The 144,179-nt window shown below is 36.7% G+C and overlaps 3 protein-coding genes across 3 annotated transcripts; 2 read left to right on the top strand and 1 right to left on the bottom strand.

Annotated features, from left to right (window-relative positions):
* Window positions 1–459: 459 nt before the first annotated feature.
* Window positions 460–20,175, top strand: KRIT1 (KRIT1 ankyrin repeat containing). Its single transcript, XM_030445883.1, has 18 exons — window positions 460–565; window positions 1,670–1,748; window positions 2,657–2,775; window positions 3,237–3,396; window positions 4,651–4,743; window positions 5,609–5,738; window positions 7,920–8,163; window positions 8,479–8,594; window positions 9,026–9,169; window positions 10,219–10,375; window positions 10,621–10,728; window positions 12,374–12,530; window positions 13,677–13,828; window positions 14,404–14,570; window positions 16,166–16,253; window positions 17,013–17,219; window positions 17,513–17,629; window positions 18,408–20,175. Exons 3-18 carry the CDS (start codon window positions 2,674–2,676, stop codon window positions 18,474–18,476), a joined length of 2,211 nt encoding a protein of 736 aa, XP_030301743.1. The 5' UTR covers window positions 460–565; window positions 1,670–1,748; window positions 2,657–2,673; the 3' UTR covers window positions 18,477–20,175.
* A 2,805-nt stretch (window positions 20,176–22,980) lies between these two features.
* On the top strand, window positions 22,981–32,382 carry LOC103528759 (lanosterol 14-alpha demethylase). Its single transcript, XM_030445884.1, has 10 exons — window positions 22,981–23,226; window positions 23,886–23,984; window positions 24,978–25,154; window positions 27,660–27,786; window positions 28,845–29,019; window positions 29,203–29,322; window positions 29,706–29,901; window positions 30,498–30,593; window positions 31,389–31,557; window positions 32,132–32,382. The coding sequence occupies exons 1-10, from the start codon at window positions 23,074–23,076 to the stop codon at window positions 32,308–32,310; spliced, it is 1,491 nt and encodes a 496-aa protein (XP_030301744.1). The 5' UTR covers window positions 22,981–23,073; the 3' UTR covers window positions 32,311–32,382.
* A 1,160-nt stretch (window positions 32,383–33,542) lies between these two features.
* On the bottom strand, window positions 33,543–138,253 carry AKAP9 (A-kinase anchoring protein 9). The gene is made up of 51 exons (XM_030444149.1): window positions 138,031–138,253; window positions 117,339–117,593; window positions 110,204–110,248; window positions 104,856–104,909; window positions 104,275–104,445; window positions 101,734–101,889; window positions 100,709–100,906; window positions 97,699–100,140; window positions 96,475–96,688; window positions 95,488–95,567; window positions 93,985–94,117; window positions 93,493–93,590; window positions 92,648–92,753; window positions 92,027–92,225; window positions 89,919–90,015; window positions 89,030–89,122; window positions 87,271–87,645; window positions 86,063–86,287; window positions 84,334–84,474; window positions 83,684–83,787; window positions 82,745–82,950; window positions 75,170–75,381; window positions 69,659–69,821; window positions 66,857–67,069; window positions 65,599–65,637; window positions 64,128–64,360; window positions 62,362–62,481; window positions 59,254–59,430; window positions 59,051–59,155; window positions 58,488–58,640; window positions 58,068–58,247; window positions 53,805–54,854; window positions 52,628–52,774; window positions 51,746–52,249; window positions 51,251–51,314; window positions 50,503–50,621; window positions 49,567–49,758; window positions 48,473–48,661; window positions 47,680–47,824; window positions 46,700–46,919; window positions 45,538–45,688; window positions 43,955–44,623; window positions 41,308–41,513; window positions 40,194–40,302; window positions 39,133–39,318; window positions 38,367–38,543; window positions 37,737–37,969; window positions 36,698–36,783; window positions 35,840–35,915; window positions 34,783–34,922; window positions 33,543–34,131 (listed from the first exon to the last, which is right to left on the bottom strand). Exons 1-51 carry the CDS (start codon window positions 138,076–138,078, stop codon window positions 34,088–34,090), a joined length of 11,742 nt encoding a protein of 3,913 aa, XP_030300009.1. The 5' UTR covers window positions 138,079–138,253; the 3' UTR covers window positions 33,543–34,087.
* Window positions 138,254–144,179: the final 5,926 nt, after the last annotated feature.

The following is a 144,179-nucleotide window of genomic DNA, read 5'->3' as shown; positions in this document are numbered from 1 at the left end:
GCTCCGTTTACGGCGCCCTCTGGAGTGGCCGCTCTGCCGAGACTCCGGCCCGCGGGCAGCCGTCACTCGGTGACTGAAGCACTGGGCAGTGCCCGCCCGGCGCCGAGGCGCCCTCCGCGCCGTCAGGGCGTTGCGGCTGTCGCCGTGTCGCTGCCCCTTTGTTCGGCGGCGGGTCGCGGAGACGCTGACAGCTGCCGACGGCGCTCCCCAGGCCCGTGCGGCCGCTTCGCCCCAGCACCTCTCTGCCTCTCAGCAGCGCCTCATGCTCCCGGCCCGGCCCGCAGCCCTGTCTCGCTTCCTCTGTTGCTGCCCGCGGTCAGTAGCCGCCGCCGGCAACAGCAGCAGCTACAGCAGCGGCAGCAGAAGTTCAGGCCGCCGACCCGGAAACTCATCGGCAGTGGAGGCCCGTGGGGCTCCGACGGGAAGCGGATCCGCCGAGACGGGGGAGGGAGCGGGGCGGGGACGGGGCGGAGCGGGACGCGTCTCGTCTCCGGCGCGGGGCCTGGGCGCCGGGCGCGGCGAGAGGATGCGGCGGGGGAGGCGATGCCCGGCACCACCGAGGAAGGCAAGGGAGGGAGCGAGAGGGGCCGGGGCGGTGACTCTCACCCCGTCGGGGCGGTCCTGGGGGACTGCGGCGTGAGCAGCCCTCGGGGGGCCCGGTGCCCAGCCGGCTCCTGGGCGCGACCGGGAAAGTTCGGGGGGCGTTTCCCCGTCCGTGAGGCGCGGAGTGGCTGCCGCCGTAGCGGAAGATGCCAGCGGCGCTGGGGCTACCTTACACCCGCCGTGCACCTTTGTCGGCGGCCGGATCCCTCCGTGGCGGGGGTGTTGCCGCTCCGAGGCGCGGCAGCGCTGCGGGGGAGGCCGAGATCGGCTCTCCGGCTCCCTGTGCGGGGCCTGCGGGCCCGGCGGCCTCCCTCGTGGGGCGGCGCGGACGTGTGTCCCGCGGGGAGCTGGGGCCGCCCTCCGCCGCATCCCGGCGCGTCCCAGGCTGGAGGGGAGAGCAGGTGGTCCCGGGCTGCCGTCGGGCGGTGCTGGGAGAAGCCTGGCTGAGGCATGTCCTCTGTAATGTGCATCCTTTGGGATGGAGACGCATTGTTGGTTGGTACCTAGACTTGGTCGGGATCACTTCTTAAGTTGGTCATCGTTCCTGTCAGGTCTTTACAGCCCCACTCTTAAAGAAGAGTGGGTTTGTTTCTGGTTTTGTTTGATGGAGTCGTATCTCGGCACTTGGGCTGCTTCCCAGACATCCACACCCCACTCTGGATTTAGTGCAGAGCACTGGGAAAGAGAGGTTACCCCGCTGCTCATTAACCTGCCACCCACGTGGCCCAGCTCTGCCTGTGCAGGTTTCCTCCACACAAGCCTGTGACCCAAACCCAGTGTGTCCTGATACATACAAGGAAACTCCGGGAGCATTCCTTTTTGAGCTGCCCACAGGGGAAGGGTGTTCTTGTTCCTTTAAAAGCTCTTAATAGCTCAAAGCATGAACTCTCAAAAGTCAGCATGTTACTTATTTAATGTTTTTAAGTGGTCCTGTAATGCAAATCAATAGATGTTTCTGTTCAGATATTACTAATTCCCACAATTAAATAGTCTAATGTATTTATTGTAACTGAAGATGAAAATGTGTATGCTGTTATTTACGTTGGGTCTTTTGATGCATTTTTAGGTAGTCTGATTCCAGAAAAAAAACTGGACTAAGGCCATGGGAATCTGAAGATCTCTTTCTCCTAGGAGAGGTGTAGAAGGTAGAAACAGTAACATTCAAAATGTTGGAGGAGGAATTAATCTGCAAAAAAACGTGTTTACTGATGTTATGGAGTAAAAGGGGGTTCATTTGCAGATGAAGAAAATAATCATAGGGAAGGTGTCAGACATGACCTTCTCAAATCTGATATATGACGTGATTAGCCTTAGGAGGTTTTTCCTGTAATTTTCATAAAATTTTATCATTATAGGAATTGTCACTGTGGGTTAAACAGAAGGATAAGCAAAGTTTTACCTTAAATCTAAAAGCCTCTTTCACTTTTTGCAAAAAGTGAAGATATATTCCTTTCAGAAGCTCTGTGTTTGAATGAATTGTGCACCATTTTGCAGCCCTATGAAAATAAAACTAACTAAATTAGTCCATATTATAGTTTATTAGCTTTGTTACTTGGACTGTAGGCAAGACCATGCTCTACTTCCTGAGGCAGGGACAGAAATCAGGTATTTTCTTGATACCCCTGTGAAACTCAAAGACATGCAGTACTTAGTTATAGCACGTTTTATAAATTATAGTGCTTGTCAGTTTAAAAGGTTTCCTTTTTCAATTTCATGTGTTTTTTGGAGTCCTGAAGTTCTTTGGCCTTTTGTCTGGCTTGAAAAATAGAGAAGGTCATTACAAAGGGGAAAAAACCCCACATTATTTTTATTTTTAAAGTGGATTAGAAAACAAGATTATTTGTATTAAATCTACATGATATAGGATTTTCCCCTTTCATGAAAAAGAAGCAGGACTACATCAGCCATTGGTATTTCTCCAGCTAAAAGACAATAAATTAATAATGCAAAGAAACTGAGTATATGATTATTGTATCCTGAAGTTTAGCGTGCTGTTGGATTTTTTTTCTTTTTTCCCACTGAACCCTGACTTGTTTTTTATTCATATTTCCAGTGATAAAATAAGGAGAGATGGGAAATCCAGAAAACATTGGAGATGCTTATGTTGCTGTGATTCGTCCAAAAAATACTGCTAGCCTGAATTCTCGGGAATATCGAGCTAAATCCTATGAAGTAAAGAGCTTTAATTCTTTCTTTATTAAATTTTTTAAAATAACAAATCATATTAAATATATAATAACAAAGCAGAAGAGAATAGCATGGCTTGAATAATGTCGTATATCTGTATATATATCTCTGAATGTACTTTATGTATCTGCTGTGCATTGCCCCGTCCTTGTGGTATTTGAACACTTCACAGTTTTGCAATATATCTATGTTTTCATGTCATTTCAGGGCCTTTTGCCCTGTGGGCTGCTCAGTTCAAGGGTGCAGCCTTGTGTTTTTCTCTTAACCTTACTGTTATGGAGGGCATTCTTACTTCACCATCCCCTTCCTCCATGTTCAATACTTTGTGAATTTTATTACTACTTTTACAGTTGGTACTATGTATCTATATTATCTATATCTACATAAAATAGCTATACTTGTTTCAGTTGTGATTAAACTCTCTTTGTTTCATTATTTCTTGAAAGATTTTGTTGCTTGAAGTTCCCATTGAAGGCCAAAAAAAAAAAAGAAAAAAAGTTTTGCTGGAAACTAAACTGCAGGGAGGCACTGAGATCACGCAGAGCATCTTGGATTACGTATTAGAAGCCACCAAACCGATTTCACCAGCCAATCAGGGTATTAAAGGTAAAAAAACCCACACTTTAATCTGATTTATTGTTGATATAAAAGTGTTTTAAAAATGAAATAGGCATGTAAAGGTTGTACAAAATAATGAAATTAGTTTAAAAGAAGAAGATAACCTTTTGAGGTTCATAAAAAATAACCCAAGCCAACTCTACAGCTAAAATATTTGATTTACCCTTTTCCTTTTACCTTTGAGCTCTGTAAAATACTTACTAAAAGGTTTTTAATAAGTGAAACTTTGCCTGTCTGTACTACATCTTAACCTCAAATTGGGATTGATAGCTAAACTCATGATAAACGAGATCAAAGACACTTCATGCTTAATTTCAGGTAAAACTTGAACTAGTGAATTGATTGTTTCTAAAGTCTATTTGAAAGCCAGCATTGTTCAGTAGGTATTATCTATGTGAAAATATTTCTGTATCTCTTACAGGTATGATTTGATTATACATTTTCATTTTTGTTGCATAGCTGGTCTAACAAACAATCCCACTTATGCTGACAAAAGTTATTTTAGCCAGGATATTTCACTTTCAGATTGACCAAAGTACTTTTTGTGCTGTGTACCTCATCTCTGCTTTGTAGGTAAGGTTATACCAAGAAGCCTGTCAGTCTGGATGAGACAATGCAGTGCTAACAATGTGGAAAAAAAATAGCTAGCTACATGGTAAAATTTTGGGAGTGGCAGTAACTGGAGTTGGATGGACTTAAATGACATTGTTCAGCAGCAACAGTATTAGTGCACACTGAGGAATGCCTAGTGAAAACAAAAACCTGTGGTTTTTATATAGTTTAGAGTTTCAAGTTGACTCAGACAAAGGGCCTGAGCATTAATATGCACAGCTTAGTGTGGCCACTACTGAAAGATGCAGCTGAGGTCAGAAAAACAAAAAAAAAACCCCTAAATTGGAAGGAAGATAACATAGAAAATGCTGTCATACCACAACATGGAAAATACTGTCATACCACAACCTGAATGTTCACACTAACATGGAATATAGCATGCAGCCATGCTTTCTAGTTTAAAAAAGAATCTTTTTCACTTTAAAAGTAGGTGGTCTGTGGGGTTAATGCTGTGAAAAAAATCAAGGGTATTAAAAAGTTACTATGAAAAAGGGATAAAGTCATGTTATTTTTCATGTTAGTAGATGTATACATTTTTCTGTTCTTCAGTTTTTTCATATGTATTTATATTAGGCCTTTTTTGTTTGTTTTTTTAGTTGTTTATTTATTTATTTATTTAAACTGTACTAGGTAAGCGTGTAGTGTTAATGAAGAAGTTTCCTCTTGATGGAGAAAAGGCAGGCCAGGAGACATCACTTTACATTGTTCCAACTGTTGTGAAAGGTAATGTAGAACATAATTTTGAAGTTGCTCTCATATTAGCAGCTGATTATTGAGAATTTTTATGAATACGCTACACGGCTTTTTCTGTATTTATCATTAAAAATTTCATTCTGATGGAATGAGAAGTGGAAACCTCTCTCTGTATACTTGAAAAAATTACTTAAAATTAAGGAAAATCTTGTTTCTAATGTATTACCTTTGTTTCTGCAACAGTAGCACATTTCTGGTTTAAGCTGTATTTTTTAATTTGATTGTATTTCAAAATATATGCATTCACTTGCATAGAATTTACTGAACAGAAGTGTAAATAAGATACCAGTTCAGTGTTGTTTACTTGTAGAAGAATGCTCATATTGAAGTCTGTAAATGGTTTTGCTTGAATAAGGAATGGTGAATAAAGTATTTCAAAGTTAAAGTAAATTGTCAGAAAAGTTTTTGCTTTGTTTTTTAAACGAAGTAGATGTGTGCTTTTGAGGAAACCTCTTCATTTTTGCCTTACTGATAGGCCTTAAGTATAAAAAGTATTAAATAAAACAATTGAGGACTTATCAATAGCAATAAATGCCTCTTTTAGTGCTGAGTTCTTTTTTTCTGGCAACAGTCTATATTTAACATTAATTCCTACGACGAAGCTGATCACAGAGGCAGAGTAGTAACTTGAAGGCTTTTCAGGCTATCCTGCTGAGTTTTGAATTGTTACATAAGGATTGTATAGAGTTTCCATCAATTAGCATTTGGAAAAAAAATTCTCAGGTATAAAGTTAGAGTATACTTTCAATTAGTTGGGAATATGTAACTAATAGAAGTTGCAGAAGGGAAAGTAAGATTCTTATTGATGTGTCTTCAGAGTTTGTTTCCTTTTCAGATAATACAAAATATGCATACAGTCCTGGGTGCCCTGTGTTCTACTGTTTACAAGATATCATGAGGGTCTGCAGTGAATCCAGCACCCACTTTGCTACACTAACTGCAAGAATGTTAATTGCCTTGGATAAGTAAGAAATGCCATCAGTAAAAATACATTCAAAATAGGTTAAACAAGAAAATTTGTAGATGTAGCATGTAGTTTTTATTGCATTCTTTTAATAAAGAGGGAAATCACTGTGATACCATGTTACTTTCTTCATGTTAATCAGAAACTGAAACCTTTACGACATATTTCTAAAGTTTTTTTCAAATTTTTTTCAAACTGAAGAATGCTCTGCTTATGTAAATTCAAGTGCCTTTTTCGAAGGTCTTGCTCATAGTGAGGGTTTTGTGAAATCATATAAAATATTACTGATTAATCCTCTATAATTGATATAGTAGTCACCTGTAAGGTGTATTTTTAAGTATCTGTAAGAGTATTTGCCAGAGCGTAATAGTAATATCCTGTTAATTGCATACCACTATGATTTGCATTTTAATTAACCCCTAGTTTACAAAGGGAGTGTGTATCTCCCTTTACGAATACGAAAAGGGAGATTTTAATTATGAATTTATTTGCAGTAAGGAATTAACTTTTCTGAAAGGTGATCAGTTGTTTAACTGTATTTATATTACTGGGAGCACTGAATGTATGAGTAGTTTTTTTGTCTTTTTTTATGTACCCTTAACAAAGAAATGACATGTATATTTATACTTACATATATATGTACGTATATATATATTTATACATATGTATATATATATACTTATGTATATACTTATGTATAAATTTGTTTTTATGAATAAAATTAGGTAAAACTCTTGGCTAATGTGAAAAGTTATAAGTTACAGGCTATTACTTAAAAAGTGTAGGGATTTTACACTTTATTAGTAGAGACATAGTATTTCCAACTATATCTCTGAGCTAGTTGTTATGTTTCTTTGCAACTTCCCCAGTGCCTTGGGACTATGCTCTGCTTTAGGTGTTATACCAGCCTTACAGTTGTGAGAGTCACCTTGGAAGTATAGTGGAAAATAATTTATATTGACTATTCTTTATGAATGTAATCTGAAACAATACTTTTCAAAGGTTCAAGCTACCATAATTAATTTATCTGCCAGTTGTTCAGAGAAAATGCCTGAAAATACCTTAGAGAGAAATCAGGGTGTTTATAGCACAGTGATCAGAGTTATGCAGTCCTCCTTCCCAGTGGGGCTGTAAGTGAAGAGAATACAATTTCTGCAGAACATGATAGCTTAGATTTAGGAGTTAAAAATCCAGGAGTAAGCATATGCATTGAACTGCACTCAGTTCATTCTGCCATCCTTTCAGATAGTTCTGGCACAGACAACATCCAAACAGTCAGTAAATCCATTTTTCCAAAGCCTCTACTCTTTCTTCTGTATTTCCAGTCTAAATCACTAAATGGAATTTACTGTATTCCAGCAAAGTACAACCACCTTCATACAAACCTGCTTTTATACTTTTTAAAATGTGTCCCATTCAATGTGACACTAAAGGAATTTAGCAGTTCAGTGAAAACGTATTTATCAAAAAATCCAGAGCCCTGTGTTCCATTGTATATGTAGCTGGAAAAAATGAAGTAGATGTATGTACAGTGCTGACTTTCCTCAATAGCTCAGAGTAAAAAGTCCCTCAAGCTCTTCTGCACTGTCTGTAGGAGTGCACTTAGAAGAAAATAACCTTCAGCACAGCTTTCTGAAAAGGTAGGTAGTAGCCTATATGAAAGAGGCTTGGCAGTTTGGAAACTACCCAAGGACCTTCTGACTTTTTACGTTTTCCTGCCTCTCAGTAATGAAACACATGGCTTAGAAGGCTTAAGTCAGCACAGATAGTGAAGCTTCAACTTAACCTTGAACAAACTACTTTAAGATTCAGAATTTTTATGCTGAGAGTATTAATACTGATAAACTGAAGGTAAACAAAATGCTTACATGTTAGTGTGGTTCAATGTTGGCATAACCAGTACTATTCTTACCCTAGCTGTACAGTTTCCTTTTCTGTGAGAGCTTGCATCTACAGGAAATGTGTTTGAGCAAGTATATTTGCTTAACTGTATTTGGTAATATCACATTTGGGGAGTTACTTAGTGCTACAAAATTGGCTGTGCACATTACAGTGACATATTTTTTCAATTAAGTTTTATGATTATCATAAATCAACCCGTGATCAAACAAAATAATGAACAAGCATGACCAAAATAGTCCTGTTATACCTGAAAGTGAATTATTTGCCCTCTCTCCCGCAGGTGGTTGGATGAACGGCACACCCAGTCTCACTCCATCCCAGCTTTATTCAGACCATCTCCTCTTGAGAGAATTAAAACAAATGTAATAAACCCTGCCTATGCTACAGAACCTGGTCAAACAGAGAGCTCGTTACATATGGGTTATACTGCCCTGGAAATAAAGAGTAAAATGCTGGCATTGGAGAAAGCAGATATGTGTATCTATAATCCTTTGTTTGGATCTGACCTTCAGTATACCAATAGGGTAAGAGCTATATTTTAATTTTGTATTTGTGAAACAAAAATGTTTTTATTTATGCTGTTATTTGCTTACTTGTTAAGAGTGTGTGCTTTATGTTTAATGTAATCAGATTTCTTTACTGCACACCTAACTGCTAAATGGTTTTTCAAATCCTCACATTTGAACATCGTTTTCTCTAATTATAAAATGTTACTGTAGCATAACATAACTTTGGTTTGAAGAGTCTGAATTTGAAGAGTCCCCAGTCTAAATGGGGCATTGTTTTGACAAATCTCAGTAAGGTATTTTTTCAGTTGTGATTAAATTATGTCTTCACAGGTTGACAAAGTGGTAATAAATCCATACTTCGGCCTTGGAGCCCCAGACTATTCAAAGATACAGATTCCTAAAAGAGAAAAATGGCAACGTAGCATGAGCAGTGTCACAGAGGACAAGTATTATGTTACATTCCTTTTTCATTAGCAGATACTTTTGTTATATTACAGTAGCATGTGGTAGACTTAGTCAAAATGAGATTCCTGTTAGCTTAGGGTTTTGCTATATAAATACATGTTTTTTAATAAATCAGTTTGAATGTTTGAAGTACTGAGACACAACAATTAAAGGACAGATCAAGAAAGGTTTAAGTTATAAACACTAGAGAAGCATTTCTTAGTATAATGAATGAAGCTGTGGCTTGACTACTGCATGATGAAAGTACTCGTGTGAATACTGGCACATTTTAGCTGCATGAGCTTAATTTTTATTCTTCATGTAAATCTATAGTTAGTGCTATGTTAGTAAAGTAAAAAAAAAGTTGATGTTCTCAACTCCTGAGATGTTTCTGAAATGTGTTTTCCTTCTGTCTCCTCTTTTTCATTCATAGGGAACACCAGTGGGTGGATGATTTCCCTCTTCACCGCAGTGCTTGTGAAGGTGACTCTGATTTACTAAGCCACCTTCTGGATAAAAAGTTTTCTGTTAATCAGTTAGATAGTGACCACTGGGCACCTATCCATTATGCATGCTGGTGAGTCAGATTAATACAGATTTGCCACTCAAATGAGTTCTTGTTTTCATGATTCTCTGGCACTAACCATTTGTCTAATTTATCATTAGACTCAAAAATGAGAAATGAAAAAAAAGGTCAACTTTTTACACTTTGTCACTAATATTTTTTAATGTTAACCATTTGAAGAGAAATACTGCTTCAGGTTTTGAGATAATTTCAATCTGAAAGGTTTCAGAGGAGACCAGGTGTGGAGATTGCCTCATATCTGTCTAATAATCTGCAGATATCTGTTCTAATTCTTACTGGGGATACTGGGTCCAGTTTAGTGTGGTGACTTTTACAGTCTTTAGGTAAAGGCAGTGAGCAGTTCTAGAGCACAGCAGTATTTGAGCTGAGCATGTGCTGATGATGGTCAAGCTTTAAGTGGGAAGCTGGACTAGGTGATCTACGGAGGTCCACTTGTCTAATTCTGTGATGATCTAATCTGTTAGGGCCTGGGAGCTTTCCTCTGTTGTAAAAATGCTTTTTTTGTTCATTATGCAAGTTAGTCTTCTGTTTTTATAGTACCGTCTGATGACACGGAAATCAGACTTGGTTATCAAAAAAGAACTTGTTTTTTAGTGTTTGTCAGAAACTTTGTATAAACAATGTACACAGTATTTACCAGTTACCAGTGTGAGGCTTAAGAGTCTGCAGGACCCATCCTCATGACAGTCACAAGCTTTACTCTCATTAGTACAGAGATTTTTAATTTTTTTTTTAGACAAGGCTGAACTCTGTTTTGCCATGACTTAATTGCTACAACTATTCAAATTTAGCTAGCTTAAAGCAGTTTGTTTTTTGGTTTGTCTGTAGTTAAACCAGTAAGTGATTATTAGACCAATGGTTACCAACAGGGAACAGAACTGATACTGATTTCTACAAACTTATTAATGTTCCATTGCCTTTGATGTAATGTCATAGCTAAATTTTTTCAGCACAGAAATACACTTTACATATTTAGGAATATCTGAAAAAAGATTTTGTTTTACATTTGCTGGTCTGTTCTGCATTAACCTGTCTTGCAGGTATGGAAAAGTTGAAGCCACTCGAATGCTGTTGGAGAAAGGGAAATGCAATCCAAATCTTTTGAATGGCCAACTTAGTTCTCCTCTTCACTTTGCTGCTGGAGGTGGGCATGCTGAAATAGTACAAATTCTACTAAATCATCCAGAAATTGACAGGGTAAGTTCTGTTTGTGTACAGAAATAGCAAGTTTAGCAACATTTCCTAGTTTGTGTATGTGAAGTATTTTGTGTCCAGATCATAATGTACAGACACAGTTTTTCATTGCCTCTACTTTTCCCAATGTTGAACCATGGGATCAAGGATTTTAATATCTTAAAAAATGTTCTCCTGTATCTCAAAAAAAAGTTTACTTATCTCCAGTGAAAACAAGGTATTATCAATGTTTCTTTTTGTGTTTGTAGCACATAACTGATCAACAAGGAAGATCTCCACTAAATGTTTGTGAAGAGAACAAGCAAAATGAGTGGGAAGAATCTGCAAAATTGCTGAAGGAAGCTATAAATAAACCGGTATGAGTTTATTTCCTAAATAGTTTAAAATTTATATTTAATTTGCATATAAACTTGGAGAAGAGCTAAACTCACTTATAGGTGTTACTGGAAATGTGCAGTACACTGAAATTATTGGTGTAATATTGACAAACACATTTTATCTCTTTAAATGGTTCTATATTTATTACTCAAGAAATACATACAAGTCTTTAAACATGATGTTTTGGTTTATTTGTAAGAGCATCATATCAGCTAATTTATCACATGCCTAATTTAAATCATACAACCATCAGCTTTCTTTACACATTGCTCTCTTGTACCTCAATGAACAGGAGCATTCACTTTAGCTAAATGTAGGCTTCTACAGAATAGGCTTTACAGCAGTTAGTCAGTTTAGGCTTCCTTGGCAGAGAGTGTAGGTCTAACCAGGATAGTAAACAAAATTTACAATTTATTCCTCTAATCCTGCAGTAGATTTGAAATTAGCCAGATCATATAAACCCACTTGTTTCTTTTCTTTGACTTATGTATCTTGTATCTCTATAGGTAGGTGGCAGTAAACCTGTCAGTTTTTTCAAGCTATTGGAAGTGATCTTAATTTCATTTTATATGTATGAATCTTCGAAAATAATTAATGAAGGAATTGTCTTCCTTTATTTTAGGGATCTTGTTATGCAGTTGATCAAATGGCAAATGTGTGTCTGATCACTGTAAAAGACTAATACACACATTTAACATAATTTTCACAGTGTAATAGGTGATATTATGGTGATACTTACTGCTATTAAATTAGTACATTAAAATAAATTTTTTAAAAAAAATATAGAAATTACTTCAGTAGGAGTCACGGGGACTCCTGTCCCAGCCTCATTTTCAGTCAGCTATGATTTTCCAAGGCATTAATATTTTTTTTTCCTGGAAGTTTTCAGGAATTCATTTTTTGATGGTGAGGTAGATTTGAAGAAGGGAGATAACAACAAATTCCTGCAACTTTTTTAATCAAGTAGCTGAAATATTTAACCTTTTAGAGAGATGAAAACTCTTTAAGTTTCACTGATTTATGATCTGTATGTACAGATGTTAAGCACCCTATTTCCATTTAACTGCATCTTTCAGGGGGCATACTATGGGTCCCAATTCATTGAAAGCTACATGAGTTCTGAAGGGGAAAATTATTTATTATTAATAACATTATAAATTTCCTAAAACAATGAGCAAGATTATAGTCTTAATTTACCGGGGTATGTGTAAAGGGTGTGCTTCCCTCTGAAAAATATGTCCTTTAGTGTGCACTAATGAATGGAATAATTCATTACCTGCCAGTAGTAATGAGGTGGACATTTCAGGGTCTGCATAGCTGAGCCCTAATCCTTCAGGGAACTTTTAAATGCTTACTTGTCTTAGAGTTCAACAGAAGTGAAGTCCTCAAAATACCATCTTATGATCTTTTATGGAGTTATTGTAGGAAAAAGTACAGCATAAGAATGTGCATAGAACATGAAGTAATCAGTTTTGATGGTTAATCCGCGGAAGTTCTGCAGAGTTCTTTTTCTGAACAGTGTAGATGTTGCTGAATTGTGGTAAAATTACTGTCCTTTTCAGAAGCACCAACAGAAAGGTTTTTAACGACTTCTTTGTTTAATATGTTTACATTTTTATGTAGTATGAAAAGGCAAGAATTTATCGTATGGATGGGTCATATCGCTCAGTTGAGCTGAAGCATGGAAACAATACCACTGTACAGCAGATAATGGAGGGAATGCGCTTGTCTCAAGAAACTCAGCAGTACTTCACTATCTGGATCTGTTCTGAGAACCTCAGTAAGCTACAAGAAAGATCATTATACTTGAGAGTTTATAACATTTTCTTTAAATTTTTGCTTACCTTTAGAAAAAATAATACTTCTTTATGAAAATAGGAAACATGCTTTCTCTTTCTATCAGGTTTTTAAAGCCGTCCTGTAGGAAAAAAATTGTGTATCAGTTGTCTGTTAATATACTTTGCCCCTACCAAAGCTCTGTAATCCCTGTAGGTCTCATTCTTTATATTTTTTGCATAGGGAGTAAAACCAGTTTTTCCATTTCTTCTGCCCAAGTTTTCCTCCAGTAGATCAACTCCCAGCCTTTACAGTCTGCTGTCACCAAACTGTGCTTTCAGAGCTGTAGAGAGCTTCTCTGTTTTAGTAATAATTTTTGGGTTCCCCTAGTAGATCTGACCCTTTATCACTGTGGCATCTAGAATGGGTTTCATCCAGGAAGCTGAGACTACTCAAGATTGCCTTTTCTGCTATAGAGCACCTGTGTTTGTCATGGTCCTTACTGATAACTCACTCTGATTTTAGTTGTTTCTTCCCAGAATATCTGCAATTGGACACACATAGGGTTTTTTTTACCAGTGTTTAATCTATGTAAAACAAACCATTAAAGTAAAGATGATTAATTTTTTTACTCAGTAGGTTCTTTAATCGTATGAAATTTCATATGTCTTGCACCAAAATGATTTTTGATAAACAGGTTTTCATATAATGTGAAATATGACAATGTAAAGACCAGAGCAGTGAGGATGAGGCAGATACAGCCTTCTGGTTCCTCACTAGTAGAAAACAGCCAAGCAATAATCACAAGGATAGGCAGGGTAAGTGAATTAGCATACCTGAAGGTATGGACTCTAGTACATAGTAGGACTGTAGGAAAAATCATTGTATTGATTTCTCAGCTCTCCTATGTACAGAATATGAAACATTGAATTACATGTTCAGAATGAAAACACTTTACAGTTTAAATAAAAATCTGTGTATTCAAAACCTTTTATATGTAGTAGTTTAGAAAACATAAGAAAAAATGTTAATGAATCTTCAGATGCTGTGGTTTTGGTGAAGTATTTAACCATATATGTGGATATGTGTGTGTGTGTGCTTTCTGTCTGTGGTTATTCTGTTTATTTATAAACAAAACCTTATTTTTCAGGCCTCCAACTGAAGCCATATCACAAACCTTTGCAGCATATTCGAGACTGGCCAGAAATATTCACTGAACTGACAAACTTGGATCCTCAAAGGGAAACTTCACAGCTTTTCCTGAGAAGAGATGTGAGACTTCCTCTGGAAATAGAAAAAAAGGTCTGAGAACTGATAGCATAAAGCTATGGACAGAGTCAGAACGCTTTCTCCATCAACACTCCATGTATTTAGTGACTGTAGTAATTTCCAAACTTCTTTAAACTTGCCTTCCCATCCCCTCTCTCTTCTCTCTCTCAACTTCCCAAGGTTTTGTTTATTATAAATCTATGCTCTTCAGTCTGTATCTGTCTGTCATAACAGCTAAAAACAGCCTGCCCAATTTTTTTCTCTTCCTTGTGCTGTCATTTTTCAGGAATTTAATTAGTCAGTTTCAATGGGATTAATCAAACTTACTATTCAAAATGGATTCATGGGGAGAAAAACACAGATAACAGTATTTCTGTGAATCTTACGATTGGGCCTGGTATGCTAGTTACCTTTAAGTGTGTTAGATCAGTGAAGTGTTGAATGAGTCAATGAAAATATCTGACTTTTTCTATTACAAAGCGTTACTAAAATGTACACTTCAGTCAGGATCACACCTTTGTTTTCTGTCTCTGAATCAGTGAGAAATTGTAGTTTCTGAACTCCTTTTCTTTTACAAAGGAATCACATTATTTAAATCTTTTTAACAGATTGAGGATCCATTGGCTATTCTTATCCTTTTTGATGAAGCCAGATATAACTTACTGAAAGGTTTCTATACATCACCCGATGCCAAGCTGATCACACTGGCAAGTCTGCTTCTCCAAATAGTATATGGAAATTATGAGAGCAAGAAACATAAACAGGGCTTTCTAAAGTAAGTATATATGTTTAAAATTTAAAATTATGGCTTAAGATTGTGTATTTTTAGGTAACATTTACTATGAGACTCAAAATTTAGGTATGATATATTTCTTATTTTTCTCCATACCTTAGCTCTAGTTCAGAACAATCTCATAACCCCCATAACACTAATAGAATCTGGACATGGTGTCTAAAAAACATTAATTGTTGCAGTCTCAGGCAAAGGGATGCAAGTTCTGTATCTGTAAATCCATACTGAGATACAGAAGTACTGAACGAGTAAGGGTGTTCATGTGAGTGAAGGGTTTTGACAAGACTGAGACTGCACAGTGCTGAAGAAACCTCTTAATATGTTCAATTAGACCAACTTCTGGGATTGGCTTTCCTTCCTCTTTGAAAAGGACAGACTATGCAGACATATTAATTTAGTGTTCTTATATTTGTATGTGAACTGTTACAGTAAATTGGTCAGAAACATATCACGAGCAGGGCTCTGCCAGATGGTGCTTTTCTCTCCCCTCCTCTCTGCTTGCCAGCAGTATGGTAGCTGAGCTGTTCTGTGATACAGGTGGGCTGTTTCAGTAGGTGCAGCTGTTGACCCATCTTGTCATGCATTTACACAGTTGGTAGATGGAGCATAAGCAGAACTGGGTTTAAGTGGGAATACCCACCTGCAGGGGCTTAATATGAAACTACCCCAGCTGAATCCCAGGAGCTGCAGGTTGGTGTTCCTTTCCATACTGAAGCAATTCAACAGTGTGGTTCTGAGCTGATCCTGCTTGGTGGAAGTGTTTGATTCAATAGACAGGACTACATGGAAAGATAGTTTGGGCCAAATAAAGACCCCCATTGGCATTCGGGCATGTTTTCCATCCATACTGAAACAAAGAAGTTGGAAAGTACCTCACTTTGGTCTTCTTCAAACAGATGAAGAGATTTATATACTGCATTTTTTTGTAGTTGACATAAATTTTTATTAAAAGATTGGTAATTTAACAAATATGTGCAGGCTGTTGTTTGTATAAAGGTATCCCTTACTTTAAAGATCTGGATGCATTGATCTGTGCAGGGTTTTTGCTTGGTAGATCACTTGTGAAGGTACTGACAAATGTATTTAAAAATAACTAAATAGGTTGCATCACTAGTTTTTTGACAAAAGAAACTGAGTACAGCAGTTAAGGGAAAAGCATCTGTAAGCTGTCATCTTTTCTGAGTATGTGATGTTCTGGTGTGAATGTCAGTTCATGTATAATTTAAGTTTCCAAACTGGAACTCACCAGACTGGCCTGTAAAGAAATAAGAGTCAGGGGTTGTGCTGCCAGCACTTCCTCCCCCTGCTCTGTCCGTGATGCATGACACAAGGTGTTTAACACAAAGCTGGATCTCAATGAGTTGAGAATTTTGCTATATCTTAGGAAGCCTTAGGGCTTAGGAAAGCTTCTCACCAGATGTAGCAAAATAGAGTAGGAGCTGTCTGTCTAGCTCAGTATGTGAATTGACAATACACACTGTCTTATAAATAATTACTGTTCTTTGAAAATACAAACTTGTTCTTTCTCCTTACTTTGTTTAGTGAAGAAAACCTTTTTTTTTTGCTTTTTCTCTTAGTGAAGAAAATCTTAAATCTATAGTACCGATCACTAAGCTAAAAAGTAAAGCTCCTCACTGGACAAACAGGATACTTCATGAATACAAGGTGAGATAAATAATCAAATAATAGAAAGTCTTGTCTTAAGCATTTTTGATTGATTGGTTGTCAGTTAATGAACAAAAGCACTGATATAAAAAGCTACAAATATATATGTTCTGAATTGCTGGGATGGATTGTTGGAATGCTGGCCTCAATCAAACTTCCACTTGGTGCCTACACCTTCTTTGTCAGAAGCCAGCAGACTATTTGTGTACTTTCTAATACAGATAATGGAGGAGGTAATGGTGGTCTTTCTAAGACTATAGTATAGCAGATTATTTGCTGGTCTGTCTTGTATCAGGTAATACCTAAGAATGAGCATAGCTTTCTTGAATGTTGCTCTTGATATTTTTCAGGGGATGCTTGCTCATCTTACCTTGCCTCGCTGTACTGGGCCCCTTGAGGAAGAGAGAATGCTTAGTTTTAAAGATTGTGATGCATTTAGTGTCAGCTGAGTGCATAGCTGCTTATCCCTGATGAGTCTTGACATACTTCTGAGAGAGGCAAAATTATGGGGCCCTTCAGAGGTTAGGTGTCTGTGGCTCAGATTTCTAAGGCTTGTACAGCCTTCTGCCTCTGTCTCTTCAGGCATTTAAGCTTTTCTGTGTCTTTTGTGTTTAATTAAGATGTAGGAAGATGATTGCTGGGAAAGAACTTTGAGAATATTTGTTTAGTGGGAGTTCCATAATTCCATAATGTCTTTTCTTCAAATAGCCACAAGTATTTAGGAAGACCTGTTGATTGCCATTATTCCTTTATTTCTAGAATCTCAGCACCAGTGAAGGTGTAAGTAAGGAGATGCATCACCTTCAGCGTATGTTCCTGCAGAATTGCTGGGAAATTCCTACTTATGGAGCAGCTTTTTTCACAGGACAGATATTCACCAAAGCAAGTTCAAGTAGCCATAAAGTCATCAAAGTATATGTAGGAGTAAATGTAAAAGGGCTGCACCTTCTCAACATGGAAACAAAGGTCAGCTAGAGTGAACTGCCAATAATAAATCTTTTTAAGTTTAATTTTTTTTCTCTTAAATTCTTTGTGCTAGTAGTCATTTCATATCTGTTTGGTTAAGCTTGACTGTGAAGACTTCCACAATATTAAGATTTTTGAAAGACACTACTAATAGAAAGCCTTGTCTTTTTCTACTTTACTACTTTATAGCTACAACTAGATTATGGAACATACTGTTCTAAGTGAACTAAGGAGAATTCAATTTGTAATTATGAAGAATATTTTCTGAGTGAATTTCCTACATTTTGTTATAGGCTTTACTCCTCAGCCTAAAGTATGGTTGCTTTATGTGGCAGTTAGGAGATGGAGATACGTGTTTTCAAATTCACAGTCTGGAAAACAAAATGAGCTTTATTGTGCATACCAAACAGGTAAGTTTTCCATTTTTATAGTCAGTTATTTTTCCTGAAGTAGGCATGTGCCTCTTCTCCCTTGAGATTGATCACTGTTGTACAGTATAAGAGATGTCCAAAGCAAGATCCTACAAAAATTATCTTAAAAATTTCTTTACTACTTCAGAATGCTTGCTTGCTTGTTTTCCTAGCATATGAAGCTTTTAGATTTCAAGATACATAAAATGCAACTTCAATCAGTAGGGCAAACTGTTTTCCTTTTTTCTTTTTTTTTTAACTTTGTTGCATGTGCCAAAAACCTTACACTCTAAGGATAATTGTGTTTATGAGAATCACAGAGTTAGAGCTAGTAACTTTGCTATAAATACTAGAAGAGTTTGTGATCAGATAAAACTGAGGATCTGTGAAGGTGCTGTTAAGCAAATTCACTGAATTGCTACCAGCAAGTTTTGATAGTGTTTGTGGATGCCTGATGGAAAATGCTTGTTTTGCCCATAGTCTGCAGCAGTGATAATGTGCAATGTTAATGTGTTGTGATGAAATTACAGCTTTGAGTTTCTTGTGTACTTTGGCAGTAGCTGCTTTTCATTCTTATACATTAAGGTGGTTATAAGGACAGTGAATATTTTGAAAAACACTTTCTGGTATCTGAGAAAAATCTACATTTTATTTTCCTTCTAAAATGATGCAACTTCTAACTTAATGATTGTTATCTACTTGAATTTGTCATATGCTTAAGCTAATTGTGTAACAGTTCTGAAATGCTGATAGAATTTAATTGTATACCATTATATAGGCAGGTCTGGTCGTAAAACTTCTGATGAAATTAAATGGCCAGTTAATGCCAAATGAAAGAAATGAATGATGGAAATGAACAATAGTTACAAAACAGCATCTTGTGGCCAAGCAAAAACCAACTTCTCATCGTAACGGAAGACTTCCATCTACGTGAATTTTACACAATGGAAAAGTAAATTTGTACAGATTTTAACTTTGTACAGAAGCTGCATGATTTATTTTTATATATAAAAAAAACCCAACTATACAACATACCTTATTTTTATATAAGTATTTTTGTGTTTCGTATATAAACTATTATAGGGCTTCAGCTTAACCAATAAAGCTAATGAAATGTAAGTGGTTTACTGAGTTGGATGAGCATGCATCAAGTAATGCTTTTGTTCCCCGAGGACTGAGGGACTAGCAGTGCCATTAAGCAAGTCTCAGTTAACCTATTTACCTCTTGTGTCATTCAGTGGAATATCAAGGTGGTTGTTTATGTTACAGTATTTTGTAGACACACTTTATTTTTAAGATACTGTCGATAAGTATGCTTAAAAGAACAGTTAAACCTTTGAGCAACTACTTTTGGTAAACTCTTGTTTATTATTTGGTTTCTGATAAATATAGTTGGCTTTATTTTTACTCTTAACTTTCTCATACTTTGTAGTCATTTTTATGTCATTTCATATTTATTCTAAAATATTGCATGAGGATCTCAAAAGGGAAATACTTTAAATCATTCAGAAGCCATATTAAGTGTTTAGCATGCTTGTTTTTTAAAAAAATGGATTTTTACTTTTGCTGTGCAATATCAAACGTGTATAAGGAGGAAGAGGAGATACAGATTTACAAATGAATCTTACTCAGAGGACTTCAGAAAGTTTAATAAATTTTACCCTGGACTGCAACGCATCTGCAGTAATGAAAACTCATATAGGAGGTGCCAAATTATTTATATTAAAATTTTTTTCCTACTCATTACTTCAGTTTTTTTCCTGCTGCATTACTTCTGTAAAAGCAGGACAAGATTTGCAGGAATGAAGATGTATAATGCAGGAGACTCAATGCATTCTGCCTGCTCTTTGCAAAGTCAGGACTGGGTTGCAACAAGTTGGGTCCCAAGTGTAAGGTGGGACCCTATGCAGTCTGAAACATATCCTTCTATGACGAAATAGTATCCATAATATAAATCTTTAAAATTTCTTATTGTATTTCAGGGTTTTAAGTGCACTTGACTATTTCTTCCGTGTAAACTGCATGCTAAACCAGTGTGCAATATTTTGTAAAAAAGTTTTTTTAAAAAAATAAAAATTAACACTTGCCTCTAAGTTTTCAAAGAAAAATTAAAATGAATGTTAGGATCTGTGCAGTTGTGTAGTAACTTTATTCATAAATTACTACGAGTAAGCACAGTTTAAGAAATTAAAGAAGTAAGCTGTTAAAAAAAGTGAACAGGAGACTTATATTTTGTAATCTTCCTAGCAAGCTATACTTTTCTACTTCAACTTCACTGGCATAAATAACAGTAAATCTTCATGGATTGTTTCATTTTATTTAAGGTAAAAATGCAACTGTCAGGTCCTTCATAGTGCATCCTTGCTATCACTGGCACTGGTATCAGAAATACACTTATCTACATAGCACTTTGTTATAAAACTAGAGGGAAAATGTTAAAATGTGTTGTCAGTTACATATTTAACAACAGTATTAATATGCCTTATTGCTGTATAGTTCTTTCTGCTAAATTCTTATTTATTACTACCTAATAAATTGTTTGCAACAAATGATGTTTGTTGGTTTTATTACTGCAGCCACCATGAAAATGCCATTAAGTGTCTTACCAAGCAGGTGTTATTTCCAAATAGCAGTATTTTATAGCAGGCTCATCTTTACAAGGTATGAAGGAAGATCATCAGGGAGGATCATAGGGCGGGTTGCATGCTGTCTACAAATGTCTGGGGAATCCATCAGGAAAGCTGGAAACGGTCAGTCATGGAAAACCAGAATTCTGCAGTCAGGCAACAGTCTGGGTGTTGAGTTGTTATGTAGTAAGAGCTCAGTCTTAAGGCTTCTGGCACCTGGGTGTGTAGGAGTTTCCACAATAATTCTTCCAGACAGTGAGTGATGGGGGGAGGCAGGTGCCAGATAGTGAGCCATGGCACATGCCTGTTGACTGGAGAAAAAGAGAAGAAATTAACACGTAAGGCTAAATTATAAAGGACTAGGGAGCATGATTCTGCTTGCTTTTGAAAACCAAACTCCATCACTGCAACACAGATAAATTTCCTTTCATATTGGAAAGCCTTGAAACATGAGCTTGCAGGCAACGAGCTAAAAACTTGACTAGATACATGAAAAATTGGAAGATACTCAACATTGATGCTGCTGGCTTCTCAATATTCTCAGATTCTCGTCTACCTTTCTCATCTAGTAAAACTCGGCATATGTGAGATCTTGACTGAAAGTTTACCAAAGGACAGTAGTTTAAGAAACTACAGTGGTTTTCAGTTAGTAAGAATAAGTTTATGGTTTTGCCTGTGCAGCTTTTCCAGATGATCTGCTTTTAAAGGTACTCAGACTTGCTGATAACAAACTGGAGGTTCTTCAACCATGTTGAAATATAATTTTATGTAATAACCAGCTAATCCTGCTTTTCTGCTAGTATTCTCAGACTTAAACTCTTAAAGAAGTTTTCTTTAAGTTGAAACCATCTGGATTCCTTGGATGAACAAATATCGCATTTAAAATATGTCTCCAAAACAGTTTTCTGGAAAAGCATTAAGATACATTGCTTTTGAATAAAAAAACTGTATATGTATAACCAAAACTGACCTCATCAATATTAAGCTCTCTGTTTCCAAATGCATTGTGTCCACTATTTAATGTTAAACCCTTAAGCCTTAGTGGCAAGTCTACTTCAGAAATAATACCTTTAATTTCTGACTTTAAAAATTTGAGTTAAACAAAAATAAACTGTCCTAATTTTCTGCATGCTTGTGCAGCCTTACAAAACTAATTTATTTGGATGTGAGAATGAAATGTATGGCATGCCACCGATGTATTAATACCCACATTTCTCACATTTATCCCCGTGAGTTCTTACCCATGTGTATTTATCCTCGCATAAGTTCACACCCACTTGTGATTCTCCACAGGTGTTTATGCCATGTGTTGTTTGTCCCCATTAGTTCATACCGACTCATGGTTCTCCCATGTGAGTTAATACCCATGCATGTCCACATCCATGTGTATTCATCCCAATGTGAGTTCAACCCATGCGTGGTCTTTCCATGCAAGTTTCTACCCAGGCATGTTACCCTTATACGGAGGCTCATGGAGTAAGCATCTAGAATCATAAAATTGCTTAGGCTGGAAAAGACCTTTAAGATCATCAAGCCCAACCATTAACCCAGCACTGCCAAAATCACCAAGAAACCATGGCACTTAAGCACTGGGGGTGCAGGTCTTTTAAGTATGCTTCAGGGATGGTGACTCCACCCCTCCTCTGGGCAGCTGGTTCCAGTGCTTGAGAACCCTTTTGGGGAGGGAACTTCCTAATATCCGATCTTAACCTCCCCTGGTGCAACTTGAGGACATATTCACTCATCCTATCACTTGCTACTTGGAGAAGAGACCAACTCCCATCACTACAACCTTCAGTCAGGTAATTGCAGAGGGCTAAGGTCTCCCTTCAGCCTTTTCTCCAGACTAAACAACTCCAGTCCCTCCCAGCTGCTCAGTTCCCTCAGTAAGACTGGTTCTCCAGACCCTTTACTAGCTTCATGGCCCTTCTGGATGCACTTTAATACCTCAGCATCCTTCTTTTAGTGAAGGACCCAAAACCAGACAGAGGATTCAAGGTGTGGTCTCACCAGTGCCTAGTACAGGGGAACAAACTCTTCCCTGGTCCTGCTGGCCACACCATTCCTCGCACAAGTCAGGATGCTGTTGGCCTTCTTGGTCTCCGGGGCACACTGCTCATGTTTAGGCAGCTTTCAACCAACACCCCCGGGTTCTTTTCTGCACTGCAGCTTCCCAGCCACTCCTCCCCAACCTGCAGCCTTGCATGTGTGGGATGAACTCAACACAGGGCTGCTATGCTTGCCCTTCACACACTCTTATACCCAGGTGTATCACACCGCATGTTTCCACCCCAGGGCGGTGGCACCGGACAGCTGTCCTCACCCTCCGGGATGAGCGGTGCTTCAGGGGAAGGAGGCACAGGGCAGAGGCCACCGAGCCCGCCAGCGACGGGACCGAGCCGGACCGCTGAGCAACGCCTGACGTAGTGCTCGCCCTGCTCAAGTCCAGCCTGAGGCGCCCCAATCAAAGCCTCCGGTGGGGCCTCGGGATCAGGGGAGTACCGCCCCGCCGTCAGAGGCCGCTGCGGCCGCACGGGGCTGGCACGCAGCAGACACCCCCATCCCGTCTCGTCCCGCCCCGCCCCTGTCCGTCCCGCCACCCAATGGCGTCCCTCTCCCGTCCCTCTCCCGTCCCTCTCCTCCCGGCAGATGCCGTCACCCCGTGGCGCGCGGCTGCCGGTTGGCTGAGGCCCCCGGAATCGTCACATGGGCAGAGATCGGCCCAGGCCCGGGGGGGCGGGGCGCGGGGCGGCCGTGTCCAGGGGGTCCCGGTGAGGCGGGGCCGCGGTCCGGCGGAGGGCGGCGAGCGTTAAGGAGATGCTGAGCCTGATGGAAGTCGGCGGGTCCCTGCTGGAGCGGGTGGCCCTCGTCAACCCCCTCTCCCTGGTGCTGGCCGCTTCTGCCTTCGCACTCAGCCTCGGTTACCTGTTCCAGCTGGGCTACCGGCGCCACGTCGGGTCCGACCAGAAGGTAGGCGCTGGGGGACCCGGGGAGCCTCAGTCCGGCCACGGCGGGGCCGGGGACCCCGGGGTGGGGCGGTCACCGTTGGACGAGCACAGAAGGGGAGAGGCTCGGGGGTAGCGGGGCAGCTTTCCTGCAGGGTGCGGGGGACGGGGAGCAGCCATGTGCGCCCCTCTGAAGGGCAGGGCAGGGGAGGGAGGGACCGCCCTGCGGGTCGGTACCGCACGAAGCAGGGGTCCGGAGGTTTTGTGGAGGCAAAGGCCACGCCCGGTGCCGTTTTAGCAGCGCGGTTTGGAAGAGGGCTCCCACGGGTGTGTTAAACTCATTGCTGAGCCGGAGCTGGTGCTTCTGGGGGACTGTTTAGCATCAGTGCTGTTTTGTTTCAGACTCTCTCCTTTCCAATTGCACATCTGTATTTGTGCTTTGCATTCCGAAGCAGGTTAGCAAGCCTATTAATCACACTGATTTTATTTTAACCTTTGCTGTTTTGTAAATGTGGCTCAGTCTTAACTCTGTTGAAAAAGATAATCAGTTGTCCAGTTGCCCATTTCACAAAAGACTTTAAACAAAACTTGTATAGCCCCTCCTCTGTGTTTAGATTTTATCTAAATGGATATTTGCTACTCTCTGTAGAAAACTCAATAATTATTCTTCTCTTTCTTCCTCAGAAATACCCACCTTATATTTCATCAAGCATCCCATTCCTGGGACATGCAATTGCATTTGGAAAAAGCCCCATTGAATTTTTGGAGAATGCTTATGACAAGGTATATTTTCCCACATGATGGGCTGAACATAGATTGAAATATATTTGTGTGTCTGTCAAGTTCTCCCTGTGGAGCCTGTTTAAAATCAGTTCATTCTTATTCACCACCTCAAGTATGGAATGGAGTGTACACAGTAGGCTCTGATTTCTTCAGGCCTCTCTAAGTATATGGTTGTTAGAGAAATTATGTTTTCTGAGATATCTTTTGGAATTCAGATTTTGAAAATGTCTGTCTATCTGGGTCATGCTCATAGGAGAATCACAAGTTAATTAAAAAGCCATTTTCCTGATGCTGTTTCTTGCCTTAATTGGGAACTTTTACTTTAATTTTTACTAATTTGTGACTAGGCTGGAATGTAGCTGAAGACCTCCATAGGCAATTTGATGGATTCTAAGGCCTTCTCCAATGTTAAAAGTTCTGATGTATAAACCTTGGTAGATTTTATACTATAATAGTACAAAAGGAGGGGACTAAGGCAGTAGAGCTTTTATTTCAGTAAAATAAGATTTATTGATCTGTTTCACATGGTCTAATCTTGGTTAGCTTATATAAAGCCAAATTTAGTGTGTGAAGATCAGCTGGAGTTGGCCTTTAAACTTAAAAATCTTATTTGCCCTTAATTACCTATACATAACTCCAAATCTAGATATTTTTGTGACAGTGTTTGTTGCTTGCTGGTGTCTATATATGCTGTCATCTCCCATGGTTTGTTTTTTTTTTGTGTGTGTGTAATTAATCTTTTATTTCTATTTCCAAAATTAAACAGCTTTAAAATGTTCAAAGTCATGTGTCTTTATTGTGACTTTAGATATCACTAGTAAGTACTGAGAACAGAATTTGAATGTGTTTAAAAACATTTGTATCTTTATTAAACCTCTAAATATTTCTTAAGAGAGTAAGAGGTTTATGGAATCCTGTACATAAAGAGGTATGGACTTAATGACTTGTGTTCTTCCTATTCACAATAAACTGGTATTTTGTTTCCTCTCTTAGTATGGACCTGTGTTCAGTTTCACTATGGTTGGCAAGACATTCACATACTTACTGGGTAGTGATGCTGCTGCTCTACTCTTCAATAGCAAAAATGAAGATTTGAATGCAGAGGATGTATACTCTCGGTTAACCACGCCAGTTTTTGGGAAGGGAGTTGCTTATGATGTCCCTAACATGGTATGTATTTTAAATAGAAGATGGGGAGAGAAGTGACATAATTTCAATACTGAGTAGGCAGCCTTGAGTTCCTGGCTCTGATTGTCAGGGTTGTGTCTTCATATGCAGTTCTGGCATATTGCAGATGCTAAATTATCTCATTTGGGTAATCACAACTGCTGCTTTATTTACCACCTGGCCATTCATCAGTCCAGATACTCTTTTTCATGCCAAAATCTAGGTACAGGACTATTCATTTGACAGTTTTGTCAACAAAAAAGTTTGTGTTGCGTGAACAAAAATCAGTCTGTGTATGTTCACAGAATACAGCCTGCATGGGTCTTGAAGCACAGTGGCTGTGTCATCATGTGGCATTATTTCTGAGCTAAGCACTGGCTGATTTCTTGCTTGTGCATGTTGCCTGGCATGGCAGACTCTTAAACTGCAGAAGCCAACCTTTCCACAGACAGAGTTGCTCTACTGAGACTCTGGTTTTAGCATATATTGTATGAGAGAGTAGTCTGGTGGCAAAAACTGTTGTGGATGTCTGCTTGAAACCAAAAGGTGCTGGTTTGTCTCTCAATTCTGTGAACATTTATCCACTTGTTACAGCTGTCCTGATTTCTGTGTTCACACTCTACAGTTCATAGAAGGGTTGAAGTGTCTATCTTCATTCAAGAGGTAGTTCTTTGATGGGAACTAAACTCATCCTTCAGGAGTTTTATGGAACTTTCCATAAGCTTCTTGGAGTATCTTACAGTTGTGTTCTTCAAGTATATAGGGATGATTAAGGCCTGCCTCACTGGTGTAACATATATTGCTTTCTTTTCTGAAATAAGGTGTTTGTTTAGAGTTACTTTTTTTTTTTTTTTTTTTTTTTTTCCCCCTACAGTGTGTTTGAGTTCTGCTTTAGTCAAGATTTATCTTTTCACATTACTCAGCAAGCCTTGGGTGTCTGTGGATAAAACTACTTCATTTATACCTTTGATACTACAAGGACTTCTTTTTATTTCTGCAGATTCAAGTTCTTTGGATAATCAACTGGGTTACATTTTTCCATATCTAGGAGATGCAAAAACTTTTCTATTGACATACACAGATTATCTCAAGTTATGTGTTTCCCTGTAGGAAGCTAGAGAGAGGTAGCATGTCTGGTTGTGGCCAGAATGCTTTCTGCTAGGGGTGAGCTGGTTCCACCAGCTACCACCATGATTTCATTTCAGACATCTAATAGGAAGGCATTTGGAGAGCCATTTGTACTTTGATTTGTGTTTTACCATTGATGGATCATCCAGAGTAGTCTCTTGATGGTCCTTTTCTCTGCATAAGCTGCTAAATCTTTTATCTTTTCAGTCTGACAGTTGCTTTCAGTCATGTATTTAGAACTGCCCTTTACTTTTTAAAAGGAATAAATTATTTATTTATCAGTAATTCTGGTAATTGTTTGTTAATATGCATAGTCATATCAACTCGTATTTGCTCTGTGTCTCCTTCTTCCAAGCCTCTTGCAGATAGTTTTGTGTTGAGAGGAGCTGAAATGGCAGAGGATGTCATCACTCCTGACTGCAGTTCCTGTCTCCATCAGCAGGAGATGGGCTTGCCTGTTGCAAGGGAAAATGTGTTACAATGTCAATGTCTCTTGGCTCTGTAATCTCTGTCAGGCTGCTGGAGTCCCCACTGCTTTTTGAAAATGGAAGTTAGTAGGAAGCAGCCCTTCTTCTTATGCCTTTTGTTTTGTGAATAGATTTAAATTATGGGCCATGCCCTTGGTGGCAAGACAATTTTTGATGTGTTGCTCATGGTATGGTGCAGAGCTATAAGGCAGATGCCCTAGTTCATAATTTGGTCTTGAAATTCCTTGAATAAGTTTCTGAGTAGCCATCCTGTTAATCCATTGAATCGTTCCCATTGGGATTTTTGCCAGTAGGCTTGTTAGCCATGAGTCTGTACAAAGAAAAAGAGGAAGAAAGGAAAAGGACACATTTTTCCTAGGGAGCAGTTTGTTTCCTGGGCAGGGAGGTCAGAGGATCTTGTAACAGAAAGGTGCATCTCTAGACCAGAGGGAAGGAATTACTGCATGAGAGAAGATTGAGGCTGTGGAGAATAGAAAGCAAGGAGGCCCCATAACAAGGAACACAGGCTCAATCCAGGCTTTACAAGGACAGCTCTGATTATATTTGCTATTATGTTTTTAATATTCAATCTTGAATACTTCTTGTATGTTCAGGGATAAAATTTAACAAACATACCAAAATTATTTTACATTTTGGTATACAGCAAAAGAGAGAACTATGTCTCCTTTGAGCCTAGTATTTTACTTGGATGTTACTAAGTTTTTGGTTAAGAAGATGAAAAATTTAATATTATCTATTATTTAAATCTGAATATGTTGTGCCCTACAATCCTAACCATAATTTCTTTTTACTTCTGTACAGTACAAACCATGATAAGTTTTTATTTACAGTGATTTTTATTTACAGTGATTACAGCTTTTACTGATTGCTTTTGCTGTCTTGGTTCCTTTAGGTATTTTTGGAGCAGAAGAAGATGCTCAAAACTGGGCTAAATATTGCCCAGTTTAAACAGCATGTGTCTGTGATTGAAGAAGAAACAAAAGAGTATTTCAAAGCATGGGGAGAGAGTGGAGAAAAAAGTAAGAAAGATTCCTCCATTTTTCCTCCAAATTTCTGGGAAGGAATTAAGGCCAATGCAGTGTATTTCTGGAAATTATTTACTGCATTATTAAAGAAATACAAAATGACATAGGTAAAACTGTACTGAACAGCAGAAGAAATGTGCAAAATACAGATTCTGTTTAACCAAATTCAAGGCTTTTGGAGAACAAATGGATAGGTGTGAAGGGCTATTTTACTTTTGCTTTCTTAGTCAGCTCATAGACCATGTACCTGTTGCCTGGTTGAATTGTCCTTGTTCTGCATGACATGAGTCAGCTCAGCACCACCACTTAGTCCCTAGGAAAAGATACTGCTCTGACTTCCCAGAGCTGATGTCAGTGATCTTAGCTCAGGGATCTTCTGCACTGAAAACCTGCATCCCTGAGGCTGACACAGTTCCATTAGTGAGCTGAGAGGAATTCTTCTTTTGTGTCCCACCTGTCTTTCCCAATGAGCCTGCTAGACAGTCTATTGCTTTACTTACAAGCCCACAGTGTCAGAAGTATAAATATATTTTTATAAAATATGATACATATTTTAATTTATATTATTCAATTATAGCATTTATATAATTTAGTTTTGATAACACAATAATATATAATTTTCTATTTGAATTTATAAAATTTTGATATAAAAATAATGCATTGAGCATCAAAACTAACTGGTTATCCATGGTTAAGTTTTGTGTAACTTTCACATTTATTGAGGACTGAGCTTGTGCTGTGTGGCTTAGTTCAGAAGGATTACCAGTTATCCTAGAAAGAGTTCTAAAAAGAAATGCCTTAGAAAAAAGTTGCTGAAATCAGTGATCAATTAAAAAATCATGATCAATTTAAAAATTGTTGGAAGAGACCTACTAGACATTCACATTTAAAATCAAATGCTTCATTCTCTTAGTAAACCAATCTCAGATTCAATTTAAAATTATTAATTTGTGTCCAGTTACTTCAATACAACATAAAAATAAAAAAATAACATGTAAAAAAATATAATAACTTGCCTGAAATGCAGTAATATTTCTCAAATTGTTCCTCAGACTTGTTTGAAGCCCTTTCAGAACTCATCATTTTGACAGCAAGTCATTGCTTACACGGGAAGGAAATCAGAAGCTTGCTGAATGAGAAGGTGGCTCAGCTGTATGCTGATCTGGATGGAGGTTTCACTCATGCTGCCTGGCTTCTGCCAGGCTGGCTGCCTCTGCCAAGTTTCAGGTACTAGAAATACTAGATGAAGCAATTTAAGCATTTTGTCTACATCTCTTCGGGTTTTTTTTTCTTTTTTCCTGTCCTCCTATTTCTTGTTTATAAGCTGATCTAGACATCCCCATAAATTCTGATGAACATTTTATGTGTTACATTGTATAAAGATGCTCAGTGAAGTGTTTTGAATTGCAGACGTCGAGATCGAGCACACAGAGAAATAAAGAACATTTTCTACAAGGTTATCCAGAAACGCCGAAAGTCTGAGGAAAAGGAGGATGACATGCTCCAAACTCTACTTGAGGCTTCATACAAGTAAGTCAGAAGTGTGAAGACTTGTCATTTATAGGTGTTTAGCTTTGAGCTCTTCAGTTAAAACTCTCTACCAAAAGATAAGAAATACTGCTTCATTGTTTTGTTGGTCTAAGCTGTATTCTTAAAACCAGCTTAAAACTTTACTTGTAAATGGTTTCCAAGACTCTCATCAGTGGTCACAAGATTGCTTTATTTTTCATTGGCTGTTTCTCTTAAAGCTCATGGAGAGTCTCCCTCTTCTCCCTACCCCTAGACCTTTTGCTGCTCCTTTCAGTGTAGGCAACAAGAGGGAAGAAGAAAGAAGTACACCAGAAGAAACTGTAAATGCTTCTGTGACTGGAAACCTTATCAGATGAAGCTCTAACTAACACCTTTCATTCTAGGGATGGCCGTCCCCTGACGGATGATGAGATTGCTGGCATGCTCATTGGGCTGCTGCTGGCAGGGCAGCACACCTCCTCCACCACCAGCGCCTGGCTTGGCTTCTTCATAGCCAGAGACAAAGCAATACAGGACCAGTGCTATGCAGAACAAAAAGCAGTTTGTGGGGATGATCTGCCACCACTAACTTACGACCAGGTTTGTGTGTTACATTATTCCTGCTGGATATTTTTATCCTTTTAGCTGTTTATGTTAAAAAAGGAAAAAAAACCCCACAAACAAAAGCCAGCAAACAAATGTGAACTATAGTCGTGTTCTTACTTGTTAGAATCATATTCTGACACAGTCACTCTGTGATAATGCTGTTTGCCAATGTATCTTCATCTCCTCCTCTCCAAGTAAATTTTCAGCTTGCTACTGTTTTTTAATGAGTGCTGATTAAGGAAATTAGAGTTCCCACAATGTCTGTTTAAAAAAGGGTAGTTCTGTATAGGAGGAAGATTCTCATATTCCCAGTGAGGAAAGTTGTGCAGTGTGACCTTGTTCTTTAACTAGGCATTAGAAAACACTCATGAGACAGATTAATGGGAAACATCATATTTGCATTGGTCCAAAATCTTTTTACTTTCTCGGTTGAATCAAATGAAAAATGACGTAGCTATTAAAGTACATGCAAATATGAGCAGCTTTCTGATTTTCTAAAAAAAATCTGGTTTTAACTTGGATAAAACACCACTTTGGTTGTGAAAAAAACTTGGCTATATTTTGATACATCATTTTCTCTGTATTTTCAGCTCAAGGATCTCAGTTTGCTGGATCGCTGTCTAAAAGAAACTTTAAGGCTTAGACCTCCTATAATGACCATGATGAGAATGGCAAGAACTCCCCAGGTAGGTAACTTCCCTTCAGTGGAAAAGCCAGGTGGGGGGTGTCCTGGATGGTAGAAGGCAAACACAAGTGAGCAGTGTTTGCTGGCATGAATGAAAGCTGATGGCAGCCTTGGTTGTATCAGTGGCATTATAGCTGGTGTTGGTAAAATAAACTACTGATACATGGAATTTGTATTTGGGTCCAACCCCTCTGGCACCCAGCAGTCAGGTTAATAATGAGTCAAAACAAAGAGAGGACCACTCAGATGGTGGGGGTCAGAGCACTTGTTCTATGAAGAGAGGTTAAGGTAACAGGGTTTGCTCAGCCTGGAGAAAGCTCTGAGGGAATCTACTAAGAGCACCACACCCTTGCAGTCTTACTCAGCAAAACTGATCCTTCCTTTTACCAAGCAGTCTCACTTGAATTCTTAGGTTGGTGGTATCACTTCAAGATATTTTAGTTTGCCAGAAAGTCAAACAAGTAAATTTTTTTAAAAGCATGTCCTTCCCATGACAAATGCCTTCAGCAAGTCTTGAGTTCCTTCATAAAAAAAAAAACAAACAACTTTCTGTAGAATCACTGATCTTATTAAAAGCATCTGAGAGGTTCCTGCAGCTACTTGAATGTTGTGTCCTGTAAAAGTAGAACAGTAAAGTATTAGGCTGTATTAATATTAGGCTCATTAATAATAAGCCCATTATAAAATGCGCTTAGCCAGATCTCTTGTGAAATTCAAACTTCATGTTATAGCTCTTCAGGTGACACTTTTGAAAAGAGAAGTGGAGAAATTTTGTGATGTTGTCTCTTCTTTTCAGACTGTTGCTGGATACAGTATTCCCCCTGGCCATCAAGTGTGTGTATCTCCCACCGTCAACCACAGGCTCAGGGACTCCTGGAAGGATGCTCTGGACTTCAAGCCTGACCGGTACCTCCAGGACAACCCCGCAGCTGGAGAGAAATTTGCTTATGTTCCCTTTGGTGCTGGTAAGAACATGCAGTGCCTTCCAGGGGGACTGTGTGCTGAGGGGGCTTGTAGAGCACCTTCCCATGCTACAGTGTCTGAGGTGAAAGTGCTATCAAAAGAATGAAGTCAATAGTTTTGCATTAGTAATAGCTGTAGATAATCACTCAGAGTAGCACTCAGAACAGATCTTTAGGTTAATATGTTTGTTATTCGAATCAAATCTTTTTAAGTCAAGGTAACTGGAAGTCACTTCAAGGCAGAGCAAAAATCTGCATAGAGAGCCACACTGCCAGAACAGTTCTCAAGTGTCACCCCAAAAGGGTGAGAGTTGACAGCTTTTTTTGCAGGGCTGCAAACACTGCTTTGGTGATACACCAGTTAATGCTTTTTTTTGGGGGGTGAGGGCAGAACAACACAGTCTCGTTCAAATTATTCTGTCTGTTGTACACAGTAACAGCTCATAAAACAGCATCAGAGCCTCACCCTGCTCAGCAAGAGCAACTGCTGTCTGCATAAAATTTTTAAGGTTGGTTTGCTGTTAGAAGTGATTCAATAGTTCAGAATTCTAACTGCTTTTTGTGGCTTTCCTTGTAGGTCGTCATCGCTGCATTGGAGAAAACTTTGCTTATGTTCAGATTAAGACTATCTGGTCTACTTTGCTTCGTTTGTATGAATTTGATCTCATCAATGACTATTTTCCAACTATAAATTATACAACAATGATACACACACCTAACAACCCTGTTATCAGATACAAGAGGAGGTCATTGTAAATTCTGGAGCTAAAACCTTACTTATTTAAGTTGTTTTAAACTAACAGACTTTGGAATAAAATTGTGACAAAACGAGTGGCAGATGGGAACTTGCATCTACTGTTAGGAAAACAACAATCTACCAGGTTCAAAGAGTTTGCATCTATCTTTTTTGTTTGCCCACACCATTCAATGCTGCTGTGTATAATTGCTTGCATTTTTAAAGTGTCTTTTCTATTGTAACAATTCTAAGGTGTATTTTAGCTTTCCAAGGGGAAGAAATAAGTAATTTTTATAAACGAAACTCTTTTTGCTTTTGAAAAACAATTGAAAATTACTCTTCCCTGGATATTAAGGGGTGAAACTGCATACCTTGCCTCTAACTCTGTCAGGGAATGGGCACTGAGGGGGAATGTGAAAGGTGGTGCCCTTGGTAGTCCAAGGGAACTAGGTATGGTCTTGACTGGTTATTGTAAAAAAAGTGTTACTGTACAGCTGAGGAGTAGGCAGACTGAAATGTTCACAGAGAAATCTACAAAGGAACAATTTAAATGTCTTAACTTGAAGCACCTGTAAAATGCTTAGGTTGAGAAAGAAATAATTTTCTAAAAACTTCTGAAAGTAGTGATCTCTGAAAACTTGATTTAATTGTGAAAGTAACAATTAATTTTGTAAATAACCTGTCTGTGTATAAAGTGGTCACAAATTAAGTGAAACAGATGGACCTTGTCCCCTTTTGTATTGACTCATGCAGGATTGTTAAATGGTGTTTGGTTCAAGAGTCATGGTGACAAATGATACTGAGCTCTGCCTCGCAGGAGCTTTGAATTAAATTTATAAACAAACTTCTTGTGGAAGTTTTTCTGTGCTCATCCCTGGCAATTCTGAACAGCATTTCCAAGCAAATTTGTAACACACTTTCTTGTAAGCAGGAAGTCAGTCATGCAAGGCATTCCCCCCCTTCACTAGTGCTCACTGCTAAGGGCATTGCAGAGAGTTCTACACACAGGTATCACTGTTACAAAACCTTGTGTTTGTATCAGAAACAGCAGTGAAGCCAGTGCAGCATCTTTCCTTCCACCCCCTTCAGATGTGACCAGGATTTTCAAAACCAAACCTGTTCTTGGTCTGTCTTCCCATTAGTGGCATTTTGGAATCTGTAAGCAGTAAAACTGCACTCACTATTAGCAGGAGCACAGGTAGGAGGTGAACTTTCCAGTGGGGATAAAGGAGTGGTTCTTGAACACAGTTAAAAGCATGAAGTCATCTTTATTTCAGTACTTTGACAAAATACCCATAAAAGTCAAAACTTCTACCATTACAAAAATAGGTCTCTACAATTGGTATTCTGTCAGCACTGCCAGTAGCAAATATTACGAGAGTCATGTAACTTCAGTAGCCTTGCCAGAAAAAGTGCAAGTAAACTTTGCTGAATGTAGCTCAATTTCATTAATACACAAGTTTCATCTTTGCACCCTTTTGATAAATACACACTTCATAAGTTAATCATTTAAATTAGCATTCCACAAATATACATGATTTAATGCTGGGGCAGGGGGGTTGTGGTTTTGGGGTGGGTTTTTTTGGTTGTTTTTTTTTTTTTTTTTTCGTGAACACAAAGTGCCTATATACATAAATCCCAGTCTGCATGGGTGTGCCAGGATAGACCTGTATACAATCATCTAGCTGTGGTCATATTGGTCCCACAATATACACATTATACAAAAGCACAGAAAGAGGTTTGCAGAAGGCAATCTGTAACATTACAGCCTGTGAGGGAGATGTTGGAAGAGGATTATTATCTTCTCATACCAGCGTGCAACTGAGTGTATGAAGTCGAACCTGTAAACAGGAGAGATTTTAATCAGTATTATTTAGTATAAGTAGATGAGAATTCACCAGTGACATGTTATTTATATGAACAAGCATGAAAAATATTACATTAGAAATGTTTTAAGAACAAAACTTCCTCAGATGATGGATTTTATGCTGAAGCAAGACTTCAGCACAGTAAGAATCAAGTTTGATGAATTTCATCCCATTGATCTGACAATTTTCTTGATGTGTTCCTTCCACAGCAAAAAACTCTACCATCATCTTTGGGGCAAAATGGCTGTAGCTTCTGTAACCAAAAGTGGCAAGAGAAGAAATCCCCCTTGTACTCTCACTAATTGATCTTTTGGGTACATTTTTCTCTGTCTAGCTAAAAATCTGCAACGTGCAGCAAGGGTGCAGTTGGCAGCTTATTAGAGATCAGGGAAAAAGTGTTAACCCATAAACTCAAAATCTAACTAAAGCACACTTGCATGCCTTTATTCAGTTTTCTTTTTTAACACGCTGTTTGCTATATTCAGAACCTCTTGTTTAGGGCTGAAAATGCCTAAAATCAAATATGTTTATGATGTGTCTCGGTGAGCCAGGACACGTCTCCTAACTTGGAACTCTGCCTTGTGCCACCCCGGAACCCCTGGGGAGGAGCGTCTGAGCCCTCACCTGACTGCACGCTGCCGAGCCGCCTCTGCAGGGCCTCCAGCCGGTGGATGTAATCTGTTAAAGCTCTTTCAGGATCATAGTTCTGCAGTTGTGAACAAGCGAAGGAGACTGGGTTTAAGTCAGCATGCATGCCGTGGAACCTAGGGGCAGAGGAACACAGATGTTTTTAAAAAGTGGCAGTTCAAATGTATCAGCAGACACAGCAAAATGCTGCAAGCAGGGATACCCTACTGACCGCACAGCACACAGCCCTGCAAGTCACTGCCCAACCCACCACATTCCCTCCCCCAAAAAACCCACTTTCCCCGGTTGCCTTTTCTTTCTACTGCACCTGATTTGTTGCTGCATTGCTTTGGGACAAAGACTGAGCAGCAAATTCTTTCTAAGACTGCAGCAGAAGCCTTTGTGGACTCATGCTAGCTTTTCTATTAAGAAGCTTGTTGAACAAGGACACAGCCATCTTTACAGCATTCTGTCTCTCCTCATTACTTTCTGTAAGCAAAAAAGTGACTAAATCATATTTATCATTTTTTCCATGGAAACTGTTGCGGTTGCCACAAACTTAAGATTAATAATGTTGAGATGGTTTATATAAAAATAAAGAGCCAAAGCAGCAAGAATCTGATACTCACTTAAGATGAAGTAATCAAAGGCTGACAGCACTCCTAAAAACCTTGCCTTTGGCAGAAAATATCTTGTTTCACTGGCATCTGATTCACTGATACCTCTGGTATCACAACCAAAAGCTGCCAAGCAGCTTCCACTGTCCTCTGGCCATGAGGTCTTGGTAATTCCTCCCACCCCTCCCTAGTGGGATGAACAAACTTTGGCCTTGATCAGGTGATGAATAAACACACATCTGAGGTGTAATTTCCTATGGATCCTTACAAAAAAGGTTAACAGTCTTACAGCAATAAAGATGACAAACCTTAGCAGGAAGTGCTGATGCATTCATCTAACTAAACAGTGTTCTGACAGAGAGTAACCTAAAGTAAACCAAACCAAACCATACTTGTGATGAAAGTTTACAGGAGATCTAGGAGACTCCATGTCTGACCTGGATCTATAGGAATGCCTTTGTTCTCCATAAAGATCCACACCACCAGAGAATGAATCAGGCCGTAATTCATTACCTACAAATATAAAAAAGGAATGTGTTGAAAGTAGCACCTTTTGCCCTTCACTGAGAATCTCAAATGCAAATTTTCTGTGTGAGTATCATAAAAGTGGAGTTTAACAACTGTAGACCACTTTCAGACCATCTCAGAGAAAACCAGAGATGAGCTCCTAGGCTCACTGATGTTATTAAAAAAACTTGCAGACTGAGCAGGACAGGGTTTTAGTGAAGACTTAGATAGCCAAGAATTAATAAAGCAGCTTCTGGTTCTCCTTAGGCTCATACCAAAAGGCAAACAGACCCTCGGATTTCCCAATCTTTAAACTATAACAGAAGAATGACAGGCTTTTGTCCTGAGGAAAAGGTCAGGGAGGACTGGTCAATAGGTTTGGTGGCCATTGTGGAGCCCCTGTAGTTGCTTTGATTCCTTTGTCCATCCCAATCCTCCGCATCCCCTCTTAGAGCTGGGGGTGCAAATCTCTGAAGAGAAACCCAATGAAGCAGTGGAAATTGCTTTTACAAACATACTCCCCAGGAAAAGTTGCCATACTTTAAAAAAATCCACTCACAACAAAGCAAAGCTAGACTGAAGAGAAAGCAAAGAAGTTACTGCCTGCTGAGGACAGAAACTACCAGACACCTGAAAAAAAGGTTAATCCAAGCAGTTATAGCATAGGGAAGGGGAAAAAAAAACCCATTCATTTCACATGAGGAAAGTGCAAATTAAAAACCATCACCATTAAGCAGTGATGTGACCTGTTAATATGTTTTTTCATTCATTACTGGACTACAGTTTACCTGTGTTCTGGCTAAAGACATCCCTACTGATACTTGGTCCACCAGAACCTGTAACTCTCTGCCATCGACGAACCAGGAACTTCATCCTAAATTTCAAATGAAAAGAAAATAAATACTTCAAGATAAATGAAATAGTCTGCTAAAAGTATTCTAGAAGGCACAAAAATTTCTTGAATCTCAAAAAAATTTAATGGATGGGTGTCTAAAACCTGAAGATCAAGAAGTAGGAATCATTCTTACACACATCCTGAGGAATAATACCCTTTGTCCAAATCTGCTTTCAGATTCACCTCTGCAAATCCAGTGATTCCAGAGGTGCTGTGAAAGTCCCAGTGGACTGCAAATGACTCAAGCACCTAACCAACAGGGCATCAGCATTTTAAAATTACACTAAGCAGAATTATTGCACCTCCAAAATTGTAACTGCAGAACATCATGTGTAAAAGCCTCAGTTACAACAGGTTTGTTCATAGTTCCTGAATTTGTATAACTCACAAAGCTCAGATCAAGGAAAAAGTGCTTAGGGCTTCAAACCTGTGCTAGCAACATAGCAGTTCTATGCACTAATAAGCTGCACTTTTTCTTCTTCATCTATTACTATTCATCCTCAGTCTGAGATCTGAAGTCATGTGAATCCAAAGGACTATCCAGATGGATAAAAGAAATTCATAAATCTGTATATACTTACATGTAAGAATTTAACTTTAAAAGGCAATTAAGTTGCAGAAAATACCTCTGTACACATGTGAGTGCCCTAAAATTGCTAGTAACTTTTTCTAATATTATGACTTTGTCCAATACACATCATCTTTGTTTATGAAATACAGAGCCATTTTGAACTAAAATCAGACTGCTTATTCCTATGACAGATTTACCTATGTTCTGCTTGTCACCATATGCAGTATCTACTACTATATTTGTGATTACCTAAAATGCGTAATTTAAACAGGATGAGACATGAGAAGATTCCACTAGAGAGCTAGAAAAGTATGTATTAAACTCCACACTCATATCTGTTGAATTATAACTTATAGTTTACCTTGAAATTGCAATGGACACTCTGACTGCAGAGCGAAATCTTGTAAAACCTTTTGAATGATGTGTGATGATTTCAAGGTCTGTGTAGGAAGACTGTCCCCCCATTCGTGCAATGAGGGCCAGAGTGGCTTCTTCACACTCCTGGAATCCACCAAGTAACAGCAGCAAATATTTTTTCTGATATATGAGAGCCTTCCGAAAGCTTTCTGCTCGTAGGTATTTGCCATAAACTCTCTGTAACAAGAAATAGTAATAAAAAAGCTCCATAAGATCTGAGAATTATTACAGCTCTAAGAATTTTGACACCTCTACTCCTACATAATCTCAGTGATTATTCACTTCTTGTTACCATGGAGAGGACAGTGCTATTGCTCACACTTGTTGAATGTAGCTTCACATTTTGAGGGTCACCTGAACAGCAAGAAACAGCACAGACGAAAGGACAAGGTAGGTGCTTACATATTCTTGGGGAGAAAAAACTATGAGTCAGGTATCTGAGAATGAACATTTTAAAACTGAATTAGTATCTGTTTACTTAGAATAAGGAGAGTGAACACAATGAAAAATAGGCACAAATCAAAATGAAAAAAAAACACCTGTAGTTAGTGTAGGGCCAAAAAAGTCAACCTACCCTTAAAACAGCATTTTCAGAATCTGATCCCAGTTCTCTGAGAAAAGCTTCACTCCTGAGCTCTGATCTCAGCTTGGAGAGTTCTGCATCAGCTTGCTTCAAAGACTTCTGCAGCAACATCTTTTCTCTGTTCCAGTTTTCCTTCTCAGAGCCTATGTCCAATGAGGGTCTGGAAGACTGAAGACAAAAAAGCCTGAATGTGAAGCACACTGACTGGAAAAGCCTGAGCTGTGTCATTTTAGTCACTGGTTTGGTACAGACCTCATAAAATTTCTAAAAGAAAAACTACTCCCTGATTGGATTTTAGGCTGCTCCTGCATCCTAATACCTCAGGTAACAAGTTCAGGAGCCTGATCAGTATCCTACAAAAAAAAAGCTTTCTCCAGAAAAACATCCCCTTCCCCTCATTTGATCATACTAGCTTTGTGATCTTGAAGCTCTCTGGATGTATTTGTTACTCATCACAGTGATGAGATACAGATCAACAACCTAGCACACAGAATTTTAAAACGAGCAGTTCAGAAAAGGAAGCTGGGTAAAATCACATAGTTTACAGTAAAGAGAGTGAGTCAAGAGATCTTGGACACAGGACAAGAACAACTCACACCCATTTACTCTGCAGGAAGGAAGCCAAGAAAGACAGATGGCTCCATCACTACCACTTAGGTGACTGGGGCAAAAAGTGTTAGGGTCATTTCACAGTAAGACTGTAAAGGCCTTTATGCCTATAATCACATCATTATTATCAATACCACTGAAGACATACGTAGTCTCCAGAAGGTTGTCTGTGCTGGTATCTTCTCAGCTCTTCCTCCAGTTTCATAACAGCATTCCTTAAATTATTCTTTTCTTCACTCAGTCTGCTGACAAATCCTGTCAGCTCAGCATTCTGTTTCAGCAGCCTCTCAGTCAATGAGCTGGATGGGGTCCCTGGTGGCAGTGTGAGCTTCAGCTAGAAGGAAGAAACCAAACACAATCTGCCTCAGGTCCAAGTTGTCCTTTTGGAAAGAACTGCCTTACAAAGTGAAAAACTTCTGTAGATAGTGAAAACAACTTTGTAATAACCTACACTGCAAAAACCCATGAGTGTACCTATAAACCACAGAATAATGTGATTTTCTCTTCTATGCTAATCCTGTGTGTCACTAGAACACTGTCACACAAGCCCAGTAGTACCAACTAGAACAAGGTGCAAACATTTTCTGCTATGTTTAGATTTATCTAACTTAGAAGTAAAAGAAAGCCACAAAGGCTTCTTTTTTTGTAACTTATGTTGAAAACACTTGCTTAAAATGCAGGTAAGGACCTAAACAAACTCAGTTAAAATCAAATATTGCTGAAGTCTTTGTAACAGATGACCTAATTTCATTTTTTACACAGTTGCACAGTACTCAATCTTCTGTTGCCTTTCTTTTGGTAAATACAAGGCAGTTTAAGTAAACATGTATCAACAGAATACAGTAAATATTAAGTATTCATTTTAATATTAGGATGGAGTGAGCCAAGTTTCCTCAATTACAGCAATATTGGAAAATAGTTTCTTAAAAAAACAAAAAAAAAAGGCATGAAATTCAAAATGTATAACTAAACTGGAGAAGTTTTAATCTGTAAGTTGAAAATTCACTTTTAAGATAATTAAATTGGAAAAAAAAAAAAAAAAAGGGATTTTCACACTTCAGAGGTTCCAAATCAGCACATACACTGGAGCTGCTTTTCATTTACAGAGTCCAGATCTGGAGAAGTACAGACTCAGCAGTTCCTTGCTGGTTTCCACTCACAGCTCATTATCCAAACTCTCACACCAAAGGTGCAGCATTGCACTCTTACCTCTTCCAGACAGGACAACCCAGGGAGTTTTTGCAGCTCTGAAATAACTTCTTCAATAGCATTTTGTATTGCAATGAAGTCTTGATCATCTGCTGTTTCAAACTGTAATCTGAAACAGAAGTGAGAGTTCCAACAGTCTGATGCCACCAGCTGGACTGCCAGGACTTCCCACTGACCCATCCCCACGGGCACTTCAGCAAATCACATCAGCACAGTGACTGGGCACATGGCAATGTTTTCAAGAGTGCTCAGTGACTCTAAATTAAATTGGCTCAATTTTATAAAGAGTTTGCACTGGTTATTAGAAAAGGATGTTCTATGAGAAGCACATTTAGAAACATGGTTCTGTTTCCCAGAAATTTGTTCAATCTGCATGAGAAAAATCTTAGGATATTTTCAAGTTATAATGGATTCCATTTTGCCCAAATGTTTCTAAATACTAAATACTTATTCTAAATGCTACTGCTAGTAATATTAAGAGAACAACAACAACAACACTAGTATATTATTACAAATAATATTAACTATATTATAGTTATAACTAATATTTTATTATTATAACTAATAATAATATACAAATAATACTTATTCTAAAGACTAAATACTTAAGATAAAATCACCATCACAGCAAACTAAAAACAGATTAAACCCTCACACAAACCTAACACCATGCAAACTTTTTTCTTTTAAGGAGATAAAAAGCTGAGAAAAATCACTTGAGTATAAAATTTTTTTTTTCTGGGCTAGGGTGCTGGGGAAGAGGGTGGCAAGAGAGGTTATACATAGCAATAATCCTTATAGTCACAGTAAATTATTTAATTACTGAATTGCTTAAGAATTATCTTCCACCTGCACACCATACACAAACTTTACCACTTTGCAGAGGAAAAAAGACAATTTTGCTATAACTTTTAAAGGACCACATTAAAAATGTAAGATTAAGAGCAGCACTTTATGTTCTGCGATCCTGACATACAAGTGTCTCAAGCAATGGCATGTACTCTAAAATTAGAACAACCCCAAGTAAGTCAGTCTTGCAGCCTGTGAATTATGATAAAAATCCAGGATATTAGCTTGCTGTTAACAAAATCAAGTAGCTGAAGATTTGCCTAACCTGCTTGCAGCTTTCCGAGCCAACTGTTTCAGCTTTGGAGATGCATTCTGCAGCTTTTGTCTGACATTTTCCAGAATCTCAGTAGCAGTAGAGAGTTCCCCTCCTCCAGTCAGTGTGGGGTATGTTGATTCATTCATCTCTCCTCCTTCCATTTTTTGCTGGAGAATCCAGTTTCTTGTTCTGTCATTGGGTGTATCCCAAATGGTCTGTAAATAAATATGTATTTTTAGATATATATATGGAATGCATGTGGTACAGTGCTTTAAAATGGAAACATTTCATTCTGAAACACACTCAGAAACTGAAGAACAAACAATTCTGACACTGAATGGAGCTGAGTGTGATTACACTACTGTGGCAGTGTACCACCAAACCATTAATTGTGGATGGTACAGTGTGATGCCTCTTTTGACTGAGATTTAGGAATTGTACAGCTACAGTGCAAAGCCATTCAACACATTCGGCTGGCAGGAAGCCACTCAGATTTCTGTTTCTTCTGCCACTAGCTCCCTTCCCAGCTGTACATGGAATCTGGGCAACTGCACCCAAGTGTTATAGGGATCCATTCAGGACAGGGAAAGCCCCCCAAGGTCATGGGCATCCCCAGTCACAGGTAACTATAGCACTGATGGTAATATAAGTGAAACAACCCACTGAACATGTGCTCCTCAGCCTCACTAACACCCCCACCAATGTTGGCCATGGAAGAGATGCTGCCACTCCCCAAGGAAACCAAAGTCTACAGCTGTGCCTGTCGATGTTTGACCATGGTGTGCTACCAATGAGAAAAAAACCAGCGTTGCAAATGTGTATTGGGTTTGTGTGCACAGGTTTTTGTAGTGAAATGAGGCAACCAGGTGCCACTAATTGCCAGGTAGTGGGCGTGAGCTTGTGTTAAGCCCACCTGTGCCTGATTAGGGCAGGCCCCCACTGCGCATGAGCAGGACCAGGGGGCCAATAAAAGGTGAGGCCTAAGACACAGGTTCAGCTCAGTCCTGAGCAAGCCAGCAGAGAGGTCAGTTGCTCTTGGAGCACTGTATTACCTTCATTGCGCCACTAGCACTCATTGCCCTTAGGGTGAGGCTCTGAGGAGTCTCGAACCCGCGGCCTCAGTATTGCGTGTTAGCTGGCTGCGCCACTCAAGCCTCACCCTGAGGGCAATGAGCGCTAGTGGCGCAATGAAGGTAGTGCAGTGCTGAGAGAAGCAACTGACCTCTCTGCAGACGCGCTCAGGAATGAGCTGGGCCTGTGTCTTAGGCCTCACCTTTTATTGGCCCCCTGGTCCTGCTCATGCGCAGTGGGGGCCTGCCCTAATCAGGCACAGCTGGGCTTAACACAAGCTCATGCTCACTCCCTGGTAATTAGTGGCACCTGGTTGCCTCATTTCACTACAGGTTTTGGTGCTCCAGGTGCTGGAGCAAGGATGCCCCTGCAGCCCTTAAGGACACAGAATCACAGAATCATCCAGGTTGGGAAGGACCTCTGAGATCATCAAGTCCAACCCTTGATCCACTACCACTGTGGTTATGATGAAGACCCTGCTGAGGCTGCCCTCGTGGAGCCGATGTCCCACTGCAGCCCCTGGAGGACCACAGACCAGAGCAGATGGAGGTACCTGAAGGAGGTTGTGATCCCACAGGAAGCCTGATTTCCCTGGCAGGACCCATGGACCCAGGAAGCCCATACTGGAACCAGTGACCACATACTATTGGTAGTTACCTCTGAGTAGAAGAGCAAGGTGGATAAACTGAGGGTGGCAGGAAAGCTGATGCCTCTATCTGTGAGTAGTTTCCAATGCTTCAGAAGATTAAAACAGTATCTAAATTAGATTCCTTCTAATTCTAAAAAAAATCCCTTCTAAATTCTAAGATTTCCTTCCTGCCTCTACAGACAGACAGCTGCCAAAAAGCATGGAATGATACAGAATGGGCAAAAACATGGTCAGCCAAGAGGCAAGTCTGTCAGCCCTCATACTACCCCACAGATCACCCACTCAGCAACACTTATTTCCTACAGAAAAGTTTCAAAAGGGTTTTAAAAGTAATCTGAAAATAGCTTCAAAACTTTCCAGACCTTTTATGAGAGAGAAAAATGTACAGGCAACAGTAGTTCCACCTTTCATTCATCTAAAAATTAGACTAAATTCTGAAATTAATGTTTTGACTTGATTTCTTTTGATTTTGTTTGCTAACAGATACATATTCATGCATATTTTTGTTTGATTCCTTACTGTTTAATTATCGAAGTTCTTGGGAGATCACTTTTAAATAGTTTATGAACTAAAGATTAAGGGCACTGACCTGGAGCATTCCTGTGTAGGAATAGCTCATTCCTGTAACTGGGTGCAGGGAATATTCCTCTACACTGAGACACAAAGTGTGTGTATACATTCAGGTGCATTCCTCCTGCTCATGCTCTTCCCCACACACCTCTACAACTTTGTTCTTAGAGGATGTGTGTGAATAGTTTCAGGTAGCAAAACTGCCATGCTTTACCTTTCCATTTATCTGGTGCCTGTATTTTGTAATCTGTGTTCTATTTCACAGATTGAGCAAAGGCACAGTGAGACCCACTGCTACCTGAATAACAGAAATAAAAGCTAAACAGCACAGGCCAGTATTACACATTGCTCTCAGTCCTACTGTACCTCATTCGGATTGTGGCTTGGTGTCCTTTCAGCTTCCTTTCTTCTTTCATTCTCCTGCTCTTTTTTCTGTAATTCTTGGATTATTTCCTGCAACTTCTTCATTTCATTCCCTAATTTATGAACTTCTTGCTTCTTTTCCCCAAGTTGCCACTGAAGGTCTTCCACTTTGGACTCCAGGTCATGGAGTTTCTTTTGTGCTATTATGTTAGCATCTTGTTCTGCTTGTAATGCTTTCCTCTGCATCTGCCTTTCTTTTTCCATTTGCTGTCTCACTTGCACAGATTCCAGTTTATACTTCTCCATCTCACTTACCAACTCCACGATACGATCATGCTTTTCATCCATTTGTTTCTGTAGCTCTTTAAGCAATTCCTCAGATGGAGTAGGTGTTCCAGCTTGACCCTTATCTTCAGCACTTTGAAGCTGAGCACATAGCTCTTTTTCCCTTTCTAGGGCACTGCTTATTTCGAGAGCTCGAACCTTCTCTGATTCAAGGAGCACCAGCAACTCAGAATTACGGCCCTGCTCACGTGACAGCTGGGCAGCACTCAGTGCTTCTTGAGATTCAATTTTCTGTTGCAGTTCAGTTGACAGCTGCTTCTCTTGGTCCAAAAGTTTTGTTAACTCTAAGTTCTTTTGTTTTTGATCTTCAAGTGAAAACTTTAAATCCTTTCACAAGGAAACAGAAGAAAAGTATTGATTAAAGCCTCTGGTGTATGCTTTTAATTATCGCCTGAAAACTGCAAATATGCTACCTTTACACAGGCTGCTTTGTTACAGGTTTTGGTATTCATAATTAATGTGACCATACCCTGAATGCTGCAGTCATATCTGATATTAAAATATATTACAAGTGTCTTTATTTTAAAATCAGATCACCTCATAAGAGTATTTGTAACATAGCTTTTAATGAGGGAAACTTCAGAACTGTAGCTGTTTGCAAGGTTATCTGCTTTTACTTTCTAAACTGATGACAGTGATTTTTCAAGTTAAGATTTCAAGATACAAATAAATCTATGGTGCTGAAGTGAATGCTTTTTTGTCTTGATACTTGTACTAGGATACCTGTTCTCTCCTTCACTACATCAGATACTGCAGAGATGCCAAGAAAGCTAATAATGTATCTCCTTGTAAAGTTAACTCCCTAGTTTGGTTTTCATGAGGTGAAACTGATGACTTTCAAATGAAAATTAACAATAAATATAATAATAATAATAATAATATTCTTAAATAGTGTATTTCATGAGTTAAGTTGTGGTGGGGCCTAAGTGTAGCTATGTTAGCCATATCCTTTCCCCTTGAATATCTGAGGGCTACTACATGAAGTAGAATCTTTTCATCTTGGTCCTGACAGGTGCAGTTTCAAAACTCCTATTGATTTAAATGGAATTTGCATCAGGACTTTTCCTTTCTTTTCCAAAAAGCTTCTACGTGGGTTTCTTCAGCTCTAGTTATAAGGTACTGCTGCTGAAGACAGAAAATGGAGCACACAGTGGACAAAAACAACAGCTGAGATAAAATGTTAACCAAAAGACTATTTGCATGCTCCTTGATGTTTCAGGCCATTTGGCATTATGGAATACCTCAAGCTCTTCTCTTCCTCTTTCCTCACTGCGTTCCATTTTAGCTTTTTCCTTTTCCAAAGCCCATTGTAGCTCTCTTGATTTTTTCTGTTCACTGGCCATTGTATCCTTGAGAATATCTATCTCAGTTGATTTTTCTTTAACTTCAGTCCTGAAGGAGAAATGGACAGCCTTTAGATTAGATAATGAATCCTATCCTATCCTATCACAGTAATATCAGTTACTTGGTACTGATTCCATCTTGTGTGCTGAAAAAACTGCTCGTGTGATAGAATAACAGTGAAAAGGCAATTTAGAAGAAAACTCCTAACTCAAAAATAAGGGAGAGTTGTATAACTCATAAATGATTTTTTAATAAATGGTGACTCAGTGGCAGCTAGCATTCAAATTAATCCAGTCACCTCCCAAAATCTGAAAGAATGCAGGGGAAACGTATCTTGCTACCATGTGTCTCAAGGCAAAAAACCCCACAACTATACTGGGGATGGAATAAGAAAGAAACTGTCCAGAATTTTCATCTTTTTGCAAATCAGTTTTCCATCAGTTTGCTACAGAGTCTCATTTCTGATGGTCTATAAAGTCTATAAGGCCATCTATAAGGTCATCTGTAAACTATCACCAATTTAAACTGTCTTAATTTGTTATGCCTGAGATGAACATTAAGATACTATGCAGAGGCACATTCATCACCTAAAGGCATTAAAACAATGGCTTTCTTGAGTGCCAAATATTTGGCTCTGCTGTTGGCTATGCCAAAATAGCACTGGAAAAATAATAGGTATAACATTTCATATAGAATTACTTGCAAAGTTGTCTTAACTCTACAAATTTGTTCTCTATGTTCAATTTTAGAAGCAGAAAAACCTTTGATATAGTTCACTTATTCACTTGTATGCAGTAGTCTAATGTGTTGAAATTTACAAACACACTGGATATTAATAAATCACTAAATCAAACTATGAATCAGATAATCTATAGAATTACATTTTTTTGTCAAATGGATCAGAGGTCTGTTCTTGTCAGATACATTGCACAGAAAAACTGATAATCATTTCCATTTCATGAGACCAACCTCCATAATAACATCAGTGTTATGATTTAAGACAACATAGAAAAAAATCAACCAAAAATGCCAACACAAAGTTTGCACTGCTAGTCGCACCTGATGGTTTCTAGGTCCTTGAAGTGCTTGTGCTGTGCTTTAAGGGTTGTTTCAAGCTCCAGCTTGGCTTGTGCAAGTTCATTCTTCAGCTCAGCACCCACCATTCTCTCTGAATTCAGCTGTTCCTGCAGCTCAGCTGCTCTGTCCTTCATACTGCGGAGCTCCACTTGCATCTCCAGTATCTGTGACTGCTTTTGCTGCATATTATATTCCAGCATTTCTAATGAGAGTACCATTAATATGAAATTAATTAGTAAACAAACACCACTGTCTGTTTGGCTAACGTTTCCCCTAGCATGGAGAACGACCACAGGGTTATCACTAGGAGTGATAGTTTAAAATATATTCTTTCAACAGTGGAGTGAAAGCAAAACTGTTCCTTTTATATTGGAATACCTTTCACACTTTCCAAAAAATTACTTCAAACCCTTAAACTTCTTTAAAAGGCCATGTGCACAACTGTATTGATATCTGTTGATCAGATTATAACTAACATAACTAAATTTAGGTATGTATGTTTACTTGGGACAAAATTTTTGTGACAAAACACTGGCAGTGAGCATTTACTTAATTTTAAAGTATACCTGTTCTCTTAAATTTTTGATGTTGATTCTAATTGCTTCTTAGTTTACTCATTATGACTGACTATCCAACGTAGATAATTTCAAAGCTGCTGAACCTAAGCACTGAAAAGCATACATGGAAAACAACCTTAAAATACAAGCCCAGATTTTAAAGCAATTGAAATAACTTTGTGTCACTTTTGATTCCATACAAGTCATAGGAACACAGACCGTATTTTAGTTTTAGTCTTTGCAAAACCAGTCCAGTTAACATAAAAAAAAAGAAAAGTATGCATGCTCAGAACATAAGTATCAAAATCAGAGAGCAAAGAAAGTCAGTATTTTTTTTCAGCTACAATGTTACAAGCACTACCATAAAAGCATCTGGAAATAGACATATATTACAAAAAAATTCACCTTGGCTTTTTGAATCACTTTCTTGTTCTCTCTTCGGATTATTTTTCTTACTGTTCATCTGAGCATGTAATACCTGAATCTCCATCAGCAAACTTCTTCTGTCTGCATTCTGAAGACAGTCCATTGCTGCACTCTGATTAGTGGCCTATTAGCATTAGAAACATTTAAAAATAAAACTCCAGATTCTTTTTTAGGTGTCTGTGGTGTGGATATTACTTTAACTTATATATTCATAGTGCATACAGATTAAAAACATTTTTGTCATAACTAAGTCAATATTACAATACTGGGAAGAACTGCTACTAGGCATCTAAATTATGGAAGTAGAAAAGCTAATTCTCCACAGTTTTTTACAGCAAATTGTAATTTTCCTCATGGATTCTTCCATGTTCCAGAGGAGATAACAGACCTCCCTCCATCCAATAGCAGCCTTAGCCCTTCCTCTTCTGTACAAGTTGCCTCATATATATAAGCTACCTTTTCTCTTAGACAGTGTATCACAATTCTTAACTTACTGATATCAAGCTTAAAAAATTTGTATTTAATTTGTTTAATTCAAATTTATTGCTGAAGGATGAACTTTTCCTACAGCTTTTGCACCCAAAAGTCTCTTTCCCACATCATGTTTTTCTTTTTAAAGACATTTCTTCTATGAATCTTTGTTTTCACTATTAGACTGCCAAAAATACTATTAATAGATATATTTGTAAATGGATTTATATATTAAAAATTAAAAACTAATGTAGACAGACGTATACTTCATGTATAAAACATAAAGTATGCTTTATATTACCTGCTCTTGTAGTCTGTGCTCTAGCTGATTCATCAGTACAACTGCATCTCTTGTGCCCAGTTCTGCAAGTTCATTTTGAAAAGCAGCAAGAAGAACATTTTGTTCTTTTACAAAAAGCTGTTGAATAGCTTGCAGAAGTTCTCCTCGCCAGTCTGAGACACCTTCAGGAGATTCAGTACTTGCGTAAATCTGCAGTGGTGTAAAGAAAATGTAAACAGCAGAATTCAAAGATTACATCAAGGAGAGTCATCATTATTTTGTGTAAAGTGGGTGTTTTCAGTAGAATACTGAGCTCTTCCTCAAGAGCTGTGTAATGTTCATTCATACAAATGTATGTATTTATTGTACACATTGTAATTTCCTATGCATGCATTAACGTGAAACTTTTATCTGCTTAGGATGGAAGCAATTAAACTTTTTAAAATTGAAAACTCAGCCCCATGTAGTTATTGTTTATATTACTGTATCACACCACCCTTTTCACTTTTATGATGTTACATTTACATTCCTAAGCTCCCACAGAACTATGTGGGATATTGTGCAGATATTGTGGATGAAGACTGAATTTTATAATTTCCCCACTTAGCATGTTGAAGGAAATGCAGAAGTAATATAAACTACCTACATATATGCAGCATTCTTATGGGAGTAACTAGACAGGCAAGTCCTAATGGCTTTTAACAGATTACTGTGTTATATTTGAAACAATTTTCCTTTCTTTTCTCTCACTACACTATCTTTTAAATAGCATCAAAGTTCTACTACACCAATAAATAACAACATTTAAAAGGCTAATTTAACTGCTAATAGAAACATGCTATCAAAATAGAATTACTTTTAAAAGGTGGGTCTATATAGTTAATAGCAGTTATGCACAGAACAAATACAAGCTGTAATTTAAGATATATTATCAGAGAGTGAAACATGCAGTTCTATTACAAGTTTTTGAAATATTTTGCCTTGTAGCAGTACTCTACTAGAGTAATAGAGGTACAGGCATATTTAGAGCATTTAAACCTGAATTGTAAGTGTGCCTTCTAATGTTATCACAATTTTTTTTTTATTTAGACAGAATTTTATGATATTATTTATACCTCAGCTTCTCTGTGGAGTTGCATTTTTGCAATTAGATCTTTCAAAGATGAAATGGTGCTTAAAAGAGCTTTTCTTTCCTCAAGCCAAGATTCTGGCTCCTGCTTAAGAGATGGCATCTCTCTTTCACCATATGGAAATTCAGTGAGAGACAGCACCTGTATGCCTTCATGATGGACTGCTTTCAGCAAGCCCTACAACAAATAAAAAAAAATCAGTAATAAGAGTCCTAATATAATTAATAATAACAGCAACAACAACAATAATCCTATTTCATCCATACTGGAATTATGGTACTTCTAAATTGATCAGCATAAAGGAACTACTTCTGCTTCCTCATATCAAAGACATCTTTTTATCTGCCAAACAGCTGAACTTCCCCAGTTTCAGATGAAAATTCCCGAAGTTCATCTGTCAAATCAATATTCAGATTTCCAAATGGTTCTTGATGGAAAGTGACATTAAAAAACAATGTCCTGGGAATATTTCAGGTGAAGTTTGCAATTTACTTTTTGAAATGACTATTAGCTAGGGTTTTTCTGCAAAAGGCTTACTTTTTTTTCAAAAAAAAGAAAAATAGTTAAAAGGTTGATACCCTTGTTGTTTATAATAAATGCATTTGTTAACTTTCATAATACAGATATTATTCTGCCCCTATTATAACAGAATCTACATAATTATGTAATATATGACTGTCATTTGTCATTCCAATAAATTATAAGTAACAGCAGTTATATTTCTCATAATCATGATTGAGTACAAGCCTACAGTTACAAAAATCATATTTAAGCTAACTGAACAAGAAGAAATGCACATCATTAAGATGTATTAAAACAGCCAGTATTTTAAAAGTTATCTAAATGTTTCTCTTTTCATTAATCTAGCAGCAGCTAATTTAAGCTCTTGTTCCATAATAAAAATGATCAGCTCTATTTTACCTTGATTTTTTTTGGAAGTAAATCTGTTGAAGTTTCACCTTCATCTATTCCTTCAGATATCGTGTCAGATCCCTGGGTCTGAGCAAGATATATTCCTTGACTCCAGTCTGAACTCGAGTCTAAAATAAAAGAAGAGAAAAACATGAAAGCTGGATCCCTGTGGAACTTTGAAGAACAGGCATCAAAAGAAGGATATTTTTTTTTTTTTTGTAACAGGTGGTTGCATGTCATCAGAGTTGATTCTAAGCCTGGAAACAACCTGTTCTATAATTTTTCAGTTTCAAAGCAGTAATAGCAACACAAAACTTTAAAATCCTAGCCTTCTTCTAAAAGATAAACAACTACTTGCACAAACAGTGCAAAATGACCACCCCTTGTAAGCTTAGCCTTTGCGTATGAAAAAGGAGCTTAAAGATCATCTTGTTCCAACCCCCCTGCCATGGGGCAGAGATAATGTAATATGTAAGAAGAATGCAGGAACATCAGTGGGAAGGAAAAAACATAGCATCTGATGCTTCAACTCAATCTGTCTCCACTCCTAGTCATTTCCCTTCTGCAGCAAATTAACAGAGATGGCATGCTTAGCTCTTTTTCTTAGTGTGATAAGCTTCTGCTTTTATCTGGGGAATAGTCAGTTTTATTTCTTAAAACACAAAAATAAAAAAAAATATTTTTAAAAAAGCAGATTTAATTTATAAATTAATTAATTAATTTATAGGTTTACAACCTATAGAAAAAAATTTCTTACCACTAGAACCTCCATTTCTAGCTTGATACGGTGGAGAATGTGCTAATCCAGAAACTGGGTTTCCCTATATTAAGAAAAGAAAGCAATCAAATCTTTAATCACCCCAAACCCATTCACAATAAGGGAGCTAATTCTAAGGAGCAGGAAATCAGATAAGCCTCCTTCCTTTGTTTTGTTTCCCCCACAATCAAAGTAATCAAAACAGAGATGAGAAAGATGGCATTCAGTAATGTGACCTACACTTGTCCCCACTTCACAGAGCAGGACAGGTCCAAGGCACAAGGAAATATCTGATATCTGAGCACACTGCCAGACTAGAATTGATGAGGAAGGGGTTGACAATCTCTCTGCAGGTCATGGAAACACTGATCTACTTAAAAGCTTTAAAGTGAACATTTGGTGGTTCACAATTAACAGACTACAAATGGGAAATTTTGTAGCAGGAGCAAAAGTAGGAACCAAAGTGGTTCAATGAATTTAAAATTGGACACATACCTCTTTAGCTTGTAGAGTTTCTAGAGTTTCCTTTAAAGCATTACACTCTTCAGTCAATACTTGCACTGCAACAAACTTCTCTCTCTTTAATGCTTCAGATTCAGAAATATGCCTTGTCTCCATGTCCATGATTTCAGCAGCATGGAGTTCTTGCATTTGGTCAATTTTTTCAGTAAATTCTCTTATGATCTCTGCCATCTCTTCTGAAGAACATCCATTTTGCAAATCAATTTGGATTTCTGCATTTTTAACAAGGACTGGTGAAGTCTGGATACAGCTGTTGATTTCTACAGTCTTGTCTGTTTGTGATGATGAGCTTTTTCTAATTAGAAAAGACTCACTGTTTGACATATCACACAATGTTTCTGCATCCTTTTTGCTTTCAGCTTTTGCCATTTCCTCGTCCTTTCTCATGTAACTTGCAAGCCTCTCTTCTGCTTGAACTAGGTTCTCTTTGACTTTGCACAGGTCTTCCTGAAGATGTATCAAACTTGCTTCTTTTACCTGTAAATATGGAGAATCTGAATTGCAGTCCTTTCAAATACTTTTAAAAATACCTAAAACCCAAACAATCCTCTATAAAATTAGAATTCAGTTTAGTCCCATTTCAAAGTAGTTATAACATGTGGTAATTCCTATGAAATAGAGCTCCAGATCCACTGTTGCACTGTAGTGGACTGTAAAACTATGTACTTGGGCAACAAGCAAAGATTTAGCCTACAGCATGAGCTTTATTCCACTGACAGTAGGTCCTGAGCAGCTGTTTTTCTTAGAGGCATTCTCAGTACAGTATTTAAAAAAAAAATAGAGCATACATGTTTGCACAGTAAGCCTTGTATAATCATTTGCTTTAAATACAATATGGAACAATTTGGTTCTTACTGCTAGTTCTTGCTGAAGGTTTTTTCCCTTTTCTTTGTAACTCTTCAGTTCTTCCTTAGCAGCAGCAGCCTCTTCTTTAACTTGCTCTAGTTCAAGTTCATAGATAAGCTCATTTTCTTTTTGACTTTCCATGAGCTGTGCTCCTACCTACAAAGCAAACACCAGATATAGAAAATTGTAAAAAATCTTACAAAGCATTGTAAATGCAATTAACAGCATTGACACTTTCACACCAACTTAGAAAGCCACAGATGAAAAAAAAACATAGGGGAAAAGAAGTGTTTGTTATTTGGATTAACACAGCCTCAAAAAATTAAGACTGGAGTACCATTTTCCTACATCATTTCCCATAAAATGGGTGAGTGTAAACTGTCTTCTTACAGTTTAATGAACTGCAAGCAGAAATTGGCTACACCACGTAGGCAGTACAAGGAAGAAGGTAAACATAGAGTAGGAAATAAAGACTTATAATATTAAATTTATAAGATAGTTATGAGGTTCACTCAACCTGCATTTGGATGAAAGGTCGTAGAACCCATTATGTCCCTGAACTCAAGACTTTCAGCAATCAAGCCCATGTTTGAGCTATCAAGCATAGTCAGCTTTGACTAGAGGTTTTTAATTCAGAGGCACAGCCAGCAGTGCATGGAAATAAGAAGAAATATACCAGTAAAAAACTACTGATAAGATATATCTTTGGAAAGCAAGAAAAAAATGAAACAAAGTCAAACCACACATAAACAAACAACCTCTCCTCCAAAAAAACCCTGAACAAATAAGTTTTTATGACTGCCACATCATTCTGAACCCTCTTAGATAATTTTTATTCCTTTAACTTTTATCTCTCTACCTCCATGCCATGTAGAAGTGTAATAACTCCATTCTATGCCAATTCCAAGAAAGAATAAGGAATTCTCTGTCCAAAATTCAAAATATCTCTACATTCATGAGAGACAAAGTGGTTTTAATATGAAGTGGAAAGTCATAGTGGGAATCACTTTAAATGACACCCTTCTCTTCTTTGTAACTCCAGGAATAATAAGAGAAATGAAGGCCTACCTCACAAAGCAGAATATTTGGATCACCATTACCAACAACAAGTGTTTAATGCATTATAGTTTACCTGAAACAACAGATTTTAGTGACAATAACACAAAGGAAAATGGTATCTAGTTACCTGATATGTGTGTGTTACTTCTTGGTTAAAGTATTTCTGAATCTCTCCTTTGTGCTTTTCTTGAATCTCTTCCAGCAATTGCTGAAGTTCTAAGAGTTTTTCTTCTTTCACTTTAACTTCCTCCTGTGCAACTTTTACATTTTCTTTTTCTAGCTCCAAATCACTATTTACCATTACCAGTTGGTCCTCCATCTCACTGAGCTTCTGTGTTAAGAGTGCTAATCTTGATTCCACCTCACTTTCCATCCTATCACTCAAACTCTCCATTTGGACATTCTGACTTGTTTCCTCCACATGTTTTGAAGCTTCCGGAATTTCCTGCAGGAAATCCCTTTGCTCTTGAACTGCATTTAGCTGAACCTGACTGACGAGAGCAGCAGCAACTTTCTCCACTAGTGTCTTTTCCAGTTCTAGTATCTTCTTCTTAAGTATTTCTCTTTCAGCTTTGCCTTGCTCTTTAAGGTCTTTTATTTCTTTGTAGGACTGGCAGAGTTCTGAATCTTTTTCCTTAATGCATAGCTCAAGTTGCTGCAGTTGTACCTCCATCTTGCTAAAGGCAACTCTTGCATTCTCATCTGAAGATAAGTCTTCTTCCACTTTTTCAGGTTTTCCATTGCTCCTATCTTCTGCTTTTTCCCTATCACCCTTCATCAGTGCACACTTATATTTCTCTGTTATTTTTTCATGCTCTTTTTTTAACATACTGATTTCTTCCTTTAGTTGGTTCATTTTTAATCTAGTTTCCTCCAGCTCATTCTTGGTAAGAGATGCCTCTACATTTATGTTTTCTACTTGCTTCTCCAAAGCTTCCTTTTCTGCCAGAACTGTTTCAAGTGTGTGTTTCAGACTGTCAGCATCTTCTTGAAAAGCAGCAGTGTCTGCAGGTACTTGCTGTTCAATATTTGCCAATTCCTGCTGAAGTTTATCAATTACATCATTCAACTGTTCTACCTCTTCATCATTTTGTTTCTTCACACGTTCTTGATCACTTTTCAGACACTCTATCTGGGCTTCAAGTTCTTGTATATGCTCATTTTGCTCTTCAATAACCTGGAAAAAAATGCAAGAACTTCATAATGGATCACCATTAAAAAACCTCCGTAATTTTTCTCTTGGACTTCCCAGCAACAGCTTAATCAAACACCTTGTAAAATAAAGTATGCCAGTGACTTTCTTAATTGGATGTCTCCTGTAAAGCTTTATGAGAATCAGGACACTTTCATACAGGACTAAGGAAGTAGCCTGTGACCTTAATGAACTGCAAAATAGGTGTAAAAGTATCAGATTAAGTGAAATCATTTGTAATGTTCAGAGAGATATGAAACACTGAAGTTTAAGCATTCACAATAGTTTTTTTTCCCAATAGTTTAGTCTAAAGCTCTTTTCCTTTTTATCAAAAATTAAAATGTGAACAAGTAGAGTGGTCATGTCTGCTGTTCATTCTTACAAAACCAAGGTTTAATAAACTATTTTACTGAGACAATGAAAAGGAACCAAGATTTACAAAGCTCAAAACTTCATGATAAAAAAGATGTTCAGGCTTACCATATACAGGTCAGATATGTCCACTTAGATGTGAGAGATACTGTGCTCTTCACCCAAAAACACAGCCCACTTGTTCACAAGGTCAAATAAATTTATAGAGCTGACAGCCAGCTAAGATGGATATGTATTTTAAATACAAATAGACCTTTACTTAATTGTGTTGAAAAATACCATTAAAACATACTTTTTAGCCTGAGACTACAGAAAACACTCATCAGTTGACTCTGACATTTCCCATCATAATCCTAAATTGTCTGGTTTTGTGTGTGTACAGATGTGAAAAGAACCATGCAGCCAAATAGTACCAATAAACCCAGACCACAATTACTTTTTTGTGCTATAATTTACATTAAAGTAAAAAGAGACAAAGTTATCAGAGTATTTATTTTAAAATGTATATTACTAGCCAAGTAAAGCTCAAAGATAGATTGGTGAAAATATGAAGACAGTAAGAATAATACATTGCCAGAGAAGTTTTAAAGACAATTAAAATTACTGTGTGAGGTGTTCAGAATTCCAGGAAATTCATAAAATGATGTAACTGATCAAATGAGGGTGACAAGTGGATGATACAGAAAAGATATGTTAGCTTCTAATAAGAAATAAATTAGTATACACAAAAATTGGAATGATTGGTGTTGATGAACACTGTATTTCATGTATAAGAAGTCTTATCAAAAGGAATAGTATGACAAGTTATCAGATTCTAATACAGAAAGTCTTATAAAATTAATTTTAAAATCTGCTTGTTAAATTGCAGTGGAAGCAAATTCTGATTAGAGTGTAGGAAAAAAACCCACAACTTTACGAAGTCAAAGTGAATGAGATTGTAAGTAGCATGTCTAAGGAACAAAGTGGATGTATTTTGTTAAGGACGTGTTGGGAGATTTGAAAAGAACAGTGGTTCTAAACTGTAAATGAAAAGAGGAATTCTGTTAAGAAGATTCGGAAAGAGTATTAACATATAAAACCAGTTATAGTACCCAAAATAGGTAAGAACTCTAAAAGAACTTTTAGAAACATGAAGATGTAAAAAAATACTGAAAACAGATGACTAAATTTGTTACTAAAATAGCCATGTATTTTCCTTTATCTCTTAGTACTTCACTAGGTTTAGTTAGTTAAATAGAATAATAAAACAACTTTTTAGTAAGTATAAGATGTATGAAAATAAATTATAAATGTTTCCAAATGGATTAGAGGTGCTCATTTGGCAACCAAGAACTTTAAAAAAAAAAATCTACAGAGGCCAGAAGTCTAAAAACTGGTTTTCAAAAAAAGAGAAAAGTGATCCTGGGAGTATTATCAAGTAAGCATAACATTTTGTATTCTTCACAACATAGTGGAATAAAAGAACACTGAAGGCAAATACAACAATTAAAAGAAAAGCACCTGCTAGGATGAAGATGCCTAAGGGACTAGAAAAGGCCCTAGCCTAGAAACAGTCTATTAATATTTAATACTGATATCACAGTTGAGAAGAGTAATTATTTGATGTAATGGGAAATATAACTGAGTAAGAGGATGAAATTAAGAAAATGAAACCCTATATAACAGGATAAGAAAAAAAAATAATTGAAAAGAATTATACCTGAATCCTAGGTATTTTTCTCAAGGCAAGAAATGTAACTGTACTACTACAGTCACTGTATAAAAAAAGCAGAACCCTTCTGGAATCCCCAAAGCATAATGCTTCCTAAATCCAATTCAAAATGTGGTCCTTATTCACTGAGATTCATTATAACTAAACTTTGTACATAAAAATTCAGTGAAATTATTCAGCTCAGTCAGAGCTCTGTCTTGGTGGACTCAGTATATCCTAGTAGAATGTTACCGTGAGTGTTCAATCAGCTACTAAGGGGTAACAGAAGTCATGTTTTCACCTTGCTGAATAATACTTGCTTTGGGGTTACATCTGATGATTAATACATTTTCACATTGAAGATCATCAGAATGCAATTTTCATCCATTAAAAAAAATACCATTTTCTTTCCATAAAAAATATGAGACTGAAGGCCTGTTTCTGCTGCCACATCAATGCAAAGTAGTATATCTGCTGAAATTAAATGTATTATATCTGTACAAAATGGAAATAAGCCAGGAAGATGAAGCTCACTATCATAAATGCACTTAAATGGAAAATAACAAAAAGCTACAGGTGTTAAATCTCAGTAAGTAAAAGAAAGATGAATCTGCTTTTTCTTTCTTGCTCTCCATTTCTAATAAAACAGCATCTTGTTTGCATATCCACCATGCTTCAAAACTGGATTAAAGATGCTGGCAACATTGCTCTGATGACAAAGTCTTTACACAAGCTCATGGAACACAAAAGTTCAACTGCTAAATAAAATCTGCCTATAAAATCCAACACGATCCAGCAGGTGTCACTGAAGCATAAAACTGAAAGCAAATCATTATAGGGAAGATAATAGAAACAATGTTGAGACTGAATATAAACTGCCTACATACTATTAAATGTTCAGAAGTTACTAGAAGAATAAGGAATCTAGAATTTAAGACAAAACCTCAAGCAGAAATGAGACAGATAGGGAAAAGCAGACTTGGGTTAAAGCATTGTCTGAAACTTTAGAATTTGCTTTTTTAAATTAAGGCAGCAGTAGAAACTAATGTAATGGATGGAGGGATGGAGGTGTTTTTTTTTCCTTGAACATCTAGCACCACAACTAGGAGTCTGAAAAAGTTTTCAAAAGTATGTACTTTCTTATCAGTTGTGACTTCAAGTTGCTGCTGCAGCTTTGCAATTTGTTCATGAAGGTGTTCTATTTCCTGCTCCTTCTCTTGCATGATGTGAGCGAGCCTCCGAGGCACTAAGTGATGGTCCTTTATGGTGCCATCTTCAGACTTCTGGATAGCAAGTCCCAGTATTTCCATTTCATCCTATCAAAAAGAAGCCCCAAAACCATGTTAGAGTTGCATAATGTTTTCTGCATATTCTTATATGGTAGTCTAAGGCACAGAAATGAAAATAAATGAACTGCATGCAGTAAGAATTATGTAAGTGTTTTAGTATTTTGCACGTTGAATGCTTGAGAAAGAATATGGCATCTTGGCTTTTTCCAAGAATTCATTTCTGGGGAGGAGGGAGACCAGAGCTCTAGGCTTCTCTGTTACATTTACCTTAAATAATTTGTTCTCTTGTTCAAGTTCTTGCAAGTGTGTAGTGGACTCCTTTCGCTGAATTTCTAGTTGCATGTGCAATTGCTGAACTTCTTCATTTTTATTTTCTAGCTCTTCTCGAAACTGCTCCAGTTGTTCCTCAAGGTTTGTGACCTATGTTTCCAAAACAAATGGTGGAAAAGGAGTAGATGGCCATATCACAAATTAACTGTCATAATTTTCAAGTGCAATGTCTACAGCAAACTGGTTTGATAGGATAATGTGTAATCGGTGACATGCTGAGTCCTTAAAATAAATGGAACTTAAAAACTCACTAAAACAATTGAAATCACTGGTTTTTCTTAATTGGGATGAATTAGTATTTAAAAAACACTCTTCTAAGTTATAATCATTAACATAAACAGTAACAAGTATAATGGCTCAAAAGAGAATTTCAAAGGGATTTGCTCTCTCTCTGATCTGCTAAAAAATTTCATCTGTATAGTTCACTGAACTCAGCAGGAAGCAAAATCTGATAAACCAAAATATCAGCAAGAACATGGAACATTTCAGGGGTATTTTACCTCCTTTTCCTTTCTGTCCACAGCTTCTCGTTCAGCTTGCAGTTGTACTTCTAGAGGTAATTCTCCCTTTACTATGATGGTGCCAAACTGTTTCCTTTCTTCCACCTTCAAATAAAAATAATAAAAATAAAAAAGATATACTGTTTTGTTCTCAAGAAAATAAGAAAGAAGTGAATACAAGATAAATTTAAATGAAGCAATACCTTTTGTAAATTGTCTGTGCTGATGATTAAGGCTTGTTCCAGTTCTCTTATCCTGCATTCTAATTTCTCAATTTCTTCATTTCGTTCTTGTATATCTCTCTGAAGTTGCTCCTTAGAGAGCAAAAGCTCACTGCATTTGTCTGTTTTTTCTTTTAGATGATTTGTTAACTGTTCAACCTGGTGACAGTATGGCAAGAAGAGGAATATATTGTACTAGACTGGAAGGGTTTGCTAGCCCCAGCAACAGCACTTTTTGTCAGAGAAAAAAATATCCCTCTTTTTTTCCTTGTAATGAAGCTCCTACTCTTTAGGTGAAGCAGAATGCAAAGTTAGGGTATCATAGTAGTGCTGCATCCAACAAACACAAACAGCATTTCTTAAGAAGTGGTAAATTCTGTGCTCTATCTTCTACTCTCTGGAACTGACCTTGTCCTTCTGAAGCCTTTAGTTTCTCTAGTCAGTTATAAAAGCAAGTAGCATGGCATCCCTAAGAATATACCTTTAAAACCTACAGATGGAATGTCTTGAACCAAGAAATATGATAGTTCTAACAATCTATGACAAAATTATTTAAAGTAAGGAGTTGACTAGTGACATAAAGACATATCCTAAAAATCATTGGGTCTGTAACTTTGAAGAGAACTGCTAAACTTCAACCTCATTAAACAGGGAGCTTTGTCTTCTTGCTGTCTTTGTTAAGTGATGTTTTTGTTAAACAAATGTGATGTATAGTATAATTTTACTTTCTATAGGGGACAAAGTATCAAAGCATTCTGAATCTCTGTGGTTCAGTTGTTTGCAGACAAACAACAAATTAAAGAGTAACTGAAGTAGTAGAGATAGGAATGATCCCAGTTCTAGCAGTGTTTCAGAAATGATTAATCAAAATTACAGATAAGAAAGATGTGTAACAAATACATGATATTAGACCTGATGCAGAGTTAAGACTTGAGTTAAACTAAGCAATCGAGCAAGAGACATGGAAAGTAATGTTTGTCCCACTCAAGAAACTGATTTCAGTATTTACAATTAGGAAGTTACGATGTAGCCAAAAGGTAGAAGATTCAAAGCATTTCAATAGATAGGAGAGAAGAGGACCAGAATATAAAGCTGACAGGATGGTATTATTGACGTTATCCATCCATGAGCAACATCAAAGTCTGAAGTGACCACAGAAAAGTCCTGAGAGAGAAATGGAAAAAGAAAAATCAAGCCTAGAGCAGTCTCTTTGTGACAACCCTCCCTGGAGTAAGTTGACAGAGTAAGCTGAAACAACAGTAAAAAAGAAATTAAGTTATCAACAGCAAATGCTGACAGCATTTCAAAAACTATGAAGAAGTACAGCAGCCATCTCAGAAAAGCATGGGAAATCTATATTTATCAAGTATGCCAATTGTGACATCAAAACATACTACATAGTAAGACTATATACCTCATTTGATAAAAATGAAATGCAGATCTTATACATTACTGAAAATTCTGTCTGTAATTGGTTATCTATTGAATTCAAACCCACACAGTTCTAAAACAGCCACTACACCTGTGGTGCTTGCAGACGTTATCTTATGGTCTTATAATTTAAAAGCATCTAACACAAATCTCAAAATTTTTATTAGCATTCGAGCTGTCTTTCATTTTAAAGCATGCTTTAAATTTTCATTGTAACATACCTGCCAACTTTGAATATACACATGTGTGTATGTGCATATAAATCAATGATTTCTGTTTCTGTACAGAAAATCAGAGCATTTTTTTATTTTGCCATCAAATTTGATTTTTCTTTTTCTTATGAATTTGTTGGGTTGGTTTTTTTTTAATTTTTAGAATTTTAATCAGAAGTTCATGCCCAAAACTATAAAAAAGACCCATAAGAAAACTATCTCAAAATGAACATTCTGGGTTAAGAAAAACTAATTGTACTGAAAATTCTCTTCCATATGTGGAATGTGTCAACAGGAGAGAAGTGTGTACAAACTCTGCAACAGAAGTAAATAAATGCAGAATTTCTCCATTTGTGTTTATTAGCACATACCCAGCTAAATCCAGAAGACTCACTGTTAACAGAGGCAGATGGCAGCCACATCACACAGTACTGACTGAATACTTTGCAACACCTCTTACAAACCTTTGTATTAAAGGTTTAATATAATAAGGGTTTAATAAATATATTAAAAAACCCATGAAATATGCTCTAAACGTGATAATTACAAAAACTGATATTTCAACAACTTCCATCTCACATGTAACAATGTGTGTCCCATTACTCTATATGGTCCTAAACTATGTTATATAGAAAATTAAATATTGCTAAGATTTAAGAGTTGAATTAAAGCAACTAAACTACTTCAGTAGAGCTTTGATTTGAAAAAATTGCAGTGCAACCTAATAAGAAGCGTTTTAATACTAGAAATCAGGCAAGAAAATAATGCAAAAATACCAGTCTTGCCCCCAAAGCAAGACACATGGAACCCACAAAACAAAAATATAATTTAATTGACTAATAGGTCACCAAACAAGACATGCAAAGCTTCATTTTCACTGCTGCCACATTTCTTGATTTTACTTCCTAAGAGCTTTCTATGACTCCACTGAGCTGCTGTTCTACAGCCTCTTAAATTTGTTTCAGTGTGGAGAGACTTTCACTGGGGAGGTGCAAATGTACCCCGAGGGCACTGCTACATCTCAGGTGTTAAACCTTGGTAACTCAATTCTTTCCATTGTGTACCTGTGCTATAAACAAAGAGGATGTCACAAAGCAACACAACAAAGTGTGATTGCTAAAGTGGTACTGATTGTTTCCACAGACTTTTGAAAACAGTGGGTTTTCTAAATTAAGTTACATGAAAGAGTCTTTCACAAAGTTATGGTGTCTGTGTATATCTATTACTTAAAGCAACCAACCAACCAACCAACCAGCCTAAAAAAATACCAACAACCCAAAACAGTTTCACCATTTTCCCCCAACACCTTACCCTTCATCTGAGGGGACTGACTTTGTTGGCTTGCAAATGCAGGTTAGGTATGCCATAGAATAGCTTCATTACATTGTCCTAACAGCTGTCAACTTGTAATTTATATTCACTGAATAAAAGTGATAAAATGTGTTACCTCTCTGGTTTGATGTTCACTGACAGGCTGACTCCTCTGAGGAACCTTAAGCTGTTGTTCCAGCTTCTGTATCTCTTGCTGGAATACATCTCTCTCATGCTCTCGATCAATTGCTTGCTCCTGAAAGTTAAGAAGTTATGTGGATACACCATTTGATTTTATCTAAATTAACTATATTACTACATTTGTTTTTATCTTAATGTGAGGCTGGTCAGTGTTTTCAAGGTCAGTACGTCAGTGCTTTCAAGGTAGCAGAGCCTCTTAAAACTACAATTACAAAACCTCCTTTCTTAATCACATTTTTAAAATTTAAAAATTAGGACATCATAAACACATCCAGTATTATTTCACAAAAATGACATGTTTGTTTCTTCTATTCCAGGTACACCACACAGATGTTAACAAGCCAATATTTTATGATTTTCTTTACTAATGATTGTCTTTGATATACGTAGCACACATATGCAGTAAGAACAAAAATTAAGTCTGCATTAATAATGATGAGGAGAAACAAGAACAACAAAAATTTATAAACTATTTGCATTTTGCATTTGTTTGCTTTTGACCAGTTTCAGTTTTAATAACACAGTTTGGCATTTGGGAAACACATCTTTATATAGGAAATACTGTGTGACCGATAGCATTTCAATGCTGCTCTGTAAAACTTATCAGATGCATAAAAATATATTATCTGAATTATCTGATACAGAGAGGAATGCTTCTGTCCAGCAACAAAATATTTAGCAATAATTCAGGAAACTGGAATAAAACCTCAACCTCCACAAGCTGCAGATTTTAAAATCTCATGGTGTTTCAAGGAAGCAGCAGAATTGTAATGCTGCTATTAGAAGCAGCTCCTCATATCACTCATCTGTAACTCCAGTTCATGCTACTGACATTCCCAAACCAAACTGCATTTCTGACTATGGGACTTGCAATATGAATTTTTACTTCTCAGCCTCGTCCTATTATGGCACGTGAGTTGCAGTGAGAAAACAAACTTGTAACTAAAAAATGAAATAATGCAAATCCGTGGGTGGTAAGAAGTAATGGAATGATCTCTCCTTTAGCACTGCTTAGTAACAGATTATGCAGAGAAGGTCCCACGGGGTGTTATATTTATCATATAAAAAACTCTTCCACCCTCCTCCTGTCACCTAGAGCGTTAACTGTAAAGACATATAAATAAAAGTTGGGTTTTTTTCTGAACAGCAGTATGGACACTTAAAAGAAATAAAATGGGAAAAGAAGGAGATGGGGGAGGATGGTGTTTGTTGAAAATGGAGCAGAGACTAAAACAAAACTGCAGAGACAGTCTGAGGAAGGAAGAAGTTGGGCACAATATAGGCAGCTGTGAATATGATGCAGAAAGTTTACAAAAAAAAATTAAGACAAATTATGTTTTCAATTGCCAAGGACAAATAAAACTGCTTAACTCCAACACACTTTATTGAAAAACAGAAATCCCACCGATTGCTAAAATTTAAGGTCACAAAAATTAGTATTTCCTCTTTAATTTTATGTTTCCCACTATTTAAAACAGTTGAGATGCCTACTAAGTTATACTTAGAAATACAGGGAAACCCCAAGTAAGCATCTCAATTTTAAGACATTCATTAAATTCTTGGCCTGGAACTTATAAGCACTGCTACTACTGTCTGTCTCTCTTATTTGCTCAAAATTTGAAAAAAACTATCTTATCCTGTGGAAAATGACAATACAGGTGCCAACCCACTTTCATGAAACTATCCTTTTACAGTACTTACATCTAGAAATTTTCTTGTTTTCTCAAGTTGCTTCTCCAAAGCCTGGTTTTGCTGCCTCAAGTCCATTAGCTCTGCATTTTTTTCTTGCTCTAGCTCTATGAAACGATTGACCTGTTCTTCCAAGTCTATTTCCAAGACTTTCACTTGCTTCTGAAGGTCATCATACTCTTTTTCAGCTTGACGCTGTACTTCAATTTTTTCTTTCATTAGCTTTTCTGTTTCCTCCAGCAATTCTGGTTATAATAAAAGCATCACACAGTACATGAATAGTAAGTAATATTATGAAGAAAAACCACTTCATAATATTATGAAGAAAAACCACTCCCAAGGTATCCATGCTGTACTCTGCAGAAGGATGTGAACTGGTTTGGGTTTTTACTATTTTTCTTTTTTTCTTCTTTTTTTTTCTTTTTTAGGAAATTTAATTTATTCTGAGAAATAATCAAGATAACCACTCAAGCAAATTCATAACAAAATTATTGTCCTTTAGTTAGTCTTTGCAGGACCATTAGTGAACCTGTATCAGGTAACTTGGCTGTTTAAGTTTCACGTAAATTGAAAGGTCTTTGTATAATTGAAAAGAAAATGCAGGGATTCGAACTACAGGTAGAGGCAGCACAGAAGTTAACAATGAAGTATGGAAAACCCAACCCTCTTCTCATCCACAGTCAGTAAAATCAATCCACTCCCAGCCTTCATCATTTAATGTGATACAGATAAATAATTTGAAGGAAATGTTGAAGGACTTAGCGAGGTTGCCAGGCAGATGGAGAGGGAAATTACTGACCTGTAACTGGAGCTTTGTAAAATCAGTGACTGCATGGATGCCCAATTTTGAGTCCTCATGAAAAGGCTGGCAAGCATATACAGTAAAGCCCCAAACCACTCTATTAAGACAATTAAGCCACAGCCCATTGATGTACATATTAACTAACCGTACAGATCCCTTGAGGCAAAATCCAAACTGTAAAGTGCAATTACATTTGGAGAATCTTTAAAATACAATTGATATTTAGACAGACACAATACAATTTACTTTCTCTATAGAAGAAAGATCCTTTAGGCACCATCATCTTACATCATATTTAACCAATTCTCATTTCTAGGTAACCATTATATATCAATATATTATAAGTATTTAGTTGTCATACTGAATAGCTCAACTGCATTTAGAAATATGAAGAAAAGAAAACAGCTACAAAAATATCCCTCCAATAACATCTAAGTATCTGTAATTCATAGGCGAATAAGATGATGGTTATTCATGAATTTGCTTATTATGCTTGGAAATCATAAGAAATGGTGTTAGTGAAATGTATAACTGAGTATGAAATACAACATCAAAGCTGCAGGCCAGTAAGAATTGCAAGTAATGTCAGTAAGCCAAAAGCCCAGTAATCCTGATTAACAACATCAGTACGTGTGAGTCTTCCACCCAGTTACAGATTGGCCATGCAACATACAAACACACCTGCTTGGGAAGCTGCATCGACTGCAGCATCTACTAGGCCTAGGAGAATAGAGAGAGAGAGAAAACAAAAAAAAGAAGCAAAGTAATTCACATGCCAGCTCTAGTTTTCTTCTGGTGCAACAATGTAAGAGAAAATGAAGCCAAAGATAGATGTGGCATTTAATGACAAAGTTGTTGAGCTAACTTAGGGAATGTGTTAAGTTACTCTGGTATGCATGGTATAAGTAGCTACACATTTTTATAGAACTGTTTAACCTTACAGTTGTTACGCATGAAAAGAACTTAAAAATATTTAGAAACCTAAAACATAGAGCAAATTACTAAACTGGAGTCAAAGGCAAGGATCTTCATTACTATAAACAGGAGGCAGCAGGTTGTTCTTAAAACTTTAGTGTTACACAAAGTGGATGCAGGAAATGGCAAATACACACCAAGATGTGTAATTTATAAAAACAGCAATGTTATAAATTGCCATGACCTTTTAGAAGTGGGAAAAAAAATGGTAATTTCATCCTCTGTTCACAAGGTAAGCACTGAAATCCTTGGAACATCAGTACTTCTAAACATCACTGTACTAAATTTCTTCCCCTCTCAAATATAAAATATTAATTTAAGCTATTAGTTTTAGGAAGAATTAAAAGACATTTATTTCATGAGGGTAAATGCTTTTTTTGAGTAAGCAGTTAGTTAGGTTACGTTGCCATGGTATTTATCTAGAATTTTCACCATCAGTGCTGCAGATTTTCATTACTGGTGGATAGCAGGCTTTCCTTCTCATGAAACCTTTGTGCCATTCTTCCCCAAAAGAGGAACTTGTTAAAAAGTATGCCTTCTGTGTATAAAATAAACACAGTCATCATGTGCAGTTCAGTCATGTTCTGGTAGTTAGGTATGGTTCCTAGTCCCTCTGAAACTATGTTTGGAAAGTACTGAGCCTGGTATCTTTATTCACAGGTTCTAATTTCAAGAAACTCAGTCTCTGGTGATGATATAAATAAAGCAGATTTTCAGAGTTACCAAACTCTTGCTGGCTTAAAGAAAAATTATGACTGCTCAACACTTCTGAAAATTCAGGTTTTGGGGGTATTTTTTGTTCAAAAAACAAGAAAAGTGACCATTAGGCATGAAAATATCACGTATTGCTCTATCAAAGTTTTATTCATGATTAAAGAGTGGAAAAAGAAACCTTCACCAACACTGCTTCTTTTTATTTGAAAGTATAGGACAACCTCATAGAAAGGTTGTGAGGAATACATACGCTGCTCTACTGGTCCCGCATCTGCTCTCATGGCATCCTTCTGTCTGGAGAGTAACTCCTTTTCTTCCTGGATCTGCTGCTGTTCAGCCTCTAACTCCTGCAATTTGTTACCTGTACACAGTAGCTCTTGCTCAAGACGGTCAATTACATCTATTTTTTCCTGGAGTTGTTTTTCCAGAAATGCTTTTTCATCTGCATACCCATCAATGAGGCCTGTAGAACAGCAATTTTGGGCAGATTAATAGACAATAAGGAACAATTTGAATTTTTTCATGGTGAAGTCATTATTGTATTCTCACATGAATTCACTTGTATGATAAACACTCAGCACCTGACAACAACAGCCTTGCTATTTCTTCCCTGATTACATTACAGGATGGATAGCACAAGGCCAAATATAGCTTTTAATTTTTTTTGTCAGCGCAATACTTCTGGAGCAAACAGGAACTCCATAGCCAAGGAAAAGAAATGAGTCATAAACACAGGAGAATGAAGAAATAAATTCAGCTGCCAGGTGACATTTCAGGTGCCTCATGACATATGCTTGACTTAAACCACAGTATTTGTAAGATCATGAGTCTCCTGGAGGTCATTTATCACACAGATGCCTCCACCATCACAGACCATGAAAACTTTTCTTAGGTCTCCATATTTAGCATCTGTATCATTCTTAAAAGCCCTGCAATAGCTGACATCCGAAAAACAGTTTAATTTCTTTAGTATTTATTTGCTATTTTAAAGTAGCACAGAACAATTAATGATCTTTTAAACAGTGAATTTAGGACATTACCTTGACAGTATATCTTGTACACTTTTACAAATTGCTTCATAGTGAACTAAGTCATAAAGCAATCTGAGTGGGAGCTCTACTTTAGCTCTGTTAATGCTACTAAGGCTGTAAGAAATGGCACCATCTTGGAATGATACAGAAGTGAGAGCAAAGCTAAAGACTTAAGAAAAAACAGTGAATTTTCTTGAGGGCTATAAAAACTAAACTGAGATACTGTAATGGTACTGGCTTCAGAAGATTCTGTCTAACCACAGAACACAAAATGCATTTTTACTGAGTGACAGAATGTACAAAATAGGTATCCCAGATCTCCATGCTAAGATGTGTTCCCTCAAGTCTGATACAGATGGTTCCAGGAGACAGATAGGACATGAGTCATAGGATGTCTTAAATTTGGACACACACACCTATCTCACAGGTTTCCTACAGACCCCAAGTAGAATTTTTCCAATATCAAACTATTTTCAATGTCAAGTACTTTACCAGCATAAATTTAGTGGTATTGAATACATATTAAAATGGATTTTACCGTGTCTTGAAAATACAAGAGAACTAAAGATGTTCCCATTTGTTATCAATATGGACAAAGTAAAACCTGTGTGAGCATTTAGTTTTTTTTCAGAGGAAGGCTAACAAGAAGGAAATTAACTAACAGTGGTCTTCACATATACAGTCTCAGAAACAAAAGTTTCTCATGCACCAGAAAGGTATGAGCAATGAAGAGGGAGCCTGAGAAGATCACATGTCGAAGTATTTACTCATGATTTATTTTTTTTTTAAAGAGATGTAATGACAGCTGTCAGAGTTCAGTGAACAAGTTTGCATTAGCTTTTCCTTCACATTAGGTAAGTCATATCTGACTCCATTAAAACACTAGAGGTTTGAAAATGTATCTGTGGCAGCAGTTTCTGTAATAAGAAAGAAATGATCAAAAAATGACACAATTTATCTCAAGAGAAGACAGAGTACTATCAGATGTATAATGAACTACGATGTTGTTCTGCATACTTATCTAAGAACTTTGATAGGAAAATGTAGTTTGGCTTTGTCAGGCTATGCTCACAACTCAGTTCAATGAGCAGAAAAAATTAAATAAAAAGGGCTCTACAGCATTTTTTTCTTATATAAACATGCACACACAAACACAAGAAGAAAGGTGCCTGTCATTTAGAAGTTCATTAATTTCAGAAGGTCACAGAAAAAAAGGCTGATAGAAGAGTTAATTAATTCAGGAGTTACAAAGCATTGGAGCAATGAGACACAAATTAACTGAATACCTGCAAAAGACTTAACTGAAATTAATCTCTACACATGACATAAATCTGCACCTAACTTAAAAGTTCAACTGTGCAATTTATCTACCAAGGGCTAAAACTCTCACCAAATTCTGTCTCTTTTATTTCAGAACTGTTCATGAACCAAATCAACACCACCAGTCTGTCTTATAAACAGACACTGCTATTGTTATAACACCTCCCCCACTAGACCAGGTTGCTCACAGCCCCATCCAGCCCAGTCTTGAACACTTCCAGAGAGGGGGCAACCACAACTTCCCTGGGCAACCTGTTCCAGTATCTCACCATTCTCACAGTGAAAATTTCTTCCTAATGTCTAATCTAAATCTACCCTCTTCCCCCTTGTCCTATCATTACATGCCCTTGTAAAAAGTTCCTTCCCAATTTTCCTGTAGGCTCCTTTCAGGTACTGGAAGGTCTTCTCTTCCAACCCCAATATTTAGACTTGTCTGCACAAATAGACATGTTACGGTGCAATAAATTAATTTTAAGGATAACAACATATATCCAAACTATTGTTTGTAATAAATTAGACAATAATAAAGAACACAAAGCTGAGAAAGAGAATCACAGCATCATTGATGTTGGAAGGGACCTCTGCAGGTCCAGAAGGATGATAACATTCTAAAATTCAGAAAGAAATGGACCTATGATTTCTTTACGTAATTAACAGGCAAAAAAGTGCAAAGTTCAACAACTCATCAAAAAGCTACTCACCTTCAGCTTTACTGAGCTCCAAGGCCAACTGGTCTCTGGCTTTGGCTTCTTCATTAAGACGCTCCTGTAATTCTTCCTGATACTTGATAAACTCTGTGGCTTCCTGTTGCTTTTTGGAGGACTCTCGTATGAGTTCTGTCTGAGTAATTTTAGCATGTTCAAGCTACCACAGGAAAAAAAATATTATAGAAGTTAGACAAACTAAAGGTTTCCTGAGAGATAACTGCTCTATCACTCCTATTTAATTATCAGTCGCTTTACAGCATGATGAAAAGTCTCAGATAGCTTCACTGGACATGAAATAAGATCTTTACTGAACACACATTCACAGACTATAATACAAAAACTGACTCAGTGTGAAAGTCTAAGTTAAGTGACCTCAGTGAGCCACCTGGCTAAATCCCTGTCTTTGTTCCGGTAATTCTTGGGTTATGAGTTTACACTAGATTCACCTTTATTTACATGTGAGTTTTGTATGAAATATAAGTAAGATACCACCCACCATGTAGTAGAATGGCTAAAAAAAAAACAGCAGAAATTTTGATATAAATTGACAAACGTGCTTCATCTCTTTTTCTCCTTAACATGAAGAACACCAGAAAAATGCAAATTTTTCATACACTGCACTTCTCAATCAACAAGGCAGTAAAGCAACAATTCTCCATCTGTGTCTACCTAATAGAATTATTAAGTATATTTTTAAAAATTCTTCTCTGCTTGTCTGATGGGTTAATATTAAATGTTTATGACCACAGACGCGAACAACCTCACTTCATCACTAACCTTAACTACTGGAAGACCTGGACTGAAATGCATTAAATTGTATACTTACTACCCAATTTAGACATACCCACGGTGATAATCTTAAAAAAAATTAAAATTATAATTACAAAAGCAAAATATTAAAGAAGGAACTATTAGTCTAGTGTCAGAAGTTTTGATTACACAAAATGCTGATCTAAGATAGCAGCAAACTGGACTAAATTAAAAAATGATATCTACTTCTCAACTGTTAACAATTACAGCCTGTATCCATCTCTTTGAGAGACACAAATACAAACTGTCAGAACTGAACTAGGCATGAGCTGTTATCATGGGTTGGATTCAAACGAAGACAACTCATTTTGAATTAGAACAACTTCAGAAAATGAAATAACACAAATATCATGTTCTTATATTTTGGTTTTTTTTTTTCCTTTTTCTCTTTGATAATATGGATGTTAGTAGATACTTGTAAGACAGTAACATCTGTGGCTTTGCTACAGCTTATATGAACACTTCCAATTTCTTCAAAACTAAAAGCTTTCTAACCAACTAAGCTCATAAGTAGCTTGGTTTACAATCTCAGAAGAATGGGTTAGGCGCATTTGATAGAGTATATATAACTTTGAAAAGAAGCTCTGAATAATCAATGCATTCTCTTTTATAATAGAATAAATGTAAATAATTGATTTCTACAGCATTGTTTTTAGATGAATATCATGACTATGAACTATTTATTCTGACAGGCATTAAAGAATGGTATAAATACTGCAGCTGAAAACCTCCACTGGCTTGAGATATTTAAAAAATCAGAGTATTCTTACATCTTAAAGTGCTTAACGAAAGACTCATCTCACACAAAAAAGAAACATGATAGGTTTACTGTACATAGACAACCATAAAAATGGCTTACACAAGTGCATCAAATACTCCAGCTAAAACTCAGAATCAAGATTATTCTCCAGCTCTTTTCAGTAATACCAAGTTAAGGTATTATTAAAATTATCAGAAGACAAAACCAAAAAGAAGCAGAAATATGAGCAGGACTTTTCAAGAAGAAATTTTTTCATGGGATCACTGGAAGCAAGCTTGTGCTAGTTAATATTACCAGTCAGTGCATGAAAGCTACAAAGGAACAATTTTAACTGACTTCAGCCCTCCGTAAATTATTCACAGTGAGAAAAAAATAATGTAATAAGTAACAATAAAGTTCTTTAAAAATAGATTGGAAATCTCTGTAATTCAATGTATCTCAGTGTCTCCTACATTTCTTTTGTTATAAATTAACAGAATTGTATAATTAAAGTTATTTCAGTGCCCATTAAAAACTAAGAAAAACGCCTGTCAGCAGTACATAACTTTAACAACAGAGACAAGTTTATATAATTTTCAAAGTATTCTCTTCTACTTACGCTGTCTTAAAATAGAATTTCTTTAAAAACTTTTATACTTACTGAATAGGGTGGTGTAGGCAAGGAGATTTTAGAGACAACTTTTAAAATGTGCCCCCCTTTTTTGTGCCTGAAGTGACAAATCGAAGTGTTTACAACTACAGAATTATTCTCATCCAAATGTTCAGTGAAAGGAAAAGGATATGGTAAAGGCACATGAGATTCAACCTCATATGTATCTTCTTCTTCTTGGCTTTCAGTCCACAAAGCACTATAGAGATCAGATGCCCAGTAGGTGCGGTAAGAATCCATTCCAGAAAGTACTGCTGCTGCTCTCTCTCTTCTCAACTGTTACACAGGTACTTTTCCACTAGCTAGTCTGGTTTTTGTAATTTCTAACAGGCACTTGTAAGAGAACATGTATATTTAGTAGTCCAACGACACATATCAGCACCAGTCAGGACAAAGCTACTCAGAATCACCAGGAATCCTCAGATGACCTTCTTTAAGCCAGGTAAATCAGGAGCCGAATAATCCAAATTAGAGAGAGGTGCAAGAAAACTTCGTATGGTCACTCCAAATTATCCTTCTCAGAGACATTTCACACGAAGAAGCAACAGAAATCTTCCAAAAGCAGCTGGCAGTAATTTCCAAGGCAAAGAAGCATAATATGTTATACCTGTAGAGGTATACTGCAGCAGCCAAGCAAGCCAGCAGAAAAGAAACTAAAAAAGATTTTCCATCTCCACTACACCAAATGAAAGAGAAATACAACTGTCATTATTTGCCTTAATTCTTTTTCTTGGAGTTAATTCAACAGGAAGAACTTTCTGAGACTCTGCTAGTTCAAAAGCTTCCTGTTAGTGTCTCCCAAACGAAGGAGCTCAGGGGAGTGGCCTGATTTATTTACCTATACACAACACTGGCAGGTGGAATTTGAATTGATACACCCACTACATACCTCGCCTGAAAAGATTCAAACTGCACTTCAGGTCTGTAAGTGTGTGTTCAGACAGGTCTCAGATAGATACTTTGAAGATTTTGCCAGGTTTCCCTCACTCTTTTAAGTTTATTTTAAGAGATGGGTATATGTCTGTATGCACAACACAACTGATTAGGAGGAAAGTTTAAAACATTTCTTTTCTGCCTGTAATTAGTTTTGCCTTGTTTCTCCTATTCTGCAGTATTTTATAAAGTATTCAGTTTCTAAGTATTTAAATATAATTGTCAAGCCAGCTACAAACTCTTGATATATACTGGAATGGTATATAATCCAGTAAGGATTATATACCTTGCAGAGCAGACAAGATACAGTGCTTGGAAAGTGTCTCTGCAGAACAGCCAGAAAAGATGTCAACATTTATGCCTCATACTGAGGGAAAATGTGTAAACAGATACATATAGACTTAAATAAAAACAGATAAGATAAATCTGTATTTGTGTAATTCACACTCCTGAAAAAAATGTATGTGTTTGAGTCAAAAAAATAACTTACTGGTATTGCCAAGGTCTGAACTACAAAACTATGAAATGAAAACAAACTGCCCTGATGAACTAAGAGTAAATAAAAATAAGCTACTTAGAATAAAATTATTATTATTACTGTTATTCTGAAAAGTAAATACTTACAGTAAAAATATAATTCACAAAAAAGAAAATAATGTAGGCTTACATATAGAACTACTGCACTTAACAGATCAACAGCAAAATGTTTAGAAAAAACCCACCACCCAGCAGGATGAATATTTGACAATACTTTTACAATTGCAGCATGAATTATTTACTGCAAAACTTTAAAGGTGTTTCAATTTGTCTGTATCACCTGCTTTTTAAATGTAAGATTGTTTACAAATGCCTAACTATGCTATTTTGAAGAACTCCCTTTTTAACTGAACTCGTGCTCAAATAGAAGAGAGCTGTTGTGGAACGAGTTTGCAAATAAATGCAATGCAGAAACTGATTTACAGGATCCATAAGGCCAAAAGGCTACTTGCTTTAGATAGTCAGAGGGGAGTGAGCTGAATTTGTATTTTATTACTTCTAACCTTAGTAAGTCACAAATTAGGGTGGGGTTTTTTGGGGGGTTTTTTGTTTTTTTAGAAAAAATATCAAGTTGATTTTTAAAGTATTTTTCAGAAGTAACAAATATTTAAATGCTCTAAAACTTTTAAAGCAATAGATAGGTAGATTTACACATTACTTTCACCATCACAGATTTTTTCTCTTTCGTTTCTAGTAGTTTTGATTTACACATTTTACACCCAGAGTCAAGAAAACAACTTTTAAAGTAGTATCATTACTAGATTAAGTAACAGATGGGTGTTGCATAAAACACAGTATCTTTTGAATCCTACTCTCAGATTAAAGAACTGCCTCTAAAGACTCAACTTTTCATGAGAGACTGACTTTAAAAGTTAATATGTTGTATTTACTTAGACCCTTTTAAATTGAGATCACAGAATCATCATGGTTGGAATGGACATTCAAGATCATCGAGTACAGCTCACAGTCCTGCACCACCTTACCCACTAAATCATCTCCCAAAGCACCACATCTACCTGTTTTTTTAATACCTCCAGGGATGGCAACTCTACCACCTCCCTGGGCAACCTGTTCCAATGCTTCACCTCTCTTTCAGTAAAGAAATTTTTTCTAATATCCAATCTAAACCAACCCCTGGCACAACTTGAAAGGTAAAACTCATGATACAAACAGCATGATTTAACTGGATGAACTATATTTACAGCTCCCATTTCAATTAACAGGGGAGTTTCCCAGAGAGCAACCAACATCCCATTATCCCACTCCAACAGAAAGGAGTACCCATGCACTACCATTTCTTTGAAGAGCAGTCACGAGTCTCCATGAGGTACTAGATGGCTAGAGAGCAGTCTCCTTTTCTGATAGCAAGGTGGCTACGTGCTTAACTGGCCATCTTTAAATCATAGTTGGAAGAGACAGTAATAATACAGCTCCACCTTTTTGGCCAGTCAAGTGACTAAAATGTTCAAGAGAAATGGGCACAGTTCCCCTTAATCTTCAGTCTTCACAAGGGCAGCAATGGGCACAGACGCCTCTCCAGTCTCATCTCCAAATCGCAGCAGAATGACAGTGACTCATAACGTGCTCAAATTCAGGTTTCCTTTGCAGTTCACAGCATATTTCTAACAAGAATCTAAATCCTTCAGTCAAGTCATGCTTGGAGCATGTTTTTGTGGGCATAAAAACCTGAAGCTTTGGTTCCCCTTTCAAAACAAGCCTACAGGTTTCAGGCTTAAAAAAACCACATTCATGAGAAAAGTAAAGAAACATAATCGAGACACAAAATTCAAAATGCTTCACTATTAAATCATTCTACCTGATTTGAAGTTTCATTGATAGCTTCCAGAAGTTTTTCAACAGCTGCTTGTAGTCGAGAACTAATATTCAGAATGAGTTCTTCATTTTCAGGATCTATTTCCACTCCACTTTCTGCAAGGTGCTGGCTCAATAGACCGTCATCTGTTGCTCCTGACCACATATTAATATCATCGTCTCCCATACTACTACCATGATATGAGGAACAGGACTCTGGAAAAACAATAATTCCTTTTTCACACAGACTCTTAGCATTTCAAAACACGGAAATACTGTATATCTGAGATACAATTAGAAAGACAAGTCATAAAATGATTAAAATATTTGTATTAGTCACAAACAGAAAAGGAAATACTGCACTGTAAAACTTACACAAGCAAGATACACAGTGTGCTAACTGAAAGCAAGCAGAAGGGAAAGAGAAAAGGAGATAGTAACAGAGAATATTTTAGATGTCCTTTCAAACCTGTTACTACCAGTAGCCCTTACTACTTCTATTAAATTGCAGTAATGGCTTGCAAGACTATTCTAAAAATAAAACCAGATAAAAACCCAAAACATAGCAGACTGTCAATCATTGTTTCATCAATGCTCAGCTACCTTAGTGTGCACTAACACAGAACTGTTCAAGTCAGTGATTCAAAAGCACAGACTCAAGTGAGTAAAGACACATAATTCAGACAACATCTCAGGACAAAGAGACTAGAATAGAGAACATAAAAATTCAGCATTATTGTTATTAGTAATTAAAAACTAATTAAAATGGATAGCTGAACAAATCAAGCAGAGTGCAGGGGGACTGTAACTGTAATAGGACCACAGAATGGTTTATATTTGAAGGGAGCTTAAAGATCTCATAGTTCCAACCCCCTTAATGAGCAGAGACATCTCCCACTAGACCAGGATGCTCAAAGCCCCATTCTGATGGACCAGTTGCCACCTGCCTACTTCTCCACCTTCCTGAGGTCTGATTTCAATTTAACAGTATTATCCATAAGCAAGACAAGTGAAAGCAAACTCTTGAGATGTTATTTTAAAACACTTTCAGTATGAAATAACAAAGAAGTACTGTGGAAGCTAACTATTGCTGATATTGTGTTTTAATAATGAGAAGTGTTACACCATTAGGCTGCTAGATTTGAAGTATCAAAAAGAAATGATATTGTGGAAAATTAGTTTTATTTTAAATTAAGTACCTTTCTAAAAAATAAGATTATTTTTTTTAAACAATTACATTCTGGTTTTGCTTAAAGTTTTATTAGAAACACTCTTGTTTTGGGGAAGTAGCAGTATGACTACACGAGTTAAGAATAGTCCATGTCTGTTAAGCAGTAAAATTGCAAAACTGAATTATCTTTGAATTTAAGTTCCTGGTTAACTCCATGAATTGTGACTGCTGAACTGGAACAGTTTGTTTAGTTACAGAAATTGAAATGAAATCATAATTGGTCAGTTTTACAAACTGCCTTTAAAAATGGAGTTAATACTCTTGGTGGATATACTTTCCTTCTACTTGCTCTTGCCTCTTAACCTGGCATGCAAATAACATTGGAAATATGAGTGCCCCTGTTGATGTTGTTTGAACCTAGAAAGTCAGATTCTAGTTTCCAGTTTTTTGTTTTTTTTTTTTAACAAGCTGGAACATGATTAACCAGCTGGTTTACTTACTATACTTTTACATTTGCAAACATTATGGGAATAATATCTATGCATTCTTTTCATTATGGATGCAGCTGTGCATGTGAACCATATACAACAAACTAATCTACAGTGATTTTAATTTAGAAAGGTTTTGCTTTGTCAACTTTCATTCTATATTTACTAAGATTTTTTAAAATGTAGATGGATTTAGAGGTTTTTTTTTTCTTCCAGCTATATATCAGTACTGTTTCATATCTCCTTTTAGATACATGCAACATAATGTTACAAACTCTTCACACTCCAATGGGGAAAAACAGAAGCACACTATATGCATGAATGGAATGAATAACCAGATGAAAAGAATATACAGTCACATGGCACCTTTCATCTACACAGGATTTCAAAGCACTTTTTTGAATACTGCACTTTGGAACTCCATCCACAGTCACAAGCTACTGTAGTGGAGTCACCCTAACAGTGGCTGGCAGTCATTTTCTGCTAGCATGCTAAATATTTGCAATGGGTTTGTAAAAAATAAAGATTTTTCACATAACATCCTAGTATTCCACACCCTGCAGTGTAAGGAAGGCTGCAAAATGAATAATTTTTAATTTTTTATTCAATAGCTTTCTGATTTTTCACCACCCAAAGTTAGGTTGGTTCTGGGTGTTTACAAATACCCAGTGATGCAGAAGCTTTAATATCCTCAGAGTAGAAAGGACCTTCATTTAAGATGGACATCCAGCAGCATAAATATTCCCAAATCCTTTGCCAAAGTATTGGCTAAAGACTTGAATAAAAGGAAAACATATTTCCTTTTATGTTTCCCAACACACTTAACTGCAGCACCTGATGCTCTTTGGAGGCCACACATCTTAAGTACTGACCAGGTAAGACCCTGCTTAGCTTCAGAGATCTCAAAATAAAAGCTCACAGTGCAGTAGCACAGCTATAAACAAGACATATAAAACAATGACATATTAGTTATTGCACAATCTAGGTCTTTCTTGATGGTGTAAATATTATCATTCTAATGTTTCTTTTTTCCTTCTTGGGCTCAACCCAGAATTGATATCCCATAACTCTTGTATTTGCTTGAGAGGTAAAGCTAAATTGTGTAATGAGTGTATGTCAAATACAAACCCAAACATTATACAAAATAACTGCAGAAATGTGCAGTCTGATCCAAAATAAGCTTAACTTCTGTCTGTCTTTAAACTTTTAGAGACAAACTTAAAAACACTGATCCCTGCTTGGAAAGTAGCCAGGTCTGGTCTTCCACTAACACCAGTATTAATATCATTATTTCTTTTTGCCAGTGACCAGAGCCGTAAAATTAGGCCTTCAAGAACCAATGACAAGAGTTTAAAACTCCTGTTTTGTTTATAACAGTTCTTTTGTAATTTACTTCCATTCCTTCTCTATAAACGCAACATAAATGAATGCTAAAATATAATTTTGTTACCTGAAAAATTTGAGAACAAAACTTAATTTACCTGAAATATAAAAAATTAGGGCAGAAGAGAGCTGCCACCTAAAGTGTAATTTGAAACACAGAAATTTTACTACACTACATTTTACTACAGGAAAAAAAATCAAATATAAAATCTTAACAACTCTGTTTCTACTGAATTGTTCGTAACTCAAATAAAAAATAAATAGCTTACCAATGGTAAATGAGAAATATAGACAGAAATAATGCCTACAAGTTGCACGTCAAAAGGAGAGTTCAAATTAAATGCTGCCTTAACAGCAAAGTCAAAACCTCCTTATCTTTTTCCACTGAAAACGGTCTTAGTACACAGCATCTTCGTACTGCATTTTTCCAGAGGATTTTCAGTGGTGGAAACAAGAAGAACTAGAAACATTAGAATCTTAGAATGGTTTGGGCTGGAAGGGACCTTAAAGGATCGTGTTGTTCCAACCCCACTGCATGGGCAGGGACACCTACCACCAGACCAAGTTGCTCTCAGCCCCATCCATCCAACCTGGCCTTGAACACTTCCAGGTATGGGGCTTTCACAGCTTCCCTGGGTAACCTGTTCCCTTATTTCCCACCTGTTCCATGCTGCCAAGTCTCACTAACCATCCCTGGCAGCTGAATTCCTAGCTCCTATTTTACTAATACCTATAATGCTGTTCAATCACCCACCCCAGCAGAACTAAAACCAAATCCTTTGTCACTCAATTTATTTTTTAGTCAACACAAGAATAATAAACAGACTATAACTGGCATGAGTAAAAATGCTTTTTCCTTGTGGAAATCCCTTGTAGCAATAAACCCCAAAACAACAAAGGTTCATATTGATTCTTTTGCCACAAAGCTTGCAGTTCAGCACATCAGATGTCATGGGCCACTAAAGTGTAAGAGAAGTGCTTAATTATATAGTGCTCACTTTATAACTCATTCTGAAGTTTCAGATTCAGAAGTTGTTTATGAGCTGCCAACTGGCATTTATGATGCAATATAGACCTTGCATCATGCAGAGCTGATAGCTCAATTTATTCCTGGGATTCCTCTGAGGAATTCAGGTTAGAGGTGACAAGTGGAAAAAAAATTATAGATTTTATGGCATTTCAGTGTATTTTCTCCCTTGTTTCTGGTACACTGCTTAGAAACAAGGAGCTGAGAAAGTAGCTAAGAGGGTTTAACCTTCAAAGAATGCCACTGCTTTACTGGCTTCTCCAGAGCAGCCTGCATTACTGCAGTCCCTCTACCCCAGGTACAACACCTGAGGGAGGGCAACAGCAAAGCCTACCAGCTTTGTCATGATAATGACTGGCCCAAATCTCAGAATGTAAGTAACTCACTGGATTACTTTAAACAAATACCATCCAATTCCAAAGATATTATTCCAAAGATATTTATGACTTATATTTGAACTTTACTCCCTCTGCTAGAAATAAAATCCTGTGTTAGGGAAATAACCTAGGCAAGGTCACAGATAAACCCACTATATGCTCTATAAATCTGGTTGTAGTTATGTGATCTTAATGACCAGCTTTTTAAAATGCTGAAACTCAGCAAAACCAGTGAGCTGAGCTTTACTTGTCAATAAATACAGATTATGTTCTAGATTTATTGACAAGATTATGCTCTCTCCAAGAGAGAAACGACTTTTTAAAACACATTCTTTTTTTATTTCATTTTTAGGTTTTTATTGTTACAAATTTATTCCTACAGATTTCCTAAGTAATTAAAAAGTAAGATCTGTTTGGTTAGATATTAGAAAATATAAGAACACTCACAGGTTAAAAATATATAAGTAGTGTCTACCACCTTCTTATTCCAGAAAATAATGGGGGGAAAAAAATTAAAAGCTTATGTCCTCTCAGGCCATTCAGTGGAAATATAGGAAATTAATAACAACAGTCCTGTCACAGAAAACATTAATAGAATTTGTCATCTAATTCAAGATGGATCAAATACTTCAGCTGATTAAGCACTACAACTGCTGCTATGGCTGGATGAGTCCAGTAGCAGAACCACATACACAGCAAAGATGCTGTTGTATCATTTTGGAAAGATAAAAGCCCAACATGTGAATACAAACTCAGAGATAGATTACAAACTATACACTGACACACTCTAATCACTGTAAGGTTGAGTCTTCTTCAATCCTCACTCTTTGGTTTCTCCTCTTTGCATAATTATTTTTGAATGTAAGGTAACATGAAAAAAAATACTGTAATATTAGGAAAGATAGGCATAAATATATGTTATACTCACCTAAAATGCCAAATAAAGCTACCCTGTTAGCTGTGTTTTTCTACATATATGTAATGCAAGTAATGCAAATTAAGAATTGTTAATGACAACTAGTGACAAATACAAGTACACACACTGCTGTAGAGGAGCAAGAAAAAGAGAACACAAGTACAGTGCATTTTAAATGGCCATGCAGAGCAAACACATATATGAGTAGTGTAGGACAACAATCACATGTTAGAGCTTTGCACATACAGGTTTTTTTTACTGTCACAGGATTGAACAGGAGCAATATGTTTCCCTGAGGAAATGAGAGGGAGGGAGAAAACAACAGTCCATGTTCTGAGAACAGGTCTGAGCATGGGATAACTATGCACTAGGTTACCTCAATACATGTAACTGACAGCCTGTGATCACTGTCTTCAAATCAGAAGACATTTTTATTTCCTAGGGCAATGTATGTTGAGAAAACCCCAATGCTATTTACAAACCTCAGACCACACCATGAGAATACAAAAGAATAAAAAGATTATTAATAAATTCCCAGCCTTTATATAGAAAACCTTTTTAAAATTTAAGACAACCTCAAAAGACAAAAGGAGGTGGTGGTAAACTTTGAGCCTGATCATTCCTCCTGTTAACATTAGGGTAGGGTATGGCCTGGAAAATAGTCACTAGTGGTTGAAGATACTTAATCTGAAGTGCAAGCTATTTGCCATCCCAAAGTGAAGTGCAAGAGTACTCAGTTTTGAAAGAAGTGATTCCTTCAATTATAGTAGCACATTTTCTCAATCTTTAATGTCTTCTAGACAAGCATCAAAACTTAAGACCAGAAGCTTAACCATCCAAACAGATGGTTTTGAAAGAAGTGATTCCTTCAATTATAGTAGCACATTTTCTCAATCTTTAATGTCTTCTAGACAAGCATCAAAACTTAAGACCAGAAGCTTAACCATCCAAACCAAAATTTGGGGGAAAAGGCAAAGCATCAAAAATCTGCATTTGAAAAATAATTTCCTCATTAAATACAGGGAAATGTGCAGCAAAGATAAATTATGAGGCTTTTTAGTGATACAACAGTATTATAAAGGCATAGAAGCGCTTTTAACTTGAAAAATTCAAGAATCCTTAGACTGCAGTTGTACATATTTCACCCCAGACAACCTTTTGAGCAATCAACTGAGAGATGTCACTGTGCTACAAGTCATACATTCATTCTTTACCCCAAGGCAAAATGTGACCTATATTTAAAGCCAGGGAAACAATAATATTTAATGATCTATACTTTGAATGAAGTTCATCTTCATTTGTATTATTACTCTGTCATAGATTCTCTCATAATAATGGAATGTAGTATTTGACTTTCAGATTTTTTTTTTCCCATTCACAGTAGTTAAAATTCCAGCCAAAATGATGTGTGTCAGGCTGAACTGATCTGTTGTACATTGCCACTCCTACAAGATCCAGGATGAACATGAACATCTTTACAGTTGGCTTCTGTCTCATGTGTACCCTATATGTCAATATGACAGTATTCTTGCTGAAAAAAGAAATAAATGGACACTATCCTAGTACAATCACAAGAAATTAAACAAAGCTTGGGAAAGTTTTTCAAACACTGCTAAGCAATTCACTGCAATGTTAAAACACTCCTTTAGGCCAACTAGCACTCCTCCAAAGAGTTAATGGGAAAGGCTTGACAGGTCACAAGTTTCTGGCACTGTTTCCAAAAGGCTGTTTGCATGCAACCACCCTCTTTAGGTACTCCACAAGCCTACATACAGGCTGTCCCAGAGTGACCAGCAATATCCCTACATACATTAAGCACTCTAGCAGAGATACAGCCTTTGACATCAACTACCATTCCCCATATGTACACAGGAAGGTGTGACACTGGTGCAAGATGCCACAGAGCTAAGCTTCATTCTCTCTCTCTTCACATCCTGCAAGAGGAAAGCATTTATTTTTGTATTTCTCAATCACTTTCCCTCTGGGCTGCAGGCATTACAACTGGACCTAAAATATGAGTCATAACTGGTTTGGGGCATGATCCAGGTAACTCTCAAATGTTGTCTCTTAAGCAGGGATGTCACACACATTCAAATGACAAATAAGAGATTTCATAAAAAGAGTATATAAACATTTCCAAAATGAAGTTTATTTAAATACATAATAAACTTATGCAAATGCTGCTTGTTAGGAAATAGAAAACCAGACAGGCAGTACCTTTTTCATACCCTACACGGATACAGGGTTTTACTGGCTCCTCTTCCTCTGTGTCCCATCCAGCTGGTTTGGAAGACTGGACTTTCCCAGACCGATCCAGTAACCCGAGAACATGGCGACCAATCGTCTCCTCCATGGCCACAGTTGTCTTCACAACTTCTAAAAGAATCTTCATGAGTTTCTCGTTAGTCTTCTGAAAAACATGCCTGCAGGACAGAAAATAATCAGTCCTTCGATTTTCCCCTGTTTTAAAAGTGTTTTTTATTCCTTATACAGCCTTGCAACCAGGAAAGATTTGCAGTTGAAATAGTAAAATTAACTTTTGGTTAAGACTAAAAGCCACATAATATACATAAATATTAAAAACACAATTGTGTTAAAAGTCAGCTCATTTTACAAGTCAACCATTTACCAATGGTTAACAAGTAACAAGTCAACCATTTACAATAGTTATACTTTTATCAGGGTATTTTATCTATCTATTCTTTTAAAACAGGGGTCTACATTTGCCTGGTATTCATTATAAACTTAGTCTTTTCTCAAACTGACAATTAAAAAGATCTTTTATCTACAGAGATCAAAAAACTACCACACAGTCAAAAAGGATTATAAAAATATGACAATTATGTTAATTTCTTCAAATATAAACTTATTTCATATATGTACATAAAATGGGTATGCAAATGTGCATTAATCATGTATATATCTGCGTAATATGAAACATACTGTGAAATAGGTTAAGATTTCTCCCAGCCTTTTTGCCTTTAAATTGTTAGCCATTATAAAAAATAAGATACTGTTTAATCTAAAGTATGTAAACCTGGAAATAAAACCCCCCACAATTATAATATTTTAGAATAAAGCTTATAAATGTCATTAATTTAACAAGAATATGATTCTCAATGTTTTAAAAAAAATTTGCTTAGCAATTCTAAGCACCTTTCTTTAGAAAGAAGAGCTGAAGATGTTTCATCAGGCTTTCTTCCTCCATCTTCATCCTCAACGATCTGCTCTCTCACATCATTTTTGTTTTCATTTTCATTCTGAGAAAGTTTTTGCAGAGGGAGAGAAGACAAAATGGACAGAAATCCTGTCATGCCAGAATCAACATATTCTTCTTATAAGCAGAACTTGAAATTTAAAACCTAAATTAGTTGTGCTAATAAAATTTCTGAATCAAATTACAAATTAAGAAATGTTCTTCCCATGTGGAAAAATAAACTAAAACATAAATAAAAACGAAACAGGAAACCTAAGGCAGGGCAGCCCTATTAGAAAGAACTTTGTTATGCTGACTAAACAGTCCTTGAACTTTCTGTTGGTTGTTGCTATAGGGATATGAAAATGTGTTTTTACCTGAGCAAATGGCTATAGTAGTATCTCCCACCTTCTATCTGTTAAACCAGCTTCTGCTTACCTGAACTAAAAGCTATGTCTACCAGTACCACCTCTTGATTCAAACCTGCTCTGCTCAAGCAATAACCAACATCTTTTAGCAAAATATTTAACATGCACAGAGTAGCAGTGAAAAGGAATCTTACTGGTTTTACATGCCACACCTGCCAAGAAAAGTCAAAGTCCATATTTACCTCTGTTTGTGTGCTGTTATTTTGTAGTTCACAAAACAGCCTTTCTTTTCCGGGTACAGAATGTTGTTTTAATGATTCCAGTTCTTCCAAGAGCATTCTTTCTCTCTCTGCTACCAGGCTGTCATTCTCCATTGAGACACGCTAAGAAAGAAGTATTTTATCAGCACGAGCTATTTTTTTAGACTGAGTATTAGTGAGTCCTGTCACATCAGATTTTTTACGTATTTTGCACAATGAAATTCCAGCCCACTTCTTTAAATGGTTACAAAGACACTGAAAGCTTTCAAGAATGGAATACAGTTAATAAATACTTCAAGTATCTTACACCTTCTTTAAGATTTTCGTACAGTTTGTGTGCTCTTCATGAAGCACAGTGGTCACAATTCAAACTGGAGAGCTTCTTTTTGCATATCACATACTATAGTACATATTTTGCACAAAAAGATGAAAATAGGTTTATTTTTATAAAAAGATTATATACACCCTCTTTTAGAATAGCCAGGAGCATTCATAGTTTAAATGCAATGAATACATTCTTATGTAGTTATGCTTAAACCATCCTTGGCATTAAAAGCTGGAGGAAAGCCAGCAGCTAAGTTCTACTTAATGTTTTTCACCCATTTCATTAATTTGCAACCCATGATGAAAGGTGCAGTTGCAAATTGACAAAAAGGGAAAAGGAGGAAGGTTGTATGTATTAAAAGGAAAGATTATCAGGATAAATGATAGACTCCTAACAAAGCATCTAGGGGAAACCTACATCTGACATTACTGGAAAAGACACCTACAAAATGAATGATTTGCTCTCTAGATTAACTACCTTCTTGAGACCAAACTTTGAACAGGATAAAACAGAACAGAAGCAGGTTTGGACAAGGTCTGAAGGAAGCTAGAGGTCCATAGAGTGAAATTAAAGAATTCTAGAAATTATTGATTAATATTTACACATGCCTTTTTTAAATGCTACATTGTTGAAATTAACCTATGGTAAGACAAATTCTTCTGGATTCTGTTTACTTTGTCTTTCAACGGAAGGAATCCTTGAGGACAGGTGTGTAAATGACATTACTGTGAAGACAATAATTAACACTAGCATACTTATTTATCTCACTCATAAACCTACTGTGGACTTTAAGTAGATGAAGACTGACAGCAAGTTTAAAAAGGGAAAGACACAGTGGTGTTTCCCACCAAACCCCACAGATTTTCTTTCATTCCAACACTCAGTAAGGACTTCCATTTGCCATTATTAAAAAAAAAAAAGAAAAAAGAAAAGAAAAAAGAAACCACCTTTGCTAAAGGAAGCCACTGATAATATTCATACCTCATGTGGGGATGAGGAAAAATCAAGAATTCTATGGTATTTCTAGCCATGGTAGGTGATAGCCTACAAGCCTGCATCCTGCACAGGACTGTGTATCTTGGCAGATGACATGGTTTGCACAGCAGCTGCACTTACTCACTCACTCACTCACTCTCCTGGCTGCTGTGCAGCACTGCAGGTTTTCTCCAGGCTTACAGAAGCTTAAGTGATCCATCACTGATCAAGCTTTGATTAAAGAAATATGCCTTTCATTCACACAAACAGATATGTGTGTGTGCATTCATATAATAAACATGCATGTGTCTCTCACTATATATAGAGGTACAAGTGTAAATAAATATAAATCTGCTTGGTGGTGTCCCTTTGTTAACCCATGTTAACTCATTGAGTCAAACCCCATATTACCTCAGCTAACTGCACTTTAAGGCTCTCAAGCTCTGCTAAAAGTTGTTCTTGATTTTCTTTCTGTCGTTCCATCTGCTGCATGTGTCCTTGTCTCAATAATTCTGTTGTCTGTTGGTGTTCCTGATACTGCCGTACCAGCTCCTGCCGCATGTCTTCCAAACGTTCCTCATATAACAACAGCTGACTTGATGTTTCTGTATCTACTGGCATCATCCCACTGTAAAGCTGAAATATTTTGACTGTTTTAGCATTTCATGTTCAATGACACTTGCTAGTAAATATTTTTAAAAAGTTTAGAAAACACTTTCAAAAATTAAAGTAGATAATCACAAAATAATCTCGTTGCCTGCTTCTTAGAAGGTCCAGGCCTAGAATTATTCACCACTTACAAGAAAAGTCTTTTAAAATGACTGTGGACAGTGCTAGCTCTTACACCTTGTGATGTGGCAGGGATCTCAACAGAAAATGCAGTGTCAGGAATACATGCATTTGAGTGTGTGGGTCTGTGTGCAACCAGAGAAGTTTGAGAGATCAGTATCACACAAAACAGGAATATTACAGTTTACTTACTACAAAGATAACATAATATCAGAATTTTTACCTGTTAAACGAAGTTGAAAATGTGGTTTTTGCTCCTTCTGGTACCAAATTTAATAAAAAATTAAACTTAAGGTGAAATTCTGACTTAGCAGTCAGAATTTACGACCACTTTTCACCATATTTATTCCACACCTTATTCCCCAGCTCATGTTTGTGAAAAGCTAAATATATATTTTACATATTACTTTTATAAATCTTGCATTTAGCTGGCATCCTTTATCACAAGGAACTCAAATTCTTTAAACACAATTTTTAACCTGTTCTTGTATAAACATTGGAATATAACTTAGATTGCAAAAAGCCTTAATACCATTCAGTGGTTGCAATGAACTTTTACCCGTGAAATGAAATAATCTATTTTCATGTGTCATATTCCTTTCCTTACAATATAGCATAATGCTATGATAATCAGGTAGAATACAGGAAATATAGATAGGTTACTTAGGTCTAAAGTTGCCTTCTTTCAAATGGACAGGGAAGTATTAAAATGGAATATTAATCTAATTTTCTTTTTTCTCTTCCATTTTTCTTATTGAAATGAACTCTAAGCCCATTGGAAAGATAACTCAGATAGAGCGTTACACACTGTTAATTTGTTTTATGCTTACCGGTGTTTCTTCTGCCATAAGCCCTCTGACATGACTAAAAAGTTCTTCAGAAATTGATCCATGTGTGCTCTGTCCTAATATGCAGCCAGGGTTGCTATTAGAATGAAGCTGCTCTCCAAGTGAGCTGATCTCACCAGACTCTTCAGTGAGTTCTTTGCAAAGTGATTTCAGTTCTTCATGATTACTGCTTTTCCCTGTTGCTTTTCTAAGGGGGCCATCAACCTCTTCTTCTTCATTACACTGATTCTTAAATTCAAAACGCATTCCCTGTTGATGTACAATCTGTGTTTGTGCTGCTGCTTCTTCCTCCTTCTGCCTAGCAATTCTTGACAATTCAGTCTGTTTGGCAAATGCTACACTCATTGACACAATTACCTAAATAAGAAAAAAAAATGTATTAATTTATACTTAACAGGATTTCCTATTGCTAAAGAAATCTCACTGCTGACCATCAGTGATATAAATAAAAGTATTAGAAGTTCTGGAATTGTGATTCTATTTTTATTCAGAAGAAAACAAAGACAGAAGAATATGGACATCTTGTCAATCTCAAAAGTCATGTCTTAAAATACAAACATGCTGCATTTAACATAGTTCAATAAACTATGATTCTATTTTCAATTAAAATACATTATTTAGCACGAATTATCTAGTTCTTTAAACAAAAATTCTACCAGGTGACTTAAAGAAGTCCTGCCATATTGACATAAGTGCAACTATGCTAAGCTTCCTCTGTCCAGCCAGGCATCTTTGCAAATATTTCACTGATAAAGAATTCTGGGCTGTATAAAGATAGCAGTGCCATGTGCTTGATACGTGGCACAGGAATTTTACTTGACCAGAAAGAAACTTCTAATAGCATTAAGTAGCTGTAGTTTCAGTTACAAAAGGCTTGTAACCTCTATATTGCTAAGAATTGTACAGCTCTTTTCCAGATTTAGAATACAGACTTTTATAGCATCAGCTACAAGAAGTGTTACACTTGAAAAGAAAACACTTAATTCTTTCTAGAAAATCTCAGTTTGTCTTTTGAACCTAAACAGCCTTTACCACAATGTTAGCCAATAATGTAGTTTGCTTTCCCATACAGAAGGGTTTTTTCAGTAGCACATAAAAGAAATTAAAATTTTACTTCAGAGAAGTTAATAAGTTTTGTTAATTTGTTTTTTATTAATGCCAACTTATGAAGTTTTCATTCTGCAAAGAAGTGAAAACTTTTTTCAAAGTCAAAAAGTAAATTCACAAACAATTCTCCTCATGTTTAAGAGAAAGTTACTAGATCCAAATTAAAACAATGCATTTTACACAATATTTTAAAATGCACATGAAAATATTATCAAAAAATAGTGTTAAAACTGTTGACTGTGGAATCTTTTGAACTGACCAGGTTTTAAGCCTAAAGTAGCAATAAATCCACTCTCTAAGCTTCCAGATTTTTTAAATAAGTACTGTTTTCAATAAACTGTACCAAGTAGAGTTGCATGTTGCCTATTTTCTTTTAAGTATTAAAGTAAAACATGACCAGCAGCCATCAACAGAAAACATGAATTAAGAATAGGCAAAGTAACTAAAAAAAAAACCCAAAATGTTTCAGGTTTTTCTTTTTTCTAAGACTTTTCCCTTTGAAAATCAGAATGAAACAATTCCTTGTAAATAAGTCAAACAAAAGTTAGCATAACCTATGGCACCTGTCAGAAATGGCAAATGAGAGTGTTGGTATTTGTAAACATATTTTAAAGTAAGAAAATTAATGTAATACCTTTGCTATTTCTTCTTCTAATCTTTCTTGGTACCGTTTTTCTAGCAATTGAACAACATCCATATCATTCTTCATTTCAATTTCACTAGCAAGCTGTAAGTAAACAGTGAAATCTCAGATCACATATCTGTGCTTTTATTTTATTAATTTTAAAATTTTCAATCTCACAGAGATCTTTGTCCCATGCAAGTCATAATTTTGTACCACAACATAAAAGAACTGGTTAAAAGACTTTGGCTTGTTTCTACTTCAAAAGGAATTTCTGTAGTTGAGTTTGCAACAACAGTTCTTCCAGCATTATTTGAATTGTCAAATGCAGAGGAAACAGGTTATAAAGCACATGATCACAGTACAAAACAGTATCACTGGTTTTCAAAAAACAGAATTGTCAAGTCAGGCTTCCACCAGTATTAGGGGAGGAAAGTATAAAGTCTTTTTCAATTGCACTTGGTTTGTACTTTTGGGATTACTTTTTCAGGTTTTTTTCTAAGAACTGTGCAGCCTATACTTAAAAAGTACTAGTGTTTAAAGAACAGTCACAGTACCTTAAAGTCTCCTAAAGAAATCCCAGAATTTAAATCTTAATTTTTTTTCCACTACAGTAAGAAGTAGCCTAAACCAAATTTCTTGTTTGAAGTAAATAAACAAAAAGGAAAATTAAACCCCAGGACTAATAAACCAAGTTTCATTACTAGCAATTCCCAGATTATTTTTTTTTTCAGCAAAATTTCCATCTTTTTCCTTTAAATACACTATAGTATAGCATAGCACTAAAATGACTACTACTGCTACTACCAAATACTAGTCCATATTTCAAATTTATCTTAGAATGTAAAGAATCTAAATCTTGACCACATGTAAATTAGCTGTCAACTGAATTACATGATACCTTCAGTGTTTCATCTGTTCTTTGCGGATGAAGATTTTCATTGCACTTCACTTCCCTGAAGACTTCTTTTAGTTTTATTTGTGAATCTGTGGATATACTAAAAAGGGAAAAGAAGCAGAGGGGGGAAATTATATAAAAAAAATATTAGTATGTCAATATACCTTGATTTTCCTCTATTCAAATGTGCTTTAAACAAATATACATTATATACACTTAAAGACTAGTAATGTAGTTATTTTCTTAAGAGCACACCTTTTCTCATGCCATTAATTTTATATACCTGACTTTATAATTCATCTGCCTTCCAAATGCTAGCTGTAACATATCTTAATATCAGTTTTGTTAAGGACCTCACAAACAACTTCACGTTACCCGGAAATATTTTGTGCTCAATATCTATACATAGTTAAGAAAAAAGCACCTGTTTGAATCATAGGATATGAAAGAAACCAGAATGGTTGTATGCATGAAACCACAAAGACACCTAGAAAATTATTTTTTGTTTCTCTCAAATTGATGCTTATCAGCAGATGTACTTATTGCTTTCTTGTGTTATGTACAGGTATACACATGAAAGCAATAAGAAATCGAACATGATTAATTTTTTATTTAGCTAAAAACATGTTGAAATGTATTCAGACTCTCTTGCAACAGAACTGCTGCTCTATGTATTCAGAATGCTCTAAATCAGTAAAAAACAAACCACCACCACATACCACCAAGACTCCAGCTCCCCTTTTACTAAATACGTATTGAAAAAGACTTAACAGAAACAGACTGCAAAAAGGATGAGATACATTATCAAACTACCTTAGGAAAAAAAATTCTAATAAAAAAATCTCTCCATCTCTCCTCTAGTATTTGTGATCTGCTACCACAAAGATGCAAATCCCTTGCTAAAAGACAGGGTAACAAAATCTATTAAGTTAGAAGGTAAGTTTATGGTCTATGAGACAATCCTAACTATGTAAGTTAAAAACAAGTACATATAAGTATTGATTCATATGAGGAAAAAACCTGGTTATTTTACTTGCCACGTTAAAGATTATAAACACATTTTAAGGAATGACAGAGAAAGTATCAAACAATTAGAAAACCACAGATGACTGAGATTAAACAATTAGAGAGAAAAGCTCTTCGGGTTCTGATGGATCATGGTCAAAGAAAAATGCTTTTCATTTCTCTCAACTTCTAAGAATTTATCCTACCAGAGCCTTTTTTTTTTGCTTTCTAGGAGATTAATGTGGTAAGTAAATCATAATTAACAATTTCTAGAAACATCTAAACAACTTTCCCTTGTTTTTAAGTAGCATTTCCTATTGCCATTGTGTCTAGCCATTTCCTTTTGACAGCTGGGCGCTGGTCTGATTACCAAACCAGAGGAACTGAGTGGGTTTGTAGTATAGTAAATGAAACAAAAGGAAGGAATATGAGGGTCAAAAATGGAATAGAAGGCAATCAGAGATGACACTGAACACAGCACCACCAAAAACACCCACCACTCCTTGAATACAACCCAGGAGACAGTTAAAGAATCAGGAACAGAAGGAGGCTTCATAGTTGTCAGGATCCCAAGACACACTTGAAGCTCTTTCAGGTTTGAATGGCCACAGTGGTCAGAGTCAGGCATCAGTATGTCCCATGACTCATGACTTGGTGAAAGCCTTTGAGCAGACCTCAACTCTGCCACAAACTTTGCTGCTACGTAACATTCTAGAAAATAATTCAATTCATGCAACAAGGTGTCTTCAGACATAGAGCACATTGCCTGAAGCACTGAGGATTACAAGTGGTCTGTTGAGTGGGAAGTTTTCAAACTAGTGCTAAAAAGTTCATATATAAGAAATTATGTTTATCCATTTTTCCAATTAGCAAACCTTATATTGACTACAAACATATAATACCTCTAAATGTTGCACTGCTTAATTTGCAAAGTTTACATTTTCATAACACTCAACTCTTGAAGGAACAAAGCAACATAAAAAGTAATGTGCTTATAAACAATCTCTAATTTGGAAGTAAAACATGTAGCTTTATATGAATGGTTATGTGAAACGTGTCTTTTTTACACAGTGCAAAGTTATAAGCAATAAAAAACCAATTAATACCTTGTATGGTCAGAGGATACCCCAGGATTCTGAAGCTTATCCTGCAGATGGACAATCTCTGTAGCATTCTTCTCTTCACATTTTTTCAGCTGCTCTTGGAAATAGGACCAGAGGTGTTCCAATTCTTGAGCATGCTGTTCTTCAAGTTGTGTTTTAAGATTTACTATCTCCTTTGAACAGTATTCTTGAATCTTGGGATCTATACGCAGGTTATTTGAAGGAAGACAGGAATAAATTAGATCAGTATAAATTAACTCCCAAGTTATTATCAGAGATGGACTGAATATTTATTGTAGATAAAAATGTCTTCTGATATAACTTCAATTACTTTTCCATAACAAATAATTATAACAGATTTAGTTTTGCAAAATGGAAGATTGATATGAGTTACAGAACTTTAACTGTGAAAACTGAAAAAGACTAAAACAATCTTTTTCATATAATGTAATTGCAAAATACTTTAGAGATCTAAAAAAATCAGAGTATCATACTGCAAAGCCTGCAAAAAAATCCTTGTATGCTTCAAGTTGTAGTAAGCTTTGAATCAGATAAAACAAAACCATTGTTTTCTCTCTTTTCTTGAATAGATACATGTTAAAAATAGCATATGCATCTTCTTACCCATTAGGCCTTGTGAAGGGGTCTGCAGACACTCCTTTCTTGTTTCCAGGTGGCTAGGTTCCTCTTCTTTCTGCCCTTCTGAAGAAGATAACCATGGTTCTTTGACCTAAAATAACCAAATAAATACAAATCACAACAATTTGTGTAGCAATAATGCAAAAATATTAACTGTAATTATAAACACAAAAGGTTGGCAACTAATGTGTAAGCAAGTTTAACCAGTGTAACAATGTGTTTCACTTCACAGCCTGAATGATCAAGCGTACATTTATAGGTAGCTGATCAGCCTGTGCAGAATGTCCAAGGTAAATCTCAAACTCTTCTATCTGGACATAAATTGTTAAATTATAATTCCTCAGACTCCAAGAAGAGGAAGACACTAATACCCTCCCCACTCAGGCCCAAGATGCAGTTTCCACATACAAATATTGTTTAGTACACATATATCCATCAATACATGTAACCTGCAACCATGTCTAGAGATAATTTGTTAGTGTTTAATACATGAAGCACCTAACTCCAAATTTGCTGCTAAAATACATCTATAGGAATCCCAGGACCCTGAGGATTCCTGTGAAAGTTTGAAGCAAAAAAGGCAACCTTAGTGAAGGAGGATCAAATTACGGAATAAACTGGACATGAACAACTTGTTGGTGCTTGGTGGGATACACAGAGGTGTGCTGAGGGAGCCTGCATTCTCTGTTTTAGCAAAGCATTGCCTTGCTCTGCCACTCACCCAGGATACAGAGACACAATTTCAATCACATTCTTAAATCATGCAAAGGGAATTCAAGCAACAGAGGAAATTCAAATGCTCATATACTCATATGTCATAAAAAGTTTACCTGTTTACAATCCTTCATCAGCTGTGTTTGAAGTGCTTTCAGCCTACTGTATTCTTCCATTATCTTGTGTAGAAGTGCATCCATGTGCTCGTGCACAGCTAAATTACACAGATAACCAGGAACTTAAAAAAATTAAATCAAACATTTTATCATAAATTTTAATAAAGTGAATTGTTCACAAACATTACGTATTATTGGCATAAATATTGGATGCATTTTTAGGTTGTATTCATATGCATTATTTTTTTAGCAGAGCTGATAGCTTATTTTACAAAAGGAGTACATATTCCACTATAATGAAAACAGCAAAAGAAAACACACAATGAAAAATACAAATCAGGCAGAATTGTAAGAAAATCTCTAGAGAAATTGTTTAGGCCCACTAATTGGCACCTTAACAACTAATAGCATTGGCAATCTGAAATACCTGAAACCAGTTTGTTTTTATAAACAGTGGTTTATAAAAGGTTATTGATAGTACAGTGCCATTACCTTGAGCTTGACCTCTGTGTATTGGTAATTCTACACTCAGTTTTTCTCCCACAGCAGCAGGTCTACAGAAAATATCCTGTTCCATATTAACTTCAGCAGCTGAAGAATGTTCATTCCGACCGTCACACAAAAGCTGCACAACAAGTGAAACAGAGGAAAAGAAAAAGAAGAATTGGTTATTATTTATCACAATTCACAAAGAAAACAAGAAAAATTATGGCAGGAATTGAGTCAGTTTTATCTTCTGTGGAAATGATTGCATAGGTGTTCTGTTGAGTGAGAAGAACCTAAACAAACAAACTCCTGATGAAATAATGAGGTATGGAAAGACTTTTAGCTAAAACAAAAATCCACAGATTTTGGCATGCTTAATTTGGAATTGTCCAGTATTAAAAACTTGCATAGTAAAAGCCTCCTTCATTAATGCTGGAAGCAAATTTACATTGTAAATGTCTCATTCTTGTAAACTGCAATGCCACTTGTAAGGATTCCCTATGGCAAAAATTTGTATCTTTTTAGCAATAACAATCTGTCTAGTTCTTAAGCACTGAAAAGCAGGATAAAAGGAGATAGCAGAGAAAGCTTCAAAGAAATCATAAACAGAATGCCTCCTGTTTGTTGGTGCTATGTGGCCAGCAGAATTATTGCCATATTTGCAATAAGTAGGCAAACATAAGACTTATCCATATGATTTCTGAATAGAAATAACACCTGAAAAGAAACAGCTCCCTCAGAGCACACAGTGGGATTCTTTAGTTACAGATTTTGAACTCAGAAAACACCAAATTTAACTTACACAAGCAAAACCATAATTTCTCCTGAAGTTCAACCTGGAATTAGGGAGATCATCAGCATTCGTCCCAGCCAGAAATAAGTTTAATAAGTAACTTGACTGCTGGTCAAAAAGTAAGACTGTAAGGGCCTTTCATCACTAATATTGTACAAAAACAAAAGAAACCCTAAAAAAGTATCAACAAAAAGTTGTTGATACTGCAATATATACTAAAAATAAGCTTCAATTTTGACTAGAATTTTTTACATAAACAGTAATTTTGTTACATTCTTTCAGAATTTTTAGTATTTTTAGATGCTTTTAAGTCTCTGAAAGGTATGCTGCAGCTAATAAAGAAATTATCATCTTATCAAAGATGTGTATCAATACCACCATGACACCAGACTGCTGTTAAATCAAAACCATATAGCTAGAGGAAAGCATACAAGAAAAAAAAAAATACTTCTGATCTAGTAGATATAGGACTAGAAGATTAAGACTAGGCATAAAACAGAAGAATTGTCTGGACAAGGGCAAAAAAACAGTTGGGGAAAAAAATATACTATTTTGAAAGATTGGGCTCAAGTGTCTTTATTTTGAGATCAATGCAAATACAAAAGCTACCAAGAAAACCTGCTAAATACAATGTAGAAAAATTAGATTACTCACAATGCACATAATTTTTCATTTTCAAAATTTGTTTTAGAAAAATGCTTTTTGTTAAGTCTTACCTCAGCAAGCCTAGAACACTCCTCAGTTACAGCTTCACTCAGCTTTTCTATAAGTCTCTGTGTAGATTTGAATTCGCCATCTACAAATACAGATTATTAATATTATTTTTATACAGTAGATGCACAACAACTATTCAAAGGCCTAATTTCCTGTCTCAGTAAGTTTGCCTCTTCATCTCCCAGAAATGCTAGTTTCTGTTCCCCTCTTTCTTGTTCCATCACACAGAGTTAATAATTATGGTAGAGATGCATGTTCATGAGGAGTGACAAGAAATTACTTTGTATGTTAGGGACCTCTAGCGTGATTAAACTTTACAGAAACATACTGGAGAACTTTGACAAAAAAAGTTATACACATGTAAATCATAGGATGACAGAAAAGCAGGGATAGAAAACCATCATAATAATACAAATCTTCATTGATCCAAAAAGAGCAGCAAAAAAGCTTATTTGCTGTAATATGGGCAGGGACCCAAGGCAGGAACTCAAATAACAGAGAATGAAACAAGCCCAAAAATATTTTGCTGGTGCATTTGCTAATTATTTCAGCAAGGAATAGAAGCTTATAGGTGATTCTATTATGTAGGTCTTTACAATTAATTTATCTAATAATCTAGTTCAATGTTACGTCTAGTCTAGTCTAATCTAACTAGGTCTGATTAGGTCTAGTCTAGTCCTAATGCGGGACTAGATGACCTTTAAAAATCCCTTCTTACTGAAATCATCCTATTATTCTAATACAAACAGCAAAACATGAGTTATAATACTTTCTTTTTTCTTACTACTTTTCTGGGGTTTGGTTTTTCTAAGTACCCTGAACAACAGACTACTTGTCATGGGTAAACAATTTGATAAAAGAGCATTTCAAAATGGTCTATAAAAACAACTTACTGGAGAGCTACATCCACCAACTCTTGTGCTCATTTTCTTTTAAAGACATTATTTTTCATATCAAGTGCTTCACTTCCAGAATTTTAGTGAAGTTACCTGCTTGTTGAATTTTCAAGGTCTGGAGCTCCAGCTGATGCATTTTTTTAAGATCACTCATCTCTTGTAGATGACTGTGTACAAGCTTCTCCTTAAGACTGCAAAGTGCACTCTCTTTTTCTGCTTTCAGGTACTCACGAACCTGGTCAACATGAGCTGAATAAACCAGGGATAGGCAAATGCGCTGTGCTTCCATCTGTAGCTGTAGATCAGTCTTTGGATAAAAATTCACAGTTTTAAAAAAACTGTATTTAAAAATACAAAGTTTTAACTTTGCAAGTTTTTGAAATTAATAATGTGTTGAATGGAATCCTTTATATACGGTATACATTAGGTAAATTTTAATAGACACAGTTTGAAAAACTGAATTCTAACAAATAGTACGACACTCCTTCAACTTAAAATAAAAATCTAAGTGAAATCAACAAAACTCAGTATGCTTAAATTTCTATTATTGAGCAGTAAACAAGCCAATGAACATTACCCTATTGAAGTGAAAGTATTATCACTACCAATACATTAAGAAAGTTCACTAAAAATAATAAAAAAAACCCCAACTATATTGCTAGGAGACTTTAAAGGACATTAATTTCTAAGGCTTGTAGTTTTGAAAATGTTACTGTTAAAGCAAAAACATGCTTAGGATATGCCAGTGCTGAGCTGTGAGTCTAAGCTTAGTTTTATCAGAATCTGAAAAGCTTGTTAGACACCTCTGGATCATAATGATTTTTTTATGGCAGGAAGCCCCACAATTCATACCACATCCTCATTAGAAAATATAGAATATGACATTATACAGCTGCAGCTCTATTCTGTAGTCTCAAAACTGTTTCCAATGTGGCTTTGCTTGTGATTTTATTTCTTAGGAAATGAATGAACAACACCACAGCATAAACTAGACTGTGATGGTGCTAGTTCACTGTTAGGTGGACTTATAGCGCACAAAAAATATAAACCAATCTAAAAAACCAGCAGAAGACAGGTTAGCATTTTTCTACAGAAAATTTAGTTGCAAAATTCTTGCAGAATGCTATATAACTTCATCACTGACAATGGTTAACATTGTGGTCATTCATGTAATCACTTTCAAACACAGGCCTCACTGCCACACACGCCATTATGCATCTGTACTTCAAAGCAGCTAATAGGACAAATATGACACAAATTTGGGGCTTACACATTTGCACAGGTAAATTATTTTCTATATTGCTTTATGAAACATACCTGTTCTGATTTTAAGGCATCTATTTGCTGCTGAAGTTTAATATTTTCGCTCTGTGTAATGACTATTAATGATGTTTCCTCTGTCAACTTCTCTGCCGTCCCATGCAAATGTTCTACATGAGGTTGCTGTTCTGATTTCAACATTTGCTGAACTTCCTCTCCTTTTATTATCTCATGACTGATATTTTCATCCAAACCTGTATTTCCTCTTACATTTATTCCTTCATCAACTTTATTTCTTGGACCAGGGGTTTTATTTCTACTTTCAGATACTGAAGTAGCAGTCTTCAGAGCTTCTCCTTTAGAGTATTTTGTCGTAGGGTCATCACTATTGTTTCCTCTCTGAACATGGCTAATTGTGACTTCTAGTTCTTTACATTTTGCTAGAACTTGTTCCTTCTCATCTTTTAAGGATTTAACTTTTTCATTTAAATGACAAATTTCACTATTTTTTGACTTCAGCTGTTCAGAGAGATCAGAAAGCCTCAGGGATAATTCCAGTTTCTCACGCTGAGTAACCTCAAGCTTTTCCATAAGTTCTGTTGCATCTTTCTCAACAACTTCTCCCGCCTCAAATGCGTCTGCCCTGGACACCTTGATTTCTTCACTGCCTTCAAAACCAGAAGTTTTAGTTTTAAATAGATCTGGTCTATTGCTTTGTAAATGTTGAAGTTCTTCATACAAAGCTTGCAGTTTGCTTTTATATTCAGCTTCCTGCTTATTCTTGTTCTCTTCTAACTCAGTTTTTGCCTTCAGAAGACTTGCATATTCTTGCTGCAGCTCTTTATAATTAGCTTCAAGTTTTTTCTCAGTAAATGAAAAGGCACTCTTCTGCCTTTCAGTATCCTCTTGGAGCTGACCATTTTGGTTTTTAAGTTGCTCATTTTCAGTAATCAGCTTTTCTATTCTTTTTTGCAAGTCCAAAATTTCTGACTTAGAGCTAATGCTGTTGTTAAAAATGACAGTTTCTTCAGTGCTTACCAACATATTTTTTAATTTCTCTTCCAGAGTTCTGTTTTCCCCCTTAAGAAGGTTATTTTGTGTTTCAAGTTCTGAACATTTTTTTTGAAGGCTGTCTTCTCTCTCCCTCATTTGTTCCTGCATCAACTCAGCTTTAAGCTGCAGCTCTTGAATTTCTTGTTCAAGGGTACCTTTTTCTTTTTCCTCTTGCCTAAGGACTTCAATCTCCTTCTGCAGCTCATGGATTTGAAGAGTCATTTCTTCAGATCTAGAATTTACAATGGACTGCTGTAAATCTTTTAGGTTTGAAATCTCTAATATCAACTGATTTTGTTTCGTGATTAAGTTATCCTTTTCATACTGCATGGCTTCTATCTTTTGAATCATCTCATTCTGTACTTCATCTAGCTGCTGTTTATGGAGCTTATTCAAGTTGTCTTTAAGGCTTTCCATATTCACTATGTGCTCTTTTTGTAAGTTATCTTTAAGTCTGGAAAGTTCCTCCTCATGACTAAACAGAAGCTTTGTTGTCAGTCTCTCTAATTCTGCTTCTTGGGATTCTGCCATCCTGTCCAAAACTGCATCTTTCTCTCTTTCCAGCATTTCAAGTTTAATTTTGTAATTTGTGACTTCTGCCTCATGTTTTAACTCCAATTCCTTCCTAATTTCAGAAGCAGAAGTCAGCTGGATTTTTAAATCTTCGATCACAGACTGGTATTTTTCAGCTTCATTTAATCTACATTCCATATCCACTATAGTTTGTTTGGATCTTTGAACCTGCTCTCTTGAAAAATTCAGTTCTTGGAAAAGATCTTCAATTTTAGCTTGTTGAAGAGACTTCTCTGCTGAAATTACTTCCATTTGTTGTAACAATTCTTTCTTTATTTTTTCCCTTTCATTATCAGCATCTTGCAATTTCACATTCAGTTCATTAATTTTAATATTCATTAAATGGATTTCATCTTTATTAACAGTTTCAGTCAAACACAGACTTGATGTTTTCTCCAATTCTATTTTTTGTTGCAAAAGACGCTGTTCTATTTCCATTGTGTGCTGCTTAATTAATTCTTGCTTCATTTGTACAATCTGCTGGCCATGCATTTCATCTAATTCAGCCTGAAGTTGTGCCAGTCTCCTTTGTGTTTCTAATTCCATTCTTTGCACAATGTCAGCTTCAGACTGACTGTCTTTATAACATCGCTTCTGCAATTCTTCCACAGTTCCCATTAATTGTTTTATTTCATCAGAACATTGTCTTTCTTTCTGCTTGTAGGTGGTAAGTTCAACTCTCATATTACTTATCTCCTGGTTCTTTAGTGAAATCTGCTCATTCAGTTCTTCAAGTAATGTACTGACATCTGATAATTTTTCCTTAAGCTGAAATGAATTTTTTTCTTCATCTCGCAGTTTCGCTTCCAGCTCTTCAAGTAGTGCATCTTTTTCTTGTTTTTTACTCAAGTCTTCTTCCTTTTTATGTTTTTCCTTTAAAAATGAGACAAACCATGTCCTTAATTTTAGTGCATTATTTGAATGCTCAAGAACATTTATAGACTTAGTTATTTAAATACAATTCCCTTCTTGGCACATCTAGTGATCATTTAGAAAAAGTCAATATAAATTATTTGTTGACCACATTTGGAGGTTTTCTGTTCCTTTGCAGTAAGTGACCATCCCTCCCCCTGCCTTGCATTACTACCCTCCACCAATACCTTCACTCCCCACTCCCACACAAAAATCACTTCCATTTTTTCCAAGTGTGCTCAGATAGATTAAAAAAAAAAAAGTTCTATCTACTGAAAGCTTGTTCACTGGTCATTTTTAAAATATGATAAATAATACTGACATAAAAATTCCAGTTTTCATTTATACACATATTTTATGTTAACTAACTGAAGCAGTTTTGAAAATTTTGTATGCATTATATGTGGCACACTCATAAGCTGTGTTTTGGCCCTTGAATTTCAAAGGAACTACAAAATCCTGAAAAAAAAAGAGCTATTAAGAAAATAATAGATATTAAGAAAAGTGATATTTTTAGTTGGGAACATACCATTTCATATGATGTGATTTTGTCTTGAAGATGTGTAATCTGCAGCTCAAATTCTTCATTCTTTTTTTGATAATTCTTCAGCAGACATTCTTGTTCTTCTAGCTGTTGCTGATGTGAGAGTATCTGTTGCTTGGCTTGCAATAAATCAGCAGCTGTGCAACTATGGCTGGTGTTTCTTAGGGCTTCACTCGCCTGCAACTAGAATGTAAAAAAAAAAAAAAATCTAACAAATATCAAGTTTCATATAAACAGCTTGCACTATGGAAAGATTGACCTTTACTTTCTTTGTTCACATCACAAGAAACAAGATTTCTTTTAGGAGGACCTTAAATATCCTTTTTCTGTTGGGATGGCAAGCCAGTAAAAAATATTTATTATTGTTTTATGGTGAGCTAGCACAGGACAGCAGTGTCTCAGAAATATTTCTCAGCAGGAAAATTAAGTACTTGTAATAATTGTCCCCAGAATCAGATTTTTAATAGTAAACCACAGTAAACAGAAAAATAAACCTAGTCACAGAGACTAACAGATTACTGATGACACCTCAATCACCAGTGCTTCTTAGACCAAATGCTTCCAATAAACATAACTTTGATATTTATATTACCATCTAATAACACCACAAGAGTCAGATTTTACTGAAAAATATAGGAAGGACTGGAGCATGAAATGGTGGACCAGGAAAGCTGCTGAATGCCTGTATTAATTTCAAATTAATCAAGTTGGATTTCAGCCCAAAGCTCTGAGAAGTAATTACACAAGTGTTTTTCCCTAAGATAACTTCTATCCTCTAGTATTTATTAGAAGCTATCACCACACACTAGGGAAGACCACAGACTAATACTTTTTATAGTGAATTAGAGCAATAAACCAGGTACTATAATGATAACGTGTAGGACGAGTAAAGTGACTGCTTATCTATATTATGAGACCAGTTTCTTAAAAATGCACAAAAAATTCCATGTTCCTGCAATTCTCCAAAGTAACAACAGTTTTCAAAAGCCAAATAAATACTGGAAACTTACATGCTGAAACTGAATTTGCAGTTTTTGACTTTGTTCAGTAAGCTCTAAGAACTCCCTCATAGTTTCATCCTTTTCTTTCCGTGCCTGCTGTAGGTTAGTAGTGAGCTGAGTGATAATGTCATCTCTTTTTTTGATAGCAGCTTCAAATTCTTGCAGCTATAAAAGATAAAATTTAAAGTATTGGTGTACATCAAAGCCATGGATTAAAAAAAAATACTAGCTTATTCTAGTTAAGTAGGAATACTTAATCTCTCAATTTAAGATGTCACACAGACCTACTAGAGCATTTCACAAGCTGTTTGTAAATACTTCAGAAATAGCTTTTCTACCCTCATATAACAATATATGACTTCTCTATGAAAAAGAAGTTAATTATTTAAATGTATAAATTGCTTTTAAACTAAAAAGCATGGCCACTTAAACAAAGCATCATAAGGAAACCCAGAGTATCTACCTTTTGTGTTTCAGCAATTTTGCACAACTGCTCATGCCCGCACATTTGTCACACAAGTAACACAAGTTCTAAAATCTCTCACCAAAGTGCAATAAATTGCATTCACTATACTGTAACAGATTCCATGCAGTATTCTACATTGTGAACCCAGAGAAATTATCCACAACTACATGAGAAAATCCGCTCAAGCTGTAAAATTGATAGAGTGTATTTAAAAGATGAATCCTTTCTAAGTGGTAACAATGAAGAAATGATAAAAGTACAGAAGAAAATCCTTTGCGAGTGTTTTATTTCTGTAGGATTACACTTAGAAAAATTCTGCACTATTAATTGGGACTATTTCATGTGCAATTATATAAATAGATATTTTACTCCCTTTAAAGTCACTTCTTCAATTTGAATTCGCTAAAGACTAATGGAAGCTTCATCTTTACATATTGCAAATCTTAAACCATTAGCCACCTTCTGCAACCATTTTGTTTACAATGCTCCCAAAAAGAAGATTCTCCAGGTTAGATTTTGTGTCTTGAAGTAAAATCCTAATTCTTCTAGAAAAAACTTACTAATTTAGAGAACAGGAATATATTCAGAGGGATATAAAGTCTCTTAAACCAGCCAAACAATGCAAAGAATTTGAAGAAATTCTTTCAAAGTTCTTTTCAGGACACTGCAGTGAACTCCTACTTTAAAAGCATGAATCTAGTGGACATACTAGGAGTTTGTTATGATAGAGAAAAATAGGAACAGATCAGACACTTAAGTGTGCCATACCTTGTGTTTTGTATATGTCCAATTAACCCCCCCCTAAATTTATCTGTTCTGATCCACACATTGTTATATGATAATCTTCAACTTTTTTATTTGACCTTTGTTTAACAGTCAGCTAAACAAACGAACATTTTCCACACTCCCCTTTTACAATTCTTTGTTTTCTGCTGAAAAAGAAACTATATCCACTTCTCAAGTGAGATATTATGCACTGTACCACTGTCATACAAATTATACTGCCACTACTAAACCATAACTTTTCCAGTCTGTTTTGCTTTATTATAATTTTATTTTTTTAAAAAATGCAAACATTTTCACTTTCACCTTTTTAGGAAAAAGCAACAGTATTCACAGATATGAGAAACTAAAATTACGCTTATGTTCTTTATTATGCTATAATTATGATTACTATGTTTAGCACAAAAGATACAAGACAGTGACTAGAAGCTAAGTTTGACTCAAAATGCAGCACCACAGATTTACCACCAGACAAAGGAATGATAAACCACATCCTCCAGGGCAACCCTTAAAGATCACTCCGCTACAGTGGAAAACATGATCTCCATTTCCATGGATAAAATACAAATGAAAGCAGAAAAAAAATTATAATTGTTTAATAATAATGAAGGTGAAAAATACTGAATATCAAAACAATTTCGGTATTCTGTACTAATTTGCAAAAAGCAGAAAAACACAATGTGATCTGAATCCAAATTAAAAGAGAGAAGTAAGACATGAAGCATGAGGAAGTACTGACTTCAGTGCATTGCGCCACGTCCTTAAACTGGAAGAGTATTTACTTAATATTCTTTACTTTAAAAGTTAATTTTCAACTCCAATGGCATTTCTGAAGTAAGAAATACTCCCCTGAAATCCCATGTTATTAGATGTTTACTAAAACATTCTGACACAGTTGCCTGGTATTTCAGAACTCAGTTATATCATTCCTTTGGAAGGAAAACCTGAAGTTTTTTGACTTCGGAGCAACAGAAAGGTATTAAAGAAATGCAGTCTTTGCACAACTAGAGAATAATTAGGGCTTTTCTTGAAGAAAACCATCTTTCCATTTCTGATTTGAAGGAAGTCACTGCAAAGACAACTGGAATTTTAGTCATAAAATACAAAAAAGGGACACACAATGGAAATGCCATCAAAAGAAATAGAGTGCACAGTATGTGATTGAAAGAAATTATGTGTAATTCTCTATCACACACTACCTGCATTTTGAACAGCTGCCATCAAGTGAAACTTTTAAGGGTGACACTGCACTTTTGCATGTAACCGAGTAGCAAGTAGAAAGCAACATAAGGTAATTATACCTGTTGCAATCCTTCTGTACCATATGCTGCCCTCATTTCTTCTAGCTCTCTGTTTAGCTCTTCAATCTCTTGTTGTTTCCCAGCCAATTCATTCTCCATCACCTCTAGCTGCGTGTGAGAGGGCTGCATCCCATGCTCAGAACAAATCTCTCCAACTCCAAATTCTTCTTCCTAAATCAATCCAAGCTCCTTAGCATGCCATTTCTTTCATGCTTTATCACAGCAAGTAAACTCAAATATCAAAATCTGTTATCAAATGCCACCTTACAACATTAAGATACAATACAGCAAAGATCTTACTGCCATGGTAAACTCCTTTGTTAGTATAATTCACAACTCAAAAGCACTGCCACACAGTTTAATGCAAGTTCTGCTTTAGAATATTAGCCTTAGTAGAAGTAGTACACTATTTTGCATTTTAAGTTCAACAATACATTATATTAATATATAACAAACAATGCAGACGCAGGGCACGGCATGCAAAGTAAAGTATTAGTCAGCAACATAGTTTTTTTCAAAACACATTGTTTGAGGTTTTTAGTATTCACATTGATATTATAATTCAATTTGCAATACTGTACCCTGAATACGTCTGCAGGTATATCTGTTCTTTTCACAAAACTGCAACCATTTACCTGTGTAAAGACAATTTCTACACATATTATTTTGAATAACGCTTGATTTCTGTTTTCCATTCACTTGAATCTTATGTGATGAATTCTGCAGACGCATGGGAATTTTTATGGTAAAAAATTAATCTCATTTGAAATACAAATTAGTTTTACAGATAGTAAATTGCATGACAGTAAGCACTAGTAACAGGTAAAACACCCAAAAGCACACGTGCGCACACACACGCACACACAAAAGATATTATTGTCTAAAATTAAAAAACATAAATTGAAACATTAGAAAAAACAAAGGAATTCAGATTTAAAGGTCAAAGCAAAGCTTCATACTGTAAATTATTAAAATGCAGTACTATTGCATTTTAGACTTTAATATTTCAATTTTACTAAATATAGCTATGCTTTTAAATATATTTATACACGTCAAGATTTACTCTCTGCAAGTCACTAATCTCTCAAGAACGAATGAAAGGCAGTATTAGACTCTCATTCTCAGTTTGAAGGAATTTCTTAAACTCGGAAAAGAGCAAAAATTATACACTCAACATAAGCCATCAGAAAAAAAATCCTCTTTCACTCACTCAACACTACAACCCCTTTCAAAGTGTATGAGAATGCTGGTCTACAGATTGTGCAAATCAGTAACAGTGAATCTCCAAAGGGGAAGCACAAGCCAAAATAGCAGATAGAGGTTAAAACAAAAAAAAAAATCCAAATTAAAATAACATGCAATGTAATCATAAAACAGCCAGGTAGGCTGTTAAAAAAGCAGACCAATGTTTTAAAATGAGAAAGCAAGAAGAGCTGTATTTCCCCTCAGAGGTGTCTATCACATCAAAGCCAGAAACAAAAATAATGGTACTACAGACAGAAAACCATCATAATGTATCAGACCCAAATACTCTGTTTACATGAAAAAATAAAGCTATACTGCTCAGATATCTGCCATAATTTAGATTAGGACTTATTTACAAAGGACTATCATGCCTTACTGAGGAAATCAGTAAGTTATCTGACATGGAAGCACTGTGTTATAAATGGTATCAATACAGTCACTGAGTTTGTGTTAAGAGAACAAAACTACCTGCACTAGACAAGAATTTGCACAGCTGAGTGTCCTTTCAGTTCCTGACTTCCTCAGTAAAAAGAAAGACACCATGGAGAGACTGCTACCTTATTTTCAAAAGAAAAAAAGAGAACTGCAGCAAACAGCAGTCCAAGCAACTCACAGGGACACTGCACATTTTTTGTGTGTTGCCAGATGTTCACTCTACATTCAGACATCCAAGTATCTACAGTATGACTGACACCAATGTCTTTACTCGGATTTTGGCAGATGTCCCAGATTAATAACACTAGCAGTTTAATAGAAAGTATTATTTTCCTTCTTTTTAAACTCCACTTTCTTTAGGCTTAAGTGATAAAAATGCAGTGTATGATTCTTGTAATCTACTACAGTAGACACGCTTCTCTTCCTGTGAATCATTTCTGTGTGCAACAATAAAGACTCTTAGATGCTTTACAAGAAGAGCTACTAGCAAAGACATAAATGCCTTATCTCATTAGATATTCCAGACTCATTAGCAGCTGAAATTTGTACAAAAGACCTTTTGACTTATACAAGGAATTCTGCTATACACATCCAAAGGAACTTTGGAAATCCCACCTCATTCACAGCAGCCTAGCTCTTAAGAGGCCATAGAAGTGAACCATAATGACAAAGCCATCCATACTGTTTCTTCTCTGATACCTTCTCCTTTCAAATACCTCATGCTTTCTGGTAAAGTGTAAGTTGAAACATGACAAGACAACAAACTGCAGTGTAGTCTAGGGAAAAAGTAGCCATGCTCCCGGGGGCAGCCTGGCAACTTCTGGAATGACAGAAATTCTGCTGTGTCAGGGCTGACAACTGGGACTCAGTTATTAGCTTCAAAATGCCTTACTTAAAAAGTCATTTTTTCACTCATCTGCAACATGGAAACTCTAGTCCAGATGGTAACTTCAGTGTTAACAGATATCTACATGAGTCCTATTGGACTTCTGTATTTTGTGTCATGGCTCCAGCTTTACCTGTGTAGAGATCTCCTGCAAGCCCAGAAATACTATTGATGTAGATTCATAAGATTTCTTCATTAAAAGCCTTGCAGTTCACCTTTAACACTGAAATGTCCTTGTGCCTTAATGCCTTTTGATGTGCTTAGTTTAATACCCCAGAAAAGAACTTTTACAAAAACACTCAAACCACACAGTTATGTTAAGATAATGGGAACAAGGAGTAACGAGAGCTCTGGATAGAACTGCATAAACAAATGACCACAAAGTAAGAAAAAAAATTAAATTTTACAATACAGGAGCTACCAAGGAGCAAGTGTTTTGGTGAACAAAAGAAATGGAATGACTCAAGGTTGCAGAAATCCTTCAAAGGATGTTCTGCATTCTGTGTGATTTTTCTTCCTTGCTCGTATTTTCAAAATAATTCACAGAATTACTATTTACTATTATAAAGTAAAACATTATTGTTAGCCTAATGGTTAAAAATACAGGAATAATTTATATTACATCTGTAAATATATATGTTTAAGACGAATGAGAAGTATCTTCTAGATAAACACATGGAAAACCAACTTCCCCCACTGAATTAAGGCAGCAGTTCATGACAATTGCCACCAGAGGTCAGGACTAAATTTATGAAATCACTGTACACCTTTAAATGTTCCTTAGACCCTGGAAAATCTTAAATTATACCTTAGAAATAGGTGTAATAACATACTGTATACCTAATTATATTAAGTTAGCACTGTAAAGATTTCCTTTTATGAACTGCAAATTCATGATCACTATAAATCAATATGTACTGTCCAACAACTAAAAAATTCACAAATTAACTTAATGCATGAAAATTATACAACCTATTATAGACAGGTAAGCAGACTTCTGATTTTACAATTGCTTTGATTTGGTAGTAGACACTTACAGAAGTATTTGGGATGGATTAGCAATTTAACCTCATGTTTTCTTTTTCTTTTCCTTTTTTTTTTTTTTTCTTTTTCTGATTCATTCACAGAAATTAATCCTTTGACTTCCAACACTGCTTGTCAATGTTCTTAGCCTCTCCTGGATTTTCTACTTATGTCACAACTGACTATATGAAACGAAGCTAAAATAGACAATTAGGGCAATTTGGGAAAATGAATTTCAGTATGGTTTTTAATACTTCATAAAAAAAACAATTTTCAGTTTTTGATTAAAATAGTTATAATCCTATAATATAACTAAGGTTAATAACTTCCAAAGGATAACAACTGATGGCTTCTTAAAATATTACAAAACAGCAGGCAACAGAAGATGTTTCTACATAGGGGTTAAGGCTGAGGTATAGACTTTTACTAACATTTCCAAGAAAAACAATACATTGTATTGGCCACCTTTTCTGAGTTTCACTTTAAAAACTGGGGAAAAAGTCAATAAGAGGGAAAAAAAAAAATCAGGTGGAACAGTTTTTCAGTTATACCATCAATTTGAGGGATGTGGAAAATACAGATGGGCAACTTTACACATTATAAAAAACTAAACAAAATTAACTAAATCTAACCTCCTTTAGTTCTGAGTTTGGACCATAACCTTGAACAGCTCATCACCATTATTATTTAAGAATAGGTAGCTAGGTCTCATTCTTGTTCAAACTGAATGATTTGTTACAAAAGGCAAGATGGTCATAAGAAGGATTTATCAGTTTGGCTTCTGCCTTTGACAGTGTAGGTATTCAGAGAGGTGGCTTTTGCCACCTGGACTGTACAAGAGAATGTATTTACAATAAAATAGTTTCAAGAAAGGAATTCTTATGTAAACATTTACTGGTTCCTTCAACTCTGCTTATATAACTGTATTGGATTATAACTGTGTCTGATAAGTCTCTTCAAAAGATAAATACTTATCATTGACTTTAATCCAAGTCCTCAAGAGAAGGGGATGAGAAATTAAAGGCAATTGACTTATTTTACCAAGTATAGCAAAATAAATTGTACATGGCCCATTTCCCTCTGAAGCATGACAGCCTCAATTTCAACATTTCTGACACAAAAAACCAAAACCAAAACACTAAAAAGAACACAGATGTTCTACACAAAAGGAAGGGGGAAATGGATCAACAGGTCTATGTGTCTACAAAAGTGTGGGTTCTTGGCATTCCAAAAAGGAGGTGTGAAAAAAAAAGGTAAGCTCAAGATTTCATACAACTTAAGATTTTCACTTAAGATATTCACTTAAGATTAGGGCTGAGCAGCTATGATATTAATATGGAACATAATTCCATAATTCCAATTCACCTCTACAGAAGGCTAATCAAGGGAACAATGCACTCTTCATCAAATTTACTTTCAGCAACAGAGACTTATTTAATAACTTCACCTCCTCTTACCAGTTGGCAAGCTTAAGAATCTGGGGTATGTTTTGCAGAAACATTTAGCAGAGAGATCTGCAAAACAAACCTCACATTGTCATTACAGAAAGCAACCTTTTGAGACATGAAAAATTAATTTTCTAACCTAGAAACAATCCTTACTGTACTTAGATATTCCATGGTTATTTCTTGCAAGCATGTTCTTGACCCACATCTATGTATGAGACAGTTTGCTCCTTACAAACATAAACTGTTCTACTTTGGCAAGACCAAAATTCCTTAGATGTGATGTGAAAGAGAGAGGCAACAGAAGTCTGGTGGGTTGACTCTGGCCAGCAGCTAAGCCAGTCACACTCCCCAACCAGTGCAATGGAGGAGAGAAAAGAAAGGGCAAAAGTGAGAAAAACCCATGGGCTGAGATAAAGACAGCAGAATAAGTGAAAGAAAACCAAACCAAACCCTCCCCCCACAACAAGGATGCAATAACAATCACTCAGCATCTCCCACCAGCAGGCTGAAGCAGTTGCTGAGCAACGGCTGCTTTGGAACTCATTAAAACATAAATCTCATTGTTAAATAGTTTCACATAGAAAACTAGTAGAGATTATGCACAGCCACAACTCTAATGACAACACAAAGCATTAATACAATCACAATGATGACACTGTTACAACAGTTCATATATCTACTGCACTATTGATTATAGTACCCGTCCTGCTACCTAAATGACATAATGCTTGTTTTAATGGTACATTAAACACACCAGTAATGACATGCTACAGCTTTGCCTATAATATCTGCTCTTTGCTTCTCTTTTTCAAAAACAATGCACTGCATTGCAATAAAAATGTAAAAGAAAAAGTTGATAGAAAAGTTAGGAAAAACATTATTTCAGTCTTACCTCTGAACTGTAATCTTCTACTGTGGTGGAAATTTCACTTTCTGGCTAAAATAAAACATTAAAAGATTTACAATGATGGCACTCTAAAATATTTTAAAAGACAAGTTCCAGCTGTTTTCTGAGAATGTACACTGTCTTAAAAAATATTAAGGCATACATTAATTTGATTTGAGTATATACATAGTGAAGGTTACCTTACATTCCTTGAAATTCCAGCTTTAAAATAGACAAAAGTTACTTCACTGTTCAACTATGATCATAAAAACTTTATAACTAGATGAAAAATTCTTCTAATGAAAATACATTCTATAGGTATAAAGTAGTATTTTGTAAATGTAACTTACAATTTTGGAGGGGTTTTGTTTTGCTTTAACTTTTGTTTTGTTTTTTAGAAAATAATGAGTACCAAGAAAAGGACTTCTCTGATAAATTGATTTTAGCAAATTAGGAATTTTGCTGGCTTAAGCACATAATCATATTCTGAATGCCACCTTCATACATGCAAAACTTGATGTTGACTTGATGTTGACTAGAATTTTAGAACAAACAAACAGCTTCCATGGAAACCGAGAAAAGGTAAAAGTGATGAGGAAGAACACGGACAAAATCTTGTGATCTAATGAATTAGAGCAACAAAAGGAACAAAATTTTAAAGAGTTAAGCATAAATGTACCATGGAAGATGCCTGACTTAAATACAGATTATGGTGATGAACTACGTACAGTGTATCAGGTTTGAGAATCAAGATGTTAGTGGGAAAATATGTAAAATACTTGAATTATCTACATTAGGTGGATTACTAGGGATAAGTAAGTATCTTTTGAACTCAAAAATTGCAATATAGTGTTAGAACTATTTCTGTAAATATGAAGCATACATAATACAGCTTTTTCACAATTCACTTATGTTAGTCCATCTCACATTAAATCTGTCTCCCTTTTACATTGAATTCTGACAGGCTTATTTTCAAAAGAATATAGCCAGTTGTGCATCAGTAGACGTAACTAAAATTTGGAACTATCAATGAAGTTTTGTATTTTTTTTTAACTCTGTCACTCAGGCCTATGGCAGCTCTGCATTTTTTTGCAATCCCATAATTGTTATCGATTCGACTTTGAATCCAATATATAGCTCCACAATATAATTATCCTCTAAAAAGGTATTAAGTACAAAGTACACAAAACTAACAAATATTAACATTGAATATGATTTTAAAAATTAAAAAGGCTCATGTTAAAAATAAGCCACAAGCTGAACAGAAATCACAATTATGTTTTCAAGCTATAGGGTGACGAATGTGTTTTTGCTATGGAATATACAACTAGTACTTAACAATATTTAATTTCAATACAAATAAAGGTTTAGTCATAACAGGTATCTCTGTATTTCCATATATATTTGTATACATAAACACATTTTACATACTGTCTGGACTCTATGTCCTTGGTCTAGGACAAAGTCCTCCGGAAGGAATAAAATCAGGGCAATCCACATGGCTATTTATGTTCATAATACAGATAAATGTACAGCCATATCCTTCTACAACTCTCTCTGTTTTTTTCCAATTTAGAAGACTTCACAAAGAGATATCAAAAGTATTTCTATAGAAGCTCAAGAGTACTCCTGCAAACTTACATATTTAATTTTATCTAACACCTCTTGAAGTCTTTATGCAGCCCATGAAATACAGGCAATTCTCCAAAATGTAAAAACCAAGGAAAAGTAGTCTGACTTCTTATATAGTTTTGCCTTGTAATGCTTTTGAATTTCATAAGCAGCTCCTTTTTTACAAAAAAATATGATAAATGAATGCTTAGATCCTGGGATAAAATCAAACCCAGTAGATAACCATTATAAAAGGCAAATAATGAAGCTTAGGTTCATTGAAGTTAAGGCTAGAGTGAGAAAACATGAATTCTCAAAGGAAGGTGATTAACATAAAAATTACTAGAATTACTTTTAGTAATTTGTCTACTTACAATATTAAAACAAAAATATATATCTTCTTATCTTTTCTGATACAAATATTTTTTTACAGATGACAAAAAACCATATAGTGCTTTATTAGTTTAGGTGTCAGCAGCATAAAAAATCTTTATAAAGAATTTCCTTCAATCCTGCATCTAGATAGTTTTTTGGCTGTTAAGACCATGTATTTTTGCGAGAGTATTTATTGGAGATAAGCACAGAATACAACGGATGAGAGTATTAAAGGGTGAGAACCAACACTGAGCATCAGTGGAACCAAATTCTAGCTGGAAAAAATGACTTTTTCATGACCTCAGTTCTGGATTAATTCTTGAATGTGTATTAGCCAGCAATAGAAGTAAAATTAAGTTATTTTAGCTTGGCACTAGTGATCCATAGAAGACCACAGTATGAGTAAGACTGAGTAAAAGGACTGGGACTTGGAGGGGAGGAAAGATAATGTAAACTGAAAATCAGTCATGAAACCCCCTCTTTAGGTCATCCTGATCTTTATGGGTCTTCAATATTTGCAGAACATTTTGAATACAAAATGTTATTTTTACCTATTTTCTCATCATGCCTTTCTTTGTTCCTAATCTGAAAATCATTTCATTCGAAGGAATGTATTCCTTGATAATTTATGACCCAAACCCATTGACTATGACCAGATTTAAGCAGTCCATCTTAGTGGTGATAAGATACTGCCAAATCTGAATGTAATCTGCAGCAAGTTATTCCTTTTCCTCAATGTATAAACTTCTTGTATCAAAAAGCATCATCACATGAGAGGTAACTGAAGCATTTAATTAGGTTCTTATTCTTTGGTAATACTGCCTTATAAATGTTTAAGTGAAAATTACAGACTCTGTAAATCTGCAGACCATTCTTCAATGAAGTTAATTTGAAATCTATTTGATATCAGTATTTTCAGAGAGAAGGAAGTCATCATACCAGAGGTCTTTTTATGCATCAAAGAAAACTGGGAAGATACCTCAAGAGCCATTTGGCCAGACGGTGAATGGAAGGATGACTGACTTCAGTCAGAAACACATGCTGCTGAGAATCTATTACCTTCCCTTGTGGCACAGGCTTTACTGTTGAACAGACCATTGCCAAATAGTTGTTTATCTTCATTCTTCAATTTTAAAACACCTTTCAAGGGATGCCAGATTACCTGAAGTGAGTGGACTAATTTTTTACTACATTTCTTTTATCCACCCTTCTTTCCAAATCCTCCATTTTATTGCACATCCAAGAATCTCTCTTCTCTAAACAAAGGCTTTGGCTTTTTTGTTGCTTTCATGCTTCTGTCATAGGAATGTCTTACCCACATTCACCACATACACGTTTCTCAGTCCTGTATGTTCCTCCATAATAGTTATGTTTTCATATTTCTGTCACTTCACTTTTTCTCAAGAATCCTACCCAATGTCTCCTTCTCACTCTGTTTCTGTTCCCTGCCTGCCAAATCTCAGACACTAACAACTGGGGTAGGTTATAGACATGAAACAGTGAACATGGAGCCATAAACTTAATCACCTACTTGAGTAAATAGTTAAGCTGTTCTAAAACTATTATCAAAAGGATTTGTCCTGTGAAAAACAAAAGACGAGTTACTAATCCAACCTTAGTCAATTAGCAGGTATTCTTCATCACAGAACTTTGAACTTTTCTTTTCTAAGAAGCTTTGTATAATACCTTTTACTACCCAGGTGACTCAAGGACAATTTTACTGTGCCATAGGTTAATTTGTCACTTTCCTAGAGAGTACAGTCTGCTCCAATGTTTCATTTCAAGACCTCTCAGACAAGGTGATCTCAGAAATCATTTACCCTGGAAACGACTTTTGCTTTCTTCTGTTTGCATGAAGTCACAAAGAGAAGCAATCCTGAAATTACATGTTTCATTGCTCCCCAAAGGAACCCCCCAATTTATTTCCTAGGCTGTGTTCTAGGTTATTTTTACTTCTATACAGAAAACGACACTATAGATGTCAAGACCAGAAAACATTAGGGTGCAACAGGATGAAGAAAAAATCCCAAAGGCAACTAGAAACTCAACATATGATTTCCTTTGTGAGACTAAGACAAAAAGCATTTAATACAAAATAAATTAAGACCCAGAGACTTTAATGAAGAAATACCAACTAGCATTTCTCTAATAAATCTTGTAACCTCTTCCTCTGACAGGGGATGGAAAACCTTATAAAAATTACAAGGTAAAATGGAACAGATGTGGATAGTAAAAAACAAAGATACTTCTTCCAGTTAGTTTGAAGTTACTTTGTAACCTGAAGAATTACAGGAAGATGCAGAAACCCACCCTTAGGAAGAGAGAGGAAAAAAAGGGAAAGTAATTACTGCAAGAAATAACTCTGAATTCTCAAACTTCAGATAGCAAATATGCTCTCAGAAGAGTACTTCTATTTCACTTTCTGTAATTCATATTAAGATAAGTCTTTGTTATCTGTATTTGGACAATCTAATTCCACTGGGGACTAAAAATTATGATAGAAAAACTGCAGGGAGGTAAACTTCTATCCACAGAACCACCACAAAACAGCCCGCTAAGGATTTTTAGATAGGAAGTACTGTCAGATTTTGTGGTATAGAATGAACAATTCTATATATGGATTCTAGTAAAAGATGGAAATGGTAAGTGGAATCAAAATTTAGCTAGCAAATAATCCTGAATAATGCCACCAGTAATTTTGCCTCACTCTCCTAACAGAGAAGCCTATAAAGACTTAATGTTGAGTGAAAAAGCAAACAGCTCGAAGTCGCTGCCTGTGATTCTCCATTGCAGAGATTAGCCTGAAACTGTCTATTACATTGGCTGCCATTTCAACTAAGCAAACTCTAATCCAATTACTGTAATACAGGCTCTGTCACAATCATTGCACTTTTAAGACTAAAAACAGTAAATTATGAGATTAATTGAAACTATTTCAGAATTTTTCCTCTTCTGTTAATACTGCACAGATAGGAGTTTAGCAATCATCTTCCAACTTTAAAGTACCAGTTACTTATTTAACATGAACAAGCAGGCCACAGAGAGTGTGTAGAAAAGAAAAATTCTCTCCCAACTGGGAGCAGCCTTTTTTGATGAAAGTGAATACTGTTTAAGAAGTCACTAAGACATGAGTAATTCATGAGAGTCAATTTACAAAAAGCCACTAATCACTATCCTTATTCTTTTAAAGCTACATTTAAAACAAACAAAAAATCCCTATACATCTTTATTTACTTAAGCATAAGATCAGTTGCTTTGGGAATAAGACAGAACTTAGAAAATTATAGCCAATCTTAAGAAAATATTTATGTGTGCAGTCTCTAGCAATTTCAGTGTAAATCTTTTTTCCATTCTTAAAATCCTCTGTCTTGTACTGTTAGTATTCAGAGGCCAACATAAGCTGCTAGGACCAACCTGATTTAATTAGAACTGCTCTTAGAACAGGATCGGACTAGGTGACCTCAGAGGTCCCTTCCAACCTAAATTGTTCTATGATTCTGTACTTTACCCTGTTTCTCCAATTGTAGAGAGGTATTCATCTTGCCCGAGAGAAAGTACATTGTCAGAGTCCATCTGTTACATGCAATCATGATTTACTTCGAAATACATTGGTTAAGAATGCTTCTTCATACAGTTATCATATTTATGCGGACCATAATACTGTTAAAACAACAGTTTAAGTCATTCCCTCTAAATGGCACCCTGCCCAGCAGATCTCTCTCTCAGTTGTAGATAACCTGCTGCATTTCATAAAGTACACCTTTCTATTTTCCTAGAAAGCAAAAATCTCTCATCTTCATTTATGAAAACAGTCAATCTGGTATTAAATACCCTTAAAAAATTATTACCTCCTCCAGAAAAAGCTATTAGTTGAACAGACAGTTTTATAGAGTTACTACAGGGAGTTTTGAAGCCCTAACCTGAGCTAGATATAAAAAGCTTGATATTAAAGGCATGTATCTGTACAGTTAGAAATAGGCTACTGATATACTGTTTAGAGACAGAGTGAAATGTCTCGGCTGCTTTGTTAGCTTCTTTCTCAGTTTAACCCTGAATTATTAGTAGTTATGAACACAAATTCATTAGCATATATTACAAGTCTTAATCTTTCATTAAGTAATTCACATAAACAGTTTGGCCTGATCCACTCTCTTCTTCATTACTGTATGCTTAAAACTGTAAAATAAGTGGAAAGTCAAATAAATAAGTCAAAAGTTTTTATTTGCATGTATGATTTAGTCTGTCTGCCCCTTCAACAAAACCCAAAAGCAAGAACTTTTAAAACCAAAGTAAGAAATTCTGAACAGTGTAATTTCTCTATTATTTCTCAGCTGCTGAAAATGAGATAACAGAGACAAAATAGTGCCAAATGGTGTAACCTAGCAGAGGACTGGCAAGCAAAAATACAGAGCATTCACTTGCACTATACCTCTCAGAAAAGACTGTATTCACGTGAACAGATAGGAATCTGTGTTGAACTGCTTGTTCAGAGTGCCACTCATCCTTTTAGAGGCACTGCTTTCATGAATGGAATAAGCTATTCCATAAATAATATCAGTATCTCTTGTCCCTCATACCTGGAATAACAGATTATGTTACGTGAATTCATATCCGCTCAGAACAGAACTGGATGCCAGCACATAGCACATGGGCATCTTATAACCGTCCTGGAGCATGTACTTTCAGCCATGAGCAAGTAGGATTAAAGTTTATTAAGTAGTAAAAGTGGACAGTATCTGTTGATCAGTCTCTTAAGCCACCCAGTTCTAAGCAGTGTTTTCTAAATTAATTCCTCCTCCTCTTTAAGCAGAAAGACTTAAATTACATTACAGATATGAGAAAGATGTTAAGTCACAGCTGCAGTGATCAAAACCCCCACTGTAATTTGTAAACTTTCAGTAACATAAAATGAAGCAAGGAAAAAAACCCAGTTTTTGCTCATTTAGGGAACAGAGTTGTACCAACAAACCTTCCATAATCTACAGGCCACTGACTATCACAGAAAACAATGCCAGTAGGCAAACAGAAAGTGCCTTCTCTGTCCATTTTAAGGACCAACAGAGGAGGCAAGGAAATAGTATACACCATTTCATACAATTCCTTCTTTCCCACTCTCAAAATTAATTGACTACTTAGCAGCCTGAGAAAAACATACCTCAATGGTGTATGTCTGGCTGTGTTTGATAATTTCTCCACTATCCAAAGTCCTGATAATAGCAAAGTCAGCAGTAGCAGCTGCTCCTCTTCGGTTGCTGCACACGGTTGTTTCATCACCTCGAGACCGATCAGGATCAATCCCATCTTGTATTGATTCTTCATCTTTAATGCTTGCTGTTTTCTTCTTCTTCTTCTGCTTCTTTGATCCATTTGGACCATCGGTTTGTGCCTTTCGCTGCCTGAATTGGGCAAGCTGTAGAGAAGACAAAATCTTGTTAAAGGTACAAGTTTTCTTTATTACTAATGACATCCTCTATAAAGGCTTACTAGCTGTTTTACAGAAAGCTTCAAATCACTACTGAAAAAAATTGGAAGTCAATGCTCTATATCTGAGACATTCATATTATTTTTCCATGTACACAGTTTACTTTTTAAAAATTCTTAAATTTAAAACAATTATCTATTAATTAATTCCTTTTTGGTTTCACACTAGAAAATTACTGTTCCATGGACTGGTACCTAGAAATCAGAACATTCAGAGGTGAAGGTTCAAACATCATTATAAAGGACCAATGCAATGAAATAACCTCTGATCTAATTATTCCATTTTATAGTAACAAATACCTCAAAATTAAAGAAATAGCTTTTAATTTTTATATCAGAAACAAATAAAAGCAAACTCTCCTACCAGCAAGTATCCTATAATTTTTTAAAAAAATTTGTTAGAACTCAAAAAGCAGATCAAGTTACTGAAAACATCATTAAGGAAACAGCAAAATACTTTAGAGAATAATCTAAAACCACTGAGCAAATTATAAGATACAATACCTTGTAGCAAAACATGCTGATGAACAAAAGTCACAGGTGAGCCAGGCACACAATCGAAAAACCAATTAGTATGTAAGCTATTCAAATACTGTAAGACACTGCCTTTTGAAGAGCTTGTCACTTTTAATCACTTAATAATGGTTTACACAAGAAAATCCATTTAAAATATTTTTTCTTAACAAGAACAGAATTTCTGTTCAAATAAGAAAAACAACTATGACAGGTTTTACCAAATGAAATTTAAATTAAACAGATCCTACCAATAAAATCTGGAAACAAAAAAATCATTGTTTTCCAGTTGAAATTTAAATTAAACAGATCCTACCAATAAAATCTGGAAACAAAAAAATCATTGTTTTCCAGTTGAAAAGTCCACCATTATTTAATTGCTACAATATGTTTACCAAGTGTAGTTCCAATGTAATTGTAAAGCATCCCAATAAGGACCCTGAAGCTTTAAGTACTTTTTTCATGAATTAATACCCAAATGTCATGAATTTTTATAAATCTGATGCAATTTCAGGAAACAGCTATAGGAAAGACAATATGTTTGCTGACGATGTTAACCAACTGTGAGAAAGCCAGGTTTCCATCCAACCTCTGCAGCAACACCCAAGCCAGGCGGGACACCTGGATCCCCTTTCCCAGTCACCATGGGTTACAGTGTGAGCTGTCACTTGAGAGAGTGTGTGCTCTCTGCTTTTCATCTGGCCCCAAGGCAGCTGAGAAGCCATAATCTGCATAAATGCATCACTGACAGATCAGTTCTGACTTCTGGCTAGTTTGTGCTTTTGTCCCTTTATTTGTATTTCTATCTGTGTTTCTTCAGCCTCCTCTCCATCCTTAGGACAACTGACAGCTTGGCATATGGCTCCTGCTCTGTTTACAGGAGGAAGACCTGAAGATTTGCTGATGTATGTATTTAATACTTACTGCTTCCTTATTACATCTCTAATTAGTTCAACTTCATAATTTTTATATATCTTTTTTTTAAATAGACAACTTCCATTATTTCACCAAGAATCTTTTAAAGCTTACAAACTGCACAAACTCTGAACAAAAAAAGAAAGGAGTCTCTCTTCCTGGCTTCAAAGTAGATGGGGGGAAAAAAGAAAACAACACAGATTCAGCTTCTAAACAATAGGAAAGATGAAAATTCCAGTTGTCTTCTTACAACATTTTCCTAAAACTGTAAATTTACCTCACTAAAACAGTTTTCAACTCATCCCAAAGACAGGCAAAATTTGTCCTAATGCCACAATGACATAAAGCAGCCAAGCTGACTTCTAGTGTAACTACTGAGAGATTTTGCTTTTTTACCTTTTATTTTTAAATAATGAAAGACATGTAGTGACACTGGTCAAGAACTCTTTTCCCCAACTTGATTGAAACCTTCTGTAATGGAAAGTTAAGTTGGATTTTTTAAAGCAGCTTTACAGTCTTTGTTTGTCTACAAAATTAGATGTGTAGCTCAAGGACAGGCGAATGACCGGCCTGGCTGTCCTCAAGTATTTTGCATATTTTTGCTAAGGCATCTGTGTATGCCAGGTTTCTCTCCTTTCAAATTTAAGTTGCTAACTTTCATTCCTTCAGAATTAACAGATTAAATGCTTCCATATCTCTGTTTCAGCTGAATGCATCTTACTCCTAGAGGGGAATTTGCTTTTTATTAGAACTTTCAGTCTGGTATTCAGTGAGAAATGTTCTGTGCTGGACCAGGTCATCTTCAGTCAACATAAGAAAATGAGGACTTCTGAATATTCTTGTCTATACCTCAGTGCAAAGGTTAAGAGCTTGAAGTCAAAGTGGCAGTCCCATACTATTCAATACCTAATCTGGATGATGACATTGAAAGCACCTTAGCCAGATGGTATCAGACTGGAGGAAAGGCAGGTATACCACAAGGATGAATCACCATACAAAGAGAAATCAATGTGCTAGAAGACTAAGCCAAGGAAAGCTGCCTGAGATATAAGAAAGTTAAATATTGTCCTGCACCTGGTATGGAATTATCCCACACAGCATTAACAGCTGGGAACTGACTGGCCTGGTGTGTAGCTCTGCTGAAGAGGACCTGAGAGCCCTGGTGGACAGCGAACTGAACACAAGCAAGCAACATGTCCTGGCAGCTATAAAAAAAAATCATAAGAAACTTCTTTGAAATGACTCTCAATCATAGTAAGTGACCAAGATATAAATCCAATTGTCTGTACAGATTTTGTGATTAGCTACTTCACTGTGTGATTGAAAAGATCCTACCCATTCCTGTGTTTGATAGCAATATACCATTTGATAGCAGTTATATCATTTGCTGTTTGAGAATCTGGTCTCAAAATAGAGGGAAAAGGCCCAGTGAGCCTAACAAACAACTCCTAGCTTCATTGTTTTGATTTTAATTTTGCACTTCATAGCAGAAAGCATAGCTTAAACTTTCAGTCTAGCAGACTGAAATTCTCCACAGGAGCAGTATGTGTAATATTGAAGGTAGGCAAAAGTCAAATATTATTTTTTGTCAGGTGTTGGTTAGGATTTGCCACCGACACAAGAGCCACAAATTTGTTGGAGAAAAGGTATTTATTCTGCATATACAATGAATGCTAAAAAGTGAGCTCTAAGCTGCATCTGAATGTACAACATGCATTGAAGCAAACTGTATTGTACACGATATCTAAGATATGCCCCAGAATCAGACAGACTCTGCCTGTAAGTGCAAGATGACCCTCAGGTGTATCATGAGACTCAAGGAAGATCAAATAGGCCTGTGATAGAAAGGCCTTTCCAATTATAACGCTCTCAATTCTCAACACCCAATGAAAAGACAATTTCTGAATTATTAGAGAGTAAAAGTGAAACCAAACTACTTAGAATAAGACTGGCTGATACCTTGTCATAAACAGTGAGCAACTAAGATTCAGCTGCCCTAGTAATGATAGGTCACTACTCCCCTTGACCAGAGATAAGCAATTATTGCTTTGTCACCTTCAGTGACAAAGAAAGGGCAAAAAGCAAGGCCCTGGGGTGGGATTAATTTTGCTTGCCTACAGAGCACAGAGATATCCAATTTAATCTTGAATTAGGTGTCTTGCAAGCCAATAAGAGCCAACCAAAAAGCCCAGAAGGCCAGACTTTGAATTTTGGGCATAATTCAGAAGCTGGAGATCCTCCTTGGTTTAAGTTTCAGGTTATCTATTCCACCTTCCCCAGATAATAAATAACCCACCTACTGTAGTATCTCTCACAATCTCTGAAATAATTTTATTATTCCAATATACAGTAACATGTTTATCTTCCACACCAGCAGATAGGAGGCCTGCAAAAGGGATAAGGAGTAGAGTTTGGGAAACAGTAACCCTGAGATTTAGGCTGTACAACCTCAACCAAGCTGTTAGAAACGTCTTTGTTGTTAGGCAACCATGCTTGGCAGTTTGCCCCCTAAAGAGGAGTTGAACAGGCTAACTGGTAACTGCATTAAAGAAAGTGGCACTTGGTCACTTTTTGTCATATTTTCAAAAGGTCTAAGGCCCAGCTCCCTAGGCAAATTTACAGTGCTACCTGCATCTTCTAGGTTCCTGATGCCTACATTAAGAAAAGCATAACTGAGAGCAAGATGAATGGAAAACTATCAAATCCAGAGGATAAACAGACCTTATTTTTACTCTGCTAATCAGCTAATGAGAAAGTACCATAACTCTTTCCAAATCCTGTGATAAAATCCTACAGAAAGAAGATAACTGAGCAAGCAGCTTACAAATATTTTCAACATATAATGTCAAATAGCTGAAAATCCAAACTGTAAGTGAAGAATTTGCCTGTTGACATAAATGGAGCTTCAGTGTATTTCTTCTATTCAACAGTACTTAATTTATTAAACAGCAAACATTAGGCTGAACAAATATGAAAATAATCACCCATGAATGAGGCATTTCCAATCTACTCATTTGTATGCTGCACTTGCAATTGGATTTTCCCAAAGAACACAACCACGACCTTAGAATGTCTCCTCTTATGGAGCCTTGCATGGTTGAATAGTATTAGAAGATGCTGATAAGGCTATGAAAATTTCCAAAGAAGAAATGCTATGTTTCCTACGTACAAACTTTTGAGTCTTCCAGCTTCAGAGACAGCCACTCCTGTCGGTATTCTGAAGAAAACCAATGGGATCACCACAAATTACAGTTTCAGTGGAAGTACCGTAGATGATAAGTCAGGACAGTGAGAGGAAGAACACATGGGGCAATTGTGTTCATCTTTTTAGCAGTCTGTATCATATTATGTTAGAGAGTACTGCTGTCAGTGTTAATAACCAAAGGCACTGAACTTGAATGAACCCCTCCAGATGGCACTGTTGTGAATTAGCATGGTTCTGATCTGGTCTGCTCTTCCATGCCCCAAGAGTTTAAATAGGAACAGCTAAGTTCATTACAGCTGGGTTATTTTTTGGACAAGGAATGGAAAGTAAGTGTATGAAAATACTCTAAAGTCAGGTTACAGTGACAGCCACAACTACACCAAGAGCATTCCAGTGCTGGACTGCTACAAGAAAAGCAATGCCACAAACTAACTACTTAAAAAATTGCTTGGCTGATCTCTTTAACTAACCATCTACATATACAATTGATATATTGCTCCTATCTACATTTTAACTTATCCTTCTCACACTCAAGGCTGTATAGCTAACTTGGCTGTCACAGATGGTGAAAAAAGCATTTGACCCACATTAGTACAGTATTTCCCCCAAATGAAGAAGAATTAAGTTGGCTCAGCCAAGCTGTTAGTGACAAAAATGAGAGGGCAATAACAAGCTTGTTTCATGCTGCTCTGTAAAAAGCACAGATCATCCATGCTTGAAGCCTGAAACATTAAGAAGTCTTTGTCAAATTAAGGCCAAGGCAGCTGACTAAAACAGAGCCACTTTGCATTAAATGAGGGATGTCACCAGTTGGGTGCTTTCTCAAAAAGCCTGGTCTAGCCTTTGCTTTTGCCCAGTGTTTCAAAGACCTGGTACTAATAGAAAGGCAAGAGCTATGCACTGACAGACGTGCATTCCTGTTCCACTTGGTTTATGTGTAACATCAGTTTGATTAAAACTTGAATTCTGAAGTTTTCCTCTGCTAGACAAACCCAATGACACAGAGACAAACTCAGTCTTGAAGGTCTTACAACCCTTTGAAACCACTTTTAGTGGTGAGGTAGGGGAGGAGAAGCAATGATTACAATATTAGTGGATGGATTAACAAATTATTTTAAGAAAATCTTTCACTTGCCAGAGAAAAGGTTTTCCCCTCTCCTCCCTTAGCCTTTTTAAAATCATCTAGCTTGCCAAAGCCAAAAAATCCCAAGCCAGAGCAACAACCTGGTCATATAAATTTCAGCAAAGGAGACACAAATGTTTCAGTTACATTTTATCCTTATAGAAGAATGAAGAAACCCCCCCAACATTTTACTATTTATTTCCTACGCTAAACTGCTTGTTTTTAATGAGTCACATGGCACTTTTTCACCAGTTTTTTTGAACTACAAAATGTCACTGCTTTATGATGCTGTTCCTCACATATCATGAAAGTGTTTTGAAAAACTGCACCCAACAGATGGATTAGTATATTGCTTTATTGTTGAAAATTAATCCTAATATTAAGATTTAGATACTTTGAAAGCATTTGTTGCTTTTCCTACAGTTACAGTACTGTTCATGGGAAAGTCCTTTAGAAAGAAAAATACAGATATTTATCCTCAGGCACTAACCAACCTTCAATGTCACCATAATCTTCAAGAGTCATAAAATTCAGTCACTAGGCTAGAATATTGCAAAGATTTTCTACATAACACCCCAGTTATGTCTAAATGCAAATCCCCTAGACTTCAGCAATTTAATAATGTGTACTAACTGCTAATAAGTTACTCCCCAACTGGACCCAACTCTCTGGGGTTTTTAGTGTCTACACAAGGCATTCATGTAAGGCCAGTAAGATCAATGAAGTGCCAGACCCTACACAAGATGCAAATGTAGATAAGGTTCTACTCACTGAAACAGCTGCTGTTTTAAAAGTGTATCTGAAAGCCTACAATATGATTTTAGTATCACTTTCCTAGTGAATGAGAACACAGGATGTGATATGTTTTGCTGACAGGAACTGAACAGACAATTTGATCTCTAGTGATTTAAATCAAGATATAAAATTATTACACCCTAGTAATATGTAGTAGCTGAACAGTAAGTGGTAGAGGCTACAACAGACAAAAGAATAACACTTTTGAACTCCAAAAAGTGACATAACCTTATCTATCACAGTCTTAGATGTGTCAGAAGTTGATACCACTCATTGTGGTGAAAAATAATCTATTTAGAACTTTAATTTTTTTTAAGTAGCGGAGTCATCAGACACATGTCAGTAAGTATGTTGCCTTCTGTATCACTAAAAAATATTACTAACAATTTACAACTACTTACGTAGTTACTTCACTTTGTTTCTTCTTAAAGCAACTGGCTTAGCACCTGTTCTTTAGCAAGCATACAGTTACACCAGCTATTTAACTATATTTAGTTAAATCGACAGCTGGAGAATTGTTTAATTAATCCCCAAGAGTTCTTTTGGGATAACAATTTATTTTCAGAAAATATCTGCAATTCAGTTAAAGGGTTAAGCACGAAGCACGTTTATTCCACTATATTGAGATCTTTAAAAATATTCAAGTAAAAAGAGATGTCTTCCAGAACAGGAATAGTCTAAAAAACAATGAAACCACATCACAAATGCAACATGTTAAGAGAAAAGTTAAGAAATCTGTCTTATTCAGTAATCTTCTTCACACGCTACCCTTCGCCAAAAAATAACACTAGGAAAACATTCTTGAGACCACAAGGAAGGGAAAAAATGAGTCTATCTTTTCCCTGAGACCAAAGGAAGGATAAACTCCAATCTAAATTCTATAATAACAAAAGGAAAGAACAAAGTTTCCTTCTAGTGAAAGAAAAAATTATATTCATGTCTAGTAGTCACCAATTTTTCTCCTCAATTACCACTTACTTACAAATTGCAATTATTGTCATTATTAACAAATTACGATTGCTATTTATCACATCCTAGAAAACTGAATGAATCCTCATTTTTGCTAAGATTTGGAAAGGGAAAAAAGTTATACAGTATACTGAAGTTCATGGCTTTAAACAGTAGGTCACAGGGCTTTTTCAATAATTCTATTGAACTCATTGTTAGTACAGTCCCAAATACAAAATGAAGCACCACAGAAACAACCAATTCTAACTTTGTGATAGAACATTCTTTATTACCAGCAAGAGAGGTCTGGTAAAGTCAAATCTAATTAATTTTTTTCAGGGAAATATTTAAGAATCCTCCTATCAAAAAATAACTGATTAGTTAATAAGAAGTTACTTGAAAACAAATCTTCTAATTATTCAAAAGCTGGGCAAAGAAACCTTCTGTATTATTAACAAAATATTAAAATAGCTGGTTTCAAAAATTCCATACTACAATTTATCAATTAAAATCAAACCCCACGTAAAATAGTTAACATGTGGTACTAAGCCAATACAATTTAAAAGTACCATATAAATGTTTTCTCTAATTCAGAAACATACAAAAATCATCATCTATGGCCATCTGTGCTTGTCAGTTAGAGGCCAAAGATAAAAATACAGAAGTATGCAAAAGCATCAGTTGCCAGTATGTCCACACAGTGCTTGTCTATCAGTTTACTGGCAACCTGCAAGCTTCCATCTTTAAAAGTTAGGGCTTACATTTTATATTTTATAAAGATTGAACTTTTAACATTATCATTAAATTATGATACCAGAAAATATTTCGTTCAAGAAGAAATTATTCCCATGTTTCTAGTAATTAGATTCTGAATACAAATTATTTGCACTGAATTTGTTTTTGAGTATTACCAAACTGACTTCTATTTTAGATGCATTTATGTATGAAATAACTATACACAGAACACTATTATATGTTTTCAGATGGGGAAAAAACACCAGAAACAATCTCCTTTCACGATTTTTCTAGCACTCTGAACATTAATTTGAATTGGTACCTAATAAAATATTTGAAATCCATTTTTCCTACACAGATACACCAACATAAACATTATAGCTCAAATCAGAAAGGTGTTCTTCCCCATCTCCACTAGATGAGGACAATACCCAAAAATACAAACTTTTTTGGAGAGCGTGGAAAGGGTGAGGCACAATCAGAAACTATCACAGAATCATAGAATAGGCTGGGTTGGAAGGGACCTCAGAGATCATCAGGTTCAACCCTTGATCCGCTACCGCTGCAGTTACCAGACCATGTCACTGAGTGCCACATCCAGTCCCTTTTTAAATATCTCCAGGGACAGAGAATCCACTACTTCCCTGGGCAGCCCATTCCAATGTCTGATCACCCTCTCCGTAAAGAAATTCTTTCTAATATCCAACCTAAACCTCCCCTGGTACAACTTGAGACCGTGCCCTCTTGTCTTGCTGAGAGTTGCCTGGGAAAAGAGCCCAACCCCCACCTGGCTACACCCTCCTTTCAGGGAGTTGTAGAGAGTGATGAGGTCTCCTCTGAGCCTCCTCTTCTCCAGGCTGAACAGCCCCAGCTCCCTCAGCCTCTCCTCATAGGGTCTGTGCTGGAGTCCCGTCATCAGCCTGGTTGCCCTCCTTTGGACCTGCTCCAGGACCTCGATATCCTTCCTAAACTGAGGGGCCCAGAACTGGACACAGGACTTGAGGTGTTACTGCATTACAGAAAAAAATAAAATGCTGCTTTTACATAAAGCTTTTGTTGCACAGACCAGCTCTTTAGTTTTTAGTATAGTATTGAATTACTAAATGCTTACAAACCTCTATTTTCTTAAATTAGCTTTATGTGGTGTGTAATATGGCACCGTGAAATCAAGTCTTTAAATGTATGAAAATACCTTTCTTCATTTGCTTGAAAAGACTTTTGAGTTTTCTATCAACCCATTTCTCCACACTATCAAGGTCTCTCTGAAAAGCAGCACCATGCTTCAACTCATTAACCACTCTCCCTCCTAACTTGGTCACCACCTTTATCCTGGCCCAAACCAGGACATCTATGAACTTGGTGAAGACACCAAGTTCTCCCCTCTTCTCCAGGTCATTAATAAAACCATGAAACAGCATCAGCCACAGTTTCAGTAACTGAAACACTACAGCTGGACTTCTTACCAGCATTGCAAGCAGAGCAGTCCAGGTAATTTTCTGCTCACCTTGCAGTCCACATATCTAAACCACCTATCTCCAGCCTTTAACAGATCCCATCAAATGCCATCCTCTAGTCAAAATAACCAACATCCAGCATTCTCTTCCCATCTACTGAGCCATATAGCTCATCAGAGGACACTTAATTTGCCTTTGATAACTTCTACTCCTGTTCTTGCCCCTTATGTGCCCAAATACCACTTCCAGGAAGATCAGCTCCATAATCTTCCCAGAGACCATAGCCAGACTGACCTTCCTATAAATACCCAGATCCTCCTTCTCACCATTCTTGAAGATGGGAATCACTGCTTTTTCACCTGCTCATTTGGAATCTCTTAATCACAATAACATTTCAAAGATGAGCAAGGAATAGCAAGGATGTTTGGAGACATTGCATTCAGACCCATAACTCGTGTACATTGAATTTGCTTAAGTGGCCTGAGCTTGACCTTTTGTACTGAGGCTAATGCCTCCCTACCTCCAGTTCTGTCATTAGACTCAGGGACCTGGGAAGCCCAAGGACACTCCTTACCATTAGAGGCAAACAATTTGAGTATTACTTCCATGTCCTTTTGTACAACATTAATTTGTTGAGATAATTTTGAATTCTGAGCTTCTTCACCTTATTTGCCACCCACTTCACTTTAGTACTGTCTACACATAACCATGCATTCCTTTACACTGTTAATTATGTAAATAATGAGTGACACAGGCCCCTGAAAGATTTAAAGACTGTTTTTGTATTCTGTTGTAACTATGAAAAAATTGTACCTAGAAGGGGTTCTTGCAAGACCACATCAAACACTGTGAAAACACTCTTAAAAATCTTAATTCCATACTGACTTTCAGTAGGTTCTGTCAGCATCAGGTTTGGTTACCTGAAGGTGCTCTCATAGTAATAGTTGGGTAGATCCCCAGGGACCTTAATGCTCACAATTCATTTATACAATCTGCTTCCTTCAAAAAGAAATCTCTGTCAGGGTTCTGGGACTCCCTAACGGATATAAGCAGAGTGTTACTGATGACTACAGCCTTGGTTATGGTGTATTATCAAGCATCAATATAGTTTCCAGGGGTCCAGGGTTGGGGGTAATCAGCTGTTCTGCAAAAATCATGAAAACTGATTAGAATCTTACAGGAATCCTGACATGGCTACAGAAGACTATAGTCAGGCAAATGCTGCTTCCCATGGGATCCTAATCAATACCCCATTCCAGCTCACATATTTTTTTCATCCTGACATGAAAAAATGACCCCTTCTAGAGTATAGGGCTAATAAAGAGGGCAAAATATTGAAACACATAATGAAATGCATGGAGAGAATCTGCATCTGAACAGGCTTTGTCCAGACTAAGTGTAGATAAAAAGCAAGAAAACTTAAATTACAAAGGGCAAGTGCTTCTGTGATTTGTGTTGATGCTGCAAGAAAGGGACTGAAGCCTGCTGTATGTTTTTTTCTGATCAGCAGGACTCCAAAGCTTCACAACAATGTGTATTTTTCTTTCCCCCTGCACTGTAACATTTAATGTATATGATAAATGAGAAAGAAGAGTTTATTAGAAGTTTTTAGCTAAAAAGGGCTGAAGAGAATACTTCTGCATGATAGAAAAAGCAAACAGTATTAATTTACTTTGAGTTTATATGCATTGCTTATATTACCCTGATTCATGTAAATTTAACTTTTTTTTTCCCCTAAAAGGAAAAAAACATTTATAACAGCAAAAACTTTACTGTGCTGTAAACTATTTCAGTTGTATTTATGTAGAATTCATCTGGATTTTCCCCTATGCTTTACAATGTGTCCTCTTTAATTAAAGTGTAGCTACATCAGAGATAGCTAAAGATCAAAAACTGAGGAAAATAACTTCAAAGGTAGAGAGAATATACAAAGGGACAGAATAAAGCACAGTAATATTTGCACAGCTTTGCTTATATCTAATCTCTCGTTAACAAAAAAGGCACCATTAGAATACACAGATGATGTCAAAATAAGACTTTATTAATAAGCAAAACAAGATTATAATTTTTAAGTTGACACATTTCATGTAATTGACACAGACAGAATTCATGAGGTTACATCATTGGCAATAAGATAGTCAGCATTTCAGACACTCATCAACAGTTTAAGTTCTGCTCAAGTTAAGCAGGGTGTAACAGCCACTCCTTGTTAATAAATACAAGTGAGGCAATGACTTCCACACAGTTGTCAGAAGCAATTTTCTAACTACCATTACTGTTGAGATTTTCAAAGTAGTCTACAGAATTTACATACATTTTGAGAAGATTATCTGAAGACATTCTGGCCACATCTGTGTTCCATCTCTGTAGAAACTGAACAAAACTTAAATTTAATTAAAAAAATATTTCTGGTTTCAATTATTTTTTTAAATAAAGTGTATTAAACCAAGTCAAATTTAATAGTGCTTTACCATTTTCCCACCTGGTTTGTATTCTTTTTCCATTAATTCATACCATGTGGCATGTCTGGCACTGAAGGGACAGAGTGAGAATAAAGCCCCAAAACTCAGCAGGTTTGAGAAAGACAGCTCTTTGAGAAGCAGAGCAGACATAAGGAAAGAACCAACTGCTTGAATTTCATGCTCAGTATGCAAAACTTTACAGACTTCTATTATTTTGACAGGGTTCTCTTACTTTTTTACACGCTGCTTAATCATGAGAAAAGCAAGCTCACAAAGACACCAATGCTGCTCACAAAATTCAAGACTTGTCTGGGGACTTTTTTTTTTTTTTTTTTTTTGGTGAAGAATGCAAAATTGAATTCCTGGAACATATTGCAAATAATGAAGAAAATCTAAGAAACATATGCCTCTTTTGAGGAGTCTTGCATTAGAATTTCCATTATTTCTTTAAACGTAGCAAACTAGGCTAGGTAGCACATCATACTGCTGAGCATACCGAGACAGGGTTTTCTTATGGAGCTTATTCTGTAATAGTAAGACACTTCTTATACCTATATATTTAACTTGAAAATATATATTCTCAATGTATAGTATTAATAATAAATCAGTTTACACAATATGAATGGATTGAGGAATGTTTAAATGTTGTGGTTGGACACAAAGAGGTTTATTCACACAGAGAAGAGTTCAAGGACAAGTAAAAACTTCTAGAAAAGAAAACCAGGATTAAGGGATAACCAATTCTGTTACATCACAGCCTAACAGTGAAGTCAGATTTGAGTAAGCTGTTATGCAACTTACTCAATTTATTCTCTGTAACACCTATTTTATCAGTAGTTGCACAGAAGCAAACTCAGTCCTAGATTGTCATTTACTTCTTCCCTACAACTCTATCAGTCTTATTCTGCTTAGGATCATTGTTCTACAGCTATGCTGTAATTTTGTCATGGTCGTACAGTTTTCATCAAATCTACGCTTTCCCCTGGAAATAGCACAGAAATGGTGTATTATCTTTTAAATTATCATCTCCAGTCGTGGAGACTCATAAAATTCCTTGGTGTCTGAGATTAAGAAGTGTGGTCTAATAGACTACATCTTTTTTGTTTTCTCATGATGCCACAAATAAGGTTTATTACATTTATGATTTGATCACTCCTACACCTTCCTAAGCTAAGTCTCTGGTTTCCAGAGTCTCACATTCTTTTGCCCAGTTGACAACTACTGAATTTGTTCCATTTGGAAGCTTGTTTGGGTTCCTTTTCAGAAGAGTGGGGAAGCAGGAAGACCGACTCCATACTTCTAAGAAATGAAGAATTCTAAGAAATCATAACACTTCTATTCATTCTTTTGTCCACTGGTTGTAGGAAAGGTATGTATATATAGATATATAAATATTGGTGTATATATGATATAAAATGTTGGCTTCTCAAGAAATGGTGAAAATGCAGTTTAAGGTTTCTTTCAAGAAACTGGAACACCAGAACCCTCCACACAATATGCCAGCACTTTGCAGAAAACATACAAGTGTCCCAGCATTGGAAATTTAAAACTCTATTTACTTTATATTTCAGCATAGCAGCCAAAAGACTGCAGTTATCAGATGCACTTCGTTGAACCGTGGTACATTTATCAATGTGCCTTAGCAAATTCAAAGTGTAAAATAAATATTTTGAAACAAATAAACAGCAATATATTGAAACCTCTATTTATGGGGAAGATATCTTAGACAGAATTTTTCCCCCTAAATCAGAACAGGCTGCCCAGGGAGGTTGTGGGGTCTCCTCCTCTGGAGACATTAAAAACCTGGCTGGAGGTCTTCCTCTGTGACCTGCTGTAGGTGACCCTGCTCTGGCAGGGGGGTTGCACTACAAGATCTTTTGAGGTCCCTTCCAACCTCTAACTTCCTGTGATTTCTGAGAAAATAGGATTATCAACAACTGAGTTATTAGTATATAAACTTATAATGTAACATTAGACAACGAAGTTGGACTCCCTTCAGGAGCCTTTTTGCTTTTGTCCTCAATTTTATCAGACTTTTTACTATTCCAAACACTAAGATGCTACAGTAACCATATATTACTTTGCATTCTGTATATGTCTCTCTATAATAAAATTTTAAAACATCTACTTGCTTGGTTACTTGGTAGGGAAAAAAAATTTCTGGGCATACCTTCATATGTCAAGAAGTCCAATCTACTTTCTTTGTAGTATCAGTTACACTTTACTAAAAGTACTTGAGAAAGAGTTTGAGGTGGTAATCATGCTTATTTCCAAATCTGTATAAACAAATAAACTTGACTAGATACTGTTACAACTTAGAGAAACAAATGTCACAGTCACCTCTGTTTCACTATTGCAACACCCATACTAAGAAAATCAGCGGTTGGAAAGCAGACCACAGGGATGAGGGAGAGACTGGCACAGCAATGAAGTAAGCCTTGAATGTAGGCAAAGAGCAACTTTGTGCTTTCTTTTCTGGTTTTTTACACATAGATCAGCAAGAAAACATTTTAAATTGAGTTTTTACAATGTAATTTCTTGCATTCATAGTGCTACAAACAATAGTGTTGGTTTTTGGAGGTTTTGGGTTGTTTTTTTTTTTTGTGAAATTCATTAAGCATATTTGATTAAAACCCTATTTTCTCTAAACTGGCTAGAGAACAAAGGTTATTTTGAAATTATATTTATCTGCACCCTCAGTAGAAAGCAGTATTTAAGCTCAGTCTACCCTGTATCACTGTTGTAAATTAGACAGCTACTTCAGAGCTCTGAATAAAGGGGTATAGTGACAACAACATTTACAACAAATAATCAAAGCCTTCATCAAAAGCAAGAACAGATTTCTGGTCTGAGGAAAATGGAGATCAAAACCAGCAAACAGAAGAAAAAAAAGGAGACCATATTTAGAAAGAGTTCTAGTAGTCTAAATTGAAATGAGAGTTGAAATCCCAGATTTCAAGTCAAGTACTATTTTAGAAGGATTCAATAAATTCCAGAAGCAATTTACACACAATGAGAAAACAAACCAAATTATTTGGTTTTTTAAAGGAAAAAATAAGAGTGACAAAACCATAGAGAGCAGGTAGTTCTATCATCTTCAAGAGAACAATTACATTCTATTTAAAAGCTCAATGCTTAAGGCTAGCCATCCCAATTTTTCTGCTATTAAAAATAGAAAGTTTCTTGGATTTCACAGATTATCTTTCCATTGAGTCTCTCATCTGAGCTTATGTACCAATTATGTATCAAAGTAGCAATCAATTACATAGATAAAATGTACTTAAATCTCAAATGTATATAAAGTCTTTCTTCTATCATAAAATGCAGATATCCACTGCACTGTTCCCACAAAAAGACCACAAAGAACCCCACCTTGTCAGGAGAACACCTCATTTTGTTTCTCCCTCACCTCAACTCAATTTCTGCCCTATCTGCTTTCACTCTTAAGAGTTTTAAAGCCAGGCTTTCTCTCCAGGGTAATGTTCAGTCAATCCCACCTACCTCCTACTATTTGCACTTTTCATGTGCAAGCAAAAGGGCTCCCTCAAATAATAAACAGTCTTAAAGACCACTTCTCCACTACAGCATTTTTTCGTAGCTTCACAGCACTCTACTGTTTTGTTAGAAACAAAGAGATCAGACCTTTTCCATTCACACTTGTTGAGCCAAAGCTCATCCACACCTTTCCAGGAAACCCATGAGTTAGTCTAGGCTCATTCCAATAGCTTCTTCTCTTGGCCATTAATACACATACACCATCTTCAGACATAGACATAGCCCACCACCACTGTCATTCTGTGGACTTTTAGCCCATAAAGCTGCTTTCTTCAATATTCTATGAAGAGTGATAGCAATGACTGAGGCTTCAGGACAAAAATACCACATTGTGATATGGCTGAATATGACTTCTTATTGGAAGAGAAAAGCAGAGTAAGAGAATCCAGACTGAAAATTAAAATTCTTGGTTCTGTGATATTGTTTCATTATTTTTGTTCAAGTTATCTGAGGCAGAGAGGAAAAACAAAATGAAAGCGAAAGGACACTGCTTAGTAGGTCAGCTTTTTAATGAAATGTAAGGTTTAAATATATTTTGATTTCTGTGATGAAAAACTCCTAATAACCACTGGAATAATGGTTTTGGGATTTTTTTGTTTGCTTGTTTTGTTTTTCCCTTTTAAGGTAAATTTCAAGGAATTTAAAAGGACTATGTTTTAAAAACACTATTTGTATGCTGATTCCCCAGGAGGTTTTACATTAGAGCTTTAATCACTGTGATACATAAATATTCCATGCTTTGCTTGAGACTTCTATTTAGAAAAAAAAATTAAACAACAACAAAAATAAACTGATCAACAGCTTTCCTTGAGAAATTTAAAATTTCTCAGTTACAAGAGGACACAGATGAGGACGTATAATCTTCTCCCTTCAAAAGAGTGACACTTGAGAATACAAACAGCAAACATTCTCAGACTCTTAGACAATGCTATTTGAGTAGCAGATATAATTTTCATCTTCAGCCACTTGAAATATTTGCATGCATGACCAGAAGACAAAACATGCAGTAATTTCTTTTTACTATTCAATTTATGAAGTTGTCAAATTAGTAATACAACCTGTAATACTTGTCCAATGAGTGCCACTAATGCTTTCCAAACCAACTGCACTGTTCCATCTGCTCAGCAGTTCCCTGCCATACATTATTCAGTGCTCAAGTGTTTAACTAAACCAGACAGTTTCCTAATTTCCTCAGGTTCCTCAACAATTACAGGATTTCTTTGAACAATGCAACAGGAACGTATTACAAATGTACACAGAACTTCTGAAAATCCAGACATTAAATTAGATATTTTTAACATTATACCCGAAATCATAGACCAATTTGAGGAAATCTACCAACTAAATGACTGTCTTTGCCTTGCACACCTCTCCTACAGCTAGAAATGCATTTATCTGAGAAGCGTGCACTTTCTAAAACACAAGTTTACACAGGAGCAAAACAGGTATGTGAATTCTTTGCAAATAATATTTCAGTACTGTAAAATGGACCATTCCATAAAATATACTACTGATGGTTTTATATCCTTTAATTTTACCAGTTGTAATAGCGGTATATTTCACATGTATTTGTCTGTATACATTAAATATTTTTTGTATTTCAAATGCTTTACCAAAACACTCTCAAATTTACCAAAATATTCATGAGAAAATGACATTTCCTCACAAAGGAATCTGAGTCCCCAACATTTTTACTCTCTAAGCATGGCTCAGAGTTACCATGCTCTAGAAGAACCTCCTCTTTACTTCGAAGGAACCTTTGGTGTGGTCAGTGAGATAAGGATAAAGTCTGAAGCCAGAAAACTATTCTGCAAAGTTTCTGAAGTTCAAAACAGTACAACATGCTGATAAGAAAAGCCAGACACCAAGCTGCAAAATAAACAAACAAAATTTAAATAGCCAACCACCATAAATATTATCCACTTGAATGTTAGATGAGATTTCCAAACAAACTGGTGCACACAGGCATGCACATAAATATCACACCAACATCTTCAACCACACTCCTCTGTTGTCTTTGAAGCTGTATTTACACACCTCAGGCCATCAACAATATTGTAGAATCTCTTAAGTAGGACACAAAATGTATCAGATTGGTTTCTAAGGTCACTGTGTTTTGGGGCACTGATCAACTTAGCAATATGCATCTGTGTATCTGTTGCTTGCACACATATCCCTTTCACCTTCCATCATAGTCAGACCTATTACCCTTAACCACCCTTCCTGACACTTTTCTTGCTATACCACGATCAGATCAGGATTCAAGATGAAGAAATTGCTTGTTGGGGAAGAAGAGAGTTCTACGCAGGTACAGAGAGACCATTTCCATGAGTAAGGTAGACAGACTTTTACAGATGCTGCATTAATATCCAGCACATTTACCTTGTGACAGAGGAAAATGTATGACAACAGGTCCAGAAAAAGGAGCACGAAATTTACTGATTAACTTTGTAACGCCCTTGCCTTTGTGAGTTTCAAACAGACAGAACAGCAACATAAGGTACAACTGCTTCATAATAAAGACTTGATGTAGTTTCCAAAAGTCAGCAGGTACACATGAATGTTGATGAGCCTCTGTCAAGAGCTTTTTATGCCATTTTTCAAATGATGTACTGGCAAAGGCTGTGTGTTTGTGCCGAGACCCATTCTGCCAGGCTTGAGTACACTTCGCACTTTTCATTCAAAGCAAGATTCATAATGAACCTTTCCATTTCACATAATAATAAAGGAGGAATCTAAAGAAACTTGCACTGTAGAAGATCCATTTGTAATACACTTATTTGTAAAAGATCTGTGAGGACAGACAGTGTCATCAAGGAGTTCCACTGCAGATGAATTTGCACAAAATCAAACTCCACAGCTTGCCTACTTGACAATGGTAAATGGTACACAGAACACTAATGAAAAATCTGAAAAGCTAAAACTGCTTTTACAGTCCATTGCTATGTAAATACCATATAGCTTTAGAGAGTTATAAAGACTTAAACCACAAGGGATGTTTAAAAGCACAGAATACAAAGGTATTCAGGTGAATACTTGCTTACAAGAACATCATTATGTTTTAGTCAGAAAAGACTAGAAGATGGAGCAGAATAAGTTTTCCTAAAATGCAAAATAAATTAGTAAAGTGTGTAAATGTCTTTTCACAAGGTAAGAAGGAAACCATTAAATTCCTGCCCAAACCTTGGCTTTTGGTTTATTTTTCAGTAAATGTCATTATTCTTCTGTGTTAATGCCAGGCCAACAAGGGCAGAAAAATATAAATTTTCATGATAAAATTCTTTGTTGTGCTTTATTATTCCAGCAAGTTTACTTTAACCACTTTCTGATTTTCTGCAATGGAGTCAGCCAACCTGGGTGTGACACGTTGGTACTGCCACCAGTACCTGATCTGTTTCAGTACCTTTGAATAGCACTGCATAAAGTTGTGTAAACACCATCCTTGCTCTAAGCATTTAAGAACAGGTTTTCCTATACAAACACACAGCTCCGTGTAGGAGGGTTTCCAAGTGCATGTTTTGAGGGCTCTTTCAAAAGAAACAGGAACACTAAGTTACACTTTTTTTTGTCTAATACAGCAAAATACCTATTCAATACCTTCAAAGCTGAACTATGTTCTCTTTTCCATACACCACACAAGCAAGATTATGATGTCTCATAGTTTCATCTTCAGCTTGTCTTCTCATTGCTTGTACTATCAGCTCCTGCCAAATTTACATGCACATCTTTAGCATGAATGACCGGCTTACAAATTTCTAAACTCTTACCATTTAGCAATCACTGCTCGAAGGAACCAGATGATAACTAATGCCAGAACATCAATTTTATCTCATTTTCCTACTTAATACCACATCAATTACCGTATCTCACTAACCACACCAAAGGTTCCTTCGAAGTAAAGAAGAGGTTCTTCTAGAGCATGCTAACTCCAATGAACTGAGCCATGCTTAGAGAGCAAAATTATAAAGATCCCTGATTAGCCCTTCGGTAACTCCGCGGGGCACCGTCTGAGCCGCCTGACGGCCCACGAGGCTACAGCGGCTGCCGCCGGGCGTGCGGGGCCCCCGGCGAGGGCCGACAGGTGACTCACCCGGCAGTGCTGAGCGCACCTCACCGCATCTTTAATCCTTTGCCTCGTAAAGCTCTCTCATGGTATTAGCACCGCGCTGAGGAACAGCTGCCCGCTTTATAAACTTCCGTAAAGGTTTACAGGGAGTTTCCCAGGCTTAAAAGGCAAGCGGAATTTGTGGCTGGACCGCGACGCCGTAAGGGGGGTTAGCTCTCCTCCTCCACCCGACGCATCTAGCGGAGCGGGGCTCACAGCGGAGACCGCCCGGGTTGTCACTCCCCCGGCCCGCAGATAGGCACCTGTGGCGTGCGCCGTGCGGGTCCCGCGGTCTCCGGCCACTCCCACCCACGCCGCGGCCGAGGCGCGCCGCTCGGCTCCGCGCCGACCGAGGCAGGCGGGGGGAGCCCGAGGCACGCAGGGCGGACGGCTCCGAGCGCCTCCTCCGCCCGCGGCTTTGTTCGCGGCGGGGCCCTGAGCAGAGCCCCTGCCGCAGCCGCGCTCCGCCGCTACTGCCCAGCCCGGTCCGGCGCCGCTGCCAAGCCTCCCGCAGCCCCACCGCGCTTCCCTCAGCCTCCCCGCCCCCGCCTCCTACCTTGGCTTTCCCAGCCTCCAGCTTCTTGAGCCGCTCCTCGTCCTCCATGGCGTTTGTGTGAGAGAACAGAGCGTTACCGGCGGCAGGAGGCGGGGCCCACCTCGCCCCCTCCCCTCAGCTGGGGCGCACACGTCCGCTGTCCTGTGCCGTCCCGTCCCGCCTCACAGCGACAGCAGCTGCCGTGGCGGGGCTACCGGCGCCGCCATCTTCGTCTCCACGTAAACACGCGGCCGGGGAAAGTGACGTTTGGCCGCCCGCCCCTCCTCCCGCGGCCAGCCCCTCCTCCCCCCAGAGCCCCAGCGCCTTTGGCCGACGCCTGTGCCGGGTCGGCTGGCAGCGAGCTCCGCAGCAAGCCCCCCGGACGAGCGGGTCCGCACCCCTCCAGGCAGAACGGGGGGCACGCACCCGCAGCGGAGCCGAGTGACAGCCGAACGCCGGCACGGCCGCAGCAGCGGCGGAGGGGGAGGGGAAGGAGGAGGAGAGAGGCGGTGGCGGGCACACCCCCCTCCGCACCCCCGCTCGCTCCTGCAGGCGGAGGGGCGGGGGGCTTCTCTGCCCACAAAAGAACTGCGGCAGCGAGACGCCTGTAATCTGTGGTTGCTTTCATACAAAGGTCTGAACAGACAAACCCGAGTTCTGAAAGACTGCTGCTTTATGCTGACTTGTAAATCCGACCTCTGGCCACAATGCTAACACTGTTGATAAAGAATCAACACTTTTGATATTCTTAGTGTTTTCTTGCTCCTGCATAACACTAAATTCTAGACGTCCTTTAGGATCTAAAGCTTGGAACTACACGAGTAAGCTTTTTGAGCATGTGTCGCAGACTATGTAAGTATGACAACAAAGGATGTGTAGCTCCCGCCCTGTTAAAATCACTTAATATGCACTCATCGTGCCAGAGGAGTGGAAATAGGTGTGTTAAAATCCCAGCGGGGAATATGGCACGTGGCAATTAAATGCTAATACACTTTCTATCCCTCAGCATTCGAGACAAAGCAATATCCTGTGATTGCTTAGTATTGTCTACTAGATGTGTGCCTTGCAAGGCTAGCAGCAATTTTTTAAATACATGTTCACAATGTGCTTTTTCTTTCAGCTACTCCTGAAGTCGGTTCTGTTTCTGCTGGTGCCATAGATGGCACAGCCTTACACATTGCTGGAAAGTTTTTTTTTCATTAGTGTGTAACAGCTGCCTGTGAACCGACAGATTCCTTGTTCTGCATTTGGAAGCATTCTGCTTTACAAAATGCAAACGCCCAAATCTTTCTGCGTGTACTTAGATCTCCGCTTTACTAATCTCTTTAACACAATGCATTTAGTATACATTCCTTCATTACTTGAGTTTTCCGGCAAAAACCAGACATGCCCAAAACAGAAGGAAAAAAAAAAAAGCCAAAAGAAACATTATAACAATATTGCTGACCAGGACCAAGACAAACAAATATTAGGACTCCTAGCAGCAGACTTCCACACCTGTATTACTGCCGAAGTTAACAAAACCTGCATTCTTAAATTTTCAAGGTTCTTTCACTCTTGCAAGATGTTACATTTCACATAAAAGTCAGACCATCTGTTGGTCAATGCATGTATCGTGCATTCCTTTATTTATAAAAGATGCCCCCAGTCTTCAGTCAAAAAGGAGATGGATACTATTTATGTCAAAAGAAGAAAACACCATCCATGGTAGGAATTATAGATGCCTGTGTTATGCTTTGTTCCATATTTGAAGCAAGCATGTGTTTCAGACCTTTCTCAGACTTTGCTGTTTTACTGGAGAAAAAAATGCTGTATGAATTAAAGAGGAAATATGTTTATAGAAACACAAATTTCTTTGAGTTCCTTCCTTAAAAATGTGTTTTCAAGTTAGTAAAACAAAGCACTTCACACAAAGCCTTTATAAATGGAACTTTCCCCCAGTAATTAGAAAGGCCTGGAGGCCTCCAAGGGAAAAATAAATCACCTTTTCTGTGCCAATGACATTCTTGGCTGATGGAGGTCACTGTCAGAGAACTAGCTGTTAGGTGTCAGAGAAATTTCACACATGCGTGACACTATGATAGTAATTTCTTAATCAGTAAATATCCTATTTAGAAGATAATTACAAATTTCCTAAATCTCGTAATTAAATGGGTTCTTGATTTAATGCGAAGTATTGATGGCCTAATTTTCATCTCACAGATTTATCCATGTAGTTATAATGGGTTTTATTTAAACACCTAATTCATGACAATGAAAGTCATGAAAGTCAGACTGACAAACTATAATGGAATATAGAATAAAATATCCCAGGGAATAACATTTCCATATTCTCTCAACATTAGAGGAAGAACTGGGCTCCTAGGAAATAAAATCTATATAGTATGATTTCATATTTCAGCTATTTAAATTCCTGTTTAGTCATTTATGCAGAGCAAGCTGATTGGAATTCACAACTTGGTTAGCCAATTAAACTTCCAGTTACAGAAAGACATTAGTTTTGCTTGCTTATTTGACCAGCAATATGTTCACTTGCCTAAGAATGTATACTACTGCTATAGTAGTTGATTAATTTTCTAACACTCATTCAACTCACATAAGTTAAACGTGTAAACTGCCTTCAAGAGTAATGTATGTGAAGTGAAACAGATTAACAAGGTAAAAAATAGAGATCAGACATCCTCCAAAGTAGGAATGAGTAGTGCTTTTTAATTTTTATTTACAAATATATTTATTATTGGAAATGTTCATAAAAACCTGCACTGAACTAGCTTCAAACATCAGACCTATTTTTTAGTTGTTTTTTTCTGTAAACAAGGACAAAGGCCTCTCTACCTGCAGCATTTTCTATAACAATGAAACTCCACCTTATTCCTAACCCTTCTGCTTCCTTTATTCATTTTTCAGTGAAGATGTGCCTGGTGATTCTCTTTGTGGGCTGCAAAGCCAAATGAGGAAGATTAAGGACCACGTTTGATAACTCGAAAAGTTCCAATTAGGAAATGCAAATTCTGTCACTGAAGCCAGAATCAGAGGGCTATCAGATCATAACATGCTGCTGGTAAACCACGTGCAAATAAGATGTAAAAATTATGAAATACCGCAAGCCTAAACTGATACTACCACTTCCAACAGCTAAAAGGCTTAGATATTTTTTGTTCTCATATAGCATAAATATCAGAAATACCATTTAATAATGAGACTATCCAACTCAAGTATCATACCCTTCAACAAAAATATACATGTGAATGGAAAGTGCCTATATGAACATATACAATCCTAAAGATTATTTGAACCAGCTTGTAACATCAAAGTATTATCTGACATCAGTCAGATGTTTATCTAGCATGAAGACAACTCCCATGCCACTTCATGTGTCTTAAGAGAGCTACAAATGTTTTTAATTGTAACTGTCTGTACTTGGTCAACATAACACAGTAAAGAAGTAGTTCTGATACATATGCCCAGTAGTTCTGCTCTAACACTATATCTGTAGTACAAACCCTACACAAGCGGATAACACATTCTATTAAAATGAACATTAAATGGGTCAAGTGTGAAAATGAAATGCCTCCTTTGGAATGGTGACCATGCAGAGCAATTTATTTGACTGGGACATGCATCTGCTCTTGCTGAATGTAGTGTGAGTTCTATGGTCGATTAAAAGGCAGAGCCTCAGTGTTTACCTGCTATTGTGATTATAAACCAAAATGATTTGCCTTCACCACAGTGTGAGCTTGCACACAGAATATGAGGTTGACTTCATGGCTATCTTACCTCTGTCACAGTCTTCTCTGCCAGCCCTGTTCCCTGCCATCTGCTCTGCAAGCTGCACTGAGCATCACCTTGCACTGTGCTTTTTTTTCCTTTTGGTAATCACTAGAGGAGTGTGTATTAAGTGGAGCCACTGATGAGTATATATATAATCAAGCTCCCGTGCAACATCTCAAGTTTCTATTCTCTTATATTTTTTAATGAAAAAAAGGTAGCAAAGCCTATGAAATAGCATGGGCATTGAGGATGAAAATAAAATGTCCCAACAGAAGGGGAAGCAGTTACCAAAAAACTGCCATTTTTAATTCCGAGAAGTTAGACAAACATACATTAACCTTCGTAATTGGTGTCTCACCACAGGACTGTTTTTTGTCATCAAAATGTGATCCAGGCATTCACTTAATGCATAAAAGTGGTCTTGTTAATCAGTCACACACAGTCAAGTCCAACACAGGAAAATATTTTTGTTTGCAAACAAACATTTTTCTTCTGAAAAGACAATAACATAACTCATACACAAATGTAAGCAAGCTCTCCTGATATATACCTCCTGGAGATTTGTCTTTGTTTTCTGAATCCTGGAGTTTTACATCTTGTAGTTTGACAAATTATAAGCTCTACTTTTTTTTTTTTTTTTTTTTTTTTTTTTTCCCCCATATTTGTATCTGTTTGTTATAATTTAATTAATTAAGACAAGTACTGTGATATTTAGTTGCTACTTTGGTGTAAATACTGTAGCTAGGAAGAGGCAAGGCTCTTTAGCTAAGAAGTTTTGTGAGATTAATAATTTATTCTGCAGGCATAATATATCAAAGAAGGTAATTTAAGTTAGCTTGCAAATAATACAACTAATTAATTGATGCTGAAGAATCAAATTGGGATTTGATATGTGAGATACGCACAGAAGGTTAATTCTACCAAAAATTAGTTCTTTGTATAAAATACATGTAGAGCTTTAGCCACAAAAACCCTTGGCATCAGAGCCAAGTGTACAACACAGCTATAACTGTGGAGGCTTTACAGCAGATCTGATTGTTTATCTGCTGAAAGATTTTTCTTTCTTTTTTTCTTGTTTGCAGTGGAATGAAGGCAGGAATGGCTGCTGCCAGGCCTGCTGCTTGGCCTGCGTTCCTGGCTTGCTCTTTCTCGGTGTGACTGCAGCTTTTGTTGTCACCAAACCTGACCAGGCTCTTTAGACAAACTGTTTTCTACTTGCTGCTACGAACCGGTCCGTTTAAAAAAGAAGTGAGTTAACCACGAGGGGTTTGAAGCCCACCGCTTGCTTCCTCTCTACACCGAGATCTTAACCACAAAAAGGCTTCCCAGGAAGCCCGTGTTGCCACGCTGGTGACACCACTCTGCCGGGTGGGAGATGGGACCAAAGTTCGGGGATATTTTACCTTATGCTGCCATCTCCTGGCAAATGGTTCAATTACAAACAAAACGCTGAGGGGAAGGTGTCTGCAGGGTGGCAGCTCCGGGAACAAAGCCAGCGCTACGTAATGGCGGTTCCCGGCTGTCACCCTCCCAGCCATGGCGCTGGGAGTGCTGCTTCCCCCAGCCAGCTTCTTGCTCCGGGGCTATCGGGCAGACACGTTTTATTGTAGGTTTAGAGGCTGTAAAAATCAAGGTGAAAATCCGGCCTCATGGTTGGTGCATGTAGCTCGAAGTCAGTGAAAACAGGTCATACAGGCTCAGGTAAAGCTGCAAGTTTCTGCAAGACAGTTTGACACTTTGAAAGTGATTACAAATGGGGTGCATTTTCTGTGTTAGCTCAAGGAAAAAGGAGAAACTAGAGAATCCTTTATTTTTGCCTCTGTAACAAGGACAGTAGAGCAAGCCCATGTGTCCTACCAATATCTGCTTGCGGCCCCAACACCTCAGGGAAGTGTTATGAAAATTTACTTCCCTGAAGACTGCATCATTTTTTATAGTAAGAAAGTGTATTGACTTTATTAGTATATATATTATACACTTTAACGTAAAGAAGTAGTGGAATTTTACTGTACACTTTGGTATTGTTCATGCATAAGCAAAAGAAACTGAAGGACACCCTGGCTCTGGAAATAAGGATTTTGCTGCTCAGAAGCTTAGAGCTGTCCATGAAGGATAAAAACCACGCCCGGACAGCCAAGGTAAAACCAGCATCCTGGCCCCTCTGACATATCTTTGAAACCCTCTCAACGTTGTCTGGTGCCATAGAGAAGTAACTATAGGAAGACTGACTGCAGGGATGTCTGGATTGATAGACAAGCAGCAAGAATGCTGAAAAATATGTTGTTGCTTCACAAAGCTTTAGTATGATTAGTAATCAGTATGGTGGGTGTTGTAAAGAGGTGTAAGAGAAGGGTGTAAGAGACCTACCTATATGAATCCACATTCAGGGTGCCCCAATT

Source organism: Calypte anna, chromosome 2 (genome assembly GCF_003957555.1).
Source record: "Calypte anna isolate BGI_N300 chromosome 2, bCalAnn1_v1.p, whole genome shotgun sequence".
NCBI lineage: Eukaryota > Metazoa > Chordata > Aves > Apodiformes > Trochilidae > Calypte > Calypte anna.
The sequence above is the reverse complement of the archived record's forward strand: the minus strand, read 5'-3'. Positions and strand labels throughout refer to the sequence as shown.

What these genes read in the sequence shown, in the direction of transcription:
- KRIT1 (XM_030445883.1), top strand. Translation starts at nt 2,674, where the DNA reads ATGGGAAATCCAGAAAACATTGGAGATGCTTATGTTGCTGTGATTCGT. An exon ending in CCTATCCATTATGCATGCTG is followed by an intron (nt 9,170 to 10,218) that starts GTGAGTCAGATT and finishes CCTGTCTTGCAG; the next exon opens with GTATGGAAAAGTTGAAGCCA. An exon ending in AGGAAGCTATAAATAAACCG is followed by an intron (nt 10,729 to 12,373) that starts GTATGAGTTTAT and finishes ATTTTTATGTAG; the next exon opens with TATGAAAAGGCAAGAATTTA.
- LOC103528759 (XM_030445884.1), top strand. Translation starts at nt 23,074, where the DNA reads ATGCTGAGCCTGATGGAAGTCGGCGGGTCCCTGCTGGAGCGGGTGGCC. An exon ending in CTTATGATGTCCCTAACATG is followed by an intron (nt 25,155 to 27,659) that starts GTATGTATTTTA and finishes TGGTTCCTTTAG; the next exon opens with GTATTTTTGGAGCAGAAGAA. An exon ending in GGGAGAGAGTGGAGAAAAAA is followed by an intron (nt 27,787 to 28,844) that starts GTAAGAAAGATT and finishes ATTGTTCCTCAG; the next exon opens with ACTTGTTTGAAGCCCTTTCA.
- AKAP9 (XM_030444149.1), bottom strand. Translation starts at nt 138,078, where the DNA reads ATGGAGGACGAGGAGCGGCTCAAGAAGCTGGAGGCTGGGAAAGCCAAG. An exon ending in GTACAGAAGGATTGCAACAG is followed by an intron (nt 101,890 to 104,274) that starts GTATAATTACCT and finishes TATCTTTTATAG; the next exon opens with CTGCAAGAATTTGAAGCTGC. An exon ending in TTAAAGTGCAGTTAGCTGAG is followed by an intron (nt 84,475 to 86,062) that starts GTAATATGGGGT and finishes CTTCTTTCTTAG; the next exon opens with CGTGTCTCAATGGAGAATGA.